This window comes from Nerophis lumbriciformis, linkage group LG21 (genome assembly GCF_033978685.3).
Source record: "Nerophis lumbriciformis linkage group LG21, RoL_Nlum_v2.1, whole genome shotgun sequence".
Taxonomy (NCBI): Eukaryota; Metazoa; Chordata; class Actinopteri; order Syngnathiformes; family Syngnathidae; genus Nerophis; species Nerophis lumbriciformis.
The window spans coordinates 20,982,974-21,092,145 of NC_084568.2; the positions used below are offsets into that span (position 1 = coordinate 20,982,974).

Sequence of the window (109,172 nt, forward strand, 5' to 3'; positions counted from 1 at the left end):
ATCTGTATAATAACCAAACTATAGCAACGTTGTTATTGTAAGAGCGAACACTGACAAACTCTTTTTCTAGCGTAGTAACACATCGGCGCACTTCGATATTAGCCATACAAGTGTCATGATCTGTGGTCTAGATCATGTTTTTTGTTATTTTCTGGTTGTTTAAGACTCTTTTAGTTCCTGTTTACGCTCCTTTGTTTGGTCACCATGGCAACTCTTTGTTTTCACCTAACTCATTTGACACACGCACCTGGCTCTAATCATGACATTATTATATAAGCCTGTCTTTTTCAGTTAGTCATCCTGGTGACATTGATGTTCATTTCTGCTCTGTTCATGCTGGTTTTCTTGCCATAGTTTCATGCTCGTATTTTTGATTGCTCTTTTTATGCTTCACGTAAGTTTTGTCTTTTCAAGCCACAGTTTAGTGAGTTTTTTTAGTTTCATGTCCTAAGTTTTTTGCCTTAGCTTTCGCATGCGTTAGGCATGCTCGCCTTCGGGTTGTTTTCTGTTTTTGTTTGTATCCCTGTGTAGTACTTTGAGTTTGAATAATTAAATCATGTTTTTACCTGCAAGCCTTGTACGGTCAAGTCCGTTTGCATCCCGGGAAATAATCCTCGTTATGACAAAAAGCTAGCTACGGAAAGAAATAAGGTAGCTTCTACGTCAGCACGAAACGTGTTTGAGTTTATAATGCACGACACAATGTGATATCTGTAAAGTATTATGTACTGTGGTTGTAATAACACGCATGATGTGCTGTGTGTATCATGATCGAGTGTGACTCACTTGATGGACAGTTGTGTGTTTGGTCCAGCTGGCTGGGGAATATTTTCCCCCCAGTTTGTTTGGGTAATCACTCCATTTATGTCAAAATAGCATGGCTGCAAGTTCCACATTTATAGTCGTCACTTTCACCCCACTCTTCCGTCTGCCCCAACATCTCAAGCTTCCTTTGTGCTCGCTTCTATAGGCAGCAGTTCATCCTCCGTATATTCAGCTTAAAAAAGAAAGGGTTGTGAATCCTCATTTGTCCAAAAATAAATCTGCCATGATTACAACACACTGGTGTTGTCTCCGGAAGTAGGAACACATTTGTTGCTAGTACTGATTCAAATACAGTAAATATTGTACATATTGTAATAAAGGTGTCTGTTACTACATTATATATACTTGCAGTGTGTATATTGTACATATTACATTTTGTTATGAAGGTGTCTGTTACTACATTATATATACTTGCAGTGTGTATATAAAACATATTACATATTGTTATGAAGGTGTCTGTTACTACATTATATATACTTGCAGTGTGTATATAAAACATATTACATATTGTTATGAAGGTGCCGTGCTCTCCGAGAGGGGGGTCGTGGTGGTCCGGTTGCTGGTGGGGTGGGGACGGTCTTCCTGTCCGGTTGCGGGGAGTTTCTGGGCCCCCCGGGGCGGGGCGTCCCGCCTTTCTGCCCGTGTGTGGTCTGGTCTCTCGCTGGCTTGGGGGCTGGCTGTCCCCTGCTTCTCCTGCGTCTGTCTACGGCCTGCTGCCGGCCCTTCCGGGCGCCACGGTGGGCCCGTCTCTGGGGTTCCTGTCGCTGGCCGGCCTGGCTGTGTGGGGCCGGTAGTTCCTTGTTCCCTGGGCGTCGCACCTGCTGTTTTAGGTTGGGCTCTCTGGGTGGCTGTGCCCGTACTCTGGCTCCTGCACATACTGGGAGACAAATATATTGTACATACAAATATGCCTATGCTGTATACTCACATACAATACACACAATTATTCAAACATATATGCATACATACGCGCACACATAGGTACCTACGCTCCCACATACATACACAAATACAGTACATACCTACACATTCAAAGTTGATACATCCACGCGCACATTCACTGTACAAACATACATATACACGTACTGTACATATAAACTCACTGTAGAAACATGCATAAACACGTACTGTACATATACATTCACTGTACAAACATACATATACAAGCACATACTTTATGCATACATACAGTCACGCATATAATCACGTTTCATCAAACATATATTAACGTTGTTCCCCTAGGGTAAACTGGGTAACACACGGCATACTGACAAAGCTTAACCTATTGCTACTATAACAATCTACAAGGTTAATACAGTTCGCTTCTTTCTTCCCCTCCATTTATCTGCTTTCTTTTGTATTTCAAGTTATCATAACATACGTGTATTGTTGCATTATAAATAATTATATTGTTGATAAAAGAGGTAATTATTGTTATTAATGATCAATAGTGCTATTTTTATTGGTATCTGTTTTGCTCCATTTGTAGTGTAATGTTCATTGTCATTTCTGTGTTAATAAAATTTACTTTTTGTATCATATTTGCTATTCTGTTGTTGTTGTTGTCTCTCTGTCTTATTCCCCTCTTGTTCCCACAATTTCCCCCTCTGTCTTCCTTATTTCTCTTTCTATCCCCCCCCGCTACGGCCCGGCTGCACAAAACGATAATATAAATACATTTAATAAAGTCAAATACAAATAAGGCAACAAGAGTATCCCACACTTCTCTATTGTAAAGTAAATCTGTACAGCAATATGATTTGCTAGCGCGAGGATCTTCAAAGTGTGCTTAGACTAACTAATGTATCCGAATACAAACAATTATTAATGTAACAATACATAGTTTTCACGCCCGACTGATTTCCCATGATGCTCCGCGCGATCCGCCATTTTGAAAGGCAAGCGCACCGGTACAACATCAGCAAATTCATATATACGAACCCGTTCACAAACGTATGCATAATGGCCGAGAAACCAGCAAAAAAGAAGTATAAAGAAGGCTTGGACAACCAGACGTTGGAAAGATACAACCAGAAGACACAATGCATAGGCGTTGACCCGTACGAAGTGCCGAAACAAAGTTTCACGTATGACCACAAATGCCTCCCGGCCATAACGTACATAGACATTTTGAACTACCTCGTCAATTACTGGATACACCAGCAACATCTACTCTGAATGCCATCTGTGGGACCAACAAATCATTTTCAAATAAGGCAACTCAGTGGGGATGTGCCCACGAGGAAACAGCTTTAAAAGCTTACGAAACCAAAATGAATGCAGAACATGAAAACTTCAGTGTAGGCAAATGTGGACTTTTCATTAATCCAAAATACCCACATGTTGGTGCGAGTCCGGATGCCATCATGAGATGCGACTGTTGTGGAGATGGCATTGTCGAAATAAAATGCCCATACTGTGTTAAAGATAAAGAACTTAAAGATGTAGGAAATGAAGTGAATTTTCTATGTGATGGAAAACTTAAATATTTTGGAATGTTGAGATGGCTCCTCTTTCCTGTTGATGCTTGCCAACCACAAGCGTCGTCTCTCCTCGCTGATTTTCCTTGTCTGTTCTCCTTCGTTGTGTCTAATTTTAGGAATACTGAAAAATCCTCGCTGCACTGATCCATCCCGTCGATTTGTACATCCATTCACCCAACAGGAAATAACCATTATGCGCCTTTCACCAGTGTTTGCTCGAAGCTATTGTCAATAATCGTGAAGCGTGTCAACTAGGCCAGGTGTGTTTTGTTTGCCTCCCAAGATGGCGGATGACCCGGGATAACCCGGATGTGTGACGTCACGTAAACACCATGTATAGAAGCTACTGATAAGATATGCGTTCTCTAGGAACTATTGTTTGTGTTGCAACAGGGACATTATTCAGTGATGCACCGGCAAATGGAGTCGAGCTTGTTATGTATTGTTGTGAACGTGTCTGCCGAAGTTGAACAATAAATTACGGCCCAGTTTGGTCTAAATAATACATTCTGTAGTCCGTGTTGGATAGAGAACGTAATTAAGCAATTAACGATGTTTACTCTATCAAACATATGTGTGTACATGTACGTAACGATTAGGAACACTACTATAATGGCCACAGTGACGTCTACTCCATCAAACGCCATCTTGTCGCCTTTTGATTAGATCTCGCGAGAGAAACAACCAACCATCTCTTCTTCTTCTTCTTCTTCTTCTTTTTCATCTTACTGGCAGTAAAGGTTCATAGCGCCACCCACTGTACTGTAGTGTGTAGTGGGGGCCATATGGCATAAAGCGGAAATCCCGCTAAGAACCTGTGGAGGTCAGCAATGCACCTAACATGCTCTACTAGTCTGCTGGAAAAGAAAGAAGAAAAACGAGGAAAAGGCAAAATGGCGTTTGACGCAGAATGGCTAAACCTGGAATTATAGTCCTGTATTTGTAATTAGTGCATACATGTACACATATATACCGACTAAAAGATTAAGCATTGTTAGTAATTGTTTGTATTTGGATACATTAGTCTGAGCGTACGATGGCACGTCTCGTGCTAGCTTAGTTTGCTAGTTAACTTAGCTTGTTAGCCGCTAACAAAGAGACGTGGAAGTTATCAACACATCGCTAAGCAGAGATCAAGTGTGAGTGTAAAGTGTTGTGATTGTGTGAAAATGTGCGAAAGAACGATAGCAGAGTACGAGGAGGAACTGTGTCCAACAAAAGAAGAGAATGAGGTGGACGCTGTTTTCAAGAAGCATCAAGTTGTTACACACAGAACAGGTTTGTTTACTTCTTACTCGCACATGTTTACTATTTACATATTAACAGCATTCTTGAATACATTGTTTTAGGAAGGAATGTATTCTCATCTCCCAGTGTTTAACCCCTCAGTAAGTAAAGTCTTAGGTCAACAACACCCAGGATAGCTCAATGGTTAACACTACTGCCTCTCACGCAGTACTACTGGGTTCAAATCCATAACATGAAATATCTTGTTTTTTGTTTTGCCTCGATCATAGTTCATTGATTACATGTGTATATGAGCGAAAACCAAACCTTAATGAGACCCAGGATAGCTCAATGGTCAACACTGTGGGTTCCTAATACAGGGGTGCTGCGTTCTAACCCCATACATAGAATCAGTAATTTGGCTGTATGGCGTCAAAACGACATACATTGTGGGGTGTGTATTCTCCCCCACACAGAGTAATGTTATGTGCTAGTTGTTTGAGTAACATATAGTTGAAAAATTAAGTCAACACTAAAAATAATAATAATAAAAAATAAATGGTCAAATAGTCAATGATGACACCTCAGGGGTTACCTGTGAGTGTGTGTGTGTGAGAATGAATGAGTGTGTGCGAGTGAGTGTAATTCCTGACGTGGGTGGGAATAGGAGTATAAAGTTAATAATAAAGAGCGTTGACCAATTGACCTCTCCTGGGTACAATATAAAAAAAAAAAGGTTGATTGTAATTGGATAAAAAAAAGAAGTTTATTAAATAATTATTTTAACATTACATGGGAGAAGTGACACAGTCACAATATGTGTCACCTTAAAGCGTCCAGCCAGTTTTGTAAATGACATATCAACCCAACCAGGATTCGAACCCAGCACCCTTCAACCTGAGTCAACAGTCCTTACCACTGGGCTATCCTGGGTCTTGTGGAGAGGATTTTTTTTTTCATACACAAATGTAATCGAGGACTCCTGGCTCAGTAAAGTATGATGAGGTAGAACAAAATGCTGTCAACTAGAGTGGGGTTCAAACCCAGTACCTCTCATTCAGAGTCAGCAGTCTTAACCACTGAGCTGTCCTTGGTCTTGTCAAGAGTAGATTTCTTTCCATACACACGTGTTATCTATGCAGTGTGTCCCCCACAAAATTTGTCTCTCCAGGGGGAAGGGCCGTCGCCCGGGACAGGCGGACGGACGGGGAAGGTGCTGGGTGGGTGTAAGGAACAGTGTAATTTGGCCTGTCGCCACCATCACGTCTCCATCTCATCGCTGCCTGGGGGGGCAATAAACTACAGACTGTGGTGAAGTAGGCCGGCTTCGTCACGTGAAGAAGCCTAACATTTTTGGTTGTGTTTTCCGCTCCGTATGCTGAATGGCAATATACAATATATATCTCGATATTTTTTCCGTAAAGTAAAAACAAAACACAAAACAGTCCTAGTTGCCTGAGATACTAAGTATGTCATTATTTTTACTTAGTAAATATTGACTTACTAAGACAAAATAATGACTATGTCAAATTAATGACTTCTGTAAATAAGCGTTTGGAAAAAAAGAGTTAAAAGTGGGGCCACATGCTGACATATGCTCAACTCATCATGCTTAATTTATTACAGCATTTGGGAAGCCTGTAGTTGATTTTTATTATGTAAATGTTGTATTTGTATCAACATGTGATAGCAGGTACTCTGCCTTTCAAAACTATAGGCTGCTACATTACTAATGATTAATGTAGCATCAAGGGTTGGAATTGGGGGTTAAATCACCAAAAATGATTCCCGGGTGCGGCCACCGCTGCTGCTCACTACTCCCCTCACCTCCCAGGGGGTGATCAAGGGTGATGGGTCAAATGCAGAGAATGATTTCACCACACCTTGTGTGTGTGTGACAATCATTGTTACTTTAACTTTTAACTATAACTGAAAAAATAGTACAATAGCAATGAGAGACTATTCATCCCTGAAGACTATGGAGTTAATGTAGGCTTTATGATGCAGTTACATTATTATATCAACTATCAGAGACAGAAACTCTCCATTTAACATAATGTCCTTTTTTGCTGCTTCAACACAGAAAAAGGTAAAGTGAAATAACTTAGTTGTTAACTGTAGGTCAATAATGCTTGTCTTTCTCTAAGACAGACAGGGCTTTGCTGTCCATAACACACACGCACACACCGCAAAATGAGCTAACGTTACGCTAAAAGCTAATTAGCCTTTACCTAAAGGACTGCGAGCGAGCTGAGCTGCCGCTTATATTTCTAGAACGTCAACGGGCTCATAGTGATGTTACTAGTAGTTGACTGGGAGGGGTTTATTATAATTTGGGGAGAGTCCGCTGCATTATGCTCACCTGCTAAACACCTTTCTGCTAACCCGCACCGTCTCTCCTCTCTGCCTGCCTCTGCCGTGAGCACTGACTCCATGCGCTCTGAATACTCTCAGCTGATTGGCTGTTACCGCTCTGAATACGCACTGCTGATTGGCTGTTACATGCGCTCTGAATACGCACTGCTGATTGGCTGTTACATGCGCTCTTAATACGCACTGCTGTTTGGCTGTTACCGCTCTGCGTGTAACCAATCAGATGGTTCTGTGGGTGGGACAATGCTGGGTGCTGCAGAGACGTACTGACAGAGGCAGAGGCAGTACGAAGCATAGCAGCTTGTTAAGACTTTAGTTCATCACCAAATGATAATATAAATACATTTAATAGTCAATTACAAATAAGGCAACAAGAGAAGTATCCTACATTTCTCTTTTGTAAAGTAAATCTGAACAGCCAATAGGGGCATCTACATCAACTATATGATATTCCTGAGAAGCTGGACAGGACAAAACAAACAAAAAAAAAACTTTAGTTTAGGCGGTGGCTCTTTTTTGTTAAGGCGGCCGCCTTAACAACAAAGCGCTGCGGGAAACCCTGATTTACATCACACTCTGTACACCAAGGCAGAAACAGCGGCAGTTTTAGTGATTGGGACAAAAGGAAGTATTTTCCTGGTTTTTATTGTTTTTTTAGCTACACTTTTTAACACAACCCACAAAAGAACACACATAATCTCATAGTGTTAACAGTAGGGGTGTAACGATACGTGTATTTGTATTGAACCGTTTCACTACGGGGGTTTCAGTTCGGTTCGGAGGTGTACCGAACAAGTTTCCACACGAACATATTAAGTAGCCGCCTCCGCTTCCTTCTGCCTCTGTTTTCTGTCAGTACTCTACACAGCACCCAGCATTTTCCCACCCACACAACCATCTGATTGGTTACAAACAAAGCGGTAACAGCCAATCAGCAGTGCGTATTCAGAGCGGTAACAGCCAATCAGCAGTGCATATTCAGAGCACATGTAGTCAGTGCTTAGCGTTTAGCAGGTAAGCATCAGGCAGTGGACTCTCCCCAAATTATAATAAATACCTGCCAGTCAACTACTAGGAACATCACTATGAGCCCGTTGACCTTCTAGAAATATAAAAGGCAGCTCGGCTCGCTCGCAGTCCTAGCTTGAGGTGAAGGCTAATTCCCCTTTAGCGTAACGTTAGCTCATTTTGCGGTGTGTGTGTGTGTGTGTGTGTGTGTGTGTGTGTTACGGACAGCAAAGCCCTGTCTGTCTGTTATTTCACTTTACCTTTTTCTGTGTTGATTGAGCTGTGTTGAAGCAGCAAAAAAGGACATTGTGTTAAATGAAGAGTTTCTGTCTCTGATAGTTGATATAATAATGTAACTGCATCATAAAGCCGACATGAACTCCATGGTGTTCAGGGATGAATAGTCTCTCCTATTGCTATTGTACCATTTTTTCAGCTATAGTTACATTAATCATTAGTAATGCAGCAGCCTAATTTTGAATTGCAGGGTCCCTGCTATCACATGTTGATAAAAATATAATATTTACATAATAAATCAACTACAGGCTTCCCAAATGCTGTAATAAATTAAGTATGATGAGTTGACTTGAAACTGTTTAATGTTGCACTTTTTATATGTAGAAGAAAAGTTTTGTCTTTTTATTTAATCTGAGCAACAACTTGAGGCAGTTTAATGTTGATTAACGTGGGCAGAATTATTATAGTGTTCCCAATGTTAAAAGGATAAAGCCATTGTTTACAAATTTGGTAAATAAATAACCAACAAAATGTATATTTTGTTGTTTTCTTACTGTACCGAAAATGAACCGAACCGTGACCTCTAAACCGAGGTACGTACCGAACCGAAATTTTTGTGTACAGTTACACCCCTAGTTAACAGTGTCAATCAAAAACTTTTTATATTCTCTAATAATCTTATTTACCCAACAGACGTCCAGCAGCCCCCCCACATTAAAGAGGAAGATCTACATCCCCTTTTTTTAAAAGAGGAGGATGCAGAGCCATCCCACATTAAAGAGGAAGAGAAGGAAGTGTGGATCACTCAGGAGGAAGAGTGTCTCCTTGGGCAGGAGGGGGCTGATCTCACCAAGTTCCCACTGACTGTTGTCTCTGTGAAGACTGAAGACCATGAAGACAAACCACCTGAGTCCTCACAGCTTCATCACAGTCCAAGTAAGAACAACATCCACATATCAGTTTATTCTCAGGGCATTCAATCCATCACAATTGGACTGTTTAGTTTGTCTTAGAAGACATTTGGCCTCTCATCTAAGTAGGCTTCATCACTTCGTTCTCACAGAATTAAAGTCTTAAATCTAATCATTTCAATTTAAGACCTTGGAATGTCTTAAGTTCTATCACAATCTTGTAAAAAATCTTAAGTACGTCCTTGAAATGGCCCAACAATTATAATAACAATATTTTTATTTTAAATAAATACATCAACTAATTATCTGTATAGCCCGGTCAGAATTTCTGGAGCAGGACGAGTGTGATGTGCTGTGTATGTTACAGCAGAGTTTAGCTAGCAGCGCATCTTAGGAAAGCCCACAGCAAAGCAGTTATTTGTGTAAGATGGCACGTGCAAGTTCAACCATTTGTGGCTGTAGAACAAATCATTTAATGCGTGGTTGAAGCCAGTGAACAGAAACGTAGAACATTTTTTCACCAGCAAGGAAGATCCCGCATCATGTTTTTTTTTTAGTTTATTTACGCTTCTGCACGGTCTCCATCAACACAAATGGAAGCAAGACGCGTAAGTTAACTTCATGATTTGTCATTTCCATCCATCCATTTCTACCGCTTATCCTGTTCGGAGCCTATCTCAGCTGCATTCGGGCGTTTCCTAAGGACTAAAAACATAAGATAATGTTGCACCTTTCTTATGACACAGAGCAAAAAGTCTTGCTGGTCAAAGTTGTCCCATCAGGTGGAGGTTCGACAGAGATCATATCCAAAACAGCTGAATGTCATTCGCGCCGGCGGGAGTGTCGCAAAGACCATTTTGATGTATCTTTTTTTTAATTAATGTTGAGTGAAAATAGCAGCATGGATAGGCTCCAGCGCCCCCCGCGACCCCGAAGGGAATAAGCGGTAGAAAATGGATGGATGGATGGTTTACATTCAAACATACAATAAATCCTCTTATAGTGTGTTTAAAGCCAGCAAGGCAGTGTTGTTGAGTTTTGGAAATGACAGCGCACAACCGTGACGTCATCACAGGTCTCCGTTTGTGCCGCGTACACACATACGCTAAGCGCAGAGTTTTGGAACTCAACACTTTGGCCAGCATTTGTAAAAGTCTGCGTTTTTAAAGACAAAAATATGCGTCTGCGTGTGTACAAGAGGCCTAATCGCAAAGATAAGTATGCGTTTATTAAGTATCCGTATTCGTGTGGACATGGTCTTAGAAGTGTGTTTGCACTGTGGAGGAAAATTAATCGCTCGCGAGGATGCTACATTAAGTTGAGGGTGCATTCGTTAGCTTGTCCCTAAATTTGCGGAAACAGCTACAATGTGTCATCAACATGCATTATTACGATATCACAAGTTAATTAATTAATAACTAATTTATATCATTTGTATCGTGTATGAACCGTGCAACCTTAATGAGATCAGGGTTTCCCCAGCTTGCCAATACACTTGTGGCGGTGGAGGCGTGGCTCGGGGCGTGGTCAATATGACGCTACCATACAATTTGCTTAACAGTCGAAGATGTATATATTTTCTTAGAAAAAGGTTAAAAAATGTACCGTATTTACCGGACCATAGGGCGCACCGGATTGTAAGGCGCACTGCCGATGAGCGGGTCTAGTCAGGTTTTTTTTCATACCAAAGGGGCACCGGATTATAAAACGCATTAAAGGGGTCACATTATTATTTTTTTTTTCTAAATTGAAAACACTTCCTTGTGGTCTACATAACATGCAATGGTGGTGCTTTGGTCAAAATGTTGCATAGATTATGTTTTACAGACCATCCTTACATCGCTTTCTGACAGTGGATTCAGGATCCGCCGTTTTGTGGGCGGTCTTATTTACCGGTACATGGCTCACCTTCGACAGCATCTTCTCCCCGTCATCTTTGTTGTAGCGGTGTAGCGTGCAAGGACGGGAGTTGTAGAAGTGTCAAAAAATGGAGCTAACTGTTTTAATGACATTCATACTTAACTTAAATCAACAACGGAGCAGCATCTTCTCATCCGTGGCTCACGAGTGCAAAAACACCGGTAATGTGTCCCGTGAAAAAACGTCCGACCGTAACTCTCTAATAACTCAAGTTCCATGGTTGAATTATGTAAACCCACACTATACAGGTTGTTTTTAGCGCTTCCATAGCGAGATATAAGTTAGAACTTCACGCTACTTTATATTAAAAAGAAATGGCGAGAGCAGAGGGTGAATGTCCTATCACGAGAAGATAGTGGAAAAAGAAGAAGCTTATCGACTACGGAATCGGTACGGACTACAGTGGCGGACGTGCGTAAATTGTCATAACTTATGCAGATCTCAAATACACATCAGCAGGTACCAGAATGTAAGAAAAGTTGTTTTTTCATAGTATTGTGAAACAAAACACCAGATTTGTCTGCTAATGGTTGCCATTTTGCGGTCCTTATACACACACCATAGTAATACTTGTATTTCTGACTACGGTAGCCGTAATGGGCCGACAATCCATCAAGCGGTGCGGCTTCAAAGTCATACTAAAACATTTCGACAGATTTGTGAGTGCCGTCTGTAATGTTCTTTATTTTCAATGGAACATTTAAAGTTTTGGTGTTGTTTACTGGTGTCATATTGCAGTCTATACGTATCTCTTGTGTGTGACTACCATCTACTGGTCACACTTATCATTACAACACGTACCAAATAAAATTGCTTCGAGGTCAGTAAGCACAACCAGAATTATTCCGTACATTAGGCGCACCGGGTTATAAGGCAGACTGTCGATTTTTGAGAAAATGAAAGGATTTTAAGTGCACCTTATAGTCCGAAAAATACGATACATAAATATAAAAACATCCAAAAACAAATGTGTTATTAGTAATGAGCACTAACATATTTTTGCTGATATCGATTTGCTCTTTCTTTAAATTGTTATTGTACAACGTAACACAGGCCGTATACCAGCGGCGGCTGCTGGTATTTTGAGTTGCGGAAGCTAATTTTCAGCTATAGTCTAAAGATGAGTACATTGTCCCAATTATACCTATAAAAGGTTTTCATTCATCCAGGTCGTTGTCATCTCAGGGCGGTCAATAGTTCGCAACTGGACTGCTTGGTTTGTCTTGGAAGACTTTTTCTGTTTATTTAATCAATGTATTTGTAGATTTTACTTTGTTTTTTGTTGTTTTTTTCTTTTTTTGGGGGGGTATGGATGGGATATAAACAAAAATATTTTGACATTTAGGACAGACAATAGATATATGATTTATGTGAATATGATGTAATGGATTGGAAGGTCTGATGCTGGATGTCAATAAAAAAAAAAAGAAAAAGAAAAAAAAGGAAGACGTTTCGCCGCGGCTTCATCAGTTTGTGCTCATAAACCCGGATTAGTCAGATCTAGTTCTGAGGATGAGCCGCGAAACGTCTTCCAAGACAAACCAAATTGTCCAATTATAGATGAAATATATAAAGATGCTGGATTTTACAAAGAAAATTTCAATTAAAAGATTATACAATTCTCCATATCAACAGGAACAACTGAATTAATATTAAAAAAAATGTTTAGCAGTGTTTCATATTTCAAGATCGATTGGCTCATTTTGAGTGCAGGAAGAAGAAACCGTATCCAAAGTGCAAAAGCAACCATCTCAAATTGTCATTTGTTCTAGCTTGTATCAAGCTGTTGAATAATGTAAAAAATTGTGCAATAGAGCAATGAACACAAACTTTTCTGGCACTTTATATTGAACCGTATGTCCCTGTTGCCATTTATCATTCTATATTACCTGTTTTAGCACTGCTTTGTTATTGTTTGTTTTAATGTGATGATATTGTATGCCTTACGAAGCAATAATGTAGCACAATGCAATGCAAAAGTTTACTTATTTACCATACCGCACATCCAACACAAGTCCTCCTGGTATTTGTCTGTTTTTGTCCCAGTTCTCCACAGGCAAATGGTAAATCCACAAAAAACTTAAAAAAAGGAAAACAATCCACATAGTGGCTCTGCTGCAAAACGATCTGGCTAACAGGTGGTCCAGTGGGCGTCTGATGCCGTTTATATTCCCATATTCAGTTCATTGAATAATAATACCATTATTATTTGATGTGCCTGAAACAGTTTGTTTTTATTCATAAATAAATGACATAAGTCTATATAATCTTATTCTCAGCTAAGCACAAGCTAATTGTGACTGGCAATACAAAAGATCAATATCAGCATTGGTATGACCAATACTGCCCCAGTAACTACAAAACCCAAAACCAGTGAAGTTGTCACGTTGTGTAAATCGTAAATAAAAACAGAATACAATGATTTGCAAACCAATATTCAATTGAATAGACTGCAAAAACAAGATATTTAACATTCGAACTGGAAAACGTTGTTATTTTTTGCAAATATTAGCTCATTTGGAATTTGATGCCTGCAACATGTTTCAAAAAAGCTGGCACAAGTGGCAAAAAAGACTGAGAAAGTTGAGGAATGCTCATCAAACACTCATTTGGAACATCCCACAGGGGAACAGGCTTATTGGGAATAGGTGGGTGCCATGATTGGGTATAAAAGCAGCTTCCATGAAATGCTATGTCATTCATAAACAAGGATGGGGAGAGGGTCCCCACTTTGTGAACAAATGCGTGAGCAAATTGTAAAACGGTTTAAGAATAACATTTCTCAACCAGCTATTGCAAGGAATTTAGGGATTTCACCATCAACGCTCCGTAATATCATCAAAAGTTTCAGAGAATCTGGAGAAATCACTGCACGTAAGCGATGATATTACGGACCTTGGATCCCTCAGGCGGTACTGCATCAAAAAGCAACATCAGTGTGTAAAGAATATCACCACATGGGCTCAGGAACCCTTCAGAAAACCACTGTCAATAACTACAGTTGGTCGCCACATCTGTAAGTGTAAGTTAAAACTCTACTATGCAAAGCGAAAGCCATTTATCAACAACACCCAGAAACGCCGCTAGCTTCGCTGGGCCCGAGCTCATCTAAGATGGACTGATGCAAAGTGTAAAAGTGAAACTGTGGACGTCGAGGAAGAAGAAGAGAACCATCCAGATTGTTATAGGCGCAAAGTTCAAAAGCCAAGGCATGGGTAACTTATAGGGCTGCGAATCTTTGGGTGTCCCACAATTCGATTCAATATCGATTCTTGGGGTCACGATTCGATTCAAAATCGATTTTTTTTTCGATTCAACGCGATTCTCGATTCAAAAACAATATTTTCCCGATTCAAAACAATTCTCTATTCATTCAATACATAGGATTTCAGCAGGATCTACCCCAGTCTGCTGACATGCAAGCAGAGTAGTAGATTTTTGTAAAAAGCTTTTATAATTGTAAAGGACAATGTTTTATCAACTGATTGCAATAATGTCAATTTGTTTTAACTATTAAATGAACCAAAAATATGACTTATTTTATCTTTGTGAAAATATTGGACACAGTGTGTTGTCAAGCTTATGAGATGCGATGCAAGTGTAAGCCACTGTGACACTATTGTCCTTTTTTTATAAATGTCTAATGATAATGTCAATGAGGGATTTTTAATCACTGCTATGTTGAAATTGTAACTAATATTGATACTGTTGTTGATAATATTAATTTTTGTTTCACTACTTTTGGTTTGTTCTGTCGTGTTTGTGTCTCCTCTCAATTGCTCTGTTTATTGCAGTTCTGAGTGTTGCTGGGTCGGGTTTGGTTTTGGAATTGGATTGCATTGTTATGGTATTGCTGTGTATTGTTTTGTTGGATTGATTAATTAAAAAAATATATATAAAAAAAAAAAGAAGAAGAAAAAAGAGAATCGATTCTGAATCGCACAACGTGAGAATCGCGATTCGAATTCGAATCGATTTTTTCCCACACCCCTAATATATATATATATATATATATATATATATATATATATATATATATATATATATATATATATATATATATATAATTAGGGGTGTGGGAAAAAATCGATATATATATATATATATATATATATATATATATATATATATATATATATATATATATATATATATATATATATATATACTGTATATATATTAGGGCTGTCAAATGATTGTGTATTTTACCAAGCAAAGACTCCCTGATTAGCTTTCGATACAAGCCGGATACAAGTTTTTACAAGACCCAGGATGGCACAGTGGGTAAGACTGTTGACTTGGAATGACGTGTGCTGGGTTCAATTCCAGGTAGGTTGGTATCATTTTGTTTCACCTTAAGTCTCCGATTAGTTTTTTATATGAGCCGTAAAGGATGATTTACCAATGCCAGGATGGCCTAGTGGTTAAGACTCTTGATTAAGATTAAACAGTCCTGGGTTCAATACCAGATGGTTTGGCAGGATTTTATTCCACTATTTTATAGTGTAGTTCAGTGTTTCCCACAGGACAGGCATCTATTTGTGGTGGTGTGGTCGGGGGGCGGCAGCGCCGATGACCAAGAAGAACGCGGAGTTGGAATATAATTACAACATTTTATGTACATATTTATATACACATTTGAACAATTAGTGATTCACTGAAATATATTTATTAATTGTGGTTCTTACAAAAAATATATCTTATAAAATATAAAAGCTAAAATGTCTCTTAAAGCTCTGCCCCTTTAATTAGTGAATACTAAATAATTTAACTTTAGCCTACTACTACAACCATATTATTTACCAGCAACATGAAGTGAAACAGAGGCAGAGGTGTCCTGCCACAGTCAGTCAACCTCCTCCTCCTCCTCCTCCTGCTGAACAGGTCGCACCTGTGGTCCGGACTGTAGGCCTACCTCCTCTCCAAGTCCAGCCCTTTTCGGCCGTTGAAAATATTTTTCTATACTCATCTGTGTGAAGGAGTGAACATCCAACATTAGAATGTATTACTAACGAGCAGAAGCGCTCTATGTACAGTGCCGTCTAACCAGCAGCTCAACACATGCAGGGTTCAACGTTAAGGTTTTTTTCTACTTGCCCGACTTCTCAAATCTACTTGCCCCAATATTTTTACTTGTCCTGCCTAGGTTTTTTTCTGGCTGTGTAGTGCTCATGGCTTATATCTTACTAGAATCCTTCCCGTTGACTATTTACAACACTACACAGTATTTATTATTATTATTATTATCTATAATTACATTTAAATAGCATTGCATACATGTAAAATTAAATGCTATTTCACATTATTTGACCAGTAGCAGTTACACCCATCTGAACAGGTCAGCCACCTGTTTAAAGCCCAATCACAGTTGAAATCTTGAAATGAAGGGCCTTTAATAAAACATTAACCTGGACAACATTTTAACAGCTGGTTGGCTCAGATTTTATTCTTTTCATTGCATTCACATGCTGCAGTGGACAGTGGACAATTTAGCTTCAGTCCATGTGTGTTTATTGACAACAGGGTTATAACCTGGACACGTTAGCTCGTCGGTATGAAAATAGGTGACCGAGTCAAACAGCGGCGGTGTTAATGAAGCAGCGTCAGGCGAAACCGTCAGTGAAACGCTCGGTGAAATCGCGGATTAACATTAAATATATGACGAGCCGCGAGCGATGCAGCTATAACCTATCTACCTATAACACCTGTAAAAATGAAGCAATGCTACCACGCTAGCAAGCGTTAGCTAGCCGGCTATGAGCCACCAAGCTGCTAACTATCGCCAAAAGGCACCATTTAAGTTTTTTCCCCATGGCATCCTGGATCAAGGCTTTCAGCAGCTTTTGGACATTTGAGGTAGAAACGTAGGAAGCGCCATCATTATGAAAAGTAGTCGGCGAGTATTTTGGTCCCGTCCGTCCGTCCCTCTTCTTCTTCTTCTTCTGGCCCACCAGGTGAATTAAGTGCTATTGGCGGAGTTACAATGCATACCGCCACCTACTGCACCGGAGGTGTAACTACAAGCAACATTCACAGACAGTCCCATTGCTTTTATGAGCGGTCGAGCGAGTCAAAAGCCGAAAAATCCATTTGTGGCGGACATAATTCTTTCGTGGCGGGCCGCCACAAATAAATGAATGTGTGGGAAACACTGGTAGTTTACCCAGCAACAAGTCCCTGATTACCTTTCTATATGAGCGTGAAAAACATATTCACAAGACCCAGGATGGCCCAGTGGTTAAGATTCTTGACATGCAATAAACAGTCCTGAGTTTGATACCAGTCGGGTTGACAGTATTTTGGTCCACCTCTTGTGTATTTTACCCAGCAAAGAGTCCCTGATTAGCTTTCTATACAAGCCGGATACGGGTCTTCAAAAGACCCAGGATAGCATAGTGGGTAAGACTGTTGACTTGAAATGAAGGGTGCTGGGTTCATTCCCAGGTAAGTTGGTAGTATTTTGTCCCACCTTAAGTCTCTGATTAGCTTTTTATATGAGCCGGAAAAAAATTCTTACCAGTGCCAGGATGGCCCAGTGGTTAAGACTCTTGATTAGGATTAAACAGTCCTGGGTTCAATACCAGTCAGGTTGACAGTATTTTATTCCACTGGTTTATAGTGTAGTTTACCCAGCAACAAGTCTCTGATTAGCTTTCTATACACGCCGGATACAAGGTTTCTCAAACCCAGGATAGCACAGTGGGTAAGACTGTTGACTTGGAATAAAGGGTGCTGGTTTCAAATCCAGTAACTTGACTTGCAGCTTCTGAAGCTTTGATTGGAGGTGTCAGAGTATATATTTCACCTCCATGTAATGAAAACATAATAATAATTTTTTTATTTAGTTATTTTTTTAACTGTTCCAATTAACTCTTTTTTTTTCAATCGTACCCAGGAGAGCTCATTGGTCAACGCTCTCTATTATTAAGTTTTACTCTTATTCCCCCCACCTCAGTAATTACACTCACACGCTCACTCGCACACACACACACACACACACACACATACACACAGGTAACCCCTGAGGTGTATTCATTGACTATTTGACAATTATTATTATCTTTAGCATTGACTTAATTTTTTTATTCTATGTTATTGAAGCAACGAGCACATAACATTACTCAATTTATGTCGTTTTGACGACATTCAGCCAAATTAATGATTACTTGTCTGGGGTTTGAACCAAGTACCCCTGTATTGGGAGCCCACAGTGTTGACCATTGAGATATCCTGGGTCCCATCAAAAACTGATTTTCGCTCATATACAAATGCAATCAGTGGACTATGATAGAGGTGAAACAAAAAATACATTTTCCTAGTCATGGATTTGAACCTCATACAACTGACTGAGAGGCAGCACACTTAACCACCATGCTATCCAGGGTCTGGTTATGACTTGATTTTTGTCCATATACAAATGCAATCAGTGAACTATTCTGGAGGTAAAACAAAGCAACTAAACTTTCAAAGTAAGAGATTTGAACCCAGCACTACTGACTGAGATGCATCAGTCTTAACCGCTATGCTATCATGGGTCTTGCTGAGTTTTGATTCTAGGGAGCCCACAGTGTTGACTATTAAACTATCCAGAATCTTGTTGATTCATGATTTTTGTTTGTATACAAATGCAATCAGTGATTTATGATAGAGGTAAAACAAATTCCTCAACTTTAAAAGTCAAGGATTTTAACTCAGTACTACGGACTCAGAGGCAGCAGTCTTAACCACTGTTCTATCCTGGGTTTTCTTCACAGATGTAGTGGTGAACTAGAAAACTAGTAACCTACGATTGAGGTGATACAAAAACAAAGATACAACTATTTTTCGCCGTGAGAAGAGGTGACATCTCTGCAGCAAACATCTGCTGAGCGCGTCATTCTCGATGTGGGTGGTGCTTCACTTCAGTGTTCAGGTTTGCAGTTAAGTTGCAGTGATAACATAACATTTATCATAGATTGTTACTGTGACTGATTTAGTAAGTAAGATAACATAAAAGTTCAACAGAAATGAAAAACAGTCAGCAGGATGTCGAAAGGAGACTTTTTTTATATTGCAAACAGTTGATCCAACATTAAAACTTGTCATGACACTTTCTCAAACCAATCGCACACTTCATAATAGAAGCGCTAGGCTTTACATCTAGTTAAACTACATTTAGGGTTTCTCCTTAATGTACGGCTTCCTGTTAGCCACCAAACCTAACACAATAATGTAATGTAATGTATTGTTGCGTTCCGGCTGGCTGAAATAAACTGTAAATTATTTTATAATATGTTCTGGTCGAGTTGTCAAAGAGTCCCTGATTAGCCTTCTATACAAGCCGGATACAGAATTTCACATGACCCAGGATAGCACAGTGGGTAAGACTGTTGACTTGGAATGAAGGATGCTGTGTTCAATCCCAGATAGGTTGGTAGCATTTTGTTTCACCTTAAGTCTCTGATTAGCTTTTTATATGAGCCGTAAAGAATTACTTAACAGTGCCAGCATGGCCCAGTGGTTAAGGCTCTTGATTAAGATTAAACAGTCCTGGGTTCAATACCAAACGGTTTGACAGTATTTTATTCCACTATTTTATAGTGTAGTTTACCTAGCAACAAGTCCCTGATTACCTTTCTATATGAGCGAGAAAAACATTTTCACAAAACCCAGGATGGCCCAGTGGTTAAGATTGTTGACATGCAATAAACAGTCCTGAGTTCGATACCAGTCGGGTTGACAGTATTTTGGTCCACCTCTTGTGTATTTTACCCAGCAAAGAGTCCCTGATTAGCTTTCTATACAAGCCGGATATAGGGTTTCATAAGACCCAGGATAGCACAGTGGGTAAGACTGTTGGCTTGAAATGAAGGGTGCTAGGTTCAATCCCAGGTAAGTTGGTAGCGTTTTGTTTCACCTTAAGTCTCTGATTAGTTAATTGTTCCAATTAACTTTTTTTTTTTAAATCGTACCCAGGAGAGCTCATTGGTCAACGCTCTCTATTATTAAGTTTTACTCGTATTCCCCCCACCTCAGGAATTACACTCACACTCGCACATACTCATCCACACACACACACACACACACACACACACACACACACACACACACTCACACACTCTCTCTCACACACACACACAGGTAACCCCTGTTGATACATGATTTTTGTTTATTTACAAATGCAATCGGTGATATATGATAGAGGTAAAACAAATTCCTCAACTTTAAAAGTCAAGGATTTGAACTCAGTACTATGGACTCAGAGGCCGCAGTTTTAACCACTGTTCTATCCTGGGTTTTCTTCACTGATGTAATGGTGAACTGGAAAACTAGTAACCTACGATTGAGGTGATACAAAAACAAAGATACAACTATTTTTCGCCGTGAGAAGAGGTGACATCCCTGCAGCAAACATCTGCTGAGCGCGCCATTTTCGATGTGGGTGGTGCTTCACTTCAGTGTTCAGGTTTGCAGTTAAGTTGCAGTGATAACATAACATTTACCGTATAGTAGATTGTTACTGTGACTGGGCTTCACGGTGGAAGAGGGGTTAGTGCATCTGCCTCACAATACGAAGGTCCTGAGTAGTCTTGGGTTCAATCCCGGGCTCGGGATCTTTCTGTGTGGAGTTTGCATGTTCTCCCCGTGACTGCGTGGGTTCCCTCCGGGTACTCCGGCTTCCTCCCACCTCCAAAGACATGCACATGGGGATAAGTTGATTGGCAACACTAAATTGGCCCTAGTGTGTGGATGTGAGTGTGGATGTTGTCTGTCTATCTGTGTTGGCCCTGCGATGAGGTGGCGACTTGTCCAGGGTGTACGCCGCCTTCCGCCCGATTGTAGCTGAGATAGGCTCCAGCGCCCCCCGCGACCCCAAAAAGGGAATAAGCGGTAGAAAATGGATGGATGGATGTTACTGCGACTGATTTAGCAAGTAAGATGACATAAAAGTTCAACAGAAATGAAAAACAGTCGGCAGTATGTCGAAAGGAGACTTTTTTTTTTATTGCAAACAGTTGATCCAACATTAAAACTTGTCATAACACTTTCTCAAACCAATCGCACACTTCATAATAGAAGCGCTAGGCTTTACATCTAGTTAAACTACATTTAGGGTTTCTCCTTAATGTACGGCTTCCTATTAGCCACCAAACCTAACAAAATAATGTAATATAATGTATTGTAGCGTTCCGGCTGGCTGAAATAAACTGTAAATTATTTTATAATATATTCTGGTCGAGTTGTCAAAGAGTCCCTGATTAGCCTTCTATACAAGCCGGATACAGGTTTTCACATGACCCAGGATAGCACAGTGGGTAAGACTGTTGACTTGGAATGAAGGGTGCTGCGTTCAATCCCAGGTAGGTTGGTAGCGTTTTGTTTCACCTTAAGTCTCTGATTAGCTTTTTATATGAGCTGTAAAGAATGCTTTACCAGTGCCAAGATGGCCCAGTGGTTAAGGCTCTTGACAATCCTGGGTTCAATACCAGACGGTTTGACAGTATTATATTCCACTAATTTATAGTGTAGTTTACCCAGCAACAAGTCCCTGATTACCTTTCTATATGAGCGAGAAAAAAATCGTCACAAGACCCAGGATGGCCCAGTGGTTAAGATTGTTGACATGCAATAAACAGTCCTGAGTTTGATACCAGTCGGGGTGACAGTATTTTGGTCCACCTCTTGTGTATTTTACCCAGCAAAGAGTCCCTGATTAGCTTTCTATACAAGCCGGATACAGAATTTCGAAAGACCCAGGATAGCACAGTGGGTAAGACTGTTGGCTTGAAATGAAGGGTGCGGCGTTCAATCCCAGATAAGTTGGTAGTATTTTCTTCCACCTTAAGTCAGAGACCTTAAGTCTCTGATTAGCTTTTTATATGAGCCGTAAAGAATGATTTACCAGTGCCAGAATGGCCCAGTGGTCAAGGCTCTTGATTAAGATTAAACAGTCCTGGGTTCAATACCAGATGGTTTGACAGTATTTTATTCCACTATTTTATAGTGTAGTTTACCCAGCAACAAGTCCCTGATTACCTTTCTATATGAGCGAGAAAAACATTTTCACAAAACCCAGGATGGCCCAGTGGTTAAGATTGTTGACATGCAATAAACAGTCCTGAGTTCGATACCAGTCGGGTTGACAGTATTTTGGTCCACCTCTTGTGTAGTTTACCCAGCGACAAGTCTCTGATTAGCTTTCTATACAAGCCGGATACAAGATTTCTTAAGACCCAGGATAGCACAGTGGGTAAAACTGTTGACTTGGAATAAAGGGTGCTGGGTTCAAATCCAGTAAGTTGACTTGCAACTTCTGAAGCTTTGATTGGAGGTGTCAGAGGATATATTTCACCTCCATGTAATGAAAACAAAATAATAATTTATTGAATTATTTTTTTAACTGTTCCAATTAACTTTTTTTTTTTAAATTGTACCCAGGAGAGCTCATTGGTCAACGCTCTCTATTATTAAGTTTTACTCTTATTCCCCCCACCTCAGGAATTACACTCACACGCTCACTCGCACATACTCATCCACACACACACACACTCACACACTCTCTCTCACACACACACACAGGTAACCCCTGAGGTGTATTCATTGACTATTTGACAATTATTATTATCTTTAGCATTGACTTAATTTTTTAACTCTATGCTATTCAAGCAATGAGCACATAATATTACTCAATTTATGTCGTTTTGACGACATTCAGCCAAATTAATGATTACTTGTCTGGGGTTTGAACCAAGTACCCCTGTATTGGGAGCCCACAGTGTTGACCATTGAGCTATCCTGGATCCCATCATACCGGTAATCTAATTTTCGCTCATATACAAATGCAATCAGTTGACTATGATAGAGGTGAAACAAAAAATACATTTTCCTAGTCAATGATTTGAACCTCATACGACTGACTGAGAGGTAGCAGTCTTAACCATCATGCTATGCAGGGTCTTGTTATGACTTCATTTTTGTCCATATACAAATGCAATTAGTGAACTATTCTGGAGGTAAAACAAAGCAACTGAACTTTCAATGTAAGAGATTTGAACCCACCACTACTGACTGAGATGCAGCAGTCTTAACCACTATGCTATCAGGGGCTTGCTGAGTTGTGATTCTGGGGAGCCCACAGTGTTGACTATTAAACTATCCAGAATCTTGCTGATCCATGATTTTTGTTTATTTACAAATGCAATCAGTGATATATGATAGAGGTAAAACAAATTCCTCAACTTTAAAAGTCAAGGATTTGAACTCAGTACTACGGACTCACTGGGTTTTCTTCACTGATGTAATGGTGAACTAGTAAACTAGTAACCTATGATTGAGGTGATACAAAAACAAAGATACAACTATTTTTCGCCGTGAGAAGAGGTGACATCTCTGCAGCAAACATCTGCTGAGTGCGTCATTCTCGATGTGGGTGGTGCTTCACTTCAGTGTTCAGGTTTGCAGTTAAGTTGCAGTGATAACATAACATTTATAGTAGATTGTTACTGTGACTGATTTAGTAAGTAAGATGACATAAAAGTTCAACAGAAATGAAAGACAGTCGGCAGGATGTCGAAAGGAGACTTTTTTTTTTATTGCAAACGGTTGATCCAACATTAAAACTTGTCATGACACTTTCTCAAACCAATCGCACACTTCAAAATAGAAGCGCTAGGCTTTACATCTAGTTAAACTACATTTAGGGTTTCTCCTTAATGTACGGCTTCCTGTTAGCCACCAAACCTAACAAAATAGTGTAATATAATGTATTGTAGCGTTCCGGCTGGCTGAATTAATCTGTAAATTATTTTATAATATGTTCTGGTCGAGTTGTCAATTTCAGAATGATTAGCAGGCTCAATATTACATTTTATTATTTAATAGAGAAGGTTAAAACATTGTCACGAATGAAGCTACCCCCGTGAAAATTATCTGTCTTGGGTACACTTATTATTGATGAAAAATTATACCTATCTGCAATTCACTTTGAGTTAACTGATCGCGGAAAATTATTTTAATCGTTTAACAGCCATAATATATATATATATATATATATATATATATATATATATATATATATATATATATATATATATATATATATAAATATATACATATATATATATTTTTTTTTTTTTTATATATACATACAAATATATAAATAAATACATATACATACATACATACATACATACATACATACATACATACATACATACATACATACATATACATACATACATACATACATACATACATACATACATACATACATACATATATATATATATATATATATATATATATATATATATATATACATACATACATATTAGGGCTGCAAATCTTTGGGTGTCCCACGATTCGATTCAATATTGATTCTTGGGGTCACGATTCGATTCAAAATCGATTTTTTTTTTTCGATTCAACGCAATGTTCGATTCAAAAATGATATTTTCCCGATTCAAAACGATTCTCTCTTCATTCAATACATAGGATTTCAGCAGGATCTACCCCAGTCTGCTGACATGCAAGCAGAGTAGTAGATTATTGTAAAAAGCTTTTATAATTGGAAAGGACAATGTTTTATCAACTGATTGCAATAATGTAAAGTGGTTTTAACTATTAAATGAACCAAAAATATGACTTATTTTATCTTTGTGAAAATATTGGACACAGTGTGTTGTCAAGCTTATGAGATGCGATGCAAGTGTAAGCCACTGTGACTCTATTGTTCTTTTTTTTAAATTTTTTATAAATGTCTAATCATAATGTCAATGAGGGATTTTTAATCACTGCTATGTTGAAATTGTAACTAATATTGATACTGTTGTTGATAATATTCATTTTTCTGTGTCGTGTTTGTGTCTCCTGGGTCGGGTTTGATTTTGGAATTGGATTGCATTGTTATGGTATTAGTGTGTATTGTTTTGTTGGATTGATCAATTTAAAAAAAAAATGAAAAAAAACATTTATTAAAAAAAAAATCGATTTAAAAAAAAAAAAAGAGAATTGATTCTGAATTGCACAACGTGAGAAACGCGATTTGAATTCAAATCGATTTTTTCCCACACCCCTAGTAACTTACACATCTGTGAAGGCACTATTAATGCTGAGAGGTATATACAGGTTTTGGAGCAACATATGTTGCCATCCAAGCAACGTTATCATGGACGCCGCTGCTTATTTCAGAAAGACAATGCCAAGCCATGTGTTACAAGTTCATAGTAAAAAGAGTGCGGGTACTAGACTGGCCTGCCTGTAGTCCAGACCTGTCTCCCATTGAAAATGTGTGGCGCAATATGAAGCCCAAAATACGACAACGGAGACCCTGGACTGTTGAACAACTTAAGCTGTACATCAAGCAAGAATGGGAAAGAATTCCACCTGAAAAGCTTCAAAAATTGGTCTCCTCAGTTCCCAAGCGTTTACTGAGTGTTGTTAAAAGGAAAGGCCATGTAAAACAGTGGTAAAAATGCCCCTGTGCCAACTTCTTTGCAATGTGTTGCTGCCATTATATTTTATTTGCAAAAAAAAAAAATTCTCAGTTCGAACATTAAATATCTTGTCTTTGCAGTCTACTCAATTGAATATAAATTATATAATTATTATTCTGTTTTTATTTACGAATTACACAGCATGCCAACTTCACTGGTTTTGGGTTTTGTACTTGGTATTGGATCAATACCCACATATGTAGTATCGCCCAAAACTGATGTTCTGTAACAGCTTCTTCCCTCAGGCCGTAAGACTCTTGAACGCATCATAATTAAATAATCCCCTCAACTCCCCCCAAAATGGATTAACTCGCTGGAATAAAAAAGACAATATAACATACATCCATAAACGTGGACGCATGTGAAAAAGTGCAATATATTTATAACTCCACCTGAGCTTAGAACATCTGGAAGGAAAGGACACACACGTGCGGATGTTGTTTCTGGAGCAGCATTCAACAGCATCATCCCACAGCACTTGGTGAGCAAACTGGCCCCCCTTGGATTCAGTACCCCCTATGCAACTGGCTGCTTGACTTCCTCACAGACAGACCCCAGTCTGTGAGAGTGGGCAACAACACCTCCAGTGCCATCTTCCTGAGCACCGGCTCCCCCAAGGGCTGCGTCCTGAGTCCGCTGCTGTTCATATTGATGACCCATGACTGCTGCGCCAGGTCCACTACTAGCCACATTGTGAAGTATGCAGACGACACGACAGTAGTGGGCCTCATCCGTGACAACAATGACATGGACTACAGGGAGGAGGTGAAACATCTGGTTGACTGGTGCAGAACCAACAACCTGGTCCTGAATGTCAACAAGACCAAGGAGATCATTGTTGACTTCAGGAAGCACCAGTCCAGCCACGCTCCACTCTTCATCAACGGCACAGCGGTGGAGATAGTAAGCAGCACCAAGTTCCTGGGGGGGCAGATAACTGACAATATAACCTGGTCCATACACACCGGTGCTCTTGTAAAAAGAGTTTAGTAGCGCACACACTTTTTGCGTCGGATGAAACGAGCACAGCTCCCTCCCCCCATTCTCACTACATTCTACAGAGGCACTATAGAGAGCCTGCTGACCAACAGCATCTCTGTCTGGACTGGAGCCTGCAGTGCCTCAGACTGGAAGTCTCTGCAGAGAGTAGTGAGGACAGCGGCAAAGATCATCAGGACTCCTCTTCCTCCTATCCAGGAGATCGCAAAAAACCGCTGCCTGACCAGGGCTCAGAAAATCTGCAAAGACTCCTCCCACCCCCACCTTCAAGATGGCGGCCACATGGTAGCAGGCTGAGTGTGTCGCGTCGGCTCCTTCATGCCTAATTAACTTTAAATCCGCCGATACTAACTCTCTCCTAACAACACATTAAACCAATAAGTTTGCTGTTTGCACATGTTTATTTTCTGATTCCTCTAAAAATGCCGAAAACCAGAGGAAATCAGACTGATGCGGAACCCGAACTGTCTATGGCGTCTTTGACCACTTTGCTCGAGTCCCATCGGGAATCTCTATCCAAAGATTTCAAAACTTCGCTCGCAGCTATAGAGAGCAAACTGGACGAAGTACAAGCCACAGTATCTGCAAATTCTGCCAAACTTCTAAATCTTGAGATTACGGCTAATGACATGGAGAGCCGCGTGCGAACTCTGGAAACATCCATTACAGCAATAGTAGGCAAAAATACCAAACTGGCAGTCAAAGTTTTAGACCTTGAGTCCCGCAGCCGCCGCAATAATATCAGAATAATTGGCTTACCTGAATCCATTGAGGGTCCACAACCTACTGCTTTCTTCTCCAACATGCTGGTGGAAGTCTTCAGCGACATCCTGGACTCCCCACCCGAATGCGAGCGCGCCCACAGGTCCCTCGCCCCCAAACCTCCAGCAAGCCAGCGACCGAGACCGGTTATCATCAAGCTCCTCAGGTTCCAGGAAAAGGACGCGATTATCCGGGAAGCCCGGTCCAAGAGAGGAAAGCTGAAGTTCCGTGGTCACTCTATCTTGGTCTTTGACGATTATCCACCCGAAGTTGTTGATCAGCGAAAGGAATACAGCGATGTCATGTTGAAGCTCTTCAAGTTAGGTCTCAGACCTGCCCTGCGTTACCCAGCCAAACTTTCCATCATGGTGGAGACAGGCAGGAGATCCCTCTCCTCGGTCGATGAGGCTAAGGCATTCATCGTGACCCGGGCTGCGAGCTGCAACTTGGGTGTTGAGCCAGCTACTGAGGCGGCAAACGACTAACGTGACTTGCTACACGGTAAGGCTAACGTTAGCTAGCCAGCTAACACACCATAACTTTCTCGGAGCAGAGTGACATTAACATTAACATACATCTCTCCTAACTGATCTACCAGCCCACGCCTTCACGTTGCGCTTTAAAGTCAATATGTACAATCCCACGCGTTGATGTTCCTCATATTGTTCACAGCGTTTGTTGATGTTTTGGTTTTCTCTGAAGTGAAATTAGCGCAGGCTACACCTGGCTCTGATACACACGTGACATTCTTGTTATTGTTTTGGTCTCGTATTGGCCGTATTTTCTTTTTACCTCGCGGGGTGGCGCTGATGTGCCTCGGAACTGGTCCAAAACCTGACTGTTAGTTGGGACCTCTCCTTTTTGGTAAGAAATTGTACGTTTTCGTGGGACTCATACGCCCATCGGGGTGACTACGCGTGACATTTGGTGGGTTGTTGGCGGGTTGGGGGAGGTGCGTGAATGTTTATTTTCTCGGCATGTCATGTCATATTCATACATTGAAGGGGATTGATGCGATCCTATGCTAAATGGAAGCAGCTTTTTCCAGTATGTATGGTACGAGTGTGTGTGAATGTGAGTGTCCATGTATGAGTATTTACTATTTGAATGCCATCCCAGCAGGCAAACCTGACTACTTTCATATATTATTTTATGGGTTTTGAAGACCTTGACACAGTTGGAGATTTACAGCACTGCATTGGTATTGAGAATAATATAAACTGCAATGTCTATGACCCTGAGCAATTAAAGTCCTTATATGATCTTTATAATTACTCATTTTTACATTTGAATATTAGAAGCCTGAATAAACATCACACTGATTTAGCCTCTCTACTTTCCAATATGAGCTGTATGTTTAACTTTATTGCCTGTAGTGAATCGTGGCTTTCTGATTCCTCATATATTGATCTGTTTAGACTGGATGGATACAATTTACATGTAAAAAATAGACCCAGTGGAAGAGGTGGAGGTGTGTGCCTCTATGTCCAGAACAATCTTCATGCCAAAGTATGTAACATCACCCTAGAAGATGATCTCTGTGAATCCTTGTTCATGGAGATCAACAACAAAGGAAAAAAGTTAATTGTTGGAGTACTCTATCGTCCTCCTGACCAGAGGTGGGTAGAGTAGCCAGAAATTGTACTCAAGTAAGAGTACTGTTACTTTAGAGATTTATTACTCAAGTAAAAGTAAGGAGTAGTCACCCAAATATTTACTTGAGTAAAAGTAAAAAGTATGTTGTAAAAAAACTACTCAAGTACTGAGTAACTGATGAGTAACATACACACACATATCATATATATATATACACACACACACACATATATACATATATATATATATATATACAAACACATATATATATATATATATATATATATATATATATATATATATATATATATATATATATACATACATTGATATATACAGTATATAATTTATATATATATTTTTTGCCGTTTTTGTTTACATGTTAATAGTGTTTTAATGAATATACATGCATGTTTAACACATATAGATTCCTTTCTTTCATGAAGACAAGAATATAAGTTGGTGTATTACCTGATTCTGATGACTTGCATTGATTGGAATCAGACAGTAGTGATGACAAACGTCCATGTTTTCAAATGGAGGAGAAAAAAAGTTCCTCCTTTCTGTCTAATACCACATGAAAGTGGTTGGTTTTTGGCATCTTATATGTCCAGCTTCCATATTCGTTTTTATACACTTTATAAGAAATACATTGGCGGCAAACTCCGTAGCTTGCTAGCTTGTTTGCGCAGGCTTTCGGAGACTCTTATTTTGAAAGCGCAGGCGCGATGGAGCGGCACTTTTATTGTGAAGACAGGAACTGTGCAGTCAGTCTTTAGGCTTTTGACGGGGTGTACGAAATGGTAACGCCCCAATAAGTTTTTCAACTTGTTTAAGTCAGGTCATGTGACCCCTGGCTCTGTTTGATTGGTCCAACGTCACCAGTGACTGTATTTGTTGAAACACAGGCACTATGAAGGTCTGTCTGACAGACCAAAACAAACAAAGCGTGCATTAACAGATCGATAAAAATTAGTAGCGAGTAGCGAGCTGAATGTAGATAAAAGTAGCGGAGTAAAAGTAGCGTTTCTTCTCTATAAATATACTCAAGTAAAAGTAAAAGTATGTTGCATTAAAACTACTCTTAGAAGTACAATTTATCCCAAAAGTTACTCAAGTAGATGTAACGGAGTAAATGTAGCGCGTTACTACCCACCTCTGCTCCTGACTCACCTCTTGACACTTTTCTTTCCAAATTGGATGAACTATTACTCAGTCTAAATAAACTAAACAAAAACTGCATCCTTCTTGGTGACTTTAATATTGATATTTCCAAGGACGATGGAGCAAAACTGAACTTTATCAACACGTTACATTCTTCTTCCTTCTTCCCCACCATCAATAGGTTCACTCGAGTCACAGATGCCTCAAAAACAATAATCGATAACATTATTACTAACATCCGTAATACAAAGCTCGTGACAGGGGTGGTGCAATCCGATATCACAGACCACTTTCCCATTATACTATTCTTTGACTCTGGCAAAACTCCCTCCTCCCCACCTCCTAAAGGTAAAACCAAAATACTCAACAATACAACTCTACTACACCTAAATAATAATCTGCTTGCCAGGAAATGGGACTCTGTGTTTAATTGCACCTGTCCTGATGCTGCATATGAACATCTGATTAAAATGATTCAGGATGCTATTCACCCTCCAATGGGCTCACCACCCATAGCAGGGGCCATAGAGGTCGGGTGCAATGTGAGCTGGGCGGTAGCCGAAGGCAGGGCACTTGGCGGTTCGATCCTCGGCTACAGAAGCTAGCTCTTGGGACGTGGAACGTCACCTCGCTGGGGGGGAAGGAGCCTGAGCTAGTGCGCGAGGTAGAGAAGTTCCGGTTGGATATAGTCGGACTCACCTCGACGCACAGCAAGGGCTCTGGAACCAGTTCTCTCGAGAGGGGCTGGACTCTCTTCCACTCTGGCGTTGCCAGCAGTGAGAGGCGACGGGCTGGGGTGGCAATTCTTGTTGCCCCCCGGCTCAGAGCCTGCATGTTGGAGTTCAACCCGGTGGACGAGAGGGTAGCTTCCCTCCGCCTTCGGGTGGGGGGACGGATCCTGACTGTTGTTTGCGCTTACGCGCCAAACAACAGCTCAGAGTACCCACCCTTTTTGGATTCACTCGAGGGAGTACTTGAGAGTGCTCCCCCGGGTGATTCCCTCGTTCTACTGGGGGACTTCAACGCTCATATTAGCAACGACAGTGAAACCTGGAGAGGCGTGATTGGGAAGAATGGCCGCCCGGATCTGAACCCGAGTGGTGTTTTGTTATTGGACTTTTGTGCCCGTCACGGATTGTCCATAGCGAACACCATGTTCAAGCATAAGGGTGTCCATATATGCACTTGGCACCAGGACACCCTAGGCCGCAGTTCTATGATCGACTTTGTAGTTGTGTCATCGGATTTGCGGCCTCATGTTTTGGACACTCGGGTGAAGAGAGGGGCGGAGCTTTCTACCGATCACCACCTGGTGGTGAGTTGGCTGCGATGGTGGGGGAGGATGCCGGACAGACCTGGCAGGCCCAAACGCATTGTGAGGGTTTGCTGGGAACGTCTGGCAGAGTCTCCTGTCAGAGAGAGTTTCAATTCCCACCTCCGGAAGAACTTTGAACATGTCACGAGGGAGGTGCTGGACATTGAGTCCGAGTGGACCATGTTCCGCACCTCTATTGTCGAGGCGGCTGATTGGAGCTGTGGCCGCAAGGTAGTTGGTGCCTGTCGTGGCGGTAATCCTAGAACCCGTTGGTGGACACCGGCGGTGAGGGATGCCGTCAAGCTGAAGAAGGAGTCCTATCGGGTTCTTTTGGCTCATGGGACTCCTGAGGCAGCGGACAGGTACCGACGGGCCAAGCGGTGTGCGGCTTCAGCTGTCGCGGAGGCAAAAACTCGGACATGGGAGGAGTTCGGGGAAGCCATGGAAAGCGACTTCCGGACGGCTTCGAAGCGATTCTGGACCACCATCCGCTTCCTCAGGAAGGGGAAGCAGTGCACTACCAACACCGTGTATGGTGCGGATGGTGTTCTGCTGACCTCGACTGCGGAAGTTGTGGATCGGTGGAGGGAATACTTCGAAGACCTCCTCAATCCCACCAACACGTCTTCCTATGAGGAAGCAGTGCCTGGGGAATCTGTGGTGGGCTCTCCTATTTCTGGGGCTGAGGTTGCTGAGGTAGTTAGAAAGCTCCTCGGTGGCAAGGCCCCGGGGGTGGATGAGAACCGCCCGGAGTTCCTTAAGGCTCTGGATGCTGTAGGGCTGTCTTGGTTGACAAGACTCTGCAGCATCGCGTGGACATCGGGGGCAGTACCTCTGGATTGGCAGACCGGGGTGGTGGTTCCTCTCTTTAAAAAGGGGAACCGGAGGGTGTGTTCTAACTATCGTGGGATCACACTCCTCAGCCTTCCCGGTAAGGTCTATTCAGGTGTACTGGAGAGGAGGTTACGCCGGATAGTCGAACCTCGGATTCAGGAGGAACAGTGTGGTTTTCGTCCTGGTCGTGGAACTGTGGACCAGCTCTATACTCTCGGCAGGGTCCTTGAGGGTGCATGGGAGTTTGCCCAACCAGTCTACATGTGCTTTGTGGACTTGGAGAAGGCATTCGACCGTGTCCCTCGGGAAGTCCTGTGGGGAGTGCTCAGAGAGTATGGGGTTTCGGACTGTCTGATTGTGGCGGTCCGCTCCCTGTATGATCAGTGTCAGAGCTTGGTTCGCATTGCCGGCAGTAAGTCGGACACGTTTCCGGTGAGGGTTGGACTCCGCCAAGGCTGCCCTTTGTCACCGATTCTGTTCATAACTTTTATGGACAGAATTTCTAGGCGCAGTCAAGGCGTTGAGGGGATCCGGTTTGGTGGCTGCAAGATTAGGTCTCTGCTTTTTGCAGATGATTTGGTCCTGATGGCTTCATCTGGCCAGGATCTTCAGCTCTCACTGGATCGGTTCGCAGCTGAGTGTGAAGCGACTGGGATGAGAATCAGCACCTCCAAGTCCGAGTCCATGGTTCTCGCCCGGAAAAGGGTGGAGTGCCATCTCCGGGTTGGGGAGGAGATCTTGCCCCAAGTGGAGGAGTTCAAGTACCTCGGAGTCTTGTTCACGAGTGAGGGAAGAGTGGATCGTGAGATCGACAGGCGGATCGGTGCGGCGTCTTCAGTAATGCGGACGCTGTATCGATCCGTTGTGGTGAAGAAGGAGTTGAGCCGGAAGGCAAAGCTCTCAATTTACCGGTCGATCTACGTTCCCATCCTCACCTATGGTCATGAGCTTTGGGTTATGACCGAAAGGACAAGATCACGGGTACAAGCGGCCGAAATGAGTTTCCTCCGCCGGGTGGCGGGGCTCTCCCTTAGAGATAGGGTGAGAAGCTCTGTCATCCGGGGGGAGCTCAAAGTAAAGCCGCTGTTCCTCCACATCGAGAGGAGCCAGATGAGGTGGTTCGGGCATCTGGTCAGGATGCCACCCGAGCGCCTCCCTAAGGAGGTGTTTAGGGCATGTCCGACCGGTAGGAGGCCACGAGGAAGACCCAGGACACGTTGGGAAGACTATGTCTCCCGGCTGGCCTGGGAACGCCTCGGGATCCCCCGGGAGGAGCTGGACGAAGTGGCTGGGGAGAGGGAAGTCTGGGCTTCCCTGCTTAGGCTGCTGCCCCCGCGACCCGACCTCGGATAAGCGGAAGAAGATGGATGGATGGATGGATGGAGGATGCTATTCAGGAAACAATCCCTGAAAAAACTATCAAAAATCATACCTCAGAAAAAAATCCCTGGATTACAAGGAGGATCTTAAAGTCCATCAGACAAAAGCATAAACTCTACAAATGTTATATTTCGAACCCTACTACTGTCAACAAAGAAAAATACACAAATTATAGAAATAAATTAACTCATATTATCAGGAAAAGTAAGCGCAACTATTATTCTGAACTATTACAAGCATCGCAGGGGGATTGTAGGAGAACATGGAACGTGTTGAATACTGTTCTCAACAAGGGACATAAGGCCCCTGTTGTTCCGGATACAGGGTCAAATAGGGCTGATCTTGCCAATAGTTTTAATACCTTTTTTGCTTCTATTGGGGAAAACCTATCCAGTAAAATAGGTCAACCTCCAGGGTATTCCTTTAAAGAATTTTTATCAGGCAGCTACCCTAGCTCCTTTTTCATGCAGCCAACCGACATCAATGAGCTTTATACGATCATTATGGACCTAAAGTCATCACATACAGCTGGAGTGGACGGGATATGTAGCAAAATCTTGAAAGCCATAGCAAATGTGATCATAAATCCTCTCTGTCACTGTATAAACCTGTCACTTAGTGCTGGCATTGTACCCAAAATGTCCAAAGTGGCAAAAATAATCCCAATTTTTAAATCAGGTGATAAAAATAATATGAACAATTATAGTCCAATTTCAATTTTACCAACATTTTCAAAAATATTTGAGAAAGTGGTCTATAACCGACTGAATGGCTTTCTGGAAAAACTAAATATCCTTGTCCCCTCCCAATATGGTTTTCGTAAAAAAAGCACCACCTGTATGGCTATACTCGACCTTTTGGAAAAGGTCAATGACTGTATTAAAAGAAGGAAAATGCGGTATTGGCATTTTTTTTTATCTATCCAAGGCCTTTGACACAATAGACTTTGAGATCTTATTGTATAAGCTATATCACTATGGTGTCAGAGGGATACCTCTCGATTGGTTCCGCTCTTACCTATACGGAAGGCAGCAATGTGTATGCGTCAATGATTACAATTCACCCTGTATGACCATAAATTATGGGGTTCCCCAGGGATCCATCTTGGGGCCTCTCCTTTTTATCCTATACATAAATGATTTTGTAAACTCCTCCGAAACTTTTTATAAAATAATTTTTGCTGACGATACAAATTTGTTTACCTCACACAGGAGCCTACACCATCTACAAGTAACTGTCAATTCAGAGCTTGTGAAAGTAGATTCCTGGTTCAAATGCAATAAGCTCTCACTTAATGTAAATAAAACAAATTTTATTCTATTTCGTTCTAATAAAAACGGGACAAATACTGAGCACTGCCATATCAACATCAATGGGCAGGAAATACAGAGAGTGAACTCCACAAAATTCCTGGGGGTCATCATTGACGAGTACCTCAATTTCAAATGTCACATTAGCCATCTGTTAAACAAATTATCCAAATATGTTGGCCTGTTCTTTCACCTTCGTCATTATCTTCCTCTTTATGCTCTACTCACACTATATAAAACTCTCTTTGAACCACATCTAAACTACTGTAATGTCATCTGGTGTAACACCTTCCCTACCTACCTCCACAAATTAGAATCCATGCAAAAGAAAATTATACGGGCCCTGTCATGGTCCAAGTTTAATGCCCCCACTCGACATCTATTCCATAATTATCATCTCTTAAGACTGACAAGAGTTCAATATTTATCAAAATGCTTGTTTAACCTATCAAGTCATTTACAGGCTGAATTTAAGGCTCTGTAGCTTGGTTCCTATCTACCATCCCCAGCATGCCCACAACACTCGTAACTTAGATTTGATATCAGGGAAACATCGTTTACTGGATTGTACCACTCGAAGTGTTGTATGCAGGGGACCAAAGATTTGGAACCGGCTTAATGAGAGCCTCAAGATGCTGTATCCATTCTCCAACTTCAAAAATAAACTAAAAACTTATCTATTAACCACCTATATTTAATGCCTCATGTGGGGTAGACTACTGTTGGGTTTTGCATGGTTGAATGAATGTATGTATGTATGTGTATGCTTGCTTTAGTACTATTATCTTGTGTTAATCATATAGCGTTGTTTTTTGTTTTGTTTTTTGTTGTTGTACTTGCTACCATGTTCCATCATTTCATGTATATACTATCCTCTGGACCCCCTGTCAAAAGCTTCTTCTAGCTTATTTGGGGGACCCTTTCACATACCAACATCTTTAAATGATGATATTTCACTACTATTGTATTTGTTATATGGTATTGTGAATAAACTTGAACTTGAAACTTGAAACACCAAGGACTGTTTTCACTGCTGAACTCTCGAAAGAGGTTCCGCAGCCTCCGAAGCAGAACCTCCAGGTTCTGTAACAGCTTCTTCCCTCAGGCCGTAAGACTCTTGAACGCATCATAATTAAATTATCCCCTCAACTCCCCCCAAAATGGATTAACTCGCTGGAATAAAAAAGACAATATCATCCATAAACGTGAACGCATGTGAAAAAGTGCAATATATTTATCTGTACAGTAATCTATTTATTTATTTATATATATTTATTTATTTTATATATATATTTATATATTATTTATATATATTTATTTATTTATGTATGCACCTTACTGCTTTTTTATCCTGCACTACCATGAGCTTATATAACGAAATATCGTTCTTATCTGTGCTGTAAAGTTCAAATTTGATTGACAATAAAAAGGAAGTTTATGTCTAGTTCTAAAGTATCCAAACTGCAGAAGAATAAGTCATTATTACCTTTGAACAGAAGCGTAGATAGAACATGTTAAAACAGAAAGTAAGATGATATTAACAGTAAATAAACAAGTAGATTAATACAAGTTTTGATTAAATAATACAACTGTAAATGGTGTATGTTACTGCAAATGTCAGCAACTAAATTAGGAGCCTTTTTAACCTGTTTTAAAATTTTTCTAATATTGATTCTTTGTTGGATCTGTTCCTGTCTCTGAATCAACTACATCGAGCTGTGCTCTGCAAGTTTGCCTTCCGAAGATAGGTATCGATCCAACAACGATGTAAAAGGCAATGTATCGATTTTACGAATACTAGAAAAAGGAAAACATTGGATTTAAGAACGATAAGCTTCATATGAAGTTAAGCACTTTTAATGATAAGGACATTAAACATCACTCAAGTCAGCCTGCCCGTCTGTGGTGTCATTGTATTTTTCTAAATAAACTAATATTGTACCTAGAATTGCATCAGCAACATCAAATTATGAGTCAAATTGAATCGTTGTTAAAATGAATCTGTGGAGAGGGGCGTGGTTCGCGCGTTCCCTGCGGGCGGGGTGTGTGCGGAGGCCGGCCATGAAGCAGCAGACAGGTGAGTGGATGACTCAGCTGGAACGAGTTATCTAATCACCTGTTCCTTTATTAAGCAGCGTCGGAGACCATGAGGCAGAGGGACCTGGAAAGCAGATGAAAAGCCACGGAAGAGTGCTGAAAAGCCGAAAAGAGAGACATTGTGAGGAGGAGGAGAGCTGAAAAGCCGACAGAGACTTGTGTGAGAATATAATTAAAAGAATTGTAAAACGCCGATCCAAAGTGTTGTGCCCTTTCCTGTGGTCCCAGAAGAACCCGAGACAGAGACGTCTTCACAGTGGCACCCAACAAGACGAACCACAGAAATGTCGACAACATCCCCGCTGGAGGCGCTGGGCCAAGTGTTGGCCGAGGTGTGAACGGCAAGCCGGCAGCAGACACAGGTGCTGCAGGCATTAATGGACAGAGCAGAGGCGGCGGGAGGAATGTCCGCCATGAAACGCATGGTGGAGGGGTAGGACCCCCAGACATTCCTCGATGTCTTTGAGGCCACGGCGACATCGTGCAGGTGGCCGGAGGAGGAATGGGGCGCGAAGCTGCTGCCGCTCCTGGTGGGGGAGGCGCAGCGGGCGGCGGTGAGTCTCCCGGCGTCCGCTCGCATGCAGTATGCAAACTTGAGCTGCGCCATACTGGATCGGGTCGGCAGCAGCCCCGAAGACCATCGTCGGAAGTTCCGGGCCATGATGTTGGGGCCAGGGGACCGGCCCTTCGTACTGGCATTTCAACTTCGAGACGCAGCAACCCGTTGGCTCCAGCCAAACGGACTGGACCCAAAAATGCTGGAGGCCATCGTCCTGGAGCGATTCGTGGAGACAATCCCGGCCAGGACCTCCGCGTGGGTACGGTACCACAGCCCCCCGGACGTCAAAGCTGCGGTGAAACTGGCGGAGGAACACCTGGCGGTACAGAGGGAGACAACAACCAAAACGGCCAAGGGACCCACCCCAGCACCCCACCGACGACTCGCCCCGCTCTGGGGGGGGGTGGAGGGAGAGTCTCCGCAGTGGCAACCAAGCCAGCCTGAGCCACCCGGAATCACCGAACAGGTTCACCACACGGACATAAAAAAAGAATACGCACCCACACACACCCAGAGACAGACGACAAGGGGGGGAACACGGGGTCATAATATGTCTATGGTTTGTGCATTTCAGGGTACCGACGCTGCGGGGAGAGGGCTTCCCTCGCAGATGGCACCTCAAACCTCAGGGCCGGTGTGCTGGAGGTGCGGACGGCCCGGGCACGTGCGCCGGGAGTGCTCCCTGATGGAGGTGGGGCAGGTGTTGCGGGTTGTCGGGCCTCCAGCACCCGCCCCCGATCGGTGGGGAGACGTACTGTGTCCCGGTAAGGGTACAAGGGGGTACATATCGGGCGATGGTGGATTCGGGCTGAAAACAGTCCATGATCCACCAAAACCTGGTTTGGCCCGGGGCGTTGAGGCAGGCGACACGGGTGAAAATTAGGTGTATTCATGGGGATGTGCACGAGTACCCTATGGTGCCAGTGGAAATTATATACAAGGAACAAAAGCATAAGGTTAAGGTTGCCGTAAGCGCGCAACTTACGCACCCCGTAATTCTAGGGACGAATTGGCCGGGATTTAACCATTTGGTGACACAATGTGTGGGGTTGCGTTCACGGACAGTCGGCGAGGGGAGTATCCGCGCGGTTCTCAGCGGCGACGCGGCTTCATCCAGTGCTGCCGAGCGGGAACCGGTGGGGGCTTCGCGGGAGGTCCCCCCGTCCCCCCGATGGCAACCTACTGAGGACTTTCCCCTCGAGCAGTCCCGTGATGAAACCTTGCGCGAGGCCTGGGACCAGGTGGATTATATTGACGGTCAGCTGGTGCGCCCGGGGAAAGCGCGGGTATTCCCCCATTTTTCAATTATTAGGGATAGATTATACAGAGTGGGCCGTGACACTCAAACTGGGGAGGAACACACCCAGTTGTTGGTGCCAAAACACCGCCGGGAAATGGTTTTCCAGGCGGCGCATTTTAATCCCATGTCTGGCCACTTAGGGTATGATAAAACACTTAATCGGGTAATGGTCCGATTCTATTGGCCAGGCCTCCGGGCAGACGTGCGCCGTTGGTGCGCTGCCTGCCCGGACTGCCAGCTGGTGAACCCAGCGGCCACCCCAAAGGCGCCCTTGCGCCCATTACCGCTCATGGAGGTCCCGTTCGAAAGAATTGGGATGGACCTCATCGGACCATTTCACCCGAGCACACGGGGATACCGCTTTGTGTTAGTCCTGGTGGATTACGCAACGCGTTATCCCGAAGCAGTACCTTTGCGCTCCATCTCTGCCAAGAGTGTTGCGCAAGCGCTGTTTCAGGTCATCACCCGAGTTGGAATCCCGAAAGAGATTCTGACTGACCAAGGCACGTCCTTTATGTCGCGCACGATAAAGGAACTCTACGGGTTACTGGGAATTAAAGCGATCCGCACCAGTGTATACCATCCGCAAACGGATGGGCTGGTGGAGAGATTAAATAAAACGCTGAAAACCATGATCCGTAAGTTTATGCACGAGGACAAACAGAATTGGGATAAATGGTTGGACCCCCTAATGTTTGCGATGCGGGAGGTACCCCAGGCCTCCGTTGGTTTTGCACCTTTTGAGTTGTTGTACGGCCGGAGGCCTCGCGGAGTGCTGGACGTCATTAAAGAAAGCTGGGAGGAGGGTCCAAGCTACAGCAAAAATGAAATTCAATACGTCATGGACATGCGAGCAAAACTCCACAAGGTGGGGCACTTGTCACGTGAGAATTTGCTCCGTGCCCAAGAACGTCAGCGGCGCACGTATAACAGGGGGACCCAACTACGCAAATTCACACCGGGAGAAAAAGTACTTGTATTGCTTCCAACCTCAAACTCCAAATTACTTGCAAAGTGGCAGGGACCCTTTGAGGTCGCACGGCAAGTGGGTGATGTCGATTATGAGGTTCGGCGCTCGGACCGACGCGGAGACACTCAGATCTACCATTTGAACCTGCTGAAGACATGGAAAGAGGCGGAGCCTGTTTCCATGGTGACAGTAGTGGGGGAGGAGGAGGAGTTGGGGCCGGAGATCCCGCGCTCTGGCCCGGCCCCCCGGCTGTCCTGTGACGACCAGCTCACATCAGCACAGAGGGCGGATGTGGCTGAGTTACAGCGGCGCTTCTCTGATGTGTTCTCCTCGCGGCCCGGTCGCACGGATCTCATCCGACATCATATTGAGACCAGCCCGGGGGTTACGGTGCGGTCTCGGCCATATCGGCTTCCCGAACACAAGCGCAAAGTAGTTCGGGAGGAATTAAAAACTATGCTTGAGTTGGGGGTCATAGAAGAATCCCACAGCGCGTGGTGCAGTCCCATTGTTCTGGTTGGGAAGAAGGATGGGACTGTGCGGTTCTGTGTGGATTACCGCAGGGTGAATGAACAATCACGGTTTGACGCGTACCCAATGCCTCGGGTCGACGAGCTCCTGGATCGGCTAGGCACTGCTCAATTTTTCACGACACTGGATTTGACCAATGGCTACTGGCAGATTCCCTTGTCACCAGAGTCCCGAGAAAAAACGGCCTTTTGCACTCCGGACGGTTTGTACCAATTTGTGACACTTCCGTTTGGCTTGTTCGGTGCGCCCGCCACGTTCCAGCGTCTCATGGACCGAGTGCTGCGCGCAGATGGCCGTGACCGATTTTCTCTCTCGGCCCGCTATAGGGGGTGGGGGGGAGTGAGCGCGGCCGGACGGCTGCCCGGCCTCAAATCTGGCGGTGGAGGCATGTGGAGAGGGGCGTGGTTCGCGCGTTCCCTGCGGGCGGGGTGTGTGCGGAGGCCGGCCATGAAGCAGCAGACAGGTGAGTGGATGACTCAGCTGGAACGAGTTATCTAATCACCTGTTCCTTTATTAAGCAGCGTCGGAGACCATGAGGGAGAGGGACCTGGAAAGCAGATGAAAAGCCACGGAAGAGTGCTGAAAAGCCGAAAAGAGAGACATTGTGAGGAGGAGGAGAGCTGAAAAGCCGACAGAGACTTGTGTGAGAATATAATTAAAAGAATTGTAAAACGCCGATCCAAAGTGTTGTGCCCTTTCCTGTGGTCCCAGAAGAACCCGAGACAGAGACGTCTTCACAGAATCATTACACCCTATAGCAGGGGCCGGCAACCCAACATGTTGAAGAGCCATATTGGACCAAAAATACAAAAAAAAAATCTGTCTGGAGACGCAAAAAGTTAAAAGCCTTATGTAAGTGTTATAATGAAGGAAACACATTAAGTAACTATCTCAGAGGGTTCGATAACTCCTGGAACTTACTGGTGTGTGTGGTAAATTAGATGTGTGTGTCCAAGTTAAAGGAAAGGACAGGCTGTCTTCTTCTATTGGATTTATTACAATCCTTGCAAGCTGGGTAAGGTTTGCTGTGGTCTAAAAACAACATGGTAATTTTTGTTGTGGTCTGGAACAACATAGCACACAACCAGTAATGCAGCCAATGTTACATACAGATAATGTGTCATGAGACATGCAAATATAAATTAAATACACAGAGGACATACAGTAAGTAAAGGACATTACATGAGCTCAATATACCTACACAAAAGGCATAATGATGCAATATGTACACACAGCTAGCTTAAATAGCATGTTAGCATGGATTATTAGCACTCCACGCAAGTCAATAACATCAACAAAGCTCACCTTTGTGCATTCACGCACAGCATAAAATGTTTGGTGGACAAAATGAGACAAAGAAGGAGTGGAATAAAACACGTCTTTCTGTGGCAGCGACGGAGAAAGTTGTAGACATAAACCAACAACGGTGAGTTCAAGGACCGCCAAAAATAGTAGGACAAAACGGTGCTGGCCAAATACTATCATCAGTGAAGCATAAACTCAAACATATTAATCAGTGGTCTTTGTAACAATTAGGAAGGTTTGTGTCATGTTTGTCCTCCTACAGAAACATTATTAAAACAACAAATATATTTTTCTCACATCTTTTTCCATTTTTTAAAAAGCTCCAGCGAGCCACAAGGGCGATGCTAAAGAGTCGTATGCTGCTCGAGAGCAGCGGGTTGCTGACCCCTGCCCTATAGTCTATGCAATCGTGTGTGCACAATATGTATTATTTATTGCAGATTTTTTGGTCTTTTGTTGTGCTTCACTTTGTAGAAATGGCGACGCTGAAGTGGCGTCAGCGATGTGCTCTTTTAATGTATTGCCAACCACATCATTTCCCCATTGTGGGATGAATTAAGCCTATATTATCCTATCATATTTTAAATGATATATCGCAACATGAATTATAGGTCATATTGCTCATCCCTAGTTAAAAGTCCCCTTCTTTTTTTCTTGTGAATAATTTTGTGAAGAATGGTGTGTTTGTCCGCCACGGAGATTTCGGGCCAGGGCATACAATAACTTGGTTTTCTTTGGTACATGTAAACGTACTGAATGCCTCATGTGACTGACCAAAGCTGGACGTTTCTAAAGCATGCGTTTGTCTTCTTGTGTCCTGCAGACGTCTGTGAAGATCATCATCTCCCTGAGCACCAGGAGTGGAGCTCCAGGATGGAGCAGGAGGAGCCACAGATCTCCCACGTTAAGGAGGAAGACGAAGAGTCACAGACTCCTCTCGTTAAAAAGGAAGAGGAAGACCCACGGACCCCCCACATCAAAGAGGAAGAGGAGGAAATCAGTATCAGGCAGGAGGGAGAGCATCTTAAATGGTTGGAGGAGTTCCCAGTGATTGGTGTGATTGTGAAGAGTGAAGATTATGAGGTAAAAGTTGAAAGTGAGGAGAATATAGAGGTGGAGCCTCCAAGCAGCAGCTCAATTCAACACATGACAACAGAAGCTGATGGAGACCACACTGAGTATGAAGACTCTAAAGCTGATAAGACATGTCACACTGACAACACACGCTTTAAATGTTCTCACTGTGACAAAACTTTTAAACGCCCTAGTGGTCTTAAAAGACACATGAGAATACACACTGGAGAAAAACCCTTTTCCTGCTCAGAATGTGGTAAAAGTTTTTTACGAAAATATGTGTTGAACGAACACATGCTGAGACACTCTGGAGAAAAGCCTTTTTCTTGTTCAATCTGCGGTAAAAATTTTATACAAAGTCACTATGTGAAAGTACACATGAGATTACACACCGGAGAAAAACCAAATACCTGTTCAATCTGTGGGAAAGGTTTTGTAAGACGTTCCAATTTGAAAGCACACATGAGAACACACACTAGAGAAAAACCCTTTTCCTGCTCGTTATGTGGTAAAGGTTTTGCTCAAATAAATTTGTTGAAAGAACACATGCAAATACACACTGGAGAAAAACGTTTTTCCTGCTCAGCATGTGGTAAAGGTTTTGCACGGACACTTTTTTTGAAAGAACACATGAGTATACACACCGGAGAAAAACCTTTTTCCTGCTCAGTATGTGGTAAAAGCTTTGCCCGAAAGATATTGTTGAAGGAACACTTGAGAACACACACTGGAGAAAAACCCTTTTCCTGCTCGGTATGTGATAAAGGTTTTGCTCACAAAAGTTTGTTGAAAGAACACATGCAAATACACACTGGAGAAAAACCTTTTTCCTGCTCAGTATGTGGTAAAGGTTTTTCACGGAGACATTTGTTGATAGAACACATTAGAATACACACGGGAGAAAAACCTTTTTCCTGCTCAGTATGTGGTAAAGGCTTTGCCGGGAAGAAATTGTTGAAGGGACACTTGAGAACACACACTGGAGAAAAACCTTTTTCCTGCTCAGCATGTGGTAAAGGTTTTGCACGGACACATATGTTGAAAGAACACATGAGAATACACACGGGAGAAAAACCTTTTTCCTGCTCAGCATGTGGTAAAGGTTTTGCACGGAACCATTTGTTGAAAGAACACATGAGAATACACACGGGAGAAAAACCTTTTTCCTGCTCAGTATGCGGTAAAAGCTTTGCCCGAAAGAAATTGTTGAAGGAACACATGAGAATACACACTGGAGAAAACCCTTTTTCCTGTTCAATCTGTGGTAAAAGTTTTGCACGCTCAAATATGTTCAAAGTACACATGAGAACACACACAGGTGAGAAAGTGTTGAGTTGCAGTGTGTGCGGTGAAAGATTCTCTTATAAGTACCAGTGTAAGAAACACACGTGTGCTGGTGAGAACAGCAGTAGCAAATGAAGTCAAAACTTTGTTAACTTTGACTTTCTAACATCAGTACATTTAACATGTGTCACATCATTGGTGTGTAACACCATCCATGCATTCATTTTCTACCGCTTGTCCCTTTCAAACTTGTTAATATACTTCTACTATTTATAACTAGATATTTTAGATTATTGCTTTTTTCAGTCAAGTACATGGATTAATATATATCATTGTGTAGTTTTATTTAAAATTGAACCGAACAATTTAACTGTAAAGGTGACAATAAACTGCACAAAACATATGTGACATACATTAAACATAGTATGTGTATATAGATATTAATAATTCACTTTTATACTAACAAGAGTTTTATATTGGGACGGCGTGGCGCAGTGGAAGAATGGCCGTGCGCGACCCGAGGGTCCCTGGTTCAATCCCCACCTAGTACCAACCTCGTCATGTCCGTTGTGTCCTGAGCAAGACACTTCACCCTTGCTCCTGATGGGTGCTGGTTAGCGCCTTGCATGGCAGCTCCCTCCATCAGTGTGTGAATGTGTGTGTGAATGGGTAAATGTGGAAGTAGTGTCAAAGCGCTTTGAGTACCTTGAAGGTAGAAAAGCGCTATACAAGTACAACCCATTTATCATTTATATATGTATTTGAAATAACGTAGTGTTACATATTTTCATTTATAATTGTAAATGATTCCATCGATGAACTCCTTTATTTCCATTTCTCCATTTTCTACCGTGTGTCCCTTTTGGGGTCGTGGGTGGTGCTGGAGCCTATTGCAGCTCCTTTATTTCATAAACATATTTGTTTGACATTTCTAATTGTATTATTGAGTGAAAATGACTGCATTTTATTTCCATGGGGAGCTCTGAAATCACAGGATGCCAATGATGCACATTCCATTTTGTTGTTTATCCTCAAAAAAAAATTACATCAAAAATCGGATTTATATATTGCATTTCTATCATTTCATCAATACAACGAGACATAATACATTATTACACTATTGTAATGGAAGTTAAACAATCTTGTTTTATTTATTCAGTTTTTAAATGTACATCAGTGCCGTCAAGTGGTTCAGTATGGTCCCAAGACATAGACCTTAAAGAGGAACTGTACCCTTTTTTTTGGAAATGTGCTTATTGTTCACAAATATTATGAGAGACAAAAAGACAAAATGTTTTTTGGGGTTTTTTTTTTGCATTCTAACATGTAGAAATTGGCTGGTTCTTGGTAGCGAGCAATGCAGCTAATTTTAGCAATCAATTCTACCTCTAAATCACTTTAAAAATGCATTCAAAAACTGTCAACAATACTTCATTTATGTTCTGTAACTGGTATAATAACCAAACTATAGCAACATTAGTGTTGTTGGAGCAAACACTGAGGAACTCTTTTTCTAGTGTAGTAACACACCGGCGTACTTCTGTATTAGCCATAATAGCTAGCTACGGAAAGAGATTAGCTAGCTTCTACGTCAGCACAAAACGTGTTTGAGTTTTAAAATAGCATGGCTGCGAGGTCCACAATTATAAAGTCGTCACTCTCGCCCCACTCTCCCGGCTTCAGTCTGCTCCAACGTCTCACTCTTCCTTCGTGCTCGCTTCTACAAACAGCAGTTCATCCTTTGTATATTCAGCTTCAAAAATAAAAGGTTGTGAATCCTCATTTGTCCAAAAATAGTCGTCTTTGTTGTTTGTTACCAAGTCTGCCATGATTACAACACACGCGTGTTGTCTCCGGAAGTAGGAACACACATGTGTTGCCGGAAGTTAGCAGTGCGTTGCTATGGAAACGGAAATTATTGCGCTTAAAAAAATCACTTCCGGTAATGATTAAAATACAGTAAATATTGCACATATTACGTATCGTTATGAAGGTGTTCGTTACTACATTATATATATACTTGCAGTGTGTATATAAAACATTGCATATTGTTATGAAGGTGTCTGTAACTACATTATATATATATACTTGCAGTGTGTATATTGTACATATTACATATTGTTAAGAAGGTGTCTGTTACTACATTATATATATATACTTGCAGTGTGCATACTGTACATATTACATATTGTTATGAAGGTGTCTGTTACTACATTATATATATACTTGCAGTGTGTATATAAAACATATTACATATTGTTATGAAGGTGTATGTTACTACATTATATATATATGTATGTATATATACTTGCAGTGTGTATATAAATATATATTACATATTGTTATGAAGGTGTCTGTTACTACATTATATATATATACTTGCATTGTGGAGGGATTCGAACGCTACACCAGCCAGCACCTGCGTAGGAGGCTGGGCTTGCCGAAGAGCCTAAGCAGCATCGCCCTGTATGGGCACATCCCTTCACCGGATTGACTGAGGAGTTTAAAGTCACCAGAGCCAGGGAAGTGTTACTTTACAGAGACTCATCTGACACCAGAGTCTCCTCTGCTGGCATCAAGGTCAGAACTGGGAGGAAGTGGAAGGCACAGGAGGCCATTGACCAGGCAGAAGCAAGGCTGAGACATGGCGTCTTAGTAGGTGCTGTGGCAGTCGGAAGAGCGGGGCTGGGTAGCCATACAAGACCATGCTACGACAAAGCCCAGGGTCAAGAGAGACAGCTGATGGTGCAGGGAGAGATCCGTGCAGAGGTTGAGGAGGAACGCCGGAGCAAGACAGTGGCCATGCGCCAGCAAGGAGCCTAGACAAACTGGGACCACACATCTACCCGAAAGATCACCTGGACAGAACTTTGGAAGTCAGAACCAGCAAGACTCAAGTTCCTGATCCAGTCAGTGTATGATGTCCTCCCAAGTCCATCTAATCTTCATTGCTGGGGGCTAGCAGAAACACCTGAATGTCCACTGTGCAAGGCACGGGGTTCCCTGAAGCACATCCTGAGCTGCTGCCCTAAAGCCCTGAGAGAGGGGAGCTACACATGGCGCCACGACCAGGTGCTGAAGGCAGCAGCAGGCACCATTGGCACTGGAATCCAGCAGAGCAAACACCAGCTCGCAGTCAGGCATAACATCTCCTTCGTCAAGGCAGGGGACAAACCACAGGCAGGACGTAAGGCCCCAACCGGACTGCTAGCCACTGCCCGTGACTGGCAGCTTCAGGTGGATATCGGCAGACAGCTGAAGTTTCCAGAGCGCATAGCAAGGACATCACTGAGGCCAGACCTTGTCTTAACTTCTGACTCAGTGAAGAAAGTTGTGCTGCTGGAACTTACAGTCCCCTGGGAAGACCGGATGGAGGAGGCTCATGAGCAAAAGAAGGCCAAATACCTTGAGCTGGTCGAGGCATGCAGAGAGAGCGGCTGGAGGGCCCGCTGTGAGCCTATAGAAGTGGGCTGCAGGGGCTTTCTAGGGCAATCGGTGCATCGAGCATTCAGACTTCTTGGAATCAGAGGGTTGCTGAAGAGAAAAGCCACCAGAAATATCAGCGAGGCTGCTGAGAAAGCCTCAAGGTGGTTGTGGATCAAGAGGGGAGACGGATGGAGTAGTACGCTGCAGGCGAGAGTGTATAGAGGTCAAAGACGCGAAACACCCAATGAACCTCGGTTCTTTACTGATAATGTGTCCAAGCTGCAGCGCAGGGTTTTTCCCAAATCTTGCACCGTGTATATAAAACTTTGGAGGGTTTTGAAGTTGTTTTAGAGGCTTTGAAGGCTACAACGGTGACTCTCATTAGCTGCATCTTCCAAGCGTTTTTAGCTAAGCTGGAAACTACTTTTAAATTATATAACCAACAAAACATTATAAAATGACGGGAATATAAAACATAACAAAATACATACATAACAAATATTAACTATATTTATTGTACCCAACTTTAGTTGAAGCATACATTACTTATTGCATAAAGGTGTGGGGACATACATATAAAACAATCACAAAATAATGTTTATATTACAAAAGAAAACACTGCTCAAATGACTTATAAAGTAAATAATAATATGCTTCCCGAAGTGGTCAAGAAGATGTTTCAAATGTGAACTAGTAAATATGAACTAGGAGGGATTTATGTGTACTCAAAAGAAAAGGTATGAACAATTGTAAAACAAATATGTATAGCATATATCAATCATTTACAATTAGACATGAAAATATCTAACACTTCAATATTTCAATAAGCTATCTAAAACATTACTGTGAATAAGTACAAAAGTGAATTATGAATATGTATATCTTATAATTTTTTATTGTATGTCACATATGAACAAAAATATAAACGCAGCACTTGTGTTTTTGCTCCCATTCTTTATGAGTTGAACTCACAAGATGTAAAACGTTTACTACATACACTAAAGACCTATTCCTCTCAAATATAGTTGACAAATCCGTCTAAATCTGTGTTAGTGAGTATTTCTTATTTGCCAAGATAATTCATCCCACCTCACAAGTGTGGCATATCAAGATGCTGATTAAACAGCATGATAATTGCACAGGTGTGCCTTAGGCTGCCCACAATAAAAGGCCACTCTGAAATGTGCAGTTTTACCACACAGCACAATTCCACAGATGTCTCAAGTTTTGAGGGAGTGTGCAGTCGGCATGCTGACTGCAAGAATGTCCACCAAAGCTGTTGCCCGTGAATTGAAAGTTCATTTGTCGACCATAAGCCGTCCCCAAAGGCGTTTCAGAGAATTTGGCAGTACATCCAAACGGCTTCACAACCGCAGACCAACGTGTAACCACACAAGCCCAGGACCTCCACATCCAGCAGGTGCACCTGCATGATCGTCTGAGACCCGCCACCCGGACAGCTGCTGCAACAATTGGTTTGCATAACCAAAGAATGTCTGCACAAACTTCGAGAAACCGTCTCCGGGAACCTCATCTGCATGCTTGTCGTCCTCATCGGGTCTTCACCTGACTGCAGTTTGTCATCGTAACCGACTTGAGTGGGCAAATGCTCACATTTGATGGCGTCTAGCTGGCACGTTGGAGAGGTGTTCTCTTCACCAACAAATCTTATTTTTTACTGTTCAGGACAGATGGTGTGTGGCATCGTCTGGGAGAGCGGTTTGCTGATGCCAACATTGTGAACGGAGTGGCCCATGGTGGGGGTGAGGTTATGGTATGGGCGGGCGTATATGTACAACAAACGCAAGTGCATTTTATTGATAGCATTTTGAATGCACAGAGATACCGTAACGAGATCCTGAGGCCCATTGTTGTGCCATTCACTTGATACCATTACCTCGTGTTGCAGTATGACATTGCACAGCTCCATGTTGCAAGGATCTGTACGCAATTCCTGTAAAGCGAAAACATCCCACTTCTTGCATGGCCAGCATACTCAGCGGACATGTCACTTCTTGAGCATGTTTGGGATGCTGCGGATCGGTGTACACCACAGCGTGTTCCAGTTCCTGCAAATATAAAGCAACTTGGCACCGCCATTGAAGAGGAGTGGACCAACATTCCACAGACCACAATCAACAACCTGATCAACTCTACGGAGATGTATTACACTGCGTGAGGTAAATGTAGCCTAAGGCACACCCGTGCAATAATCATGCTGTTTAATCAGCATCGTGATATGCCACACCTGTGAGGTGGGATGGATTATCTTGGCAAAGAAGAAATGCTCACGAACACAGATTTAGACAGATTTGTGAATAATGTTTGAGAGGAATAGGTATTTTGTGTATTTAGTAAACGTTTTACATCTTTGAGTTCAACTCATGAAAAAAGGGAGCAAAAACAAAAGTGTTGTGTTTAGATTTTTGTTCAGTATATGTTTCGTATCGTTTTCTCTAACCTTTCAGGTCAAATTGTTCCATTCAATTTTTCATTTAAAGTACACAATGTAGTATATTAATCAATGTACTTGACTGAAAAAAACTCTCATCGAAAATAACTAATCTATAAATGGTAGAAGCATATTAACAAGTTTGAAAGGGGCAAGCGGTAGAAAACGGATGCATGGATGATGTTACACACAACAATGATGTCACACGTTATATGTGCGGATGTTATTACAAAGTCAAAGTTATCAAAAGTCTTTATGGTTGATTCCAACTCCTGCAGCTTCATTTACAGCTGCTGTTCTCACCAGCACACTTGTGTTTCTTACACTGGTACTTATGAGAAAATCTTTCACCACACACACTGCAACTAAACACTTTCTCACCTGTGTGTGTTCTCATGTGTGCTGCTAGTGTTGATTGGGCAGAAAAGCTTTTGTTGCAGCTTGAACAGGAATAGGGTTTTTCACCAGTGTGTTTGCTCATGTGTACTTTCAAATATTGGCTTTGTACAAAACATTTACCGCAGCTTGAACAGGAAAAAGGTTTTTCTCGGGTGTGTGTTCTCATGTGTACTTTCAAATATTGACTTTGTACAAAACCTTTACCACAAATTGAACAGGTAAACGGTTTTTCTCCAGTGTGTGTTCTCATGTGTACTTTTAAATTGTTCCCTTCTACAAAATCTTTACCACAGACTGAACAGAAAAAAGGTTTTTCTCCAGTGTGTATTCTCATGTGTGCTTTTACATTTTGACTTTGTACAAAACCTTTACCACAGATTGAACAAGAACATGTTTTTTGTCCAGTGTGTATTTGCATGTGTACTTTCAAGCTAAATTTTTGTGAAAAACCTTTGCCACAGGCTGAGCAGGAAAAAGGTTTTTCTCCCGTGTGTGTTCTCGTGTGTACTTTCCATGCATATTTTCGTACAAATCTTTTACCACAGACTGAGCAGGAAAAAGGTTTTTCTCCAGTGTGCGTGTGCATGTGTAAATTCAACACATTTTTTCGGCCAAAACATTTACCACATTCTGAGCAGGAAAAAGGTTTTTCTCCAGTGTGTATTCTCATGTGTCTATTAAGACAACCAGTCCGTTTAAACGTTTTGTCACAGTGAGAACATGTCAAGGGTGTGTTGTCAGTGTGACATGTCTTATCACTTTTAGAGTCTTCCTCATCAGTGTCAGGAGAGTGTGACGTTGTGTCCTCACTATCTGATAGTGGAGCTAAGAGCTTGTCTGCTTGTGATCCTCCACAGTGGTTTCCATCATCTTCTGTTGTCATGTGTTGAGTTGAGCTGCTGCTTGGAGGCTCCACCTCTCTCTTCTCCTCACTTTCACCTTTGACCTCATCATCTTCACTCTTTACAATCACTGGGAACTCTTCCAACCATTCAAGATGCTCTCCTTCCTGACTGATGCTGTTTTCCTCCTGTTCCTCTTTGATGTGGGTGAGCTGTGGTGCCTCCTCTTCTTTAAAATGAAGGGTCAGTTGGTACTCTTCTTTCCTTTTAAGGTGTGGGGTCTGTGGCGTCTCCGCTTCCTCTGTACAATGGGGGGTCAGAGGGTCTTCCTCTTCTTTTTTAATGTGAGGGGTCTCTCGTGGCTCGCCTTCATATTTAATGTGAGAGGGCTCTGGCTCTTCCTGCTCCACCCTGAAGCTCCACTCCTGGTGCTCAGGAAGAATATGTTCTTCACATACGTCTGCATGACACAAGAAGAAAAACACACGCTATAGAAATGTCCAGCTTTGCTCAGTCACATGAGGCATTAGGTACGTTTGAGTGATAACAATGATGAGTACACTTCCGATGTGACGTCACGTCCGGAAAAGTTGGCTGATTATCGCTGCTGCTGCGGCGAAAAAATCTAAGTACTATCTTTCTATCTGTGTGCTTCTAATTGTTTTACAGCTTTCTTTATTCGTTCTCAAACATATTTAGTTGTCTTATCAAACTTGCAAAGCATGCACTCTGTCTCACAGCCCCTCTCTCAGCTGGCTGCTAAGCTAACGAAGCTAAGTTTGTCACGGTCGAAAGCAACTACGCGCCTAAGGTGTCTGCTACTCTTTGCCTATTGCTCCGAAGACAGCAAGAACTTGACTCGGTGAAAGAAACAACCTAGCTAACTGCTAAGCTAACGAAGCTAAGCTCGTCGCGGTCATAAGCAACTATGTGCCGAAGGCATCTGCTCACTCACACTGCGGCCACTTCTCCGAAGACAGCAAGAACTCGACACGGTGAAAGAAACAACGTGAGTATGGCTCCCTGCTCTTCGTGCACCGTTCTCATGGATAGGTTGGCCCTAGAGGACCGTGTCCGACAGTTAGAGCAGAGTAATTTCGTAACTTCAGACGCTGCGGACACATTTGCCAGCGTTAGCTTGTAGCAGCCCTAAGCGGCCTACAAGCCACGATGCATAATAGATTTAGCCCTTTAGCTAGTCCTACACCCCAGTCAACAAGGCACCACAGATTAGTCATAGGGGACTCCATCCCCGGAACATACATCTTAGTAAACCAGCCACAATTAAGTGTATTCCTGGGGCCAGTGCACCTGACATTGAAGCTAACCTTAGGGAGCTGACCCGCAACGGGCCTAGTAAACACGTACGACAGGCTAATTACACCACTAGCTACGCGAACAAAGTTGTACATGTCGGCTCCAATGACACTAGGATGAGACAGTCAGAGATTACAAAGAGGAACATAGCTAGGACTTGTAATCTCACTAGAAAGATGTCCCGGCATTGAGTACTTGTCTCTAGCCCTGTGCCTGCGAGAGGCAATGATGAGAGGAATAGCAGATAAGTCTCGTTTAACAAGTGGCTAGCTAGTTTTTGTAGAGGACAGGGAAAACCTGGGGGAAACCAGGCTTGCTGAGGAGTGACGGCCTTCACCCTAACCAGGAAGGTGCCATCTCTCTCTCCAGAAAGGTAGATTACTATTTGAGTCAAGCTTGACTAACAACACTAGAGCAAGCTCGCACAAAGGCAATTACAGTGTCTGTTAGTCCGGGTGAGGAGTCAGTTAAGCTAGGACTAACCAGCGCCAGACTGGAAAATTCCTGCACACATAGCATTTCTCATAGAATAATACACAACTCACGTGTTTTTTTCTGTAGTGACTGTACCAGAGGTGAACATGCATTCTACTGAGATGGCAAATTATGACGCAGTCAATGTATCGCCGCACCAAGCAAATAATCTCAAGATCCCCATCATATCAATTCCTAGATGTGATCGAAATTATTTAATGTAACATTATTAATATCAGTACTATGTATACCATTAACAAAAATTCCTCAAAACAGCCCACTACCTATGATATGGGCTTTTTAAACATCCGATCTGTCAGGTTTAAGCACCGAACTATCTATTATACAAAACAAGAAGCAAGGAATCAGGCAGAGACAGGGTTCAATTTTGCTCATGAGGAGAACGCATGGCGCTGCACACTCAGTTACAGTCTCCCCCCACGCTCTGAGGAACAGCACACGCGCCCCCCATTTTATTCAGGAGTTCCCTAGTTACATTGCTGAGGCCGCTTCTAAAGGGAGTGGTCACACATTATGCAAGCAGCTCAGTAGACACAATACGTGATTATTCAGAATGGAAATGTGTGAACATCAGATCATTGTTTCCCAAAACGGTAATAGAGAAAATAATCTTAACGTCATTGGTTTCAGCAAAACCTGGCTAAAATCAGATGATTTTTTCCGCTTAACGAGGCGTCTCCTCCTAACTATACGAGTAAACATATTGCTTGTCCTCTTAAAAGGGGTCGGAGGAGTCGCACTAATATACAATGAAAACCTTAACCTTACCCCTAACCCAGGTAAAAAATATAAATCATTTGAGGTGCTTACTATGAGGTCTGTCACACCGCTACCTCTCTAACCTGGCTGTTATCTATCCCTCCCCCCGGGACCTATTCGGACTTTACCAGTGAATTTTCAGAGTTTGTCGCTAATCTAGTGACGCACGCAGATAATATAATTATAAAAAGGGATTTTAATATCCATATGAATACCCCGTGCGTGGCGCTCCAGACTATAATTGATAGTTGTGGTCTTACACAAAGAAATAAATGAACCCACACATCGCAACAATAGACCTACTCCGGGGTGTCACCACTTCCAAAATTATGGTACTCCCGTACACTAAAGTACTGTCCGTTCATTACCTTATACAATTTGAAGTTCTGGCTCATTTTTAACAAGCTACCAACAACCACTGCTTTAGCAGCCGCAACATTAATGCTGTCACAACTACGACTCTTGCTGGCCTACTGCCTTCGGTAATGGCACCATTCCCAAATTATGTGGGCTCTATCCGTAACCTCACTAACAACTTTAACGATGCCCAGCGCAATGCCATTCATAGTATAGCACAGCTAAAGCTAAAAAAAAGGCCCCTAAAGGGGGTACCCCCTGGTTTTCAGAAGAAACCAAAGCTCTTAAACTATCATGTAGAAAGCTGGAACGCAAATGGCATGCGACTAAACTTGAAGTTTTCCATCAAGCATGGAGTGATAGTTTAATAACTTATAAACGCATGCTTACCTTAGCTAAAGCTAATTACTACTCCAATCTCATTCGCCTCAATAAAAACAGATCCTAAATATTTGTTCAGTACAGTAGCATCGCTAACCCAACAAGGGACTCCCCCCAGTAGCTCCACCCACTCGGCTGATGACTTTATGAATTTCTTTAAAAAGAAAATTTAACTCATTAGAAAGGAGATTAAAGATAACACGTCTCAGTTCCAACTGGGTTCTATTAACACAGATACGAATGTATGTACGACAGATAATGCCCTCCAAAATAATCTGTCTTTTTGAAGAAATAACAGAGGAACTCCTGTGACTTGTAAATGGGACAAAACAAACAACATGTTTACTTGACCCACTTCCTGGGAAACTTATTAAGGAGTTGTTTGTAATATTAGGACCATCAGTGCTAAATATTATTTAAAGCAGTTACCGTATTTTCCGCACCATTAGCCGCACCTAAAAACCACAAATTTACTCAAAAGCTGACAGTGCGGCTTTTAACCCGGTGCGCTTTATATATGGATAAATATTAAGATTCATTTTCATAAAGTTTCGATCTCGCAACTTCGGTAAACAGCCGCCATCTTTTTTCCCGGTAGAACAGGAAGCGCTTCTTCTTCTACGCAAGCAACCGCCAAGGTAAGCACCCGCCCCCATAGAACAGGAAGCGCTTCTTCTTCTACTGTAAGCAACCACCCGCCCGCGTAGAAGAAGAAAAAGCGCGCGGATATTACCGTACGTTTCATTTCCTGTTTACATCTGTAAAGACCACAAAATGGCTCCTACTAAGCGACAAGGATCCGGTTCATGAAAAGACGCAATCTCTCCATCCTCACACGGATTACTATTTCACAGCAACTGATATTCCTGTGAACCGCACTGTGGATACTGTGGATACAACGGGAGCACGTACGGTGAATATTCGCACCACAGGGAATGAGAAGTCGTCCTTCACTGTGGTTCTAGCTTGCCATGCTAATGGCCTGAAACTTCCACCCATGGTGATATTCAAAAGGAAGACCTTGCCAAAAGAGACCTTTCCAGCCGGCGTCATCATAAAAGCTAACTCGAAGGGATGGATGGATGAAGAAAAGATGAGCGAGTGGTTAAGGGAAGTTTACGCGAAGAGGCCGGGTGGCTTTTTTCACACAGCTCCGTCCATGTTGATATACGACTCTATGCGCGCCCACATCACAGATGGTGTCAAAAAACAAGTGAAGCACACAAATACAACACTCGCCGTCATTCCGGGTGGATTAACCAAAGAACTCCAACCGCTGGATATTGGTGTCAACAGGGCATTCAAATCACGACTGCGAACGGCGTGGGAACAATGGATGACCGAAGGCGAACACACTTTCACTAAGACAGGCAGACAGCGCCGGACGACATACGCCAACATCTGCCAGTGGATCGTAAATGCCTGGGCAGATATTTCGGTCACAACTGTGGTCCGAGCTTTCCGGAAGGCAGGATTCACAGAACTGCTGGACAACAGTGACACTGACTCCGATGACTTCGACGAGACGGAACCGGCCATTTTGGATCCCACATTTGCCCAACTTTTCAATTCGGACACCGAAGACGAAGAATTCGAAGGATTTACGAATGAAGAATAACTTCAGAAAGTGAGCGCTATGTTTATTTTGTGTGTTGTGACATTAACGTTCGAGCAACATTATGTTGCTATTGCTCTGCACTATTTTGAATTTTACTATGTTTGTGATTGCACATTTGCGTACATTTTGGGACAGAGTTGTTAGAACGCTGGTTTTTAATATATTATTAAAGTTTGACTGACCTATCTGACTGTTTTTTTGACATTCCCTTCAGCGCAGCGTAGGCGCGGCTTATAGTCCGGGGCGGCTTATAGGTGGACAAAGTTTTGAAATATGCCATTCATTGAAGGTGCGGCTAATAACCCGGGGCGGCTTATAGTGCGGAAAATACGGTACTCATCCTCTTCTCAAAAGACCTAACCTCGATCCTGACCACATGTTAAACTACCGGCCGGTGTCCCACCTTCCCTTTATCCCGAAAATCCTTGAAAAAAATTGTTGCACAGCAGTTAAATGAACACTTAGCGTCTAACAATCTCTGTGAATCCTTTCAATCCAGTTTCAGGGCAAATAACTCTACAGAGACAGCCCTTGCGGGCGTCGCCGCACTGTTGACTTGTCTCCATTCAAGTGGATCCCCTGCTGGTCTCTCAATGGACTTGACTTTCACATGATGTCGGGACCCGAGGTGACCACTCCTTATGCATCAGTCAGTGACGTATCTGCGCCCCGATGTACCTACATGCAAGAAGATCCCCTGCTGGCCCCATTATGGACTGGACTCTCACATTAATAACTGTATCCACTCGGCATCCATTGCACCGGTCACACAGGGAAGGATCCCCACATCTGCGGTCCCTTCCAGGGTTTCTCGTTGTTCCCATTGGGTTGAGATTTTTTTGTTTGTCCTGATGTGGGATCTGAGCAGAGGATGTCGTTGTGGCTTGTGCAGCCCTTTGAGACATTTGTGATTAAGGGTTATTTAAGCAAACTTTGATTGATTGATTAATTGATTGATTGACATGTATCAACAACAAAAAAGTTCTCGTATGAACTGGTCCTAAATCTTCGTCGGGGAAAAAACATGCCACTCCAAACAACATTATTCGGAGGAAAAGAAAACCAAGCTGGGGAGTGGGAACTTTTTACTAGAGATTGGCAATATGGCCTAAAATCCATATTGCAATATACTATTTAATATAGAAGTGATAATAAAACCCTTTTTAAAGGAGTTACAATGGCACTTTATTTTGTTGCTAACATGTACAGTAACATATTACATAATTTAGAAATGTATTATTTTCTCAAAAGTATTATTAATCTACTTGTTAATTTACTGTTAATATCTGGTTACTTTCTGTTGTAAAAATGTGTTTACCTACACTTCTGTTCGAATGTAATAAACACCTTTTCTTCTGTTGTTTGAAACGGTTTTTGGTGATACTAAAAATGTAGGTATGGATCCAATATCAAGTAGTTACAGGGGCAGTATTCATTATATTTAGTCAAGTGACTTTTTCTGAGATGTTTACTTTCGGTGAACACAGTGTTGGTCAATCAAATCAATATGGCTACTGTGCAACAAACAGCGTGTAAACTATCTTGAGTAAGCAAGGAGCCTAAATATTACCACTAAAAGCAGATACGAGCAAAAACTCTAACTATGCAATGGAATAGATCCCTATACTTTATCAAAAAAAGATTTGTGGAGTGATATCAAGTATTATACGTCGGTCATGTCCCCAGACATACGGAACTATTGTGCTCCAGACAACATTCTACATGACAGAACAGATGAAAACTTGGAAAATCATGGAGGTCTTATTTGTGTGTGGCTGGGTCAAGGACATTGGTATCAAGACTCCCCCGGATAAATATGCATCGTTTTTGCTCAAGTAAGGTTGCATTTCATGATTTAATTTCGCATCTTGCTAGGACCCAGGTCCTTGTAAACAAACTGCAGGTAGCACTTGATAGCCTTGATTCGCTGTTCTTCATATTCCCACTATGTAAACAACTCAAAGATAATCGCTGACACCACTGAAGACCTGGCTGGTTGTGAAAGAAGTCGGAGAAGTAATTACACCTCACTGTAATGGGTGAGTTTCAGCCATGTTACCTTGATGTTGTTGCACGCGTCGTTACAAGTACGCTTGTTTTTCCCCGTCTTTATCAAAATATAACTACAGATGTCAACATTGTGTATGTGCTGAAATATTCATTAAAGATTGTTAATCAAAATATAACTATAGATGTCAACATTGTGTATGTGCTGAAATATAAATTTATGATTGTTAATCAAAATATAACTATAGATGTCAACATTGTGTATGTGCTGAAAGATTAATTTATGATTGTTGTCGTTGGTAAAAACTTAACTCTTTTAGGTTTTGCTCACATTTGCTTTCTTTTATTTAGGCTCGCCGAGTTGGTGCTTTTCGAAACACTCGTACCAAACATATGTTTAAGAAGTACAAATAAAGAAGAAGAAAGAAAGAAGAAGAAAAAAGAAAAAAAAGAAGTACAAATAATATCAAGATAATACTTCAATGGGAAATAATAAACATTAAAAGTAGATCAAACAGACCTTTAACGAAGTGATCACTGCAAACTCATGCATTCTTTGACTCTGCTCCCTTGGACTGAAGTGCTATATTCGAGAGACACTTTTCTCTTCGTCAGGTGGTAAAATATTGCAGCCTTTCGCCCTTCTTGATTACCTCTCCGGGAACTTTTATCTTTTCGCGATTTTGAGAAGAAGAAAAAATTCAGTCTAAGTCTGGGCTCCTGGAGAGGGAGACCAGACTGAAGATAAAACAATACAACTTAAAATGATGTAATATATGCCCACCCACTCCACCTGACAATTAAGGGACAGCGGAGCTCATACTCCAACAGGCTCCTTCAGCCTCCTTCCCGCACTGTGCGATTCAAGAACTCCTTCATTCCACACTCCATCCAGCTGTATAATCACTCGCCATATAGCAATAGATGATATATGTCTATTACCTGACACCTTCTATGTTAGCTACTTCTCTTTGTTTATAATGTCTATTTTCTATTTTCTGCTGGATCTACTCTCTATTTTATGCTGCTCCTGTCACATATACTGTATATACTGTAACATTGTACATGGTCATATATGTTATAGACATAATATAATATATCTGTATATATAATATACTGTACACATTATGTATATATTAGTATATATGTTAGATTTGTTATCGCTATATTAGTCTATTTATACCTGCATTGTCCTTTCCATCCTTACACTTTCCATCATTGTAACTGAGCTACTGTGTTGAATAATTTCCCTTGTGGATCATTAAAGTTTGTCTCAGTCTAAGTCTATATGTTACTGCGTATGTCAGCAGATAAAATAGGAGCCTTTGTAACCCGTTTTGAAATAATTCTATTTTCATCTACATACCAAAAAATACATTCTGATATATATTGTTATCACAGGAGGCTGCATTAAATATTGCGATATAGATTTTAGGTCATATCGCCCATCAGTACATCTCATATGGATCTTCTTCTGCAGTTGGGGGCACATTACCACATAACACTCCTTTGGTAGGTTAGGTTAACCATGTACAGTTGTGAAGGCGTTTTAACATCATTTGACACAAACTTGTCCAGGATTTTCCACTTTTTCATCATCTTTCCCTTTCAACACAATGTTTAGGACCGCTGGACCACATGTTTTGTTTTACAGCCACTAATGGTTGAACTTGCACTTACCATCTTATACAAATTGCTGTGGGCTTTCCTAATATCCGCTGGTAGCTAAACTCTGTTGTAACATACACAGTGACGCACACTCGCCTTGCTCCAGAAATTCTGACCGGGCTATACAGATAATTACTTTATGTATTTATTACAAATGAAAATATTATTATAATTTTTGGAACCTTTCAAGAACTTATTTAAAACTCTTAATGACATTTTGATAGAATTTAAGACATCCCAATGTCTTAAATTGAAAGGATTATGTTTAAGACTTCCAGTGTGTGAGCATGAAGTGATGAAGCCTACTTGGATGAGAGGCCAAACATCTTCTAAGACAAACTGAACAGTCCAGTTGTGATGGACTGAATGCCCTGAGAATAAACTGATATGTGGATGTTGTTCTTACTTGAACTGTGATGAAGCTTTGAGGACTCAGGTGGTTTGTCTTCATGGTCTTCAGTCTTCACAGAGACAACTGTCAGTGGAAACTTGGTGAGATCAGCCTCCCCCTGCCCGAGAAGACGCTCTTCCTCCTGACAGATCCAAACTTCCTCCTCTTCCTCTTTATTATGTGGGGGCTGTGGCTCCTCCTCTGCCTCTTTAATGTGGGGGGGCTGCTGGACGTCTGTTGGGTAAATAAGTAAATAAGATTATTAAAGAATATAAATCGTTTTTGACTGACACTGTTAAAACAATTAGATCATTTGGGTTCTTTTGTGTGTTGTGTAAAAAATGTGTAGCTAAAAAAACAAAAAAACGCAGGGGAAAGGCCACTAAAATTACTTCAAAAGTGGTACAGCGAGTAAAAAACAGGAGGAAATTTGAAAAGTCTTCATATGTACGAGCCAGCATTGATCGAGGCATTCTTAACTTCACGCTCACTTGTGTAAATTGAGTAACTAATTAACTAATTTGTGTAAATGTCGGCCTATTACACCTAAATCGTATATCTAACCTTAACCGTAACCTTGTAGTAGCATTGTCATAACCATACTTAAAACAGGGTTGAGTTTTTCTTGCCCTGATGTGGGATCTGAGCCGAGGATGTCGTTGTGGCTTGTGCAGCCCTTTGAGACACTCGTGATTTAGGGCTATATAAGTAAACATTGATTGATTGATTGAACAGCCATACTATGTTTTTAATCATCATATAAAATACTTTTCTTTATGGTCATTTTGTTGGCTGGGCCAAAAGGAGCTCTTACAAAACATGCTTTACTAAGTTTGATTGATTGATTGATCGATTGAGAAGTGTATTGACATTTTAAAGAATTGAATACATGTAATGCTTTAAAAAGGCAAATGGATGGCACAAAAAGCCAAAAGGCTTGTTTCCATTGTGGTCCATTAAATATTCATCACATTTGATACATTCAATAATAAAATATATATAACCTGTAACTTGTATATAAAAAAATACGTTAAAAAATGGATAAATTATGTACATATACACAGTATACATGTCAGGTGATTTGAAAAACAATATATATATATAAAAAAATGGGGGTTGGGGGGGGGGTATGTATGCACATGTTGACTCCAAGAGTGTATGAATGAGAAAATATATTATACACTATAACCACAAACCTGTTTGATGCTTCGAAGAGTTGCTGGGGATCAATTTTGGTTCAGATCAGGTAAAGGTTGAGCTGAGCCATGATTCTATGACAGTTTTCAAATTTAGTAGGGAAGTTCAAATTTTAAGGTCTGTTGGTAGTGCATTCCACTGTGGTGTTTTTATAGAGTATGTCGATCAACAATTCCTCTTTAGAGCACAGCTCCCACATTCTCTTGGAGACCATCTACGACACGCTGAAGGAAAGTCAGTCACCTTTATGTTCTTTTCATAAATCAACTGTTGACTACTCTGCTTATTGGAAGATGATTGACAATAAATGTTTACTTTCACTTATTGGTGCATGTAGGTCAGAATTAGAAGTGAAATTAGGCATGAAACCATATATAAATTATATCGATTACAATGTCAAATATATTTGGTGATTGTGTGAGTTTTGTGTAAACATGTTCATACACATTGTTACAAACAGAGAGGAACATCAACCTCATAAATAGTGTGTCTGAACAATATAAAAACAAAGCAGTGCATCGTCTTCACAAGACAATTCACCTTCCTATAGACGACATATTTAAGAATAGTGTTAATAATCAAATATAAAGTTAGTAAACATGTGAGAGTAAGAAATAAACAAACCTGTTCTGTGTAACACAACTTGATGTTTCTTGAAAACAGCGTCCAGTAGCTGATGTTGTCGCTCCTGCTCCTCTTTTGTTGGACAAAGTTCCTCCTCGTAGTCTGCTATCGTTCTTTCGCACATTTTCACACAATCACAACACTTTACACTCACACTTGATCCCTGCTCAGCGATGTGTTGATAACTTCTGCGTCTCTTTGTTAGCAGCTAACAAGCTGAGCTAACTAGCAAGCTAAGCTAGCACGGGAAGCAGCGAAGTGCGCTCAAACTAATGTGTCCGAATACACACGAATACTAACAATGTTTAATCTATTAGACCTCAATTATGTGTACATGTATGCACTAATTAAAAATGCAGAACTATAATGGCCACGTTTAGACCTCTGACCAAACGCAATTTTGCTTTTTCTTCGTTTTTCTTCTTCTTTTTATTTACGGCAGACTAGACGCATCTTAGGCGCATTGCTGCCCTCTACTGGTCTTTATTTGAATTGCCTCGTCCCCTCAGATCCCTTTATAAAGTCCAGTCCTTTGCAGGGAATTCCAAAACAGCTTTTGTCACTCTTGATGTTCCGAGCTTCATCTGCTTTTCAGTGAAGTGTCCTTGTTTCCAGTTTTTGACAGTTTAGCGTGCATTATGGCTTCATTGTACTTATTGCAGTCTTTGAGTATATGAGGGACGCGTTCTTCCTCTCCACATGTGCATTTCTCATCAGTGTTAAAGTACCAATGATTGTCACACACACACACTTGGTGTGGTGAAATTATTCTCTGCATTCTCCACCCCCTGGGAGGTGAGGGGAGCAGTGAGCAGCAGCGGTGGTCGCGCTCGGGAATCATTTTGGTGATTCAACCACCAATTCCAACTCTTGATGCTGAGTGCCAAGCAGGGAGGTAATGTGTCCCATTTTTGTAGTCTTTGCTATGACTCGGCCTGGGTTTGAACTCACGAACTACCGAGCTCAGGGCGGACACTCTAACCACACCTGCTGCTCTTTTATCCTTTATTTAGCGCACAATGCCCCAGCCTCAGTCTTGTACACACTGCAGTGTGCCTCCTTCCCATTTTAAAACTTTGTGTTTTTTATGTTGGATTGTTATGAAAAATAATACCTTCCTTTACTTCCCTGTTCTCACTCTTTTTTGCCACATTCTGTCTATTTCTTGTTGTATTATGCTTTTCCACTCTACCCTTCCATAGTTTACTTGTATTCCTATTTAATTTATGTTTAATGCCTTTTTGGTCTGTAGTCAGCCTCCTCATTTCCTTGTAGTCCCACATGTGCTGGCACCCACACAAACCCAACAGTACACCCCAATCCCAGCATTCCTCCCAGCATTACCATTGCTTCACTGATTAAGTCGTTTCTTGCCTCGCATTTCCCACCCTTCAGTGCCATCAATACTGCTGCTGAATTGGAGCATATAACTGTCTTTTGTGGCCTAACCTCCCCCATCCACCAAGTGTCCCTAAAATAGCCACACACTGCACTGTAAATACTGATAGTTTGTTTGAAACCTGTTTGCCATGCTGTATTTGGAACTGTCTGATGCTCACTCCTATTGCTGCTGATGAGTACACTACATTGCCAAAAGTATTTGGCCACTTGTCTTGACTCACATATGAACTTGAAGTGCCATCCCATTCCTAACCCATAGGGTTCAATATGATGTCGGTCCACCTTTTGCAGCTATTACAGCTTCAACTCTTCTGGGAAGGCTGTCCACAAGGTTGCGGAGTGTGTTTATAGGGGTTTTCGACCATTCTTCCAAAAGCGCATTGGTACGGTCACACACTGATGTTGGTCGAGAAGGCCTGGCTCTCAGTCTCCGTTCTAATTCCTCCCCAAAGGTGTTCTATCGGGTTCAGGTCAGGACTCTGTGCAGGCCAGTCAAGTTCATCCACACCAGACTCTGTCATCCATGTCTTTATGGACCTTGCTTTGTGCACTGGTGCACAGTCATGATGGAAGAGGTAGGGGCCCGCTCCAAACTGAAAAACAACCCCACACCATAATTCCTCCTCCACCAAATTTCACACTCGGCACAATGCAGTCCGAAATGTACCGTTCTCCTGGCAACCTGCAAACCCAGACTCGTCCATCAGATTGCCAGATGGAAAAGCTTGATTCATCACCTGACCTACCTTACAAAAGCCTGTTCAGTGGCCTTGTGGTTAGAGCAGTGGTTCTTAACCTTGTTGGAGGTACCGAACCCCACCAGTTTCATATGCGCATTCACCGAACCCTTCTTTAATGAAAAGTAAAATGTTTTTTTTCAAATTCAAGACAAAGTTATATGTTTTTGGTAACACTTTAGTATGGGGAACATATTCTAAGTAACAAAGACTTAATTTAGAGTTATTTGGACACTAGGGGAACATATTCTAAGTACTAAAGACTTAATTTAGAGTTATTTGGTTAGGGTCAGGGTTAGAGTGTTAGGGTTATAATAAAGCCATGCCGAAGAAGGCATTAATAAGTACTTAATAATGACTAGTTAAGAGCCAATATGTTACTAATTTGCATGTTAATAAGCAACTAATTAATGGTGAATATGTTCCTCATACTAAAGTGTTACCATGTTGTTTTACTGGTGCACAAAATAAACCGTGCATGAACATCACCTTGTTTAAACAACAAAACCAACACAGTGCATAAACTCACAACAAATTATACACCTGCAAATCAGTCTGACTTCTGCTGTTGTCGTATTCGTAATACGCCGATAGGGAGAAGTTTGTATATACACGATGAGTCGGGTCTGTTTTGACCTCCGCCGAACCCCTGAGGCCGACTCACCAAACCCCTAGGGTTCGATCGAACCCAGGTTAAGAACCACTGGGTTAGAGTGTCCGCCCTGACATCGGTAGGTCGTGAGTTCAAACCCCGGCCGAGTCATACCAAAGACTATAAAAATGGGACCCATCAAGGGTTGGAATTGGGGGTTAAGTCACCAAAATGATTCCCGAGCGCGGCCACCGCTCCTCTCACCTCCCAGGGGGTGGAACAAGGGGATGGGTCAAATACAGAGGGTAATTTCACCACACCTAGTGTATGTGTGACTGTCAGTGGTACTTTAACTTTAACTTTAATCATGATGTTGAATAATACTGGGCTGATTATGCTTTCCTCTGGGCTTCCGTTCATAGCAGTTTTTACAGAGCACAGGGCCTCTCTCACCCTTACTTAAAAGGTCCTTTCCCTCAAAAAATTATTTATCCAATTCAACATTCTTCCCCAAATGGCAGCATCGGTTTAATACCCTAACCATCCTTCCACAACATGTCATACACCTTCTCTATATCTAAAAACACCCTACAGCTTCTTTGTTTTCCTTTCTAATGTCCAGATCCAACATCACAATTGAGTCCACAGTGGACCGACCCGCCCTAAACCCACAGTGATGCAAAACGATTAAACCCTGCTTTTCAAGTGTGTACAGCAGTCTATCTGTGACCATGACCTCCATTATTTTACTTAGTCCTGCTGTTAGTGCCATTGGTCGCTATGATGCAGGCTCATTTCCTGCTTTGCCAGGTTTACGTACAGGAACAATGGTTGCATGTTTCCATTCCTATGGCAACTTGCCTTCCAGCCATACTACATTAATTAACGCCAGAATGTCATTCAGCTCATTTTCTTCCAGATGTTTAAATATCTGGTTCCTCAGCCCCTCCCTTCCAGGTGATGTGTCTTTACCTCTCTGAATAGCTTGTTTTAGTTCATGCATCCTGAAAAGAGAATGACTTTTACTCGTATTGCATAAATGATCTGAGCTGTGCACTGTTTCAAAAGTCTAAACTTTGTTTGGTTATCTAGTGCCTCCTTCCCGTCCTATATATACACTCCTGCCATTTTATGAACGATTGCCCATAGCTTTCTTACTTCAGTTTGTGGCCCTAATGTACTGCAACATTTCTGCCAGCTCTGTCTTTTTGTGTCTTTTATAACCCACCTGGCTTTAGCTCTGAGTGTTTTGTATTCCCCTGCATTATTTTCAATTGGGTTTTTCTTTAATCTCCTACATGCTTTATTTTCTGCACATATGGCACGCTCACACCATTTGACGCTCTTTTGGCCCATTTGTTCTTGGAATACACTCATGATCCGCCTTGGTCAACATTTTCAGATCTATTCCATTCCTCTATGTCAGGGATGTCAAACGTACATATTTTTATAACTTTATAAGTATAAAAATGAGCCGAAATTTTTGAATGAAAGAAATCGCGGTTCTAAATGTGTCCACTAGGTGTCGCAATAGCAATTATTTGTATCTTTGTAGATGATGCTACATATGTAAAAAAAATAAATACAAATAAACTACATGTTAGTGCACCAGTCGAGGAAAGTTAGCAAATTACATAAATAACATCCTGTAATTTGATTTTGATATTTTATCTTGATAGATTGAAAATTAACCCCAATGAGTTGACTGAAGAACATTATCACAAAATGTATTCAGAAAGTACAAATAACGACAAATAAAGATAGAATACTATTAACCGCAACAAGTAATTGTAAAAAAAAAAAAAACAAACATTATGATTTGTACATTTTCAGAATGTGCTTGTTCTAAAGAAAACAATCTGAAGTTGTCTTTATTTTTAAGTTATCGTGCCGTGATTTTACCAGACCGGCCCACTTGGGAATAGATTTTTCTCCATGTGGCCCTCGATCTAAAATTAGTTTGACACCCCTGCTCTATGTCATTACCCCGTACATTATCCACCTCCTCCCGAGATGTTATTCTAAATTCCCTCCACCTAGCTCCTGATAAACTAAACCTGTCTGGCCTATTATTATGCACTTTAACCAACTTCTTTCCAAACCTTCTTAGAATTGGAGCGTGATTGATTCTCATTGTGTTTCTGTCCATTACTTCCCATTCTCGTACTCGGGCAAGTTCCGCAGAAGCAATAGTTACAGTAAGTCTATACATGATTTCTCTCCCCGACTTACTTGAAACCATGTTGGCCTCCCACCATTTAGGACCACTAATCCCTGTCTGTCAAAAAAATCTTCCAAAACGGCTCCATTTTTGTTTTGTGCTTACTTCCCCCAAACTATACTGGGAGCATTAAAATCTCCAACCCAAATTACAGGCTTTGACGACGTGATAAGAGTGAAAGATTGAAAGACTTCCTGCCCCTGTCTCTCCAGTCTGCTGAGTTTTCACCCTATCAGAAAAGAGTAACAGTCTACAATTTATGTTATGAGTGCACTAAACTGAAATCTAAACCGGAAGTGAAGCGCCACCTCTCTGAATGCAAGCGCTCCAGCAGGCATTCAATAGTCTTGTCTTGTCACGAGATCAACTTGTCATGGCTTTGGATCTGGTATTTCCATAATGTACCCTTTCCTTTGTCCATATCTGCTCGCTATTTTCCCGCTTGTGGCTCAACAGTAACTGAACGTTTTCCCTTGCTACGGAATGGACCGAGGGTCAAAAATTACTCGTGTGCGTCAAAAAAATAACGCTATTAAAAGGGACTCATATCATCAACCTTAATATAAATATAAATATATCCAAATTCCTCCTCTTTATTTTCCCATTTGCCTGCATCTCCGAGACCCTTTTTCTTCATTATGTCTCCTTTGCAGCTGTCCTGGGTCTCTCTAGTACTGTTCACAAGTGGTTCACTTCCGATCTCTCAGACAGAACAATCTTGCCAAGTGTGGATACAAGCTCCTCAAAGACCCATACGATCACATGTGGTGTGCCTCAAGGATCTATTCTAGGTCCTCTTCTTTTTAATATTTACACGTTCCACTTGGCAGTGTCATCAGACACAGAATTAATTTCCTGTACACACCTCCTCATTTGTTAAGTGGTTAATCTCAATCCCTTCTATCTCTTTTTGTTTTTGTTCTTTGCTGCCTGACGACACCCCTCTGTCCACCATGGTACCAACTTTTTATAGACTTTGATTGGTATTGACCCATCTGCAGCCTCATAAATCACTGCTGTCATTTGCTTATTAACATAATTTATACCCCCTCTTTATTAATATTAGTCACAGTTTCTGCTGCAATTAAACATTTTACAAGTCTGCTTTACCAAAAAGCCACTTTGGTACTTTTTGATTTGACCTCAAATGCACTCTTTCCCCCGCCGAACATAATAACGTGTATTGATCACTGCCTACTGGACTTTCACTTACTACTCCCAAATTACTTTCTTCAGCTAATCAATTACAGACCAATTAACATCCAAAACGGAATCATTTCCTGTGACACATTAATTATTGTTCCTGTACCCAAACTAATTACCTTTCATTCATCAATTACGTAACAATTCCTTAATTTGAATCATACAGGTAAACACATTTTAGGAGTCATACAAGATATATTAAGTTGGAAACTACATATAAATCATATAAAGAACACATCACAATTATTTGCAACATTAATAATAATAAAATACATACTCAAATACTAATTCGCAATGTTTTTTGGGGGGAAAATGAATGGGAAAAAAAGGTAGGCAAAGTAGACTGAAGCTTCAGCTTTCACATAGGAAGTTGTTTTAAGTATATGTACACAATGTTGTATATTAACACACATACTTGAATAAAATAAACCTACTATTCTAAAAAAAACAACATTGTATTTATACATTGTAGAAGCATATTAAAGAGTATGTGTTACACACATAACAACAATGTCATACATGTTATATGTGCTGATGTTGTTAGAAAGTCAAAGTTATCAAAGTCTTGATGGTTGATTTCAAAACCTGCAGCTTCATTTGCTGCTGCTGTTCTCACCAGCACAATTGTGTTTCTTACACTGGTACTTATAAGAGAATCTTTCACCACACACACTGCAACGCAACCCTTTCTCACCAGTGTGTGTCTTCATATGTTCTTTAAGTGCTAGCCGGTCACAAAATCTCCTATTGCAGTCTGAACAGGAGTATGTTTTCACTCCAGCGTGCGTTCTCATGTGTCTTTTCAAATGTTGGCTTCGCACGAACCTTTTACTACAGACTGGACAGGAAAAAGGTTTTTCTCCAGTGTGTATTCTCATGTGTACTTTAAAATCGGTATTTCGTACAAAACCTTTCCGACAGACTGAACACATGAAAGGTTTTTCTCCAGTGTGTATTCTTGTGTGTACTTTTAAATTTGCCTCATGGGTGAATCTTTTACTACAAATTGAGCACACAAATGTTTTTTCTCCAGTGTGTATTCTCGTGTGCACTTTCAAACTTCCACTCTGTGTAAAACATAAACCGCAGATTGAACAGCAAAAAGGTTTTTCTCCAGTGTGTATTCTCGTGTGTATTTTCAGATGACTAGGATACCTAAACGTTTTGTCACAGTGAGAACATGTCAAGTGTGTGTTGTCAGCTTTAGAGTCTTCATCATCAGTGTCAGGAGAGTGTGACCTTGTGTCGTCACTATCTGATAGTGGCGCTAAGAGCTTGTCTGCTTGTGATCCTCCACAGTGGTCTCCATCAGCTTCTGTTGTCATGTGTTGAGTTGAGCTGCTGCTTGTAGATTCCACCACTCTCTTCTCCTCACTTTCCCCTTTGACCTCATCATCTTCACTCTTTACAATCACACCAATCACTGGGAACTCCTCCAACCATTCAAGATGCTCTCCCTCCTGACTGATGCTGTATTCCTCCTCTTCCTCTTTGTTGTGGGGGGTTTGTGGGTCCTTCTGCTCCATCTTGAAGCTCCACTCCTGGTGCTCGGGGAGAAAATTATCTTAGCAGACGTCTACAGGACACAAGAAGGCAAACACATGCTTTACAAAACGTCTAGCTTTGCTCAGTCACATGAAGCATTCAATAGGTATCCATGAACTAAAAAAACAAGTTCTTGTATGAACTGTCTCTAAATCGCTGCGGGGGACAAACACGCCACTGTTTACTAGAGATGGACCAAAATGTTTTTTTCAGGGCCGATACTGATTATAAGTAGTCAAGGAGGCCACTAACTGATATTTGGGGTTGATATTAATTCGCAGTAAAAGTTATTTACACATGAAAAGTATGCTTTAAGTGTCATCCCGCCCATTAAATATGCGTGGTGGTCAAGCTAGCTCTGTTCTCAATGGGTACTAGGCACCATTTAGCCTTTCTCGAAGAAAAAATGTCCCTATGCTTGTGTTGTTGTACGAATCGTTCAAATCACGAAAAGGATAAATTCCTCGAGAGGTCATCAAAAAGGGCGGAATAGTGCAAGATTTTATGAAACAACGACGAGAAAAGTAGCTCACACTCCAATCCAAGAGAGCACAGTGAAAGAATACACGAGTTTGCAGTGATCACTTTGTTTAATGTTTGTTTGATATACTTTTAATGTTTATTATTTCCAATTGAGGTATGGTCTTGATATTATTTGTGTTTCTTAAACACGTTTGCTACGAGTGTTTCGAAAAGCACCAACTCGGCAAGTCTAAATACAATAAATCAAATGTGAGCAAAACCTGAAGGAGTTAAGTTTTTACCAAAGACAACAATCATAAATTAATCTTTCAGTACATACACAATGTGGACATCTATAGTTACATTTTGATAAACAATCATAAATGAATCTTTCAGCACATACACAATGTTGACATCTATAGTTATATTTTGATAAACAATCATAAATGAATCTTTCAGTACATACACAATGTTGACATCTATAGTTATATTTTGATAAACAATCATCAATGAATCTTTCAGTACATACACAATGTTGACATCTATAGTTATATTTTGATAAACAATCATAAATTAATCTTTCAGCACATACACAATGTTGACATCTATAGTTATATTTTGATAAACAATCATAAATGAATCTTTCAGTACATACACAATGTTGACATCTACAGTTATATTTTGATAAACAATCATAAATGAATCTTTCAGCACATACACAATGTTGACATCTATAGTTATATTTTGATAAAAACATGATACTCGTAAACAGCGCGTGCAACAACATCAACAAACTTGGCAGTAGACGTGAAGTTAAATCATGAAATGCAACCTTACCCGAGCAAAAACGATGCATATTTATTCGAGAGAGTCTTGATACCAATGTCCTTGACCCAGCGACACACAAAGAAGTTGTAGACCTCCATGCTTTTCCAAGTTTCATCTGTTTTGTCCTGTAGAATGATGTTTGGAGCACATAATCCTTGATATCAATCGACAAATCCTTTTTTTGATGACGTATAGGGATCAATTCTATTGCATAGTTTAAGTTTTTGCTCGTATCTGCTTTTTGCAGGAAGATCTAGGCCCCTTGCGTACTCAGATAGTTTGCTGTACAACAGCCATCTTGGCTTGATTGACCACCACTGCTTTACACTTCTGGGAAGAAGTCACGTGTCGGAATACAAGCTATTGAATGACGGAAGTTACATTGTGACTTGACTCAGGGCGGCGTTCATTTATCCAATAATATTCATAATGCAGACAACGCGTGCCATTTTCAACTTTCACAATCGAGGTGGAATAAATAAAACTACTTTTATCGAATTCCTAAGGTTATTTCTGGACAAGAATAGCTAACGGCGAAGATTGCGACAATCATCAACCGAGATGACGTGCTGACGACTTCGTGTTTGTAATGATCATTTTCAGGTTAAGACATTTTGCAAGTAAAAAAATAATCAAAAATAAATAAAAGCCTCACTTTGCATGAACTTGATCGCTGCAGTGTTATTTTCCACTGAATAGTTCGGAATTGTTAAGTGTGGCTCTATCGTGAGCGATGACGCTCGCCCTTCAAAGTGGATTCCGACTTGCACTTCCGGGGGAAATCGGAAGCCTTCACATTTTCACACAATCACAACACTTTATACTCACACTTGATCTCTGCTTAGCGATGTGCTGACCACTTCCGCGTCTCTTTGTTAGCAGCTAACAAACTAAGCTAACGAGCGAGCTAAGCTAGCTAGCAAGCTAAGCCTGATAGGCTTTACAGTTCACCGAAACGAGTTACGTTAATCCTGACACGAATAAGTAATACAGTTTAGTTTTTCATTCGATGGACGAATAAGTACAAATGTAAAAATGAAGGAATTAACGCAGATCCGTTTCACAACACGACTGGTACTGGAAGACACGCTCCACGCATGCGCAGGGAACACGTGACTTTCTGTCGACTTTTCTTTTTTTTAACAAAACTTTGTTTGCATACTCTATTTGTGTGTTTTATTGGCGGTTGGAAAACCAACTTGGGGTGCATTACTACCACAATTTGAAGATGTATTTTAGTCCAAATGACTCTCCAATATCAGAAAAAAACATTAATCTATTTATGACGTGCGATTGTGACTTGTGCTTGTCACCACCGCCTGCTGTAATTCCTCCAGCACGTCATATGTCGAGTCAAATGAAATTGTTTATCAAACCCTTTTGGACAAACAGAACAACCAAAGGGTTTTTGTCCTGTGTGTCTTCTCATGTGTGATTTCATATTACTTTTGTCAGAGAATATTTTCCCACAATCTGAACAACTGAAAGGTTTTTGTCTCCTGTGTGTTCACATGTGTCCAGTCAATTTCCAGTGCATGAAAGTCTTCAGCACAATCTGAACAACTAAACGGTTTTTCTCCTGCAAGATTTCTCATGTGTGATTGCATACAATCTTTGCCTGTTTTTTTTCAACCGGACTGAACAACCGAAGGGTTTTTCTCCTGTGTGTGTTCTCATGTGTGCTTGCATATAACCTTTGTTAATTAACTCTTTACCACAAATTGATCAACTGAAAAGTCCTGTGTGTTCTCATGTGGGATTCCATATTTACATTAACGTCTGACGTTGTGTCGTTGCTATCTCATAGTGGAGCTAAGCGCTTGTTTGCTTGTGATCCTCCACAGTGCTCCACCCACAAATCTTCACAAAAAGATGGGTTTTCAGAAAAACTACTATAGTTGCTGACTACTATTTATGGCAATGGAGGAAAGAATAAAACAGTAAGTAATAATAGCAGGATATAAATGTGCGAATAACATGTTAGCAATGCTAGCTCGACTTGTTATGTAGCTAGCTTAGCCTTCTAATGTAAGACAATACCATCACTGTCCTCCGGAAAAATAAAGAATGATCCTCTTAAAAAGTATTTTTAATTAGATCATTGCCTACTGTGTTTGGCAATGGACCAGTTAGTATTATAATGCGTTATTACGTTCATAAGCCTTGCGAACGATGATGAAGCCTATAGCGTAGCTAACTGCATTAGCCAGCTCAGGCCTCTATTGTTTACAAGTGTTCAAAGCAGCAGCAGTAATAGTAATAGCATGATATACTTGTCCAGGGTGTACCCCGCCTTCCGCCCGATTGTAGCTGAGATAGGCTCCAGCACCCCCCGCGACCCCGAAGGGATTAAGCGGTAGAAAATGGATGGATGGATGGAAAATATAAAAGCATTTTATTGTCATTATACACATGCATACGTCCAGGATTTAACATTGGAGGAATAATGACTCTGTAAAAGTTTAACCTTAGCTAGCATATAGCACCAGATTTGCAGCTGGGCTTTCTTACTTTCTTACCCTGGCGTCGTGCCCTTCATGAGCCGACGACTAATCAGAGTGAGCCGCTTGTCTCGCTATATCACCCGTGATGTTGTGTTGTAGTGAAAGTCAAGTAAAAATGAGAGGGCTGGTGGCGATCCACGGTTTTCATATTCCGTACGGTTTTAGCAAAACAAAACAAAAAAACAACTAATAAGCGACTGTAGTAAACAAAGGACGAAAAGGCAAGCCAGCATGAGGGGGCGTCTAACGACTCCAACTCATAAAATGAACGATTTTTAAGAAGGAAGTATTCAGGTCACAACCGACCAGTAGGAGGCCACGGGGAAGACACACAACATGTTGGCGAGACTATGTCTCTTAGCTGGTCTTGGAAAAAAATGTGATCCGCCAGGAGCAGCTGGGCTAGGTTGCTGGGGAGAGGGAAGTCTGGGATTATCTGCTTAGGCTGCTGCCCCCGCGACCCAGAACAAGATTAGCAGAAGAAGATGGATGTATATATATATAAGTTATGGGCATCAGTCTTGAGAAGCAGGAAAGTATCAGTATCTGCTTGAAATAACAAAAAAATGTTAATTATACAAGACAAAACATTAACTGATTCTTAACCGCGCGTACGTCAACAAACAAATAGTTAAAATGGAGGGTCGATGTGCTGAGAGAGGGTGTTTTACTCCAGGCTGAGTTGACTCAGTAATTATATCATCAATCGCATCTTTCTCCCACAATTTTTGTTGTCTATTTAGCATTTTCTAGCTCAGTTCTGAACAGTCTGCATGGGCAAGTATACGAGCATTTCCTCATTGAACACTTGTGTTAGGCGAATTTAGGCGCTAAAAAGCAAATATATATTCACCCTTTGTCATAATTGTGGTCCCTGGATGAAATCTGTTACAATCTTTGATGTTGAAAGGTTTTCAATGCCGTGAACCCCTGGAACCCACAGGTGGTGATTTGAGTGGGTCTTTTCACTGGGTCCCAACTGGAGGTCGAAAAAATTATTGATTCTCTGATGCATCACGATTAGAACGTGGGTGATTCATGAATCAATGGACGAATGCCCAAACATCGATTATTTACGTATGTTGAATAAAGTAAGAGTTTTGTCGGGGTAAATATGACAACAGAAATTACCATGAATTGATTAACGTGGACCCAGTGGATAAAATGAAAAACTTATTCGGGTGTTACCATTTAGTGGTCAATTGAACGGAATATGTACTTCATCGGGAGTCCCGACACAACCGTAAAATGGAAGAAAAAAAAGGTTTTACGGAAAACATTTGTGCTAAAATGACCCTTATGAAAAATTCAAAAAAACGGACAAGCTTCAGCAGCACATTTCTGGTGCTGTAGTTGTATAAAATGTCTCAAAACGTCATCAGGAGGCCCTACACAACCTGAAAATGAAAAAAGAAAAGGTTTTACGGAAAAAAATGTTTTCTAAAATGTCGTAAGGGGGGACTCTTGCGAAAAATTCAAAAAAACCGACTAGCTTCAGCAGCAAATTTCTGGTGCTGTAGTTGTATAAAATGTCTCAAAACGTCTTCAGGAGTCCCGACACAACCTAAAGATGGAAGAAAATACATATTTTACGGAAAATAAATTTTGCTAAAATGTCGTAAGGGGGGAGGGACCCTTACGAAAAATTCAAAAAAACGGACTAGCTTCAGCAGCGCATTTCTGGTGCTGTAGTTGTATAAAATGTCTCAAAACGTCATCAGGAGTCCCGACACAACCTGAAAATGGAAGAAAATGCATATTTTACAGAAATTTTTTTTGCTAAAATGTCGTAAGGGGGGACCCTTACGAAAAATTCAAAAAAAGGACTAGCTTCAGCAGCACATTTCTGGTGCTGTAGTTGTATAAAATGTCTCAAAACGTCATCAGGAGTCCCAACACAACCTGAAAATGGAAGAAAATACATATTTTACGGAAAATAAAATTTGCTAAAATGTCGTAAGGGGGGAGGGACCCTTACGAAAAATTCAAAAAAACGGACTAGCTTCAGCAGCGCATTTCTGGTGCTGTAGTTGTATAAAATGTCTCAAAACGTCATCAGGAGTCCCGACACAACCTGAAAATGGAAGAAAATGCATATTTTACAGAATTTTTTTTTGCTAAAATGTCGTAAGGGGGGACCCTTACGAAAAATTCAAAAAAAGGACTAGCTTCAGCAGCACATTTCTGGTGCTGTAGTTGTATAAAATGTCTCAAAACGTCATCAGGAGTCCCAACACAACCTGAAAATGGAAGAAAAAAAGGATTTTACGGGAAAAAAATTGTTGCTAAAATGTCGTAAGGGGGGCCCTTACGAAAAAATCAAAAAAACGGACTAGCTTCAGCAGCACATTTCTGGTGCTGTACTTGTATAAAATGTCTCAAAACGTCATCAGGAGTCCCAACACAACCTAAAAATGGAAGAAAATGCATATTTTACAGAAAAAAAATTTTGCTAAAATATCGTAAGGGGGACCCTGACGAAAAATTCAAAAAAACTGACTAGCTTCAGCAGCACATTACTGGTGCTGTAGTTGTATAAAATGTCTCAAAACGTCATCAGGAGTCCCGACACAACCTAAAGATGGAAGAAAATACATATTTTACGGAAAATACATTTTGCTAAAATGTCGTAAGGTGGAAGGGACCCTTACGAAAAATTCAAAAAAACGGATTAGCTTCAGCAGCGCATTCCTGGTGCTGTAGTTGTATAAAATGTCTCAAAACGTCATCAGGAGTCCGACACAACCTGAAAATGGAAGAAAATGCATATTTTACGGAAACATTTTTTTGCTAAAATGTCGTAAGGGGGACCCTTACGAAAAATTCAAAAAAACGGACTTGCTTCAGCAGCGCATTATGGTGCTGTACTTGTATAAAATGTCTCAAAACGTCATCAGGAGTCCCGACACAACCTGAAAATTGAAGAAAATGCATATTTTACGGAAAAAAATGTTTGCTAAAATGTCGTAAGGGGGGGACCCTTAAGAAAAAATTCAAAAAAACCGAGTAGCTTCAGCAGCACATTTCTGGTGCTGTGGTTGTATAAAATGTCTCAAAACGTCATCAGGCGTCCCACCCACCCTAAAAATGGAAGAAAATACATATTTTACGGAAAAAAATTGTTGCTAAAATGTCGTAAGGGGGGCAACCTTACGAAAAATTCAAAAAAACGGACTAGCTTCAGCAGCACATTTCTGGTGCTGTCTTTGTATAAAATGTCTCAAAACGTCATCAGGAGTCCCGACACAACCTGAAATTTTAAGAAAAAAAAGGTTTTACGGAAAACATTTTTTGCACAACCTAAAAATGGAATTAAAAAAAAGTTTTACGGAAAAAAATGCTTGCTAAAATGTCGTAAGGGGGAGGGACCCTTACGAAAAATTCAAATAAACGGACTAGCTTCAGCAGTACATTTCTGGTGTTGTAGTTGTATAAATTGTCTCAAAATGTCATCAGGAGTCCCGACACAACCTGAAAATGGAAGAAAAAAAAGGTTTTACGGAATTTTTTTTTTTTGCTAAAATGTTGTAAGGGGGGACCCTTACGAAAAATTCAAAAACACGGACTTGCTTCAGCAGCACATTTCTGGTGCTGTAGTTGTATGAAATGTCTCAAAACGTCATCAGAAGACCCGACACAACCTGAAAATGGAAGAAAATGCATATTTTACAGAAAAAAATGTTTGCTAAAATGTCGTAAGGGGGGACCCTTACGAAAAATTCAAAAAAACGGACTAGCTTCAGCAGCACATTTCTGGTGCTGTAGTTGTATAAAATGTCTCAAAACGTCATCAGGAGTCCCAACACAACCTAAAAATGGAAGAAAATGCATATTTCACGGAAAAAAATTGTTGCTAAAATGTCGTAAGGGGGGTCCTTATGAAAAATTCAAAAAAACGGACTAGATTCAGCAGCACATTTCTGGTGCTGTACTTGTACAAAATGTCTCAAAACGTCATCGGGAGTCCCAACACAACCTAAAAATGGATGAAAATGCATATTTTACAGAAAAAAAAATTTGCTAAAATGTCGTAAGGGGGACCCTGACGAAAAATTCAAAAAAACGGACTTGCTTCAGCAGCACATTTCTGGTGCTGTAGTTGTATAAAATGTCTCAAAACGTCATCAGGAGTCCCGACACAACCTGAAATTTTAAGAAAAAAAAGGTTTTACGGAAAACATTTTTTGCTAAAATGTCGAAAGGGGGACCCTTTCAAAAAATTCAAAAAACGCACTAGCTTCAGCAGCACATTTCTGGTGCTGTAGTTGTATAAAATGTCTCAAAACGTCATCAGGAGTCCCGACACAACCTTAAAATGGAAGAAAAAAAAGGTTTTATGGAAAAAAACATTTGCTAAAATGTCGTAAGGGGGGACCCTTACGAAAAATTCAAAAAAACGGATTAGCTTCAGCAGCACATTTCTGGTGCAGTAGTTGTATAAAATGTCTCAAAACGTCATCAGGAGTCCCGACACAACCTGAAAATGGAAGAAATAAAAAGTTTTACGGAAAAAAAAATTCGTAAGGGGGGAGCTTTACGAAAAATTAAAAAAAACGGACTAGCTTCAGCAGCACATTTCTGGTGCTGTAGTTGTATAAAATGTCTCAAAACGTCATCAGGAGTCCTGATACAACCTGAAAATGGAAGAAAATCCATATTTTACAGAAAAAAAAATAGCTAAAATGTCGTAAGGGGGGACCATTACGAAAAATTCAAAAAAAGGGACTAGCTTCAGCAGCACATTTCTGGTGCAGTAGTTGTATAAAATGTCTCAAAACGTCATCAGGAGTCCCGACACAACCTGAAAATGGAAGAAATAAAAAGTTTTACGGAAAAAAAAATTCGTAAGGGGGGAGCTTTACGAAAAATTAAAAAAAACGGACTAGCTTCAGCAGCACATTTCTGGTGCTGTAGTTGTATAAAATGTCTCAAAACGTCATCAGGAGTCCTGATACAACCTGAAAATGGAAGAAAATCCATATTTTACAGAAAAAAAAATAGCTAAAATGTCGTAAGGGGGGACCCTTATGAAAAATTCAAAAAAACGGATTAGCTTCAGCAGCACATTTCTGGTGCAGTAGTTGTATAAAATGTCTCAAAACGTCAACAGGAGTCCCGACACAACCTGAAAATGGAAGAAAAAAACCATTTTACGGAAAAAAATTTTTGCTAAAATGTCGTAAGGGGGGACCTTTACGAAAAATTAAAAAAAACGGACTAGCTTCAGCAGCACATTTCTGGTGCTGTAGTTGTATAAAATGTCTCAAAACGTCATCAGGAGTCCCGATACAACCTGAAAATGGAAGAAAATCCATATTTTACAGAAAAAAAAATAGCTGAAATGTCGTAAGGGGGGACCATTACGAAAAATTCAAAAAAACGGACTAGCTTCAGCAGCACATTTCTGGTGCTGTAGTTGTATAAAATGTTTCAAAAACCTAATAATGAAAGAAAATGCATATTTTACAGAAAAAATGTTTTGCTAAAATGTCGAAGGGGGGACCCTTACGAAAAATTCAAAAAAACGGCCTAGCTTCAGCAGCGCATTTCTGGTGCTGTAGTTGTATAAAATGTCTCAAAACGTCATCAGGAGTCCCGACACAACCTGAAAATGGAAGAAAATGCATATTTTACGGAAATATTTTTTTGCTAAAATGTCGTAAGGGGGACCCTTACGAAAAATTCAAAAAAACGGACTTGCTTCAGCAGCGCATTATGGTGCTGTACTTGTATAAAATGTCTCAAAACGTCATCAGGAGTCCCGACACAACCTGAAAATTGAAGAAAATGCATATTTTACGGAAAAAAATGTTTGCTAAAATGTCGTAAGGTTGGCACCCTTAAGAAAAAATTCAAAAAAACCGAGTAGCTTCAGCAGCACATTTCTGGTGCTGTGGTTGTATAAAATGTCTCAAAACGTCATCAGGCGTCCCGACCCACCCTAAAAATGGAATAAATACATATTTTACGGAAAACAATTGTTGCTAAAATGTCGTAAGGGGGGCAACCTTACGAAAAATTCAAAAAAACGGACTAGCTTCAGGGGCACATTTCTGGTGCTGTAGTTGTATAAAATGTCTCAAAACGTCATCAGGAGTCCCGACCCAACCTAAAAATGGACGAAAACGCATATTTTGTGGAAAAAATGTTTTGCTAAAATGTCGTAAGGGGGGACCCTTACGAAAAATTCAAAAGAACGGACTAGCTTCAGCAGCACATTTCTGGTGTTGTAGTTGTATAAAATGTCTCAAAACGTCATCAGGAGTCCCGACACAACCTAAAAATGGAATTAAAAAAAGGTTTTGCGGAAAAAAATGCTTGCTAAAATGTCGTAAGGGGGGAGGGACCCTTACGAAAAATTCAAATAAACGGACTAGCTTCAGCAGCACATTTCTGGTGCTGTAGTTGTATAAAATGTCTCAAAAACCTAATAATGAAAGAAAATGCATATTTTACAGAAAAAAAAATTTGCTAAAATGTCGTAAGGGGGGACCTCTACGAAAAATTCAAAAAAACGGACTAGCTTCAGCAGCACATTTCTGGTGTTGTAGTTGTATAAAATGTCTCAAAACGTCATCAGAAGACCCGACACAACCTGAAAATGGAAGAAAATGCATATTTTACAGAAAAAAATGTTTGCTAAAATGTCGTAAGGGGGGACCCTTACGAAAAATTCAAAAAAACGGACTAGCTTCAGCAGCACATTTCTGGTGCTGTAGTTGTATAAAATGTCTCAAAAACCTGATAATGAAAGAAAATGCATATTTTACAGAAAAAAAAATTTGCTAAAATGTCGTAAGGGGGGACCCTTACGAAAAATTCAAAAAAACGGACTAGCTTCAGCAGCACATTTCTGGTGTTGTAGTTGTATAAAATGTCTCAAAATGTCATCAGGAGTCCCGACGCAACCTGAAAATGGAAGAAAAAAAAGGTTTTACGGAATTTTTTTTTTGCTAAAATGTTGTAAGGGGGGACTCTTACGAAAAATTCAAAAACACGGACTTGCTTCAACAGCACATTTCTGGTGCTGTAGTTGTATAAAATGTCTCAAAACGTCATCAGAAGACCCGACACAACCTGAAAATGGAAGAAAATGCATATTTTACAGAAAAAAATGTTTGCTAAAATGTCGTAAGGGGGGTCCTTATGAAAAATTCAAAAAAACGGACTAGCTTCAGCAGCACATTTCTGGTGCTGTAGTTGTATAAAATGTCTCAAAACGTCATCAGGAGTCCCGACACAACCTGAAAATGGAAGAAATAAAAAGTTTTACGGAAAAAAAAATTCGTAAGGGGGGAGCTTTACGAAAAATTAAAAAAAACGGACTAGCTTCAGCAGCACATTTCTGGTGCTGTAGTTGTATAAAATGTCTCAAAACGTCATCAGGAGTCCTGATACAACCTGAAAATGGAAGAAAATCCATATTTTACAGAAAAAAAAATAGCTAAAATGTCGTAAGGGGGGACCATTACGAAAAATTCAAAAAAACGGACTAGCTTCAGCAGCACATTTCTGGTGCAGTAGTTGTATAAAATGTCTCAAAACGTCATCAGGAGTCCCGACACAACCTGAAAATGGAAGAAATAAAAAGTTTTACGGAAAAAAAAATTCGTAAGGGGGGAGCTTTACGAAAAATTAAAAAAAACGGACTAGCTTCAGCAGCACATTTCTGGTGCTGTAGTTGTATAAAATGTCTCAAAACGTCATCAGGAGTCCTGATACAACCTGAAAATGGAAGAAAATCCATATTTTACAGAAAAAAAAATAGCTAAAATGTCGTAAGGGGGGACCCTTATGAAAAATTCAAAAAAACGGATTAGCTTCAATAGCACATTTCTGGTGCAGTAGTTGTATAAAATGTCTCAAAACGTCAACAGGAGTCCCGACACAACCTGAAAATGGAAGAAAAAAACCATTTTACGGAAAAAAATTTTTGCTAAAATGTCGTAAGGGGGGACCTTTACGAAAAATTAAAAAAAACGGACTAGCTTCAGCAGCACATTTCTGGTGCTGTAGTTGTATAAAATGTCTCAAAACGTCATCAGGAGTCCCGATACAACCTGAAAATGGAAGAAAATCCATATTTTACAGAAAAAAAAATAGCTAAAATGTCGTAAGGGGGGACCATTACGAAAAATTCAAAAAAACGGACTAGCTTCAGCAGCACATTTCTGGTGCTGTAGTTGTATAAAATGTTTCAAAAACCTAATAATGAAAGAAAATGCATATTTTACAGAAAAAATGTTTTGCTAAAATGTCGAAGGGGGGACCCTTACGAAAAATTCAAAAAAACGGACTAGCTTCAGCAGCGCATTTCTGGTGCTGTAGTTGTATAAAATGTCTCAAAACGTCATCAGGAGTCCCGACACAACCTGAAAATGGAAGAAAATGCATATTTTACGGAAATATTTTTTTGCTAAAATGTCGTAAGGGGGACCCTTACGAAAAATTCAAAAAAACGGACTTGCTTCAGCAGCGCATTATGGTGCTGTACTTGTATAAAATGTCTCAAAACGTCATCAGGAGTCCCGACACAACCTGAAAATTGAAGAAAATGCATATTTTACGGAAAAAAATGTTTGCTAAAATGTCGTAAGGTTGGCACCCTTAAGAAAAAATTCAAAAAAACCGAGTAGCTTCAGCAGCACATTTCTGGTGCTGTGGTTGTATAAAATGTCTCAAAACGTCATCAGGCGTCCCGACCCACCCTAAAAATGGAATAAATACATATTTTACGGAAAACAATTGTTGCTAAAATGTCGTAAGGGGGGCAACCTTACGAAAAATTCAAAAAAACGGACTAGCTTCAGGGGCACATTTCTGGTGCTGTAGTTGTATAAAATGTCTCAAAACGTCATCAGGAGTCCCGACCCAACCTAAAAATGGACGAAAACGCATATTTTGTGGAAAAAATGTTTTGCTAAAATGTCGTAAGGGGGGACCCTTACGAAAAATTCAAAAGAACGGACTAGCTTCAGCAGCACATTTCTGGTGTTGTAGTTGTATAAAATGTCTCAAAACGTCATCAGGAGTCCCGACACAACCTAAAAATGGAATTAAAAAAAGGTTTTGCGGAAAAAAATGCTTGCTAAAATGTCGTAAGGGGGGAGGGACCCTTACGAAAAATTCAAATAAACGGACTAGCTTCAGCAGCACATTTCTGGTGCTGTAGTTGTATAAAATGTCTCAAAACGTCATCAGGAGTCCCGACACAACCTGAAAATGGAAGAGAAAAAAAGTTTTACGGAAAAAAAAATTCGTGAGGGGGGACCTTTACGAAAATTTAAAAAAAAGGACTAGCTTCAGCAGCACATTTCTGGTGCAGTAGTTGTATAAAATGTCTCAAAACGTCATCAGGAGTCCCGACACAACCTGAAAATGGAAGGAAAAAAAAGGCTTTACGGAAAAAATTTTTTGCTAAAATGTCGTAAGGGGGGACCCTTACGAAAAATTCAAAAAAACGGAATAGCTTCAGCAGCACATTTCTGGTGCTGTAGTTGTATAAAATGTCTCAAAACGTCATCAGGAGTCCCGACAACCTAAAAATGGAAGAAAAAAAAGGTTTTATGGAAAAAAACATTTGCTAAAATGTCGTAAAGGGGGACCCTTACGAAAAATTAAAAAAAACGGATTAGCTTCAGCAGCACATTTCTGGTGCAGTAGTTGTATAAAATGTCTCAAAACGTCATCAGGAGTCCCGACACAACCTGAAAATGGAAGAAAAAAAACATTTTACGGAAAAAAAAATTTGCTAAAATGTCGTAAGGGGGGACCTTTACGAAAAATTAAAAAAAACGGACTAGCTTCACTAGCACATTTCTGGTGCTGTAGTTGTATAAAATGTCTCAAAACGTCATCAGAAGTCCCAACACAACCTAAAAATGGAAGAAAATGCATATTTTATGGAAAAAATGTTTTGTTAAAATGTCGTAAAGGGGGACCTTTACGAAAAATTCAAAAAACGCACTAGCTTCAGCAGCACATTTCTGGTGCTGTAGTTGTATAAAATGTCTCAAAACGTCATCAGGAGTCCCGACACAACCTAAAAATGGAAGAAAAAAAAGGTTTTATGGAAAAAAACATTTGCTAAAATGTCGTAAGGGGGGACCCTTACGAAAAATTCAAAAAAACGGATTAGCTTCAGCAGCACATTTCTGGTGCAGTAGTTGTATAAAATGTCTCAAAACGTCATCAGGAGTCCCGACACAACCTGAAAATGGAAGAAAAAAAAAGTTTTACGGGAAAAAAAATTCGTAAGGGGGGACCCTTACGAAAATTTTAAAAAAAGGACTAGCTTCAGCAGCACATTTCTGGTGCTGTAGTTGTATAAAATGTCTCAAAACGTCATCAGGAGTCCTGATACAACCTGAAAATGGAAGAAAATCCATATTTTACAGAAAAAAAATAGCTAAAATGTCGTAAGGGGGGACCATTACGAAAAATTCAAAAAAACGGACTAGCTTCAGCAGCACATTTCTGGTGCTGTAGTTGTATAAAATGTCTCAAAACGTCATGAAGAGTCCCGACACAACCTGAAAATGGAAGAAATAAAAAGGCTTTACGGAAAAATTTTTTTGCTAAAATGTCTTAAGGGGGGACCCTTACGAAAAATTCAAAAAAACGGAATAGCTTCAGCAGCACATTTCTGGTGCTGTAGTTGTATAAAATGTCTCAAAACGTCATCAGGAGTCCCGACACAACCTAAAAATGGAAGAAAAAAAAGGTTTTATGGAAAAAAACATTTGCTAAAATGTCGTAAAGGGGGACCCTTACGAAAAATTCAAAAAAACGGATTAGCTTCAGCAGCACATTTCTGGTGCTGTAGTTGTATAAAATGTCTCAAAACGTCATCAGGAGTCCTGATACAACCTGAAAATGGAAGAAAATCCATATTTTACAGAAAAAAAAATAGCTAAAATGTCGTAAGGGGGGACCTTTACGAAAAATAAAAAAAAACGGATTAGCTTCAGCAGCACATTTCTGGTGCTGTAGTTGTATAAAATGTCTCAAAACGTCATCAGGAGTCCTGATACAACCTGAAAATGGAAGAAAATCCATATTTTACAGAAAAAAAAATAGCTAAAATGTCGTAAGGGGGGACCTTTACGAAAAATTTAAAAAAACGGACTAGCTTCAGCAGCACATTTCTGGTGCTGTAGTTGTATAAAATGTCTCAAAACGTCATCAAGAGTCCCGACACAACCTGAAAATGGAAGAAAAAAAAGGCTTTACGGAAAAAATTTTTTGCTAAAATGTCGTAAGGGGGGACCCTTACGAAAAATTCAAAAAAAAGGAATAGCTTCAGCAGCACATTTCTGGTGCTGTAGTTGTATAAAATGTCTCAAAACGTCATCAGGAGTCCCGACACAACCTAAAAATGGAAGAAAAAAAAGGTTTTATGGAAAAAAACATTTGCTAAAATGTCATAAGGGGGGACCCTTACGAAAAATTCAAAAAAACGGATTAGCTTCAGCAGCACATTTCTGGTGCAGTAGTTGTATAAAATGTCTCAAAACGTCATCAGGAGTCCCGACACAACCTGATAATGGAAGAAAAAAAACATTTTACAGAAAAAAAAATTTGCTAAAATGTCGTAAGGGGGGACCTTTACGAAAAATTAAAAAAAACGGACTAGCTTCAGCAGCACATTTCTGGTGCTGTAGTTGTATAAAATGTCTCAAAACGTCATCAGGAGTCCCGATACAACCTGAAAATGGAAGAAAATCCCTATTTTACAGAAAAAAAAATTTGCTAAAATGTCGTAAGGGGGGACCTTTACGAAAAATTAAAAAAAACGGACTAGCTTCAGCAGCACATTTCTGGTGCTGTAGTTGTATAAAATGTCTCAAAACGTCATCGAGAGTCCCGACACAACCTGAAAATGGAAGAAAAAAAAGGCTTTACCGAAAAAAAATGTTTGCTAAAATGTCGAAAGGGGGGACCCTTAAGAAAATTTCAAAAAAACGGAATAGCTTCAGCAGCACATTTCTGGTGCTGTAGTTGTATAAAATGTGTCAAAACGTCATCAGAAGTCCCAACACAACCTAAAAATGGAAGAAAATGCATATTTTATGGAAAAAATGTTTTGTTAAAATGTCGTAAGGGGGGACCTTTACGAAAAATTCAAAAAACGCACTAGCTTCAGCAGCACATTTCTGGTGCTGTAGTTGTATAAAATGTTTTAAAACGTCATCAGGAGTCCCGACACAACCAAAAAATGGAAGAAAAAAAAGGTTTTATGGAAAAAAAAATTTGCTAAAATGTCGTAAGGGGGGACCCTTACGAAAAATTCTAAAAAACGGATTAGCTTCAGCAGTACATTTCTGGTGCATTGGTTGTATAAAATGTCTCAAAACGTCATCAGGAGTCCCGACACAACCTGAAATTGGAAGAAAAAAAATGTTTTACGTAAAAAAATTTTTGCTAAAATGTCGTAAGGGGGGAGGGACCCTTACGAAAAATTAAAAAAAAAACGGACTAGCTTCAGCAGCACATTTCTGGTGCTGTAGTTGTATAAAATGTCTCAAAACGTCATCAGGAGTCCCGATACGACCTGAAAATGGAAGAAAATCCATATTTTACAGAAAAAAAAAAAAACTAAAATGTCGTAAGGGGGGACCATTACGAAAAATTCAAAAAAACGGACTAGCTTCAGCAGCACATTTCTGGTGCTGTAGTTGTATAAAATGTCTCAAAACGTCATCAAGAGTCCCGACACAACCTGAAAATGGAAGAAAAAAAAGGCTTTACGGAAAAACATTTTTGCTAAAATGTCGTAAGGGGGGACCCTTACGAAAAATTCAAAAAAACGGATTAGCTTCAGCAGCACATTTCTGGTGCAGTAGTTGTATAAAATGTCTCAAAACGTCATCAGGAGTCCCGACACAACCTGAAAATGGAAGAAAAAAAACATTTTACGGAAAAAAAAATTTGCTAAAATGTCGTAAGGGGGGACCTTTACGAAAAATTTAAAAAAAACGGACTAGCTTCAGCAGCACATTTCTGGTGCTGTAGTTGTATAAAATGTCTCAAAACGTCATCAGGAGTCCCGATACAACCTGAAAATGGAAGAAAATCCATATTTTACAGAAAAAAAAATAGCTAAAATGTCGTAAGGGGGGACCATTACGAAAAATTCAAAAAAACGGACTAGCTTCAGCAGCACATTTCTGGTGCTGTAGTTGTATAAAATGTCTCAAAACGTCATCAAGAGTCCCGACACAACCTGAAAATGGAAGAAAAAAAAGGCTTTTCCGAAATAAATTTTTTGCTAAAATGTCGTAAGGGGGACCCTTACGAAAATTTCAAAAAAACGGAATAGCTTCAGCAGCACATTTCTGGTCCTGTAGTTGTATAAAATGTGTCAAAACGTCATCAGAAGTCCCAACACAACCTAAAAATGGAAGAAAATGCATATTTTATGGAAAAAATGTTTTGTTAAAATGTCGTAAGGGGGGACCTTTACGAAAAATTCAAAAAACGCACTAGCTTCAGCAGCACTATTCTGGTGCTGTAGTTGTATAAAATGTTTTAAAACGTCATCAGGAGTCAAGACACAACCTAAAAATGGAAGAAAATGCATATTTTACAGGAAAAAAAATAGCTAAAATGTCGTAAGGGGGGACCATTACGAAAAATTCAAAAAAACGGACTACCTTCAGCAGCACATTTCTGGTGCTGTAGTTGTATAAAATGTCTCAAAACGTCATCAGGAGTCCCGACACAACCTGAAAATGGAAGAAAAAAAAGGCTTTACCGAAATCTTTTTTTGCTAAAATGTCACGAAAAATTCAAAAAAACGCAATAGCTTCAGCAGCACATTTCTGGTGCTGTAGTTGTATAAAATGTTTTAAAATGTCATCAGGAGTCCCGACACAACCAAAAAATGGAAGAAAAAAAAGGTTTTAGGGAAAAAAAAATTTGCTAAAATGTCGTAAGGGGGGACCATTACGAAAAATTCTAAAAAACGGATTAGCTTCAGCAGTACATTTCTGGTGCAGTAGTTGTATAAAATGTCTCAAAACGTCATCAAGAGTCCCGACACAACCTGAAAATGGAAGAAAAAAAATGTTTTACGTAAAAAAATTTTTGCTAAAATGTCGTAAGGGGGGAGGGACCCTTACGAAAAATTTAAAAAAAAACGGACTAGCTTCAGCAGCACATTTCTGGTGCTGTAGTTGTATAAAATGTCTCAAAATGTCATCAGGAGTCAAGACACAACCTAAAAATGGAAGAAAATGCATATTTTACAGAAAAAAAAATAGCTAAAATGTCGTAAGGGGAGACCATTACGAAAAATTCAAAAAAACGGACTACCTTCAGCAGCACATTTCTGGTGCTGTAGTTGTATAAAATGTGTCAAAACGTCATCAGGAGTCCCAACACAACCTAAAAATGGAAGAAAATGCATATTTTAGAGAAAGAATGTTTTGTTAAAATGTCGTAAGGGGGGGACCCTTCGAAAAATTCAAAGAACGCACTAGCTTCAGCAGCACATTTGTGGTGCTGTAGTTGTATAAAATGTCTCAAAACGTCATCAGGAGTGCCGACACAACCTGAAAATAACAGCACCAGAAATGTGCTGCTGAAGCAAGTCCGTTTTTTTGAATTTTTCATAAGGGTCCCCCTTACGACATTTTAGCAAAAAAAAATTCCGTAAAACCTTTTTTTTTCTTCCATTTTCAGGTTGTGTCGGGACTCCTGATGACGTTTTGAGACTTTTTATAAAACTACAGCACCAGAAATGTGTTGCTGAAGCTATTGCGTTTTTTTGAATTTTTCGTAAGGGTCCCCCCTTACGACATTTTAGCAAAAAAAATGTCTGTAAAATATGCATTTTCTTCCATTTTCAGGTTGTGTCGGGTTTCCTGATGACGTTTTGAGACATTTTATACAACTACTGCACCAGAAATGTGCTGCTGAAGGTAGTCCGTTTTTTTGAATTTTTCGTAACGGTCCCTCCCATACGACAATATAGCAAAACGTTTTTTTCACAAAATATGCATTTTCTTCCATTTTTAGGTTGTGTCGGGACTCCTGATGACGTTTTGAGACATTTTATACAAATACAGCACCAGAAATGTGCTGCTGAAGCTATTGCGTTTTTTTGAATTTTTCGTAAGGCATTATGAGACATTTTATACAATTTTATACAACTACAGCTCCAGAAATGTGCTGCTGAAGGTAGTCCGTTTTTTTTTTCTTTTTTCGTAAGGGTCCTCCCTTACGACATTTTAGCAACAATTTTTTTCCGTAAAATATGCATTTTCTTCCATTTGTAGGTTGTGTCGGGACTCCTGATGACGTTTTGAGACATTTTATACAACTACAGCACCAGAAATGTGCTGCTGAAGCTATTGCGTTTTTTTGAATTTTTCGTAAGGGTCCCCCCTTACCATATTTAAGCAAAATAATTTTACCGTAAAACCTTTTTTTTCTTCATTGTTCAGGTTGTGTCGGGACTCCTGATGACGTTTTGAGACATTTTATACAACTACAGCACCAGAAATTTGCTGCTGAAGCTAGTCCGTTTTTTTTATATTTTAGTAAGGGTGCCCCCTTACGACATTTTAGCAAAATAATTTTTCCGTAAAACCTTTTTTTTCTTCCATGTTCAGGTTGTGTCGGGACTCCTGATGACGTTTTGAGACATTTTATACAACTACAGCACCAGAAATGTGCTGCTGAAGCTAGTTCTTTTTTTTTAAATTTTTCGTAAGGGTCCCCCCTTACGACATTTTAGCAAAACATTTTTTCCCCAAAATATGCATTTTCTTCCATTTGTAGGTTGTGTCGGGACTCCTGATGACGTTTTGAGACATTTTATACAACTACAGCACCAGAAATGTGCTGCTGAAGCTAGTCCGTTTTTTTTATATTTTAGTAAGGGTCCCCCCTTACGACATTTTAGCAAAACATTTTTTCCCCAAAATATGCATTTTCTTCCATTTTTAGGTTGTGTCGGAACTCCTGATGACGTTTTGAGACATTTTATACAACTACAGCACCAGAAATGTGCTGCTGAAGCTAGTCCGTTTTTTTTATATTTTCGTAAGGGTCCCCCATTACGACATTTTAGCAAAATAATTTTTCCGGAAAACCTTTTTTTTTCTTCCATGTTCAGGTTGTGTCGGGACTCCTGATGACGTTTTGAGACATTTTATACAACTACAGCACCAGAAATGTGCTGCTGAAGCTAGTTCTTTTTTTTTAAATTTTTCGTAAGGGTCCCCCCTTACGACATTTTAGCAAAACATTTTTTCCCCAAAATATGCATTTTCTTCCATTTTTAGGTTGTGTCGGGACTCCTGATGACATTTTGAGACATTTTATACAACTACAGCACCAGAAATGTGCTGCTGAAGCTAGTCCGTTTTTTTGATATTTTCGTAAGGGTCCCCCATTACGACATTTTAGCAAAATAATTTTTCCGTAAAACCTTTTTTTTTCTTCCATGTTCAGGTTGTGTCGGGACTCCTGATGACGTTTTGAGACATTTTATACAACTACAGCACCAGAAATGTGCTGCTGAAGCTAGTCCGTTTTTTTGAATTTTTCACAAGGGTCCCCCCTTACGACATTTTAGCAAAACATTTTTTCCACAAAAGATGCATTTTCTTCCATTTTCAGGTTGTGTCGGGACTCCCTATGACGTTTTGAGACATTTTATACAACTACTGCACCAGAAATGTGCTGCTGAAGCTAGTCCGTTTTTTTGAATTTTTCGTAAGGGTCCCCCCCTTACGACATTATAGCAAAACGTTTTTTTCAAAAAATATGCATTTTCTTCCATTTTTAGGTTGTGTCGGGACTCCTGATGACGTTTTGAGACATTTTATACAACTACAGCACCAGAAATGTGCTGCTGAAGCTATTGCGTTTTTTTTTATTTTTCGTAAGGGCACCCCCTTACGACATTTTAGCAAAAAAAAAATTCCGTAAAATATGCATTTTCTTCCATTTGTAGGTTGTGTCGGGACTCCTGATGACGTTTTGAGACATTTTATACAACTACAGCACCCGAAATGTGCTGCTGAAGCTAGTCCGTTTTTTTGAATTTTTCATAAGGGTCCCCCCCTTATGACATTTTAGCAACCATTTTTTTTCCGTAAAATATGCATTTTCTTCCATTTTTAGGTTGTGTTGGGACTCCTGATGACGTTTTGAGACATTTTATACAACTACAGCACCAGAAATGTGCTGCTGAAGCTATTGTGTTTTTTTGAATTTTTCATAAGGGTCCCCCCTTACGACATTATAGCAAAACGTTTTTTTCACAAAATATGCATTTTCTTCCATTTTTAGGTTGTGTCGGGACTCCTGATGACGTTTTGAGACATTTTATACAACTACAGCACCAGAAATGTGCTGCTGAAGCTATTGCGTTTTTTTTTTATTTTTCGTAAGGGTCCCCCCCTTACGACATTTTAGCAAATTATTTTTGCCACAAAATATGCATTTTCTTCCATTTTTAGGTTGTGTCGGGACTCCTGATGACATTTTGAGACATTTTATACAACTACAGCACCCGAAATGTGCTGCTGAAGCTAGTCCGTTTTTTTTTTTAATTTTTCGTAAGGGTCCCCCCTTACGACATTTTAGCAAAAATGTTTTTCCGTAAAACCTTTTTTTTCTTCCATTTTCAGGTTGTGTCGGGACTCCTGATGACGTTTTGAGACATTTTATACAACTACAGCACCAGAAATGTGCTGCTGAAGCTAGTCCGTTTTTTTGAATTTTTCGTAAGGGTCTCCCCTTACGACATTTTAGCAAAAAAGATTTTCCGTAAAAGCTTTTTTTTCTTCCATTTTCAGGTTGTGTCGGGACTCCTGATGACGTTTTGAGACATTTTATACAACTACAGCACCAACAAAACTGCTGCTGAAGGTAGTCCGTTTTTTTGAAAATTTCGTAAGGTTCCCCCCTTACGTTATTTTAGCTTTTTTTTTTTTTTTCTGTAAAATATGCATTGTCTTCCTTTTTTAGGTTGTGTCGGGACTCCTGATGACGTTTTGAGACATTTTATACAACTACAGCACCAGAAATGTGCTGCTGAAGCTAGTCCGTTTGTTTGAATTTTTTGTAAGGGTCCCCTCTTACGACATTGTAGCAAAAAAAAAATTCTGTAAAATTTTTTTTTTCTTCCATTTTCAGGTTGTCGGGATTCCTGATGACGTTTTGAGACTTTTTATAAAACTACAGCACCAGAAATGTGTTGCTGAAGCTATTGCGTTTTTTTGAATTTTTCGTAAGGGTCCCCCCTTACGACATTTTAGCAAAAAAAATGTCTGTAAAATATGCATTTTCTTCCATTTTCAGGTTGTGTCGGGTTTCCTGATGACGTTTTGAGACATTTTATACAACTACTGCACCAGAAATGTGCTGCTGAAGGTAGTCCGTTTTTTTGAATTTTTCGTAACGGTCCCTCCCATACGACAATATAGCAAAACGTTTTTTTCACAAAATATGCATTTTCTTCCATTTTTAGGTTGTGTCGGGACTCCTGATGACGTTTTGAGACATTTTATACAAATACAGCACCAGAAATGTGCTGCTGAAGCTATTGCGTTTTTTTGAATTTTTCGTAAGGCATTATGAGACATTTTATACAATTTTATACAACTACAGCTCCAGAAATGTGCTGCTGAAGGTAGTCCGTTTTTTTTTTCTTTTTTCGTAAGGGTCCTCCCTTACGACATTTTAGCAACAATTTTTTTCCGTAAAATATGCATTTTCTTCCATTTGTAGGTTGTGTCGGGACTCCTGATGACGTTTTGAGACATTTTATACAACTACAGCACCAGAAATGTGCTGCTGAAGCTATTGCGTTTTTTTGAATTTTTCGTAAGGGTCCCCCCTTACCATATTTAAGCAAAATAATTTTACCGTAAAACCTTTTTTTTCTTCATTGTTCAGGTTGTGTCGGGACTCCTGATGACGTTTTGAGACATTTTATACAACTACAGCACCAGAAATTTGCTGCTGAAGCTAGTCCGTTTTTTTTATATTTTAGTAAGGGTGCCCCCTTACGACATTTTAGCAAAATAATTTTTCCGTAAAACCTTTTTTTTCTTCCATGTTCAGGTTGTGTCGGGACTCCTGATGACGTTTTGAGACATTTTATACAACTACAGCACCAGAAATGTGCTGCTGAAGCTAGTTCTTTTTTTTTAAATTTTTCGTAAGGGTCCCCCCTTACGACATTTTAGCAAAACATTTTTTCCCCAAAATATGCATTTTCTTCCATTTGTAGGTTGTGTCGGGACTCCTGATGACGTTTTGAGACATTTTATACAACTACAGCACCAGAAATGTGCTGCTGAAGCTAGTCCGTTTTTTTTATATTTTAGTAAGGGTCCCCCCTTACGACATTTTAGCAAAACATTTTTTCCCCAAAATATGCATTTTCTTCCATTTTTAGGTTGTGTCGGAACTCCTGATGACGTTTTGAGACATTTTATACAACTACAGCACCAGAAATGTGCTGCTGAAGCTAGTCCGTTTTTTTTATATTTTCGTAAGTGTCCCCCATTACGACATTTTAGCAAAATAATTTTTCCGGAAAACCTTTTTTTTTCTTCCATGTTCAGGTTGTGTCGGGACTCCTGATGACGTTTTGAGACATTTTATACAACTACAGCACCAGAAATGTGCTGCTGAAGCTAGTTCTTTTTTTTTAAATTTTTCGTAAGGGTCCCCCCTTACGACATTTTAGCAAAACATTTTTTCCCCAAAATATGCATTTTCTTCCATTTTTAGGTTGTGTCGGGACTCCTGATGACATTTTGAGACATTTTATACAACTACAGCACCAGAAATGTGCTGCTGAAGCTAGTCCGTTTTTTTGATATTTTCGTAAGGGTCCCCCATTACGACATTTTAGCAAAATAATTTTTCCGTAAAACCTTTTTTTTTCTTCCATGTTCAGGTTGTGTCGGGACTCCTGATGACGTTTTGAGACATTTTATACAACTACAGCACCAGAAATGTGCTGCTGAAGCTAGTCCGTTTTTTTGAATTTTTCACAAGGGTCCCCCCTTACGACATTTTAGCAAAACATTTTTTCCACAAAAGATGCATTTTCTTCCATTTTCAGGTTGTGTCGGGACTCCCTATGACGTTTTGAGACATTTTATACAACTACTGCACCAGAAATGTGCTGCTGAAGCTAGTCCGTTTTTTTGAATTTTTCGTAAGGGTCCCCCCCTTACGACATTATAGCAAAACGTTTTTTTCAAAAAATATGCATTTTCTTCCATTTTTAGGTTGTGTCGGGACTCCTGATGACGTTTTGAGACATTTTATACAACTACAGCACCAGAAATGTGCTGCTGAAGCTATTGCGTTTTTTTTTATTTTTCGTAAGGGCACCCCCTTACGACATTTTAGCAAAAAAAAAATTCCGTAAAATATGCATTTTCTTCCATTTGTAGGTTGTGTCGGGACTCCTGATGACGTTTTGAGACATTTTATACAACTACAGCACCCGAAATGTGCTGCTGAAGCTAGTCCGTTTTTTTGAATTTTTCATAAGGGTCCCCCCCTTATGACATTTTAGCAACCATTTTTTTTCCGTAAAATATGCATTTTCTTCCATTTTTAGGTTGTGTTGGGACTCCTGATGACGTTTTGAGACATTTTATACAACTACAGCACCAGAAATGTGCTGCTGAAGCTATTGTGTTTTTTTGAATTTTTCATAAGGGTCCCCCCTTACGACATTATAGCAAAACGTTTTTTTCACAAAATATGCATTTTCTTCCATTTTTAGGTTGTGTCGGGACTCCTGATGACGTTTTGAGACATTTTATACAACTACAGCACCAGAAATGTGCTGCTGAAGCTATTGCGTTTTTTTTTTATTTTTCGTAAGGGTCCCCCCCTTACGACATTTTAGCAAATTATTTTTGCCACAAAATATGCATTTTCTTCCATTTTTAGGTTGTGTCGGGACTCCTGATGACATTTTGAGACATTTTATACAACTACAGCACCCGAAATGTGCTGCTGAAGCTAGTCCGTTTTTTTTTTTAATTTTTCGTAAGGGTCCCCCCTTACGACATTTTAGCAAAAATGTTTTTCCGTAAAACCTTTTTTTTCTTCCATTTTCAGGTTGTGTCGGGACTCCTGATGACGTTTTGAGACATTTTATACAACTACAGCACCAGAAATGTGCTGCTGAAGCTAGTCCGTTTTTTTGAATTTTTCGTAAGGGTCTCCCCTTACGACATTTTAGCAAAAAAGATTTTCCGTAAAAGCTTTTTTTTCTTCCATTTTCAGGTTGTGTCGGGACTCCTGATGACGTTTTGAGACATTTTATACAACTACAGCACCAACAAAACTGCTGCTGAAGGTAGTCCGTTTTTTTGAAAATTTCGTAAGGTTCCCCCCTTACGTTATTTTAGCTTTTTTTTTTTTTTTCTGTAAAATATGCATTGTCTTCCTTTTTTAGGTTGTGTCGGGACTCCTGATGACGTTTTGAGACATTTTATACAACTACAGCACCAGAAATGTGCTGCTGAAGCTAGTCCGTTTGTTTGAATTTTTTGTAAGGGTCCCCTCTTACGACATTGTAGCAAAAAAAAAATTCTGTAAAATTTTTTTTTTCTTCCATTTTCAGGTTGTCGGGATTCCTGATGACGTTTTGAGACATTTTATACAACTACAGCACCAGAAATGTGCTGCTAAAGCTAGTCCGCTTTTTTGAATTTTTTGTAAGGGTCCCCTCTTACGACATTGTAGCAAAAAAAAAATTCTGTAAAATTTTTTTTTTCTTCCATTTTCAGGTTGTCGGGATTCCTGATGACGTTTTGAGACATTTTATACAACTACAGCACCAGAAATGTGCTGCTGAAGCTAGTCCGTTTTTTTGAATTTTTCGTAAGGGTCCCCCCTTACGACATTTTAGCAAAAAAAAATTTCCGTAAAAGTTTTTTTTTTTTCCATTTTCAGGTTGTGTCGGGACTCCTGATGACGTTCTGAGACATTTTATTCAACTACAGCAGCAGAAAAGTACTGCTGAAGCTAGTCCGTTTTTTTTAATTTTTCATAAGGGCCCCCCCCTTACGACATTTTAGCAACAAAAAAATTCCGTAAAATATGCATTTTCTTCCATTTTCAGGTTGTGTCGGGACTCCTGATGACGTTTTGAGACATTTTATACAACTACAGCACCAGAAATGTGCTGCTGAAGCTATTGCGTTTTTTTTTTATTTTTCGTAAGGGTCCCCCCCTTATGACATTTTAGCAACCATTCTTTTCCGTAAAATATGCATTTTCTTCCATTTTTAGGTTGTGTCGGGACTCCTGATGACGTTTTGAGACATTTTATACAACTACAGCACCAGAAATGTGCTGCTGAAGCTATTGCGTTTTTTTTGAATTTTTCGTAAGGGTCCCCCCCTTACGACATTTTAGCAAATTATTTTTGCCACAAAATATGCATTTTCTTCCATTTTTAGGTTGTGTCGGGACTCCTGATGACATTTTGAGACATTTTATACAACTACAGCACCCGAAATGTGCTGCTGAAGCTAGTCCGTTTTTTTTAATTTTTCGTAAGGGTCCCCCCTTACAACATTTTAGCAAAAATGTTTTTCCGTAAAACCTTTTTTTTCTTCCATTTTCAGGATGTGTCGGGACTCCTGATGACGTTTTGAGACATTTTACACAACTACAGCACCAGAAATGTGCTGCTGAAGCTAGTTCTTTTTTTTTTTTTTTTTCGTAAGGGTCCCCCCTTACGACATTTTAGCAAAACATTTTTTCCACAAAATATGCATTTTCTTCCATTTTTAGGTTGTGTCGGGACTCCTGATGACGTTTTGAGACATTTTATACAACTACAGCACCACAAATGTGCTGCTGAAGCTAGTCCGTTTTTTTGATATTTTCGTAAGGGTCCCCCATTACGACATTTTAGCAAAATAATTTTTCCGTAAAACCTTTTTTTTTCTTCCATGTTCAGGTTGTGTCGGGACTCCTGATGACGTTTTGAGACATTTTATACAACTACAGCACCAGAAATGTGCTGCTGAAGCTAGTCCGTTTTTTTGAATTTTTCGTAAGGGTCTCCCCTTACGACATTTTAGCAAAAAAGATTTTCCGTAAAAGCTTTTTTTTCTTCCATTTTCAGGTTGTGTCGGGACTCCTGATGACGTTTTGAGACATTTTATACAACTACAGCACCAACAAAACTGCTGCTGAAGGTAGTCCGTTTTTTTGAAAATTTCGTAAGGTTCCCCCCTTACGTTATTTTAGCTTTTTTTTTTTTTTTCTGTAAAATATGCATTGTCTTCCTTTTTTAGGTTGTGTCGGGACTCCTGATGACGTTTTGAGACATTTTATACAACTACAGCACCAGAAATGTGCTGCTGAAGCTAGTCCGTTTGTTTGAATTTTTTGTAAGGGTCCCCTCTTACGACATTGTAGCAAAAAAAAAATTCTGTAAAATTTTTTTTTTCTTCCATTTTCAGGTTGTCGGGATTCCTGATGACGTTTTGAGACATTTTATACAACTACAGCACCAGAAATGTGCTGCTAAAGCTAGTCCGCTTTTTTGAATTTTTTGTAAGGGTCCCCTCTTACGACATTGTAGCAAAAAAAAAATTCTGTAAAATTTTTTTTTTCTTCCATTTTCAGGTTGTCGGGATTCCTGATGACGTTTTGAGACATTTTATACAACTACAGCACCAGAAATGTGCTGCTGAAGCTAGTCCGTTTTTTTGAATTTTTCGTAAGGGTCCCCCCTTACGACATTTTAGCAAAAAAAAATTTCCGTAAAAGTTTTTTTTTTTTCCATTTTCAGGTTGTGTCGGGACTCCTGATGACGTTCTGAGACATTTTATTCAACTACAGCAGCAGAAAAGTACTGCTGAAGCTAGTCCGTTTTTTTTAATTTTTCATAAGGGCCCCCCCCTTACGACATTTTAGCAACAAAAAAATTCCGTAAAATATGCATTTTCTTCCATTTTCAGGTTGTGTCGGGACTCCTGATGACGTTTTGAGACATTTTATACAACTACAGCACCAGAAATGTGCTGCTGAAGCTATTGCGTTTTTTTTTTATTTTTCGTAAGGGTCCCCCCCTTATGACATTTTAGCAACCATTCTTTTCCGTAAAATATGCATTTTCTTCCATTTTTAGGTTGTGTCGGGACTCCTGATGACGTTTTGAGACATTTTATACAACTACAGCACCAGAAATGTGCTGCTGAAGCTATTGCGTTTTTTTTTAATTTTTCGTAAGGGTCCCCCCCTTACGACATTTTAGCAAATTATTTTTGCCACAAAATATGCATTTTCTTCCATTTTTAGGTTGTGTCGGGACTCCTGATGACATTTTGAGACATTTTATACAACTACAGCACCCGAAATGTGCTGCTGAAGCTAGTCCGTTTTTTTTAATTTTTCGTAAGGGTCCCCCCTTACAACATTTTAGCAAAAATGTTTTTCCGTAAAACCTTTTTTTTCTTCCATTTTCAGGATGTGTCGGGACTCCTGATGACGTTTTGAGACATTTTACACAACTACAGCACCAGAAATGTGCTGCTGAAGCTAGTTCTTTTTTTTTTTTTTTTTCGTAAGGGTCCCCCCTTACGACATTTTAGCAAAACATTTTTTCCACAAAATATGCATTTTCTTCCATTTTTAGGTTGTGTCGGGACTCCTGATGACGTTTTGAGACATTTTATACAACTACAGCACCACAAATGTGCTGCTGAAGCTAGTCCGTTTTTTTGATATTTTCGTAAGGGTCCCCCATTACGACATTTTAGCAAAATAATTTTTCCGTAAAACCTTTTTTTTTCTTCCATGTTCAGGTTGTGTCGGGACTCCTGATGACGTTTTGAGACATTTTATACAACTACAGCACCAGAAATGTGCTGCTGAAGCTAGTCCGTTTTTTTGAATTTTTCATAAGGGTCCCCCCTTACGACATTTTAGCAAAACATTTTTTCCACAAAAGATGCATTTTCTTCCATTTTCAGGTTGTGTCGGGACTCCCGATGACGTTTTGAGACATTTTATACAACTACTGCACCAGAAATGTGCTGCTGAAGCTAGTCCGTTTTTTTGAATTTTTCGTATGGGCCCCCCCCTTACGACATTATAGCAAAACGTTTTTTTCAAAAAATATGCATTTTCTTCCATTTTTAGGTTGTGTCGGGACTCCTGATGACGTTTTGAGACATTTTATACAACTACAGCACCAGAAATGTGCTGCTAAAGCTAGTCCGCTTTTTTGAATTTTTTGTAAGGGTCCCCTCTTACGACATTGTAGCAAAAAAAAAATTCTGTAAAATTTTTTTTTTCTTCCATTTTCAGGTTGTCGGGATTCCTGATGACGTTTTGAGACATTTTATACAACTACAGCACCAGAAATGTGCTGCTGAAGCTAGTCCGTTTTTTTGAATTTTTCGTAAGGGTCCCCCCTTACGACATTTTAGCAAAAAAAAATTTCCGTAAAAGTTTTTTTTTTTTCCATTTTCAGGTTGTGTCGGGACTCCTGATGACGTTCTGAGACATTTTATTCAACTACAGCAGCAGAAAAGTACTGCTGAAGCTAGTCCGTTTTTTTTAATTTTTCATAAGGGCCCCCCCCTTACGACATTTTAGCAACAAAAAAATTCCGTAAAATATGCATTTTCTTCCATTTTCAGGTTGTGTCGGGACTCCTGATGACGTTTTGAGACATTTTATACAACTACAGCACCAGAAATGTGCTGCTGAAGCTATTGCGTTTTTTTTTTATTTTTCGTAAGGGTCCCCCCCTTATGACATTTTAGCAACCATTCTTTTCCGTAAAATATGCATTTTCTTCCATTTTTAGGTTGTGTCGGGACTCCTGATGACGTTTTGAGACATTTTATACAACTACAGCACCAGAAATGTGCTGCTGAAGCTATTGCGTTTTTTTTTGAATTTTTCGTAAGGGTCCCCCCCTTACGACATTTTAGCAAATTATTTTTGCCACAAAATATGCATTTTCTTCCATTTTTAGGTTGTGTCGGGACTCCTGATGACATTTTGAGACATTTTATACAACTACAGCACCCGAAATGTGCTGCTGAAGCTAGTCCGTTTTTTTTAATTTTTCGTAAGGGTCCCCCCTTACAACATTTTAGCAAAAATGTTTTTCCGTAAAACCTTTTTTTTCTTCCATTTTCAGGATGTGTCGGGACTCCTGATGACGTTTTGAGACATTTTACACAACTACAGCACCAGAAATGTGCTGCTGAAGCTAGTTCTTTTTTTTTTTTTTTTTCGTAAGGGTCCCCCCTTACGACATTTTAGCAAAACATTTTTTCCACAAAATATGCATTTTCTTCCATTTTTAGGTTGTGTCGGGACTCCTGATGACGTTTTGAGACATTTTATACAACTACAGCACCACAAATGTGCTGCTGAAGCTAGTCCGTTTTTTTGATATTTTCGTAAGGGTCCCCCATTACGACATTTTAGCAAAATAATTTTTCCGTAAAACCTTTTTTTTTCTTCCATGTTCAGGTTGTGTCGGGACTCCTGATGACGTTTTGAGACATTTTATACAACTACAGCACCAGAAATGTGCTGCTGAAGCTAGTCCGTTTTTTTGAATTTTTCGTAAGGGTCTCCCCTTACGACATTTTAGCAAAAAAGATTTTCCGTAAAAGCTTTTTTTTCTTCCATTTTCAGGTTGTGTCGGGACTCCTGATGACGTTTTGAGACATTTTATACAACTACAGCACCAACAAAACTGCTGCTGAAGGTAGTCCGTTTTTTTGAAAATTTCGTAAGGTTCCCCCCTTACGTTATTTTAGCTTTTTTTTTTTTTTTCTGTAAAATATGCATTGTCTTCCTTTTTTAGGTTGTGTCGGGACTCCTGATGACGTTTTGAGACATTTTATACAACTACAGCACCAGAAATGTGCTGCTGAAGCTAGTCCGTTTGTTTGAATTTTTTGTAAGGGTCCCCTCTTACGACATTGTAGCAAAAAAAAAATTCTGTAAAATTTTTTTTTTCTTCCATTTTCAGGTTGTCGGGATTCCTGATGACGTTTTGAGACATTTTATACAACTACAGCACCAGAAATGTGCTGCTAAAGCTAGTCCGCTTTTTTGAATTTTTTGTAAGGGTCCCCTCTTACGACATTGTAGCAAAAAAAAAATTCTGTAAAATTTTTTTTTTCTTCCATTTTCAGGTTGTCGGGATTCCTGATGACGTTTTGAGACATTTTATACAACTACAGCACCAGAAATGTGCTGCTGAAGCTAGTCCGTTTTTTTGAATTTTTCGTAAGGGTCCCCCCTTACGACATTTTAGCAAAAAAAAATTTCCGTAAAAGTTTTTTTTTTTTCCATTTTCAGGTTGTGTCGGGACTCCTGATGACGTTCTGAGACATTTTATTCAACTACAGCAGCAGAAAAGTACTGCTGAAGCTAGTCCGTTTTTTTTAATTTTTCATAAGGGCCCCCCCCTTACGACATTTTAGCAACAAAAAAATTCCGTAAAATATGCATTTTCTTCCATTTTCAGGTTGTGTCGGGACTCCTGATGACGTTTTGAGACATTTTATACAACTACAGCACCAGAAATGTGCTGCTGAAGCTATTGCGTTTTTTTTTTTTTTTTCGTAAGGGTCCCCCCCTTATGACATTTTAGCAACCATTCTTTTCCGTAAAATATGCATTTTCTTCCATTTTTAGGTTGTGTCGGGACTCCTGATGACGTTTTGAGACATTTTATACAACTACAGCACCAGAAATGTGCTGCTGAAGCTATTGCGTTTTTTTTGAATTTTTCGTAAGGGTCCCCCCCTTACGACATTTTAGCAAATTATTTTTGCCACAAAATATGCATTTTCTTCCATTTTTAGGTTGTGTCGGGACTCCTGATGACATTTTGAGACATTTTATACAACTACAGCACCCGAAATGTGCTGCTGAAGCTAGTCCGTTTTTTTTAATTTTTCGTAAGGGTCCCCCCTTACAACATTTTAGCAAAAATGTTTTTCCGTAAAACCTTTTTTTTCTTCCATTTTCAGGATGTGTCGGGACTCCTGATGACGTTTTGAGACATTTTACACAACTACAGCACCAGAAATGTGCTGCTGAAGCTAGTTCTTTTTTTTTTTTTTTTTCGTAAGGGTCCCCCCTTACGACATTTTAGCAAAACATTTTTTCCACAAAATATGCATTTTCTTCCATTTTTAGGTTGTGTCGGGACTCCTGATGACGTTTTGAGACATTTTATACAACTACAGCACCACAAATGTGCTGCTGAAGCTAGTCCGTTTTTTTGATATTTTCGTAAGGGTCCCCCATTACGACATTTTAGCAAAATAATTTTTCCGTAAAACCTTTTTTTTTCTTCCATGTTCAGGTTGTGTCGGGACTCCTGATGACGTTTTGAGACATTTTATACAACTACAGCACCAGAAATGTGCTGCTGAAGCTAGTCCGTTTTTTTGAATTTTTCATAAGGGTCCCCCCTTACGACATTTTAGCAAAACATTTTTTCCACAAAAGATGCATTTTCTTCCATTTTCAGGTTGTGTCGGGACTCCCGATGACGTTTTGAGACATTTTATACAACTACTGCACCAGAAATGTGCTGCTGAAGCTAGTCCGTTTTTTTGAATTTTTCGTATGGGCCCCCCCCTTACGACATTATAGCAAAACGTTTTTTTCAAAAAATATGCATTTTCTTCCATTTTTAGGTTGTGTCGGGACTCCTGATGACGTTTTGAGACATTTTATACAACTACAGCACCAGAAATGTGCTGCTGAAGCTATTGCGTTTTTTTGAATTTTTCGTAAGGGCCGCCCCTTACGACATTTTAGCAACAATTTTTTTCCGTAAAATATGCATTTTCTTCCATTTGTAGGTTGTGTCGGGACTCCTGATGACGATTTGAGACATTTTATACAACTACAGCACCCGAAATGTGCTGCTGAAGCTAGTCCGTTTTTTTGAATTTTTCATAAGGGTCCCCCCCTTATGACATTTTAGCAACCATTTTTTTCCGTAAAATATGCATTTTCTTCCATTTTTAGGTTGTGTTGGGACTCCTGATGACGTTTTGAGACATTTTATACAACTACAGCACCAGAAATGTGCTGCTGAAGCTATTGTGTTTTTTTGAATTTTTCATAAGGGTCCCCCCTTACGACATTATAGCAAAACGTTTTTTTCACAAAATATGCATTTTCTTCCATTTTTAGGTTGTGTCGGGACTCCTGATGACGTTTTGAGACATTTTATACAACTACAGCACCAGAAATGTGCTGCTGAAGCTATTGCGTTTTTTTTTAATTTTTCGTAAGGGTCCCCCCCTTACGACATTTTAGCAAATTATTTTTGCCACAAAATATGCATTTTCTTCCATTTTTAGGTTGTGTCGGGACTCCTGATGACATTTTGAGACATTTTATACAACTACAGCACCCGAAATGTGCTGCTGAAGCTAGTCCGTTTTTTTGATATTTTCGTAAGGGTCCCCCATTACGACATTTTAGCAAAATAATTTTTCCGTAAAACCTTTTTTTTTTCTTCCATTTTCAGCTTGTGTCGGGACTCCTGATGACGTTTTGAGACATGTTATACAACTACAGCACCAGAAATGTGCTATTGAAGCTAGTCCGTTTTTTTGAAATTTTCTTAAGGGTCCCCCCTTACGACATTTTAGCAAAAAAGATTTTCCGTAAAAGCTTTTTTTTCTTCCATTTTCAGGTTGTGTCGGGACTCCTGATGACGTTTTGAGACATTTTATACAACTACAGCACCAACAAAACTGCTGCTGAAGGTAGTCCGTTTTTTTGAAAATTTCGTAAGGTTCCCCCCCTTACGTTATTTTAGCTTTTTTTTTTTTTTCTGTAAAATATGCATTGTCTTCCTTTTTTAGGTTGTCGGGACTCCTGATGACGTTTTGAGACATTTTATACAACTACAGCACCAGAAATGTGCTGCTGAAGCTAGTCCGTTTGTTTGAATTTTTTGTAAGGGTCCCCTCTTACGACATTGTAGCAACAAAAAAATTTCTGTAAAATTTTTTTTTTCTTCCATTTTCAGGTTGTCGGGATTCCTGATGACGTTTTGAGACATTTTATACAACTACAGCACCAGAAATGTGCTGCTGAAGCTAGTCCGTTTTTTTGAATTTTTCGTAAGGGTCCCCCCTTACGACATTTTAGCAAAAAAAAATTTCCGTAAAAGCTTTTTTTTCTTCCATTTTCAGGTTGTGTCGGGACTCCTGATGACGTTCTGAGACATTTTATTCAACTACAGCACCAGAAAAGTACTGCTGAAGGTAGTCCGTTTTTTTGATATTTTCGTAAGGGTCCCCCATTACGACATTTTAGCAAAATAATTTTTCCGTAAAACCTTTTTTTTTCTTCCATGTTCAGGTTGTGTCGGGACTCCTGATGACGTTTTGAGACATTTTATACAACTACAGCACCAGAAATGTGCTGCTGAAGCTAGTCCGTTTTTTTGAATTTTTCATAAGGGTCCCCCCTTACGACATTTTAGCAAAACATTTTTTCCACAAAAGATGCATTTTCTTCCATTTTCAGGTTGTGTCGGGACTCCCGATGACGTTTTGAGACATTTTATACAACTACTGCACCAGAAATGTGCTGCTGAAGCTAGTCCGTTTTTTTGAATTTTTCGTATGGGTCCCCCCCTTACGACATTATAGCAAAACGTTTTTTTCCAAAAATATGCATTTTCTTCCATTTTTAGGTTGTGTCGGGACTCCTGATGACGTTTTGAGACATTTTATACAACTACAGCACCAGAAATGTGCTGCTGAAGCTATTGCGTTTTTTTGAATTTTTCGTAAGGGCCCCCCCTTACGACATTTTAGCAACAATTTTTTTCCGTAAAATATGCATTTTCTTCCATTTGTAGGTTGTGTCGGGACTCCTGATGACGTTTTGAGACATTTTATACAACTACAGCACCCGAAATGTGCTGCTGAAGCTAGTCCGTTTTTTTGAATTTTTCATAAGGGTCCCCCCTTATGACATTTTAGCAACCATTTTTTTCCGTAAAATATGCATTTTCTTCCATTTTTAGGTTGTGTTGGGACTCCTGATGACGTTTTGAGACATTTTATACAACTACAGCACCAGAAATGTGCTGCTGAAGCTATTGTGTTTTTTTGAATTTTTCATAAGGGTCCCCCCTTACGACATTATAGCAAAACGTTTTTTTCACAAAATATGCATTTTCTTCCATTTTTAGGTTGTGTCGGGACTCCTGATGACGTTTTGAGACGTTTTATACAACTACAGCACCAGAAATGTGCTGCTGAAGCTATTGCGTTTTTTTTTTAATTTTTCGTAAGGGTCCCCCCCTTACGACATTTTAGCAAATTATTTTTGCCACAAAATATGCATTTTCTTCCATTTTTAGGTTGTGTCGGGACTCCTGATGACATTTTGAGACATTTTATACAACTACATCACCCGAAATGTGCTGCTGAAGATAGTCCGTTTTTTTTTATTTTTCGTAAGGGTCCCCCCTTACGACATTTTAGCAAAAATGTTTTTCCGTAAAACCTTTTTTTTCTTCCATTTTCAGGTTGTGTCGGGACTCCTGATGACGTTTTGAGACATTTTATACAACTACAGCACCAGAAAAGTCCTGCTGAAGTTAGTTCTTTTTTTTTGAATTTTTCGTAAGGGTCCCCCCTTACAACATTTTAGCAAAACATTTTTTCCACAAAATATGCATTTTCTTCCATTTTTAGGTTGTGTCGGGACTCCTGATGACGTTTTGAGACATTTTATACAACTACAGCACCAGAAATGTGCTGCTGAAGCTAGTCCGTTTTTTTGATATTTTCGTAAGGGTCCCCCATTACGACATTTTAGCAAAATAATTTTTCCGTAAAACCTTTTTTTTTCTTCCATTTTCAGCTTGTGTCGGGACTCCTGATGACGTTTTGAGACATGTTATACAACTACAGCACCAGAAATGTGCTGCTGAAGCTAGTCCGTTTTTTTGAATTTTTCGTAAGGGTCCCCCCTTACGACATTTTAGCAAAAAAGATTTTCCGTAAAAGCTTTTTTTTCTTCCATTTTCAGGTTGTGTCGGGACTCCTGATGACGTTTTGAGACATTTTATACAACTACAGCACCAACAAAACTGTTGCTGAAGGTAGTCCGTTTTTTTGAAAATTTCGTAAGGTTCCCCCCTTACGTTATTTTAGCTTTTTTTTTTTTTTCTGTAAAATATGCATTGTCTTCCTTTTTTAGGTTGTTTCGGGACTCCTGATGACGTTTTGAGACATTTTATACAACTACAGCACCAGAAATGTGCTGCTAAAGCTAGTCCGGTTTTTTGAATTTTTTGTAAGGGTCCCCTCTTACGACATTGTAGCAAAAAAAAAATTTCTGTAAAAATTTTTTTTTCTTCCATTTTCAGGTTGTCGGGATTCCTGATGACGTTTTGAGACATTTTATACAACTACAGCACCAGAAATGTGCTGCTGAAGCTAGTCCGTTTTTTTGAATTTTTCGTAAGGGTCCCCCCTTACGACATTTTAGCAAAAAAAAATTTCCGTAAAAGCTTTTTTTTCTTCCATTTTCAGGTTGTGTCGGGACTCCTGATGACGTTCTGAGACATTTTATTAAACTACAGCACCAGAAAAGTACTGCTGAAGGTAGTCCGTTTTTTTGAAATTTTCGTAAGGTTCCCCCCTTACGTTATTTTAGCAATTTTTTTTTTTTCTGTAAAGTATGCATTGTCTTCCATTTTTAGGTTGTGTCGGGACTCCTGATGACGTTTTGAGACATTTTATACAACTACAGCACCAGAAATGTGCTGCTGAAGCTAGTCCGTTTTTTTGAATTTTTCGTAAGGGTCGCCCCTAACGACCCATCTTCTTCCGCTTATCCGAGGTCGGGTCGCGGGGGCAGCAGCCTAAGCAGGGAAGCCCAGACTTCCCTCTCCCCAGCCACTTCGTCCAGCTCTTCCCGGGGAATCCCGAGGCGTTCCCAGGCCAGCCGGGAGACATAGTCTTCCCAACGTGTCCTGGGTCTTCCTCGTGGCCTCCTACCGGTCGGACATGCCCTAAACACCTCCTTAGGGAGGCGCTCGGGTGGCATCCTGACCAGATGCCCGAACCACCTCATCTGGCTCCTCTCGATGCGGAGGAGCAGCGGCTTTACTTTGAGCTCCCCCCGGATGACAGAGCTTCTCACCCTATCTCTAAGGGAGAGCCCCGCCACCCGGCGGAGGAAACTCATTTCGGCCGCTTGTACCCGTGATCTTGTCCTTTCGGTCATAACCCAAAGCTCATGACCATAGGTGAGGATGGGAACGTAGATCGACCGGTAAATTGAGAGCTTTGCCTTCCGGCTCAGCTCCTTCTTCACCACAACGGATCGATACAGCGTCCGCATTACTGAAGACGCCGCACCGATCCGCCTGTCGATCTCACGATCCACTCTTCCCTCACTCGTGAACAAGACTCCGAGGTACTTGAACTCCTCCACTTGGGGCAAGATCTCCTCCCCAACCCGGAGATGGCACTCCACCCTTTTCCGGGCGAGAACCATGGACTCGGACTTGGAGGTGCTGATTCTCATCCCAGTCGCTTCACACTCAGCTGCGAACCGATCCAGTGAGAGCTGAAGATCCTGGCCAGATGAAGCCATCAGGACCAAATCATCTGCAAAAAGCAGAGACCTAATCCTGCAGCCACCAAACCGGATCCCCTCAACGCCTTGACTGCGCCTAGAAATTCTGTCCATAAAAGTTATGAACAGAATCGGTGACAAAGGGCAGCCTTGGCGGAGTCCAACCCTCACCGGAAACGTGTCCGACTCACTGCCGGCAATGCGAACCAAGCTCTGACACTGATGATACAGGGAGCGGACCGCCACAATCAGACAGTCCGAAACCCCATACTCTCTGAGCACTCCCCACAGGACTTCCCGAGGGACACGGTCGAATGCCTTCTCCAAGTCCACAAAGCACATGTAGACTGGTTGGGCAAACTCCCATGCACCCTCAAGGACCCTGCCGAGAGTGTAGAGCTGGTCCACAGTTCCACGACCAGGACGAAAACCACACTGTTCCTCCTGAATCCGAGGTTCGACTATCCGGCGTAGCCTCCTCTCCAGTACACCTGAATAGACCTTACCGGGAAGGCTGAGGAGAGTGATCCCACGATAGTTAGAACACACCCTCCGGTTCCCCTTTTTAAAGAGAGGAACCACCACCCCGGTCTGCCAATCCAGAGGTACTTCCCCCGATGTCCACGCGATGCTGCAGAGTCTTGTCAACCAAGACAGCCCTACAGCATCCAGAGCCTTAAGGAACTCCGGGCGGATCTCATCCACCCCCGGGGCCTTGCCACCGAGGAGCTTTTTAACTACCTCAGCAACCTCAGCCCCAGAAATAGGAGAGCCCACCACAGATTCCTCAGGCACTGCTTCCTCATAGGAAGACGTGTTGGTGGGATTGAGGAGGTCTTCGAAGTATTCCCTCCACCGATCCACAACTTCCGCAGTCGAGGTCAGCAGAACACCATCCGCACCATACACGGTGTTGGTAGTGCACTGCTTCCCCTTCCTGAGGCGGTGGATGGTGGTCCAGAATCGCTTCGAAGCCGTCCGGAAGTCGTTTTCCATGGCTTCCCCGAACTCCTCCCATGTCCGAGTTTTTGCCTCCGCGACCGCTGAAGCCGCACACCGCTTGGCCTGTCGGTACCTGTCCGCTGCCTCAGGAGTCCCATGAGCCAAAAGAACCCGATAGGACTCCTTCTTCAGCTTGACGGCATCCCTCACCGCCGGTGTCCACCAACGGGTTCTAGGATTACCGCCACGACAGGCACCAACTACCTTGCGGCCACAGCTCCAATCAGCCGCCTCGACAATAGAGGTGCGGAACATGGTCCACTCGGACTCAATGTCCAGCACCTCCCTCGTGACATGTTCAAAGTTCTTCCGGAGGTGGGAATTGAAACTCTCTCTGACAGGAGACTCTGCCAGACGTTCCCAGCAAACCCTCACAATGCGTTTGGGCCTGCCAGGTCTGTCCGGCATCCTCCCCCACCATCGCAGCCAACTCACCACCAGGTGGTGATCGGTAGAAAGCTCCGCCCCTCTCTTCACCCGAGTGTCCAAAACATGAGGCCGCAAATCCGATGACACAACTACAAAGTCGATCATAGAACTGCGGCCTAGGGTGTCCTGGTGCCAAGTGCACATATGGACACCCTTATGCTTGAACATGGTGTTCGTTATGGACAATCCGTGACGGGCACAAAAGTCCAATAACAAAACACCACTTGGGTTCAGATCCGGGCGGCCATTCTTCCCAATCACGCCTCTCCAGGTTTCACTGTCGTTGCCAATATGAGCGTTGAAGTCCCCCAGTAGAACGAGGGAATCACCCGGGGGAGCACTCTCAAGTACTCCCTCGAGTGAATCCAAAAAGGGTGGGTACTCTGAGCTGCTGTTTGGCGCGTAAGCGCAAACAACAGTCAGGACCCGTCCCCCCACCCGAAGGCGGAGGGAAGCTACCCTCTCGTCCACCGGGTTGAACTCCAACATGCAGGCTCTGAGCCGGGGGGCAACAAGAATTGCCACCCCAGCCCGTCGCCTCTCACTGCTGGCAACGCCGGAGTGGAAGAGAGTCCATCCCCTCTCGAGAGAACTGGTTCCAGAGCCCTTGCTGTGCGTCGAGGTGAGTCCGACTATATCCAACCGGAACTTCTCTACCTCGCGCACTAGCTCAGGCTCCTTCCCCCCCAGCGAGGTGACGTTCCACGTCCCAAGAGCTAGCTTCTGTAGCCGAGGATCGGACCGCCA

The 109,172-nt window shown here is 40.7% G+C and overlaps 3 protein-coding genes across 13 annotated transcripts; 1 reads left to right on the forward strand and 2 right to left on the reverse strand.

Annotated features, from left to right (window-relative positions):
* The first annotated feature begins 4,176 nt into the window (after positions 1–4,176).
* On the forward strand, positions 4,177–60,038 carry LOC133620962 (uncharacterized). Of its 6 annotated transcripts, none has more exons than XM_061982673.2 (4): positions 4,177–4,586; positions 8,847–9,089; positions 36,951–38,238; positions 40,797–41,994. In XM_061982673.2, exons 1-3 carry the CDS (start codon positions 4,478–4,480, stop codon positions 36,992–36,994), a joined length of 396 nt encoding a protein of 131 aa, XP_061838657.1. In that variant the 5' UTR covers positions 4,177–4,477; the 3' UTR covers positions 36,995–38,238; positions 40,797–41,994. The 6 variants fall into 6 exon arrangements, with proteins under 6 accessions (XP_061838657.1, XP_061838659.1, XP_061838658.1 ...); XM_061982675.2 differs by having other exon boundaries at positions 36,954–38,238; XM_061982674.1 differs by lacking the exon at positions 40,797–41,994 and having other exon boundaries at positions 36,951–37,073; positions 37,147–37,161.
* LOC133620966 (uncharacterized) lies at positions 49,716–62,301 on the reverse strand. Its single transcript, XM_061982686.1, has 3 exons — positions 61,872–62,301; positions 60,066–60,284; positions 49,716–51,517 (listed from the first exon to the last, which is right to left on the reverse strand). The coding sequence occupies exons 1-3, from the start codon at positions 61,993–61,995 to the stop codon at positions 50,097–50,099; spliced, it is 1,764 nt and encodes a 587-aa protein (XP_061838670.1). The 5' UTR covers positions 61,996–62,301; the 3' UTR covers positions 49,716–50,096.
* A 4,781-nt stretch (positions 62,302–67,082) lies between these two features.
* On the reverse strand, positions 67,083–72,039 carry LOC133621357 (uncharacterized). Of its 6 annotated transcripts, none has more exons than XM_061983391.2 (3): positions 71,689–72,039; positions 70,870–70,985; positions 67,083–69,566 (listed from the first exon to the last, which is right to left on the reverse strand). In XM_061983391.2, the coding sequence occupies exon 3, from the start codon at positions 69,549–69,551 to the stop codon at positions 68,619–68,621; it is 933 nt and encodes a 310-aa protein (XP_061839375.1). In that variant the 5' UTR covers positions 69,552–69,566; positions 70,870–70,985; positions 71,689–72,039; the 3' UTR covers positions 67,083–68,618. The 6 variants fall into 6 exon arrangements, with proteins under 6 accessions (XP_061839375.1, XP_061839372.1, XP_061839376.1 ...); XM_061983388.2 differs by having other exon boundaries at positions 67,083–69,601; positions 71,689–72,037; XM_061983392.2 differs by lacking the exon at positions 70,870–70,985.
* Positions 72,040–109,172: the final 37,133 nt, after the last annotated feature.

Excerpts from the sequence above, each read along its gene's own strand:
- LOC133620966 (XM_061982686.1), bottom strand. The coding sequence starts at position 61,995 with ATGTGCGAAAGAACGATAGCAGACTACGAGGAGGAACTTTGTCCAACA. Across the intron at positions 60,285-61,871 it reads AGTTGTGTTACACAGAACAG|ACGTCCAGCAGCCCCCCCAC; the intron begins GTTTGTTTATTT and ends TTTACCCAACAG. Across the intron at positions 51,518-60,065 it reads AAAGCTTCATCACAGTTCAA|ACGTATGTGAAGAACATATT; the intron begins GTAAGAACAACA and ends TGTGTCATGCAG.
- LOC133620962 (XM_061982668.1), top strand. The coding sequence starts at position 4,478 with ATGTGCGAAAGAACGATAGCAGAGTACGAGGAGGAACTGTGTCCAACA. Across the intron at positions 4,587-8,846 it reads AGTTGTTACACACAGAACAG|ACGTCCAGCAGCCCCCCCAC; the intron begins GTTTGTTTACTT and ends TTTACCCAACAG. Across the intron at positions 9,090-42,403 it reads ACAGCTTCATCACAGTCCAA|ACGTCTGTGAAGATCATCAT; the intron begins GTAAGAACAACA and ends TGTGTCCTGCAG.
- LOC133621357 (XM_061983392.2), bottom strand. The coding sequence starts at position 69,551 with ATGGAGCAGAAGGACCCACAAACCCCCCACAACAAAGAGGAAGAGGAG.